Consider the following 144179-nt stretch of genomic DNA (forward strand, 5'->3'; position numbering starts at 1 on the left):
ATTGATATATACAGAGAAAAGAGTCGGTCCGAGAATTGAACCCTGTGGCACCCCCATAGAGACTGAATGATAATTCAGATGTATTTGCTTAGGGGCCAGACATTGTTGCAATATCTTACCAGAATCAAAAGCAATTTCTTTCCTTTTCTCTGTTGTCCTTGACAGGTGGTTGGTTGTTGATTGTAGCTGCCAGGCAAGAAGAATTGAGTCCATAGATGTCTATCTGAGCGACTACCATCTATGGAATTCAGTTCTCATGGCCAAACACTCATTTGCATCCGCAAATCAAGACTAATGCAGCATCAGGTAGGTCTAGTTGGTTTACACAATTACATTAAATTAGTAGACCACAAAGTAGTACACCAGAAGGGCCAGAAATAAATGTTTTCATACTTTATTGATTTATTTGATATACATATTAATATGAAATAGCATAGCACTGTTGACATTTAAAGCGACACATACCTCTACTCTTTGACAGCACATCTATGTGATTATGTCCATTGAGAGTACATTGAAAGTACAATGAATTGACATTGCTAGGGCTGATTCAAAACCCTCCCCACAATCCTAGCTGGAATGACAGTGAAATTTCTTGTCCATTAGCGGGGAAAAAAAGAGTGGCAAAAGCATTACACAATAGATTTGCAGAGAAAACAAACCCCCATGAGAATGAATGAGTCAGGGATATCTCTAGGCCACTGAGTCACAGCATGCAGATGTGTGTGATCAGACATGCTGTGTCACATGAGGCCCAGGGTGGGCATCTGATTCCCTACATGGAATGACATACAGTATGTACAACACATACTGTAGGATATAGCCTGCTGTGTCGTGATATGTATGTTGTGGACCAGTGTAAAAGTGATTGATTGACCTTTGTCTTGTTGTTGAGTCCAATTTATGTCACAACTGTTTAATCTCTCTTTTTCTCTCTCCTGTTCACTCTTTCAAACAATACAAGTATGTGGATAAACTAAAAATGATCAAAACCATCCACTTTACTGAGGTTTTAATTCACAGAATAAAATTGGATAGAGAGCAGTCAAAAGCAACTGTTAGAGGGCGACTAGTAACAATATTGAACAGCATTGGCATAATAATACAAGAGAAAGAATCACTAACTTACCCGTTTCCATTTCTCACTCAAGCTGAAGTTCCACCGGTCCCCAGTCCTTGTTGGAATTGTCACTGTAACCACGTTGTACAACAGATATCTGTTGAAAGAAAAAGACAACTTTGATCCAAAGATAATTATGTGCTGTCTTCTGTTTGACTTTGATTATTGCAAGCCTTTCTGATACGTACCATGTTAGTGTATGACGAGCTCTCTACATACCCTCTGTGCCAAATCTACCTCGGTGTCTGTCTTTCTACAAGTTAAGCCAAGCAGTCACTTCCAAGTAATAGGGGAAGGGATGGGAGGGAGCCTCTGAATCAATACAAATATACAGTACAATGCAGTTCTGAGAATAGAGAAACAGATGACTGGCTGGCCGGCCCTTGGTTCCCATAAAAATACAAAAGGGACTGCTTGGAAAAGGAACTAGGAATTCCCCCAGTTGAGATTGAACTGTAACACAGTGCAGAGAGATGGGAACTAAAGATGGCCTGTGGACTAGAGGAAGATAAACTTGTGATGCATAACAAAAACAAATCATCAAATGTCACCATGTAACCTACACCGTTCTGGCGTTAAAAAGGATTATTGGATAGGATAGAGATCGGGGTAGAGATGAAAGGAAGGAAGGAAGGAAGAGACCCCTGCTTGCAGCTGTACACAGTACATGTGATTCTAGAGGTGGTTCAGACCACTAGACCACCCCAGGGCTCAGGCCATTGTTTAACCTCTTTTTCTTAGAGGTTTATTATTGTAGGTTATAAACTGTGACTGTATGTCTCAGTAGGAGGTGAGTCCCTCAATTGGGAACTATTTGGGGTTTTGTCTCTTCATTTTGGGTCTTGTGTGATATTAGTTATGACTGAAAATCTATTTTAATTGAATAGCCTACTAAAATAAGGAATTGCCTATGTATCAAGCTTCTCAGAGTATGAGTGCTGATTAACGGATCAGTTTAGCCTCTTCGATCAAAATGAAAGCGGTTATTTAACCTTTATTTAAACAGTGAGGTTAGAACATTAAATGCACTATGCATTATGTGGGTTGAATGCTGTAACACAGAATAAAACAATGAATAAAAGTTCCATGATGGTAGTGACTGCCCATTACTGCTGATCACTTATTAACCATCATTTATTCACATTACATTAAAAAAACATTTGTTTTATTTCATTCCAAGTCATCCTCTCATCTCTATATAGAGATGCTGTCTGACAAAATCATAATTTTACTAGTTCTTCAAGGTAAATAAGGCATACTTTTATGACTGCTGAATACCAACTATTAATCACTTAAATCATGTATTTTCAAGCTCCTGAAACAACTGCTTGGAATTGCACGTTCTCTTCCGCTCCGCACAGACCAGATGAGTTTAAATGGGTGCACGTTTTCTGAGCTAAACTTCTGAGCTAAACTACATCGAATATTGGCCTGTTGGAAACTACAACTCCCTACAACATTGCACAGTTCAGGCTTAATCTGATTAACCGTTACAGAAAGGGTTGAGCTCACAGAAAAAAAACGAAGAAATGGAATTCAAATAATTTAACCTAACATAAGTCAAATTAGTTGTTTAAAAAAATGAAAAAATAAAATGGTCACTCAGCACTAACAGATATTTAGGAGATCTCATGAGCTGTCCCAACCAGTTGAGTTACCAGGAGGCGTCTTGATAATAGAAAAATGCAATGAGTATGTGCTTCCAGCAACACATGGAATTGCCTTGCAGTTGTTGATTTTTTTTTTACCTAGCCCTCCACATCGCTAGCTTCCTCTGTACCACTGCGATACCCATGTTCCAGTTCAGCGTCGCTGAGCCGGAGGTCTCAAAATGGACCCCGAGAATCCTCAGGGCCCCCTCACAGAGAGAACCCCCCGGGCACATCTGTCCTACCGCGCCATCTTCCGAAAAACGTAACGGAAGACTTTGCATGGTTCAGAACCGCTCCCGACGCTCGGGCGAAATCCCCAATGATGGCAAGGGACCTTGTCAGGCACGAGTCCTTGCACAGCAGCAAGGAAGTGTCGTCGGCGTACTGCGTCATCTTAATCTTAAGCCCCCAGAGGCTCCATGTACAGAACGAAGAGGAGAGCCGAGTTGGCACCCCTGCCTGACCCCAGACGAGAGGTCAAAAATGTCACCCAAGTGACTATTTACACTAACTCGGCACCCCGCTCCGACATATAATGTACGAATCCATCCTATGAACTTCTCCCCAAATCCTAATCGACCTAACACTCTGAATAAAAAGGATCTATTCACGCGATCAAAGGCTTTCGCCTGATCTAGCGCTGCTACCATTAAAGGCAGACCTCTATCTTCAACCCAAGCGATGGAGTCCCTGATTAACTGTAGGTTCCATCTAAAAGAGCGGCCCTCTACCCCGCACGTCTGATCCTCATGGACGACGTGGGGAAGAGCTGTGCGCAACCGGTCTGCTAAAACCTTTGCAAGTAGCTTGTAATCTACGCACAGCATGGTCAACGGATGCCAGTTGCCAAGGTCTGTTGCTTCCCCCTTCTTATACAGAAGTGACAGCACACCAACAGCCATTAATCCCCCCGGGACCCCCGTCTTAAGGATGGCCTTCAAGACATCGAGGACCACTGGTCCAAGTATACCCCAAAACTTGAGATAAAACTCAGCCGGCAGCCCATCCATCCCAGGCACCTTCCCTTTTCCCATCCTCCTAGGAGCGCTCTCAACCTCTTCTAGTGAGATCTGGGCCTCCATCACTTCTCTAATGTCCTCCGGCAACCGCCTGGAGAAGTGTTCTAAAAACACATTTCCCTGCTCTACATCTATTTCCCTTTCCTTAAATAAACCTCGGAAATTGTCAGTTGTCACCCTGACCATTTCCTCTGGTTTTCTAACTATATTACCATTTTCTTCCCTAATGCCATGCATTACCTTCCTACTCTGTCTGGCCCTAACCGACTTAAAGAACATAGCGGAACAAGTCTCATTGTGTTCTAGAAAGCCACTATGCGAACGCTCCAGGAAAGCTCGAGCCTTCCGCTCCTGCAGCTCCCCGAGCTGCGCCTTTAGGGTTGCGGATCTCTCCCAGTCAAACGACCCGTCGAGGTTGCCTGCCTCGTACTCGATTTCGATTAACCTTTGGATACGATCCACCTCCCTCCTCTCCTCCCTTTTTTCCTCTTGCAATACCCTATTATAAAAGCCCTAATCCTAACCTTAACCAATTCCCACCACTCTAACACCACCTCGCACATGGACCGGAGGCCTTCAAGCCTCCAAAAGAAACAAAAAAAAATGTCAACAAAAGCCTGCTCCTCCAGCACATCCCGATCTAACTTCCAGTACCCCCTACCGAAGAGGTAGACTGGTGACCCCACCTGCAGGAGCACCCCGTCGTGATCTGAAAAGAAAACAGGCAACAGCCGCCCAGACAACTTACCCAAAGATCTGGATACAAAAATATAGTCGAGCCCAGGAACCCAGGATGCAGGAATAGTGTTTGGCACCGGGATGTCCTGCACCCTGGGTCTACCCCCACACTCCTCCCCCTCCCCAGCGCTGTAGCTGGTTTGGAAAAAAATAGGGAAGGCTGAGTCCCCAAACAAAAAACTCCCCACCTCCTCCTCTACCCAGTCCTGGGCCTTGTTAGGTGGGTCCCCACCCAACAGGATTTGAGGACCTGGGGAAACCAGCAGCAACCCAGAGGTTTCTCCCACCCCCATCGCTCTCTTGACCATCCCCTCCCTCTCACTGTCGGCCAATCGCACCCTCCTCTTCACTCTCTTCTCTGGTGATGGCGGCAGTGGAGAGATACCACTCTCACCCCCCCGCCAGCTCCTCCACCATACCCCTCATCTCTTCCACCAGGGCACTTTCCCCCCACTTGCCCTTCCACAGTCTCCTTCTCCACCACCCCTCCCTCGCTTTCTTCTCTCTCATGCTCCTCCACTCGCTTGCCTTCTTCCGCCGCTTTTCCCTCCTCTCTTCCCGGTTCTCCTACTCCCGTGCCTTCAGTTTCCTTCCCTCTTCCATCCGCTGCTTCTTGCTCCTCCTCCTTCCTTGCGGCCTTCCCCTCTGGGCCTGTACTCTGGTCATGAGGCTTCCTTCCTTCCCCTCCTCTTCTTCCCCCATCCCCCGCTCCTACTACCCCCCCCCCAGCCGCAGACGCGCATGACCTCTGACGAGCCGGGCACCCCCCGTCACAGGTGTGCTGACGAGCCACACCTGTGGCACGCCTTAGGCTCGTCACAATCCTTCGCCTCGTGCTCCCCAGATCCACAAAATCTGCACTTTCTTGTGCTGCACGAGGCGAGGATGGCCGTAGGCTATACAGCGCCTGCAAAATGGGGGCTGACGTGCATAAAACAACGTCCCCCTGTCAGCCCCCAGTGAGAAAATAGCAGGATGATGGAGGTAGCCACCATGTCCATTTGGGTCCTCCCTGAGGAGGGCCTGGAAGCCTCTACTCTCATTCTAAAACCCTAGGGAGTCCTTGAGGTGCCTTGCTGAGGAGATGTTATCCATGCATCTCCTCAGAAAGGCCCTCACCTCCTCGTCCTTAACGTATGGTTTGTAAATGTTTACAGTCACCACCCTAAAGTTGTTCCTCGCCAAGCTGGTTACTTCATAGTGACACATCGGCCTCTCATCTCCCACTGTTCTTGCCCTTCTCAGGATCTCATCATGTTTCTCCTCTGTGTGTAGTGCCACGTCGTATGCTCCCTCCAACGAGTTGCCTTGGAGCAAAACACGTCCTTCACCGTCAGCTTTAGGATCCCCATCAAGATGGTCCTTCCAAATGTTTCCCGTCCTAAAGGCTCCATCTCCTTTTCCTTCCATGCAAAACGAATCGTGTTGGCCAGCCCAATCCCAGGGACCGACCGTGTTGAAGTTTGCGCCATCTCCGCAAGGAGAATAGCACACCCGGCTCACGTTCTCTTCCAAAACAAGGAAAAAAGAAAATCCAAAGTGACAGAGAATCTGAAGCTATATATGATAAGTGCAGACACAGGCAACTGACAAGGGCAACGGACACAGGCAACGGACACAGGCTACTGACACAGGCTACTGACACAGGCTACTGACAAAGGCTACTGACACAGGCTACTGACACAGGCAACTGACACAGGCAACTGACACAGGCAACTGACACAGGCAACTGACACAGGAATTACCCAAAGAATATGGCCGCCTAAATATGGTTCCCAATTAGAGATGACGATAAACAGTTGCCTCTGATTGAGAACCAATCTAGGCAACCATAGACATACAAAACACCTAGATAGTTAACAACCCCATAAAACATACAAAACCCCTAGACAGTACAAAAACACATATCACCCTTGTCACACCCTGACCCTAACCAAAATAATAAAGAAAACAAGGCAAACTAAGGTCAGGGCGTGACAGCGATGCCAAGGGCTAAAATAGAAGTCATTCCTATTTCTGACACAGATCTCGCTGTAAGTCCTGCCTCTCCCATCTCCTCCTGTGTCAGTTGGTCCACTCACACTGACAGCGTCGTGAAGAAGGCGCAGCAGCGCCTATTCAACCTCAGGAGGCTGAAGAAATTCGGCTTGTCACCAAAAGCACTCACAAACTTCTACAGATGCACAATCGAGAGCATCCTGGCGGGCTGTATCACCGCCTGGTACGGCAACTGCTCCGCCCTCAACCGTAAGGCTTTCCAGAGGGTAGTGAGGACTGCACAACGCATCACCGGGGGCAAACTACCTGCCCTCCAGGACACCTACACCACCCGTTGTTACAGGAAGGCCATAAAGATCATCAAGGACATCAACCACCCGAACCACTGCCTGTTCACCCCGCTATCATCCAGAAGGCGTGGTCAGTACAGGTGCATCAAAGCTGGGACCGAGAGACTGAAAAACAGCTTCTATCTCAAGGCCATCAGACTGTTAAACAGCCACCACTAACACTGAGTGGCTGCTGCCAACACACTGTCATTGACACTGACCCAACTCCAGCCATTTTAATAATGGGAATTGATGGGAAATGATGTAAATATATCACTAGCCACTTTAAACAATGCTACCTTATATAATGTTACTTACCCTACATTATTAATCTCATATGCATATGTATATACTGTACTCTACATCATCGACTGCATCCTTATGTAACACATGTATCACTAGCCACTTTAACTATGCCACTTTGTTTACTTTGTCTACACACACATCTCATATGTATATAATGTACTCGATACCATCTACTGTATGCTGCTCTGTACCATCACTCATTCATATATCCTTATGTACATGTTCCTTATCCCCTTACACTGTGTATAAGACAGTAGTTTTGGAATTGTTAGTTAGATTACTTGTTGGTTATCACTGCATTGTCGGAACTAGAAGCACAAGCATTTCGCTACACTCGCATTAACATCTGCTAACCATGTGTATGTGACAAATAAAATTTGATTTGATTTGATTTGATTGGTTTATAGAAGCAGGTACCCACGTGCCATCTCCTCATTGATTATACCCACGTGGGTGATTGAAAGATGAACTGTTTTGCCGGTAGTCGTGGGGTAAATTCTAAGATGAAAAAGCCTGGAAGGAGGAGAGAGGACTAGAAACGATTCGGTTGACTGTTATATGTGTGGATTAATCGGAGTAGAGGTCCTTGTGCATTTCAGGTAAAATAACAACTCAATGTTTATATCCCAGGACAAATTAGCTAGCAACAGCAAGCTAGCTAAATAGGACAAATTAACGTTAGCTATCAACAGCAAGCTAACTAGCTAAATTGCCATACATGTTTAATGCTTTTCGACCTGTCCCCAAATTAATGTCATTGGTTCAGTTTGTTTTGATATTTTAACCTGCGTGTTGTGATCGCGTTTGGAGTGGGGGGGGGGATAAATGTATGCACGCCAGCCGGTTTGGGTTCCGTGTAACTGTGCCAAAGCTATTTAGAGTTATCAAACGGGAGTGACGAGTAGCCTGTTGATTTAACAGAATTTTGACAACCATCAGATTTGTTAAAACATTTTTTTTATAATAAAGGTTATGCATGCCAACATATTAGGCAATAATTAAGATTAATCAAAAAATTATATCAAATGTTTTACCATGACAACATTTGATGTACAGTCACGTTCACTGTGGTTGTTTTAAGCGTGCTATAGAGTTCACAGCTGGCGGTGCCTAATTGATTATTGCTTATTGTCCATAATTTGATTGGTTATTTTCCATAATTTGCAACAGTGTCAATGAGCGTCATCTCTATCTTCCCTTTGCGGTACCTCAAACTGTGCGATTACCAGTGAGATAAACTTTTAGGAGTTGATTTTACTCTTTGCTCAGAGTTTGTCTAGGCAGTGTCTTAACTTAGTCTTAAAACCTACTCTGAGCTGGGGTTTTAAAAACAGGGTTCAACATGATTCCTAGGACCTTACAAAACATTTTTTACATTTGGACCCTGATATCACTTCAACTCCCATGGTCCCCCAACTGGTGGTGCTAAGTCGATGTGAGTGCAGGAGTGCATCTTTATTATGATAAAGTACGTTTCCTGTATAACCTGTGTGAAATTAATTTGTTGCCACACACACGCATGCATAAAACATTTATTATATTGATTTGAATATACCATCGTAGGAAGCTATTAGAATTGTATATAGGCTTTCCACATCAGGTGCACATTAAGTCACACCAATTCAAATATCATGTTTTTTTAACTAGGCAAGTCAGTTAAGAACAAAATGATTGGTTACAATGGCGGTCTACCCCTGTCAAACCCTAACCTGGGTGTGCCACCCTATGGGACTCCCAATCACAGCCGGTTGTGATACAGCCTGGAATCAAACCAGGGTCTGTAGTGACGCCTCTAGCACTGAGATGCAGTGTCTTAGATTGCTGCGCCACTCGGAAACCCACATTTCAACCTATGTGTAGGGACACATCTGACCAATGAGTTGCATGTTACCATGTCAGAAGTAGCAAGGATATGAGCATTGAGATAATTGTTTACAATGCAAGAAGGGATTGATTAACATTCTAATTTGAAACCATTTGCGAATGTATTGAGAAAGCGAGAAAGCGTGAGCGCGACACCGGTGTGGGGACTAGAATAGACATATGCATGCGCAATATGCTGGTTTGACAGAGCAGAGGCTGGCATATGCGCGCTGGACTGCGCACCACTCTAACACCACGCGGGGACTCACAAATAATTATTCTATAGAAGAGTATTCTCTAGTTTCGTAGAACATTTGCAAGGTAAGGTTTACAACATTGTAACTACAGTAGACTAACTGTACTGTACTGTAGCCTACTGTACAGTGATCTGTATTCTATTTCGTTCAGTTTACCTATTCAGTCTTGAATGGGGTGTGAGTTATATGACAAATCGCAGGCAGGTGAAGGTGTGTGAGAAAGCGCTTTAAGTATTTTTAAAATGCTGCAGTGTTCGTCAGACACGTAACATTGTGGAAATGTGTATTGCGTCGCGGTGGTGTATTAGGCTAAATAGGATCATTTATTTCAGACAGAGCACATTGCATGGTTATTATCGGTAGGCTACTCTGAAAATGGGTAATAATAACATAAGACAACGCTTGCGCGCGTGGCAGAATGATCCGAAGTTATGTTGAGATGTGTACAATTAGGTGCTGGGATGCAAATGAAGTCCATGACGGTTTTGTCTGATCTCGGTCATAATGTAAAATATTTATCCTACAAACTTGCTATGATATTGAGAGCATAAATAGCACTCGAGGTTACTTATCTACAAGCAACATTTTCCTGGCAATATACAGTGCATTGCTGTTGAAGTTTTCTAATAGGCAAAGCCATATAGGTCAGTTTATGTTCACTAGAACAAGCAATGGTGAGGCAAAATATTTCAACTTGGTTTCAGAGCATGTCCTATTATTCTAGTCTAATCCAAGATACTCCATTTAGTATGATATGCTACATTTCTATGATATCTGACACTTCATATGGTATGTAATAATGCATTTGTGGATCCATGATCTATTTTGTATGATAAGTTACGAATTACAATTTGTATATCTTACAAATTGCAATTCGTACAATATGTTATGAATTGCAATTCGTCCATATGTTCACAAATTTGCTAAACGTACAATATGTTATGAATTTGCAAAATGTAAATGTACTCCCTGTTCATCAACAACAGCGTGGAAAAGCACGACTCCATCACCATCATTAAGTTTGCTGACGACAAAACAGTGGTAGCCCTGATCACTGACAACAATGCGACAGCCTATAGGGAGGAGGTCAGAGACCTGGCAGTGTGGTGCCTGGACAACAACCTCTGCCTCAATGTGAGCAAGACAAAGGAGATGATCATGGACTACAGGAATAGGAGGACTGAACAGGCCCCATTAACATGAAATGGGCTGAAGTGGAGCGGGTCGAGAGTTTCAAGTTCCTTGGTGTCCACATCACCAACGATCTATCATGGTCCAAACACATCAAGAGAGTCGTGAAAATGGCATTACAAAACTTCCCCTCAGGAGACTGAAAAGATTTGGCATGGGTCCCCAGATCCTCAAGAAGTTCTACAGCTGCACCATCGAGAGCATCCTGACCAGTTACATCACCGTCTGGTATGGCAACTGCTCGGCATCCGACCGTAAGGCGCGACAGAGTGTGATGCGTACGGCCCAGTACATCACTGGGACCAAGCTTCCTGCCATCCAGGACCTATATACTTGGCTGTGTCAGAGGAAGGCACGGAAAATTGTCAAAGACTCTAGTCACCCAAGTCATAGACTGTTCTCTCTGCTACCGCACGGCAAGCAGTACCGGAGCACCAAGTCTAGGTCCAAAAGGCTCCTTAACAGCTTCTGACCCCAATCTATAAGACTGATGAACAATTAATCAAATGGCCATCCGACTATTTACATTTACTCGCTGTTTATTATCTATGCATAGTCACTTTACCCCAACCTACATGTACAAACTACCTCGACTAGCCTGTACCCCCGCACATTGTACTGGTACCCCCTGTATATAGCCTCGTTATTTTTATGTAATTTTACTGTGTTACTTTTCATTTTTTACTCTAGTTTATTTAGTAAATATTTTTTTAACTATTTATTGAACTGCATTGTTGGTTAAGGGCCTGTAGGTAAGCGTTGTTTTGTATTTGGCGCATGTGACAAATAAAATTGGGTTTGATGTTACTAATTCCAGTTTGTTGTGACTAACGTTAGCTAGCTCTAGGGGTTAGGGGTAAAGGTTAGGGTTAAGGTTAGAGTTAGGTGAATTATTAGCTAAAATTGTTCAGGTTAGGGGAAGGTTAGCTAACATACTAGGTAATTGCAAAGTAGCTAAAAAGTAGGGAAAAGTATCAAAGTTGCTAATTATCTAAAATGCTAAAGTTGTCCATAAATGAGATTCGAACACACAACCTTTGGTTTGCTAGATGTTCCCATCAACTGCACCCTTGCTGTGTGTTTGTGTGTGTGTTTAGGACTGGTAACAAATTGATTTCACACTGGAAACTGCCTTTGGTGCTCTCTTCAAATATTAGTGGACTGAGCAAGGCCTTTATATTAGATTACTTTATTAGTCATTATTCATGACATGAGCCTTTGGAATACCGGTACATTCCGAAGAGGACAACTCACCAGTCCAGCCAGGGGCGCGACTTTGCTTTTAGAAGTGGAGGGGACATAACCTCGCAGGGGGGCCTGGGGGGTCCTGCCTCAGATTTGTTTTGGGTCATCGAAAGCTAATTTCCTGGTTTCTACACAATCTACAGTACCAGTCAAAAGTTTGAACACACCAACTCATTCAACAGTTTCTTTATTTGTACTATTTTCTACATTGTAGAATAATAGTGAACACATCAAACTATGAAATAACACATATGGAATCATGTAGTAACCAAAAAAGTGTTTGAGATTCTTCAAAGTAGCCACCCTTTGCCTTGATGACAGCTTTGCACACTCTTGGCATTCTCTCATCCAGCTTCATGGGGTAATCACCTGGAATGCATTTCAATTAACAGGTGTGCCTTGTTAAAAGTTAATTTGCGGAATTTCTTTCCTTAATGCGTTTGAGCCAATGGGTTGTGTTGTGACAAAGCAGGGATGGTATACAGAAGATTGGCAAAAGACCAAGTCCATATTATGGCAAGAACTGGTCAAATAAGCAAATAGAAATTACAGTCCATCATTGCTTTAGACATAAAGGTCAGTCAATCCGGAAAATTGTAACAGACACACCTCAACATCAACTGTTCAGAGGAGACTGCGTAAATCAGGCCTTCATGGTTGATTTTCTGCAAATAAACCACTACTAAAGGACAGCCGTAAGAAGAAGAGACTTGCTTGGACCAAGAAACACCAGCAATGGACATTAGAATGGTGTAAATCTGTCCTTTCGTCTGATGAGTCCAAATTTGAGATTTTTGGTACCAACCACCTTGACTTTGTGAGAGTCGGTGAATGGATGATCTCCGCATGTGAGGTTCCCACCGAGAAGCATGAAGGAGGAGGTGTGATGCTGTGGGGGTGCTTTGCTGGTGACACTGTCAGTGATTTATTTAGAATTCAAGGCACACTTAACCAGCATGGTTACCACAGCATTCTGCAGCAATACGCCATCCCATCTGGTTTGTGCTTAGTGGAACTATAATTAGTTTTTCAACAGGAAAATGACCCAACACACCCCCAGGCTGTGTATGGGCTATTTGACCAATAAGGAGATTGATGGAGTGCTGCATCAGATGACCTGGCCTGCACAATCACCCGACCTCAACTGAATTCAAATGGTTTGGGATGAGTTGGACCGCAGAGTGAAGGAAAAGCAGCCAACATGTGCTCAGCATATGTGTGAAATCCTTCAAGACTGTTGGAAAAGCATTCCAGGTGAAGCAGGTTGAGAGAATGCCAAGTGTGCAAAGCTGTCATCAAGGCAAAGGGTGTCTTCTTTGAAGAATCTAAAATATGTTTTGATTTGTTTAACACTATTTTGGTTACGACATGATTTCATGTGTTATTTCATCGTTTTGATGTCTTCACTATTATTCTACAATGTAGAAAACAGTAAAAATAAAGAAAAACCCATGAATGTGTCCAAATGTTTGGCTGGTACTGTAATATTACCCTTTTGGGGTCATTTTGGGTAAAGTTTTATTGTAAAAAGAACATAATGTTTCTAAATACTTCTACATGAATGTGGATGCTACCATGATTATGGGTAATCATCTATGAATCATGAATAATGATGAGTGAGAAAGTTATAGATGCACAAATATCATATCCCCCCAAAATGCTAACCTCCCCTGTTATTGTAGTGGTAAGAAGTTAGTTTTAGGGGTATGAAATTTGTGCATCTAACTTTCTCTCTTATCATTAGTCATGATTCATTCAGGATGATCCGTAATCATGGTATCATCCATATTAATATAGAAAATGTTTAACACTTCTACTCAGATTTCCAATAAAAGTGACTCCAAAATGACATAATCCATTATTTACCATTCATTTCTATTGGGCCCAAAATAATCTGAAACGCGTCCAAAACAAATAGATTCAACCAATTAGTAGTCACAAGCTTGATGTAGTCAATGCCTGCTATGAACGGAGGACTTAATACTTAACTACCTTAATACACATACAAGTTCATTTATCCCAATACTTTTGCTCTCCTAAAATGGGGGGGAATATGTACAAAAAGGGCTATAATTTTTAAACGGTTCCCTCGATATCGATTAAAATACCCTCAAATTAATGCTCAGCACTTTAATTTCACAATCATTGTTTGATTTCAAATCCTCACTTTTGGACTATAGAAAAAAATGCTTAATTGACCCAATAATTACAGAGGGCAATGTAATTCATATCATAGGCCTAATAGTACTGTAGAGCTCTTTTTAATTGCACACAACATTGCTGGATTGCCACTTCCTTCCCCTAGAGATCCACCATCTTGCAGAGCCCCAACCCAACCCATCCCACTCAGCTTTAAGATCTTAGTGTAACATTCATTATTGGTTTCAGGTGTGTTAGGCCAAGGCCAGAGTGATAACCAAGAGTATGGCAGACCCCCAGTGGCAGGATTTAGCAGCCCAGCAGCTAGGGATTGTAAGCTTGCTAGCTAACGTTAGCCAACTTTTGGCTAGCTCTAATGGTTCATCAACTGCCGAAAACTAGCCAAGTTACTTTACTTCTGTTGAAACAGGACAAAACAAAGGCTACAAAACATGTCCATACACACAATAGCTGTTAGATACTGTTACCTTACAGAAAACTAGAGGCTATAGCTAAACTGGCTGTGGTAGCTAATTGCTAGCTAGTTAATTCACTTCAGACAGAACTTCAGTCGAGAGGGGATGAAACATGTGTAACTGACACGTTTCATGTCAGTTATACTACTAACTCAGCACTGGGAATAAATACATTTTTCTGTTAAGTCAAACAGCAGTTACCTTGCCAGCTACGTCAGTCAAATGAAGAGTAGCCAGTTTCTGGTCTGCATGCTTTTACAATGCTGAGAAAAAGCACCACACACACAGACCACAGCTGTCTCTGTTGGCACGCTCTGTGGTGTCCGCGTGGTTTTGAAATCCAGCCTGTTGATTCGCCAAACAGCCAATAGCTCAGAGTCATCCGCATGGTCCTAAAGCACACCGATGCCGCTTTTTGTATCACAGTGCAGTGAAACTGTGGGGGACCAAAATGCATTTTCAGAATGTGGGGGGGATCATGTCCCCCTGTCCCCAGTGAAAGTTGCGGCCGAGTCCAGCAAATATGCATGGTGACAACTTAGAGCTGGGACAAACTGATGCTGCAGTATATGGAAGCTTTCCTTTGTTACAATATAAGGCACATAATCCCCACGCAATTTATAGGTCAAGTTAAAATGTACAGTGAATGTCTTCCCGAAGGTCTTGCTAATTTCTACCTGTCCTGATGGAGTGAAGCAATAAGGCCAGAGGAGGTGTGGTATATGGCCAATATACCACTGCTAAGGGCTGTTCTTATGCACGATGCATTGCGGAGTGCCTGGATACAGCCCTTCGCCGTAATTAATTATATGAAGCACTCCATCAGGACAGGTAGAAATTAGTAAGACCTTCGGGAAGCCATGCACTGTACATTTTAACTTGACCTATATTGGCCATATACAGTGGGGCAAAAAAGTATTTAGTCAGCCACCAATTGTGGAAGTTCTCCCACTTAAAAAGATGAGGCCTGTAATTTTCATCATAGGTACACTTCAACTATGACAGACAAAATGAGGGGAAATAATTCCAGAAAATCACATTGTAGGATTTTTTATGAATTTATTTGCCAATTATGGTGGAAAATAAGTATTTGGTCTATAACAAAAGTTTATCTCAATACTTTGTTATATACCCTTTTTTGGCAATGACAGATGTCAAACGTTTTCTGTAAGTCTTCACAAGGGTTTCACACACTGTTGCTGGTATTTTGGCCCATTCCTCCATGCAGATCTCCTCTAGAGCAGTGATGTTTTGGGGCTGTTGCTGGGCAACACGGACTTTCAACTCCCTCCAAAGATTTTCTATGGGGTTGAGATCTGGAGACTGGCTAGGCCACTCCAGGACCTTGAAATGCTTCTTACGAAGCCACTCCTTCGTTGCCCGGGCGGTGTGTTTGGGATCATTGTCATGCTGAAAGATCCAGCCACGTTTCATCTTCAATGCCCTTGCTGATGGAAGGAGGTTTTCACTCAAAATCTCACGATACATGGCCCCATTCATTCTTTCCTTTACACGGATCAGTCATCCTGGTCCCTTTGCAGAAAAACAGCCCCAAAGCATGATGTTTCCACCCCCATGCTTCACAGTAGGTATGGTGTTCTTTGGATGCAACTCAGCATTCTTTGTCCTCCAAACACGACGAGTTGAGTTTTTACCAAGAAGTTCTATTTTGGTTTCATCTGACCATATGACATTCTCCCAATCTTCTTCTGGATCATCCAAATGCTCTCTAGCAAACTTCAGACGGGCCTGAACATGTACTGGCTTAAGCAGGGGGACACGTCTGGCACTGCAGGATTTGAGTCCCTGGCGGCATAGTGTGTTACTGATGGTAGGATTTGTTACTTTGGTCCCAGATCTCTACAGGTCATTCACTAGGTCCCCTCTCGTGGTTCTGGGATTTTTGCTCACCGTTCTTGTGATCATTTTGACCCCACGGGGTGAGATCTTGCGTGGAGCCCCAGATCGAGGGAGATTATCAGTGGTCTTGTTTGTCTTCCATTTCCTAATAATTGCTCCCACAGTTGATTTCTTCAAACCAAGCTGCGTACCTATTGCAGATTCAGTCTTGCCAGCCTGGTGCAGGTCTACAATTTTGTTTCTGGTGTCCTTTGACAGCTCTTTGGTCTTGGCCATAGTGGAGTTTGGAGTGTGACTGTTTGAGGTTGTGAACAGGTGTCTTTTATACTGATAACAAGTTCAAACAGGTGCCATTAATACAGGTAACGAGTGGAGGACAGAGGAGCCTCTTAAAGAAGAAGTTACAGGTCTGTGAGAGCCAGAAATCTTGCTTGTTTGTAGGTGACCAAATACTTATTTTCCACCATAATTTGAAAGTGAATTCATTTAAAAAATGTGATTTTCTGGATTTTCTTCGCTCATTTTGTCTGTCATAGTTGAAGTGTACCTATGATGAAAATTACAGGCCTCTCATCTTTTTAAGTGGGAGAACTTGCACAATTGGTGGCTGACTAAATAATCCCCCCCCCACTGTATCACAAACCCGTGAGGTTCCTTATTACTATTATAAACTGGTTACCAATGTAATTAGAGCAGTAAAAATAAATGTTTAGTCATACCCATGGTCTACGGTCTGATATACCATGGCTGTCAGCTAATCAGCATTCAGGGCTCAAACCACCCAGTTTATAATAGGTAATATAGTATGGAGCACCAGAAGTTATGATGATAAGCAACCTGAACTCTGTGACCCTGTAACTCATGGACACTGATTCAAGGTGACACCGGAGATTGAGGGTTGTTGTGAGTTAGGGTGGAAATCGCATCAAAATGGGGATCCAGTGTCATCCTCTTCATGTTTGTGGATCACCAATAGTTTATTCAGTTCTGTACCCTCAGGGTTCAAATGACAGAGAGTAGCTGCTTTTCCAACACTGAGAAGGAAATTACCTTGTGTCATGACTATTCATGACTATAGCCTTTTACTGCCCTTATCTGGATTGGCTTTGGTTTTAAAAATAAACCTTTTATTCAGTTGGATATTTTACTGAAAAAATCTGAAACCCCTCTCTGTCAATGTGACATAATTGTTAATGTGCCTCTATTACTGTGTTGTGGTAATGTTGTGACAGTGAGTATGTTTACATGCACAGTAATAATTAGATATTAAACTGATTATGGTAGTAGGCTGATTATGCAATAGTAATGTAAACACCTTACTGCTTATCTTAATCAGTGTAACGTCAAAATCAAAGTAAGCATACGCCGATTAAAACTGAGCAATCTTTCGAATTCTTAGGACATGTAAACACCTTAATCGGCATTTCAGCTGTGTATTTGATCTGCGCATGTGCTAACACCAGCCGAACGAGCCTCCCTCTTTAGCGCAAGTAAGGTAATTTCGGAACAACTGAATGTATGCCTCTTAGAAGTAGTTTTCACATGCAAACTTTGTATGTCCGAACTCAGGATCAAGTACGCTTCCCGAAAATAACATGGTCGCTGTGTTAAAATGTTTATTTTGATTGGTGATTTTCTGCATTTATCAGAGTGCCATCGGGTAGCCTGATTTCAGATGTCTCCATGTAAACAGGATTATTAGGGAAATCATTCTTCTTGCAAAGCATGTAAAGGTTTTAATTATATTCATCAATTATATTAATCAGACAATCCACAATAATTGCGTGCATGTAACCATACTCAATGTTGTTTGTTGTTGGGTGCGATGTGTCAGATAGGGCTATTGGTGAATATGCTAAATGTTCATTGTGTTCAAAGGATATGCTTTACCCCAGGGTTTGTTTCGAACCACTATTTTCTTTGTTTAGTTCCTATGTTCCAACAAGCAAAATAAAGTTCTGAACTGGTTCGAACCCCCAAAAAAGTACCAGTTTATATCGCTCTTTTTGTTGTTGTAATTTGTACACCCTTTTTCTCCCCAATTTCATGATTACGATCTTGTCTCATCTCTGCAATTCACCAACGGGCTCGGGAGAGGCAAAGGTTGAGTCATGCATCCCCCAAACATGACCCGCCAAACCGCGCTTCTTAACACCCGCTCGCTTAACCCGGAAGCCAGCTGCACCAATGTGTCGGAGGAAACAACATTCTGAGTCTTCTTCACCACGCTGTCTGTGTGGGTGGACCATTTCAGTTTGTCAGTGGTGTGTATGCCGAGGAACTTTAAAAAAAAAACTCTCCACCCTCTCCACTACTGTCCCGTCAATGTAGCTAGGAGGCTGCTCCCTCTGCTGTTTCTTGAAGTCCACGATCATCTCCTATGTTTTGTTGACATTGCGTGTGAGGTTATTTTCCTGACACCACACTCCGAGGGCCCTCACCTCCTCCCTGTAGGCCGTCTCGTCGTTGTTGGTAATCAAGCCTACCACTGTAGTGTCGTCTGCAAACTTGATGATTGAGTTGGAGGCGTGTATGGTCACGCAGTCGTGGAGAGGGCTGAGAACTCACCCTTGTGGGGACCCAGTGTTGAGGATCAGCGGGGTGGAGATGTTGTTACCTACCCTCACCACCTGGGGGCGGCCCATCAGGAAGTCCAGGACCCAGTTGCACAGGGCGGGGTCGATTCCCAGGGTGGTATTATGGTGTTAAATGCTGAGCTGTAATCGATGAACAGCATTCTCACATAGTTATTCCTCTTGTCCAGATGGGTTAGGGCAGTGTGCAGTGTTATGGCGATTGCGTCGTCTGTGGACCTATTGGGGCGGTAAGCAAATTGGACTGGGTCTAGGGTGTCAGGTAGGTTGGAGGTGATATGGTCCTTGACTAGTCTCTCAAAGCACTTAATGACGACAGAAGTAGCTCAGTTACCTTAGCTTTCTTGGGAACAGGAACAATGGTGGCCCTCTTGAAGCATGTGGGAACAGCAGACTGGGATAAGGATTAATTGAATATGTCTGTAAACACACCAGCCAGCTGGTCTGCGCATGCTCTGAGGACGCGGCCGGGGATGCCGTCTGGGTCTGCAGCCTTGCGAGGGTTAACACGTTTAAATGTTTTACTCACGTTGGCTACAGTGAAGGAGAGCCCGCAGGTTTTGGTAGCGGGCCATGTCAGTGGCACTGTATTGTCCTCAAAGCGAGCAAAAAAATTGCGAAGGGAAAACCGGCCACCTCTTTCCTCCATTCCATTGGCCAATTGATAATAAGATGGATGACCTCCAATCACAGATTTGTTAACAATGGGACTCTCGTAACTACAATATTGTCAGCTTTTCTGGAGCATGGCTTTCAAGAAGATACCCCCCATGGCTATCCAACTGTATGGATTCTCCATTCACTAAGCGGACAGGACAGTGGAGTCAGGGAAATCGAGAGGGGATTTGCCTCTTCATCAACAACAAATGATGTGCTGTCTCAAGCTCAGTCGAGATCTCGATCCCATTGTTCACATGTGTTGGAATACCTGATCGTCAAATGCCAACCCTTTTACCTCCCGAGGGAGTTTTCAGCTGTTATTGTGACTGGTGTTTACAAGCAGAAGCTCAAACAGGAAGTACCCGTGACTCGCTCCATTGAGAAATGGACATCAGATCCAGAGATTATGCTACAGGACTGCTTTTCTAGCGCTGATCGGAATATTTTCAAAACTCCGAAAATATTGGCGAGTTAACCACCTCCGTTACCGGCTTCATTAGGAAATACATTGGCGACGTTGTCCCCACAGTGAAGGTTCTCTGCTTCTCCTATCAAAAGCTCTGGTTAACACTGAGGTTGGAGGTAAACTAAAGGACAGGGCTACCGCACACAGGGCTATCGTAGACAACTTTGAGGCTATGGCTAAGGACAGGAACAAGTACAAGAATTTCCACTACGACATCTGCAGTCATTAAACAAGCAAAATGATAATATAGGAATAAGGTAGTAGCATATGACACAGGTTCCGAAGCCTGCCGCATGTGGCAGGGTCTACAGTCATTACGGATTACAAAGGAAGACCCAGTCGTGATCTGCCTAACGATGCCTCTCTAACAGATGAACTCAATGCATTTTATGCATGCTTCGACAATAACAAAACCAACACTAATGCTGACCTAGAGGACTGGGTGATCTTGGTCTCCGAGGCAGACATGAGTACGGCCTTTAATCAGGCCAACACTCGTAAGGCCGCGGAGCTGGACGGTATCCCAGGGTGCTTTCTCAGAGCATGTGCAGAGTAGCTGGTAGGCATATTCATGGTCATTTTCAACCTTTCCTTGTCCCAGTCTGTAATCCCCATGTCTTAAGTAGAAGTTCATTATTCCTGTTCCAAAGAACTCTACAGCTTCTTGCCACAATGACTACCGCCCTGTTGCACTCACGTTTCAATTTTTTTTTTCACCTTTATTTAGCAGGTAGGCCAGTTGAGAACAAGTTATCATTTACAACTGCGACCTGGCCAAAATAAAGCAAAGCAGTGCGACACAACACAGATTTACACATGGAATAAACAAATGTACAGTCAATAACACAATAGAACAGTTTATATACAGTGTGTGCAAATGAAGTAAGATTAGAGAGGTAAGGCAATAAATAGGCCAAAGTGGCAAAATAATTTCAATTTATTAATTAAACACTGTTTAATGAATGTGCAGAAGTAATACATGTAATAAATGTGCAGAAGATGAATGTGCAAGTAGAGATACTGGGTTGCAAAGGAGCAAAACAATAAATGACATGGGGATGAGGTAGTTGGGTGTGCTCTTTACAGATGGGCTATGTACAGGTACAATGATCTGTAAGCTTCTCTGACAGCTGATGCTTAAAGTTAGTGAGGGAGATATGAGTCTCCAGCTTCAGTGATTTTTGCAGTTCGTTCCAGTGATTGGCAGCAGAGAACTGGAAGGAAAGGTAGCCAAACGAGGAGTTGGCATTGGGGGTGACCAGTGAAATATACCTGCTGGAGCGCGTGCTGTGGGTGGGTGCTGCTATGGTGACCAGTGAGCTGAGATAAGGTGGGGCTTAACCTAGCAAAGACGTATAGATGACCTGGAGCCAGTGGGTTTGGCAACGAATATGAAGCGAGGGCCAGCCAACGAGAGCATACAGGTTGCAGTGGTGGGTGGTATATGGGGCTTTGGTGACTAAACTTGATGGCACTGTGATAGCAAATTGGATGCAGTCTAAGTAGAGTGTTGGAGGCTATTTTGTAAATGACATTGCCGAAGTCAAGGATCGGAAGGATAGTCAGTTTCACAAGGGTATGTTTGGCAGCATGAGTGAAGGATGCTTTGTTGCGAAATAGGAAGCCGATTCTAGATTTAATTTTGGATTGGAGATGTTTAATGCAAGTCTGGAAGGAGTTGTCCACATATTCTAGGTCAGAACCGTCCAGAGTAGTGATGCTAGACGGGCGGGCGGGTGCGGGCAGCGATCAGTTGAAGAGCATGCATTTAGTTTTACTTGCATTTAAGAGCAGTTGGAGGCCACGGAAGGAGAGTTGTGTGGAATTGAAGCTCGTCTGAAGGTTTCAAAAGTCCAAAGAATGGCCATAAGTATACAGAATGGTGTCGTCTGCGTAGAGGTGGATCAGAGAATCACCAGCACCAAGAGCGACATAATTGATGTATACAGAGAAGAGAGTCGGCCCAAGAATTGAACCCTGAGGCACCCCCATAGAGACTGCCAGAGGTCCGGACAACAGGTCCTCCGATTTGACACACTGAACTCTGTCTGAGAAGTAGTTGGTGAACCAGGCTAGGCAGTCATTTGAGACCAAGGCTGTTGAGACAGCCGATAAGAATGTGGTGATAGACAGAGTCAAAAGCCTTGGCCAGGTCGATGAACATGCCTGCATAGTGTTGTCTTTTATCAATGGCGGTTATGATATCGTTTAGGACCTTGAGCGTGACTGAGGTGCATCCATGACCAGCTCGGAAACCAGATTGCATAGTGGAGAAGGTACAGTGGGATTCGAAATGGCCGGGGATCTGTTTGTTAACTTGGCTTTTGAAGACCTTGGAAAGGCTGGGTGGGATAGATATAAGTCTGTAACAGTTTGGGTCTGGAGTGTGTCCCCCTTTGAAGTGGGGGATAACCGCGACAGCTTTCCAATCTTTGGTTATCTCAGATGATACAAAAGAGGTTGACAGGCTAGTAATTGGGTTTGCAACAATTGATGATTTTAGAAAGAGAGGGTCCAGATTGTCTAGCCCAGCTGATTTGTAGGGGTCCAGATTTTGCAGCTCTTTCAGAACATCAGCTATCTGGATTTGGGTGAAGGAGAAATGGGGGAGGCTTGGGCAAGTTTCTGTGGGGGGTGCAGAGCTGTTGACTGGGGTAGGGGTAGCCAGGTGGAAAGCATGGCCAGCCGTAGAAAAATGCTTATTGAAATTCTCGATTATCGTAGATTTATCAGTGGTGACAGTGTTTCCTAGCTTCCTAGCAGTGGGCAGCTGGGAGGAGGTGCTCTTATTCTCCATTGAACTTACAGTGTCCCAGAACTTTTTGGAGTTTGTGCTACAGGATGCAAATTTCGGTTTGAAAAAGCTAGCCTTTGCTTTCCTAACTGACTGTGTATGTTGGTTTCTAACTTCCCTCAAAAGTTGCATATCGTGGGGTCTATTCAATGCTAATGCAGTACGCCACAGGATGTTTTTGTGCTGGTCAAGGGCAGTCAGGTCTGGAGTGAACCAAGGGCCTATATATTTTCTTACTTCTACATTTTTTGAATGGGGCATGCTTATTTCAGATGGTGAGGAAAGCACTTTTAAAGAATAACCAGGCATCCTCTACTGACAGAATGAGGTCAATATCCTTCCAGGATACCCGGGCCGGGTCGATTGGAAAGGCCTGCTCGCTGAAGTGTGTTAGGGAGCGTTTGACACTGATGAGGGGTGGTTTTTTGTCCGCAGACCCATTACAGATGCAGGCAATGAGGCAGTGATCACTGAGATCCTGGTTGAAGACAGCAGAGGTGTATTTAGAGGGCAGGTTGATCACAATGATATCTATGAGGGTGCCTTTGTTTAGGATTGTACCTGGTAGGTTCCATGATGATTTATGTGAGATTGAGGGCATCTAGTTTAGATTGTAGGACGGCCGGGATGTTAAGCATATCCCAGTTTAGGTCACCTAACAGTACAAATTCTGAAGATAAATAGGGGGGCGATTAATTCACATGTAATGTCCAGGGCAGAGAGGGGTATATAACAAGTGGAAACAGTGACAGACCTATTTCTGAAAAGGTGGATTTTTAAAAGTAGAAGCTCGAACTGCTTGGGCACAGACCTGGATAGCATGACAGAACTCTGCAGGCTTTTTCTGCAGTAGATTGCAACCCAACCCCTTTTGGCAGTTCTATCTTGGTGGAAAATGTTGTAGTTGGCGATGGAAATTTCCAAATTTTTGGTGGCCTTCCTAAGCCAGGATTCAGACACGGCTAGGACATCAGGGTTTTGGCGGAGTGTGCTAAAGCAGTGAAAAAAACAAATGTAGGGAAGAGGCTTCTGATGTTAACATGCATGAAACCAAGGCTTTTACAGTTACAGAAGTCAACAAGCGCTTGGGGAATAGGAGTGGAACTGGGGGCTACAGGGCCTGGGTTAATCTTTACATCACCAGAGGAACAGAGGAATGGTAGGATAAGGGTACGGCTAAAGGCTATAAGAACTGGGCATCTGGTGTGTTGGGGACAAAGAATAAAAGAAGCAGAATTCTGGGCGTGGTGGAATAGATTCAAGGCATAATGTACAGACAAGGGTATGGTAGGATGTGAGTACAGTGGAGGTAAACCTATACATTGGGTGACGATGAGAGATGTTTAGTCTCTGGAGGCATCAGTTAACCTAGGTGAGGTCTCCGCATGTGTGTGGGGTGGGACGAAAGAGCTATTTAAGGGTTGTTTAGCGGGACTGAGGGCTCTACAGTGAAATAAAACAACAAAAACTAGGTAAGACAGCAGTAGACAAGGCATATTGACATTAGAGAGAGGCATAAAGCAATCACCGGTGTTGAACAGGAGAGCTAAGACAACAACGGGTAAATGGCGATGAATGGGCAGAGTGGGTCAGTTAGGAACATACAGGACCTGAGTTCGAGGCTGGGGCCGACAGGTAAACAAAATGAGGTACCGTGTTATCGAAACAGTCCAGGGGGCATCAGCTGTGTAGCCGAGTGATCATAGAGTCAAAAGAGCAGCAAAAGGTGAGTCAGGTTGCTGTTCAGTAGTCACTACTACGCTAGGCGAGCAGGGGACACAGCGTTCAGAAAAGCTAGCTGGCCGGGGCTAGTAGATGGTTCTTCGGCGATATCGTAACAGAATAGCCTGTGATCGGGGGATCACGTCGGCAGTCCAGTCGTGATGGATCGGCTGGGCTCCATGTAGGCAATAAAGGGTCCAGGCCAATTGGCAAAGGAGGTATTGTAGCCCTAGAATTAGCTGGTATGTGGGCCTAGCTTGAGGCTAGCTCAAGGCTAGCTGGTGCTTGCTTCGGGACAGAGGCATTAGCTAACAGTAGCCACTCGGTTACAGCTAGCTAGCTGCGATGATCCAGAGTAATGATCCGGTGTAATGATCCAGAGCGGCAGGAATCTGGTGATATGGTAGAGAGAAGCAGTTCGATATGCTCTGATATCGCGCTATGCAGACTGGACTGTTGTCCGAGCTAAGGCTGGCTGATGCCGGGGGGAAAAAGGCGAGGACCGCTAGCTGTGGCTAACAAAGACTAGTAGCTAGTTAGCTGGCTAGCTTCTGATGGAAGTCCCAGTTATAAGGAATTAAAATAGCAGATCCATACCACATTGGGTGAGGCAGGTTGCAGGAAAGTATATTAAGTTCGTAGATAGAAAGCGAGATTAAGATATATATGAAAAAGACTGGCTATTTACATGGGAAAAGACACGGGATAAGACAAAGACAGATATTACACGTCCTACTGCGCTGACAGCGTGGAACAAGATCTGTAATCATGAAGTGCTTTGCAAGGCTGGTTATGGCTCACATCAACTCCATCATCCCAGATACCCTAGACCCACTCCAATTTGCATACTGCTGCAATGGATCCATAGACGACATAATCTCAATTGCACTTCATAAGGCCCTCACCCATCTAGATTAGAGGAATACCTATCTTAGGACCCAGGGATGGAACACCTCCCTCTGCAACTGGATCCTGGACTTCCTGACAGGCCGATCCCAGGTGGTGAGAGTAGGCAACATCACCTCAGCCACACTGACCCTCAACACTGGGGGCCCCACAGGGATTTGTGCATAATCCCCTTGCTGTACTCCCCGTTTACTCATTTGCTTGGCCACGCCCCACTCCAACGCCATCATCAAGTCTGCTGATGACACAACAGTGGTAGACCTGGTCACCGGCGACAATGAGAAAGCCTACAGGAAGGAGGTCAGTGACCTGGCAGTCTGGTGCCAGGACAATAACTTCTCCCTCAACGTCACCAAGGAGCTGATCGTGGACTACAGGCGAACGCGCTCCTATTCACATCAGCGGGGTTGCAGCGGAGTGGGCTTGAAAGCTTCAAGTTCCTCGGTTACAAATCACTAAGGTCTTAAAATTTAACACACGCGCACAGTTGTCAAAAAGGCGCGACAGCGTCTCTTCCCCCTTGGGGAGTTGAAAAGTTTTGGCATGGGCCCTCAGATCCTCAAAAAGTTCGATAGCTGTCCCATTGAGAGCCTTTTGACTGGCCGTATCACTGCTTGGTATGGCAACAGCACTGCCCCCAATCGCATGGCGCTACAGAGGGTATTGCGGACATCCCAGTGCATCACTGGGGCTGAGCTCCCCACCATCCAAGATCTTCACATCAGGTAGTGTGAAAGGAAGGCCCAGAAAATTGTTAGACTCCAGCCACCCAAGCCATAGACTGTTCTCTCTGATTCCGCATGGCAAACAGTACTGGTGCATCAAGTCTGACACCAACAGGCTCCTGAACAACTTCTATCTCCAAGCCATAAGACTGCTAAATAGCTAACAAAATAACTAGACAGAATATTTGAGTTGACCCTTATAATTATTTGTATTTTTTATCTATGCATACACACAGCTGTTTATTCAAATGACTGGCACACAGCTCAGACACCCATGCATTTCCCCACAAGACATGCAACAAGTCCAGAACAGACTGGAAACCAGACAGTACTACACAGAGCCATGACAACATGGAACTCTATTCCACATCATGTGACTCATGCAAGCAATAAAATCAGATACAACTACACCTTATGGAACAACGTAGACTGTAAAGAGACAAACACTCTCCCCATCTTAGCTACCATTGCATCAATATGTTTTGACCATGACAGTCGCCAATCCAGGGTTATACCAAGCAGCTTAGTCTCCTCAACCTGCTCAATTTCCACATTATTCAGTGAAATATTTAGTTGCAGTTTAGGGTTTAGTGAATGATTTATCCCAAATACAATGCTTTTAGTTTTAAAAATATTTAGTACTATCTTATTTCTAGCCACCAATTCTAAAACGGACTGCAGTTCTTTGTTAACTGTTGCAGTGATTTCACTTGATGTGGTAGCTGATGTGAATAATGTTGAGTCATCGGCATACTGTACATAGATACATAAGCTGTACTCAGTGCCAGTGGCAGGTCATTAGGAAAGATTGAAAAAATTAAGGGGCACAGACAACTGCCCTGACGAATGCCTGACTCTACCTGGATTATGTTGGAGAGGCTAACGTCCCACCAGGCCAACATCCAGTGAAACTAACATTCTAAATACACCATTTGTTATAGTAAACATTCTTGTAAATACATGTATCTTACATCATTTAAAAGATGAACGTCTTATTAATCCAACCGCTGTGTCAGATTTCAAAAAGCCGAAAACATGCTATTTTCTGAGGACGGCGCCACGCACACACAAGTATTACTAGCATTTTCCAACCAAGCATTAGCGTCATGAAAGTCAGAAATAACAATAAAATAAATTGCTTACCATTGAAGATCTTCCTCTGGTGGCAATGCCAAGTGTCCTAACTACACAGTGAATGTTCGTTTTGTTTGATAAAATCCATTTTTATAGCCTAACACGAAACATTTGTAAACTGCTTGCATCATAATTTCCGTGTCATTCAACTTTGGACGAAGCTTCCTGGTAATTACACACACTAAACAAACGTTTATCCAGTCATGGTTGGTTTCATTGCAATCATACTTGATGGTTCTTTTCCCGGGACGTATTGACCGAAACAAACCGATTTGAAGACACCAATCAATGACATCATTGCGCACCAATGGTAGGCCCGGTCTATCATTGATTGACTGTATTCTGGACCAATGACCACTGATCATCTTGAAATCTAGCTTGGAAGATAGCCAATGAGCTGAGGTAAACGGCAATATGTAATGGTTATACGTTTGAAGAACAGCCTTTGTCGTAAACTCTGGCATTGCAAATCCTACTTGACGGAGCCACGGGTGTTGTGCATAGCAGTACATATTCAATAGCATTTTCAACAAGTTTCTATATTTAAAATATGGCGAATAAATCAGGAAAAGCTAAAACAAAGTCTAGGTATACAGATTTAACCCAAATTATAGAGGAAATTGTTATGCAGGTGAATGAGGACCCAAAAGCGACTTGGCGAAAACAGAGTCTTTATTCCAGTAAAGGAAATAGGCAGTACTCCTAGACAAATCAGAGCAGAAAACAAAACATAAAAAACTAATTCCACTCGTAGTGACGAGGACAGACTGGAGACTTGACCATAAGCTGTAGGTTGCCTCGGGAAGGCACCGACCGTAGCAGACTCAGACACCTGCTCACACGCAGCATCTGAGGGAAACAAGACACGACAGGGCGAGACAAAGACACAGCACGGCGAACAATATACAAGGATCCGACAGGACAGAAACGGAAGACAAGGGGAGAAATAGGGACTCTAATCAGAGGGCAAGATACGGAACAGGTGTGAAAAGATTAGATGATTGAGTATGGGAATAGGAACAGCTGGGGGCAGGGACGGAACGATAGAGAGAGGAGAGAGAGGGAGGGAGAGAGAAAAAAGGGAACGAACCTAATAAGACCAGCAGGGGGAAAACGAACAGAAGGGAAAGCAAAATGACAAGACAATATAAGACAAAACATGACAGTACCCCCCCACTCACCGAGCGCCTCCTGGCGCACTCGAGGAGGAATCCTGGCGGCAACGAAGGAAATCATCAATCAGCGAACGGTCCAGCACGTCCCGAGACGGAACCCAACTCCTCTCCTCAGGACCGTAACCCTCCCAATCCACTAAGTATTGGTGACCCCGTCCCCGAGAACGCATGTCCATGATCCTACGTACCTTGTAAATAGGTGCGCTCTCGACAAGGACGGGGGGAGGGAAGACGAACGGGGGTGCGAAGAAAGGGCTTGACACAGGAGACAAGGAAGACAGGATGGACGCGACGAAGATGTCGCGGAAGAAGCAGTCGCACAGCGACAGGATTGACGACCTGGGAGACACGGAACGGACCAATGAACCGCGGAGTCAACTTACGAGAAGCTGTCATAAGGGGAAGGTTACGAGTGGAAAGCCACACTCTCTGGCCGCAACAATACCTAGGACTCTTAATCCTACGTTTATTGGCGGCTCTCACAGTCTGTGCCCTGTAACGGCAAAGTGCAGACCTCACCCTCCTCCAGGTGCGCTCACAACGTTGGACAAACGCTTGAGCGGAGGGAACGCTGGACTCGGCAAGCTGGGATGAGAACAGAGGAGGCTGGTAACCCAGACTACTCTGAAACGGAGATAACCCGGTAGCAGACGAAGGAAGCGAGTTGTGAGCGTATTCTGCCCAGGGGAGCTGTTCTGCCCAAGACGCAGGGTTTCTAAAAGAAAGGCTGCGTAGTATGCGACCAATCGTCTGATTGGCCCTTTCTGCTTGACCGTTAGACTGGGGATGAAACCCGGAAGAGAGACTGACGGACGCACCAATCAAACGACAGAACTCCCTCCAAAACTGTGACGTGAATTGCGGACCTCTGTCTGAAACGGCGTCTAACGGGAGGCCATGAATTCTGAACACATTCTCGATGATGATTTGTGCCGTCTCCTTAGCGGAAGGAAGCTTAGCGAGGGGAATGAAATGTGCCGCCTTAGAGAACCTATCGACAACCGTAAGAATCACAGTCTTCCCCGCAGACAAAGGCAGACCGGTAATGAAGTCTAAGGCGATGTGAGACCATGGTCGAGAAGGAATGGGAAGCGGTCTGAGACGACCGGCAGGAGGAGAGTTACCTGACTTAGTCTGCGCGCAGTCCGAACAAGCAGCCACGAAACGGCGCGTGTCACGCTCCTGAGTAGGCCACCAAAAGCGCTGGCGAATAGAAGCAAGAGTACCTCGAACGCCGGGATGACCAGCTAACTTGGCAGAGTGAGCCCACTGAAGAACAGCCAGACGAGTAGAAACAGGAACGAAAAGAAGGTTACTAGGACAAGCGCGCGGCGACGCAGTGTGCGTGAGTGCTTGCTTAACCTGTCTTTCAATTCCCAGACTGTCAACCCGACAACACGCCCATAAGGAAGAATCCCCTCGGGATCAGTAGAAGCCACAGAAGAACTAAAGAGACGGGATAAGGCATCAGGCTTGGTGTTCTTACTACCCGGACGGTAAGAAATCACAAACTCGAAACGAGCGAAAAACAACGCCCAACGAGCTTGACGTGCATTAAGTCGTTTGGCAGAACGGATGTACTCAAGGTTCTTATGGTCTGTCCAAACGACAAAAGGAACGGTTGCCCCCTCCAACCACTGTCGCCATTCGCCTAGGGCTAAGCGGATGGCAAGCAGTTCGCGGTTACCCACATCATAGTTGCGTTCCGATGGCGACAGGCGATGAGAAAAATAAGCGCAAGGATGAACCTTATCGTCAGACTGGAAGCGCTGTGATAGAATGGCTCCCACGCCTACCTCTGAAGCGTCAACCTCGACAATGAATTGTTTAGTGACGTCAGGAGTAACGAGGATAGGAGCGGACGTAAAACGTTCTTTAAGAAGATCAAAAGCTCCCTGGGCGGAACCGGACCACTTAAAACACGTCTTGACAGAAGTAAGAGCTGTGAGAGGGGCAGCAACTTGACCGAAATTACGAATGAAACGCCGATAGAAATTAGCGAAACCTAGAAAGCGCTGCAACTCGACACGTGACCTTGGAACGGGCCAATCACTGACAGCTTGGACCTTAGCGGGATCCATCTGAATGCCTTCAGCGGAAATAACAGAACCGAGAAAAGTGACGGAGGAGACATGAAAAGAGCACTTCTCAGCCTTCACGTAGAGACAATTCTCTAAAAGGCGCTGGAGTACACGTCGAACGTGCTGAACATGAATCTCGAGTGACGGTGAAAAAATCAGGATATCGTCAAGGTAGACAAAAACAAAGATGTTCAGCATGTCTCTCAGAACATCATTAACTAATGCCTGAAAAACAGCTGGCGCATTGGCGAGACCAAACGGCAGAACCCGGTACTCAAAATGCCCTAACGGAGTGTTAAACGCCGTTTTCCACTCGTCCCCCTCTCTGATGCGCACGAGATGGTAAGCGTTACGAAGGTCCAACTTAGTAAAGAACCTGGCTCCCTGCAGAATCTCGAAGGCTGATGACATAAGGGGAAGCGGATAACGATTCTTAACCGTTATGTCATTCAGCCCTCGATAATCCACGCAGGGGCGCAGAGTACCGTCCTTCTTAACAAAAAAAACCCCTGCCCCGGCAGGGGAGGAAGAAGGCACTACGGTGCCGGCGTCAAGAGACACAGACAAATAATCCTCGAGAGCCTTACGTTCGGGAGCCGACAGAGAGTATAGTCTACCCCGAGGAGGAGTGGTCCCCGGAAGGAGATCAATACTACAATCATACGACCGGTGAGGAGGAAGGGAGTTGGCTCTGGACCGACTGAAGACCGTGCGCAGATCATGATATTCCTCCGGCACTCCTGTCAAATTGCCAGGTTCCTCCTGAGAAGTGGGGACAGAAGAAACGGGAGGGATAGCAGACATTAAACACTTCACATGACAAGAAACGTTCCAGGATAGGATAGAATTACTAGACCAATTAATAGAAGGATTATGACATACTAGCCAGGGATGACCCAAAACAACAGGTGTAAAAGGTGAACGAAAAATCAAAAAGGAAATAGTCTCACTGTGGTTACCAGATACTGTGAGGGTTAAAGGTAGTGTCTCATATCTGATACTGGGGAGATGACTACCATCTAAGGCGAACATGGGCGTAGGCTTCCCTAACTGTCTGAAAGGAATGTCATGTTTCCGAGCCCATGCTTCTTCAATAAAACAACCCTCAGCCCCAGAGTCTATCAAGGCACTTCATGTAGCACCCGAACCGGTCCAGCGTAGATGGACCGACATAGTAGTACAGGATCTTGATGGAGAGACCTGAGTAGTAGCGCTCACCAGTAGCCCTCCGCTTACTGATGAGCTCTGGCTTTTACTGGACATGAATTGACAAAATGTCCAGCAAGTCCGCAATAGAGGCACAGGCGGTTGGTGATCCTCCGTTCCCTCTCCTTAGTCGAGATGCGAATACCTCCCAGCTGCATGGGCTCAGTCTCTGAGCCAGAGGAGGGAGATGGTTGCGATGCGGAGAGGGGAAACACCGTTAACGCGAGCTCTCTTCCACGAGCTTGGTGACGAAGATCTACCCGTCGTTCTATGCGGATGGCGAGTGCAATCAAAGAGTCCACACTGGAAGGAACCTCCCGGGAGAGAATCTCATCATTAACCTCTGCGTGGAGTCCCTCCAGAAAACGAGCGAGCAGCGCCGGCTCGTTCCATTCACTAGAGGCAGCAAGAGTGCGAAACTCTATAGAGTAATCCGTTATGGATCGATCACCTTGACATAGGGAAGCCAGGGCCCTAGAAGCCTCCCTACCAAAAACTGAACGATCAAAAACCCGAATCATCTCCTCTTTAAAGTTCAGGTAATTGTTAGAACAATCAGCCCTTGCCTCCCAGATAGCTGTGCCCCACTCTCGAGCCCGGCCAGTAAGGAGTGATATGACGTAAGCAACCCGAGCTCTCTCTCTAGAGTATGTGTTGGGTTGGAGAGAGAACACAATATCACACTGGGTGAGAAAGGAGCGGCACTCCGTGGGCTGCCCGGAGTAACAAGGTGGGTTATTAACCCTAGGTTCCGGAGGCTCGGCAGACCAGGAAGTAGCAGGTGGCACGAGACGAAGACTCTGGAACTGTCCAGAGAGGTCGGAAACCTGGGCGGCCAGGTTCTCCACGGCATGACGAGCAGCAGACAATTCCTGCTCGTGTCTGCCGAGCATGGCTCCTTGGATCTCGACGGCAGTGTTACGAGAATCTGTAGTCGCTGGGTCCATTCTTGGTCGGATCCTTCTGTTATGCAGGTGAATGAGGACCCAAAAGCGACTTGGCGAAAACAGAGTCTTTATTCCAGTAAAGGAAATAGGCAGTACTCCTAGACAAATCAGAGCAGAAAACAAAACATAAAAAACTAATTCCACTCGTAGTGACGAGGACAGACTGGAGACTTGACCATAAGCTGTAGGTTGCCTCGGGAAGGCACCGACCGTAGCAGACTCAGACACCTGCTCACACGCAGCATCTGAGGGAAACAAGACACGACAGGGCGAGACAAAGACACAGCACGGCGAACAATATACAAGGATCCGACAGGACAGAAACGGAAGACAAGGGGAGAAATAGGGACTCTAATCAGAGGGCAAGATACGGAACAGGTGTGAAAAGATTAGATGATTGAGTAGGGGAATAGGAACAGCTGGGGGCAGGGACGGAACGATAGAGAGAGGAGAGAGAGGGAGGGAGAGAGAAAAAAGGGAACGAACCTAATAAGACCAGCAGGGGGAAAACGAACAGAAGGGAAAGCAAAATGACAAGACAATATAAGACAAAACATGACAGAAATAGATAGATATGTCATCAGGCGTGTGAAGGACGGTGCCGGGTCATGGACCACAAAAAATGTCCCCATTCCAGCTGCTCTGAAGGACTACAACAAGAGCATGGGAGGTGTGGGCCTGTCATATGCGCTGATAGGATACTACAATGTTCTCCACAAGACCATGAAATGGTACAAGACATTTTTTAATAATTTCATTGACATTCCTGTGGTGAATGCCTTCATCCTCCAGAAGGAAATGGCTGAGAGCTGTGGACAGCCCCCCATCTCACAGCTAGCCTTCAGGGAGCTACTCATCCAGGAGCTTGCTAGCTACAGCAAGACCACTATAGAACCTTCTGCCCCCTCTACCTCTGTCCCTTCTGCTCCAACTAGTGGTGTTCACCTGCCCAGATTCATCTCTGCAGGCATGAATGTGCCTCAGGGCAAAAATGGCACAGTAGGGAGACGTCGTTGTGCCCTTTGTCACAGGAAATGCCCCATCACCAGCACCACCTGTTCAGTAAGCCTTTGCTTTACAGCAGAAAGAGACTGCTATGGGCATCAGCAGCACAATATTGTGTACTGAGGGTCTTCACAATATTGCAATATTGTAAATAGAAAATATGTAAATAGTTACCCTTGTTAATTGTTTGTATTATTATTTTATATATATATATATACTGTATTAGAATAACATTTATGTATTTTGTATATAGATCTTTCCTTCAAAATGTATCACTGTCCCAATTCGGCCACTTGGGTACATTTGGTTACATTTGTATGGGACAGCTGGGTGAGTTCATGCTCAATGTCACTTAGCTCGCTCATTTTTTAAGTTATCTGTCCAGAACTTTGCTCAGCGATTGTAGCCATCTTATGGTCTTCATTCAAATCAACCCCAGCATCCTATCTGTATGTTTGGCTGTTCGCGGTCATTTGAAAGATGATGCAGCAAAAATAAAAAATGAAATGTATGTTTATTTTCTTGTATTTTCTTCTACCAGATCTATTGTGTTATAGTCTCCTACATTCAATTCACATTTCCACAATATTCAGGGTTTTCCCTTTCAAATGATACCAAGATTATGCATATCCTCGCCTCTGGGCCTAAGCTACAGGCAGTTAGATTAGGGTATGTCTTTAGGCGGAAATTGAGAAGAAGGGGGGGGGTACCCCAAAGAAGTTAAGAACACCTGTGTTCTGTTAGACAGGTAACTCTCAATCCACAATATAGCAGGGAATGTAAACCTCACGTAGCAAATTATCGGTTACATTTTTTGTTGACCAAATCCGACACTCTCGTTGACCATACAAACCATTTCCTCACTTTGTGGAATTCTTTTCGTGGACAGATTCGGGGCAGTCGCAAAAACCATCAAGCGCTATGATGAAACTGCCGTTCATGAGGACCGCCACAGGAAAGGATGACCCAGAGTTATCTCTGCTGCAGAGGATAAGTTCATTATAGTTACCAGCCTCAGAAATTGCAGCCCAAATAAATGCTTCACAGAGTTCAAGTAACAGACACATTTCAGCATCAACTGTTCAGAGGAGACTGCATGAATCAGGCCTTAATGGTCGAATTGCTGCAATGAAACCACTACTAAGGACACCAATAAGACGAAGAGACTTGCTTGGGCCAAGAAACATTAGCAATGGACATTAGAACGGTGGAAATCTGTCCTTTGATCGGAGTCCAAATGTGAGATTTTTGGTTCCAACCGTCTTGTCTTTGTGAGACACAGAGTAGGCGAACGGATGATCTCTGCATGTGTGGTTCCCACCGTGAAGCATGGAGGAGGAGGTGTGATGCTGTGGGGGTGACACTGTCAGTGATTTATTTAGAATTCAAGGCACACTTAACCAGCATGGCTACGACAACATTCTGCAGCAATACGCCATCCCATCTGGTTTGCACTTAGTGGGACTATCATCTGTTTTTCTACAGAACAATGACCCAACACACTTCCAGGCTGTGTCAGGGCTATTTTACCAAGACGGAGAGTGATGGAATGCTGCATCAGATGACCTGGCCTCGACAATCACCTGACCTCAATCGAATTGAGATGGTTTGGGATGAGTTGGACAGCAGAGTCATGGAAAAGCAGCCAACAAGTGCTCAGCATATGTGGGAACTCCTTCAAGACAGTTGGAAAAGCATTCCAGGTGAAGCTGATTGAAAGAATGCCAAGAGTGTGTAAAGCTGTCATCACGGCAAAGGGTGGCTAGTTTGAAGAATCTCAAATCTAAAATATATTTTGATTTGTTTAACACTTTTTTTTGTAAAAATAAAGAAAAACGCTTCTGATGCTGCAAACAGAAGTTGGCACATCGACAGTACCGATTTCACCATAGTCCTTTGGAGCTTGTGGGGGTCGTAGAGCAAAACACTGATCACCATTGTGTTCGTGGGAGTCTCATCGTTTCATAGAGTGGGCAAACCGTTTGGATGCTTCAGACGTTTTGGTGAGAATACCTATTTGTTTCGTGATGTCTCATGGTCTGATAAATGTGGTGGTTTGAGATGCAGCCCATGCAAATTAATTGACAGATTTTGCTGGAGATTTTTTTGTTATGTTACTTAGCATCAGTACACTCTAGGGGGTTAATATTTAATTTTGAAGAAACTCTATAAACTCTACCAAATTAGGGGTATAGTAGAGAAAATGCTTATTTGCTGGGGTTTTTAAGCTTTTAGTATTAGGTGATATTATCTTTTCATAGCTACAGTAAAGCAAGGATTATATGAGACACTTGGGTAATATGAGCGTATTCCTTGGCCATCTGTAGAAATGTCAGGCTGGATAATATCTTTCATATCATTATGTCTTGCCTGACAGATGGCCATATCCAGAGAGACTATAACTCCATTTTATATCTTTTCACATTCTGTAGGCCATCAATCAATATAACTGGGCTTTCTGAACAGGGAGGCAACTGAGGTAAATTTGTGGGAAACTAGTCAGAGAATGTCATGGGAAGTAGCCTACAACAGTAGTGCTAAAAAAGTAACATGCAACCGAGCTTCTACAGATAAAACCCTTCAAAATATTTTCAGTCCATGTCAACAGTTAATACATTTAAAATGTTTGAGCAAAAAATACATGTCAAAAGATGTTTTGGTCAGATTTGAGCAATTTTACCAAGCGTTTCAGAGGACATCCTTCTCGTGCTTTGTGTTCTACCCTTTCTAATTGTTCATGCGTGTTTTTATCCAGGCGTGACATGGCTCAGGCAGATGTGTTTATCTTTCCATGTGCAGTTTCCATGTTGTCGTCACGGTGATGACAGATAGGCGGTCATCGCGCGGGCCACATTCCACACGCAACACCAGCTACCCAATATAGTGTCAGATGGGTGAGACGCTGGTGTGTTTACACTGTAGGTTGGGGAGGAGAACATGATTCATGTTAGAGGCCTTTGATCAGTGACAGAGCACAAGAGTGCGGCCAACCAGGCAGAGACTGATCTGATGGCATCGGGCCTAATCACTAGATTAGCCATCAGATAGCCTACCCTGCCAAGCCTAGCCCCCCAACACACACTGCTGATTAGGAAGTGGAGAAGTGGAACCATGTTCCAGAACATTAGAGAAAACAACAATTCTTCTTCATCATCATGAACTTTTGTAATTGGTGTTTTATGTAATGCATCTTGACTCATGGGGTGACCTATGGTGGAAACGGTGTGATTATGCAAAAATTCAAACAGGCTCAGGAAATGTGTACCTACACACGCGTGTACACACACACACTCATCTACAACGACGAGACAGCCTACAGGGAGGAGGTGAGGGCCCTCGGAGTGTGGTGTCAGGAAAATCCTGTCGGGCTGTATCACCGCCTGCTCCGCCCACAACCGTAAGGCTCTCCAGAGGGTAGTGAGGTCTGCACAACACATCACCGGGTGCAAACTACCTGCCCTCCAGGACACCTACACCACCCGATGTCACAGGAAGGCCATGAAGATCATCAAGGACAACAACCACCCGAGCAACTGCCTGTTCACCCCGCTATCATGCAGAAGGCGAGGTCAGTACAGGTCCATCAAAGCTGGGACCGAGAGACTGAAAAACAGCTTCTATCTCAAGGCCATCAGACTGTTAAACAGCCATCACTAACATTGAGTGGCTGCTACAAACATACTGACTCAACTCCAGCCACTTTAATAATGGAAAAATTGATGTAAAAATGTATCACTTGCCACTTGAAACAATGCCACTTAATATAATGTTTACATACCCTACATTACCCATCTCATATGTATATATGTAACGGTTTTCTTGACTCGAAGGAGAGGCGGACCAAAGCGCAGCGTGGTGGTTGTTCATGTTTAATTTATAAAGACACTATACATGAATAAACTAACAAAAACAAGAACCGTGAAAACCCAAAACAGTCCTATCTGGTGCAAACACAGAGACAGGAACAATCACCCACAAAACCCAACACCAAATAGGCTACCTAAATATGGTTCCCAATCAGAGACAATGACTAACACCTGCCTCTGATTGAGAACCATATCAGGCCAAACATAGAACTAGACAAACTAGACATGTAACATAGAATGCCCACTCAGATCACACCCTGACCAACCAAAACATAGAAACATACAAAGCAAACTAAGGTCAGGGTGTGACAATATACTGTACTATATACCATCTACTGTATCTTGCCATCTTTATGTAATACATGTATCACTAGCTACTTTAAACAATGCCACTTTTATATAATGCCACTTTTATATGTTTACATACCCTACATTACCCATCTCATTACTCATACCCTACATTACTCATAAATCCGGACCCCTACAAATCAGCCGGGCTAGACGATCTGGACCCTTTCTTTCTAAAATGATCTGCCGAAATTGTTGCCACCCCTATTACTAGCCTGTTCAACCTCTCTTTCGTGTCGTCTGAGATTCCCAAAGATTGGAAAGCAGCTGCGGTCATCCCCCTCTTCAAAGGGGGGGACACTCTTGACCCAAACTGCTACAGACCTATATCTATCCTACCCTACCTTTCTAAGGTCTTCGAAAGCCAAGTCAACAAACAGATTACTGACCATTCTGAATCTCACCATACATTCTCTGCTATGCAATCTGGTTTCATAGGTGCATCTCAACCACGCTCAAGGTCCTAAGCGATATCTTAACCGCCATCGATAAGAAACATTACTGTGCAGCCGTATTCATTGATCTGGCCAGGGCTTTCGACTCTGTCAATCACCACATCCTCATCGGCAGACTCGACAGCCTTGGTTTCTCAGATGCTTGCCTTGCCTGGTTCACCAACTACTTCTCTGATAGAGTTCAGTGTGTCAAATCGGAGGGTCTGCTGTCCGGACCTCTGGCAGTCTCTATGGGGGTGCCACAGGGTTCAATTCTTGGACCGACTCTCTTCTCTGTATACATCAATGATGTTGCTCTTGCTGCTGGTGAGTCTCTGATCCAACTTTATGCAGACAACACTATTCTGTATACTTCTGGCCCTTCTTTGGACACTGTGTTAACAACCCTCCAGGCAAGCTTCAATGCCATACAACTCTCCTTCCATGGCCTCCAATTGCTCTTAAATACAAGTAAAACTAAATGCATGCTCTTCAACCGATCGCTGCCTGCACCTGCCCGCCTGTCCAACATCACTACTCTGGACGGCTCTGACTTAGAATACGTGGACAACTACAAATACCTAGGTGTCTGGTTAGACTGTAAACTCTCCTTCCAGACCCACATCAAACATCTCCAATCCAAAGTTAAATCTAGAATTGGCTTCCTATTTTGCACCAAACATCCTTCGCTCATGCTGCCAAACATACCCTTGTAAAGCTGATCATCCTACCAATCCTCGACTTCGGCGATGTCATTTACAAAGTGGCCTCCAATACCCTACTCAGCAAATATACTACCCACCATTGCGACCTGTACGCTCTCGTTGGCTGGCCCTCGCTTCATACTCGTCGCCAAACCCACTGGCTCCATGTCATCTACAAGACCCTGCTAGGTAAAGTCCCCCCTTATCTCAGCTCTCTGGTCACCATAGCATCACCCACCTGTAGCAGGTATATCTCTCTGGTCACCCCCAAAACAAATTATTTCTTTGGCCGCCTCTCCGTCCAGTTCTTTGCTGCCAATGACTGGAACGAACAACAAAAATCTCTGAAACTGGAAACACTTATCTCCCTCACTAGCATTAAGCACCAACTGTCAGAGCAGCTCACAGATTACTGCACCTATACATAGCCCACCTATAATTTAGCCCAAACAACTACCTCTTTCCCTACTGTATTTATTTATTTTATTTATTTATTTTGCTCCTTTGCACCCCATTATTTGTATTTCTACTTTGCACATTCTTCCACTGCAAATCTACCATTCCAGTGTTTTATTTTATATTGTATTTACTTTGCCACCATGGCCTTTTTTTTGCCTTTACCTCCCTTATCTCACCTCATTTGCTCACATCGTATATAGACTTGTGTATACTGTATTATTGACTGTATGTTTGTTTTATTCCATGTGTAACTCTGTGTTGTTGTATGTGTCGAACTTCTTTGCTTTATCTTGGCCAGGTCGCAATTGTAAATGAGAACTTGTTCTCAACTTGCCTACCTGGTTAAATAAAGGTGAAATAAAAAATAAATAAATAAATCTCATATGTATATACTGTACTCTATACCATCTACTGCATCTTGCCTATGCCGTTCGGCCATCACTCATTCATATATTTTTATGTACATATTCTTCATCCCTTTACACTTGTGTGTATAAGGTAGTTGTTGTGAAATTGTTAGGTCGTTACTCGTTGGTTATTACTGCATTGTCGGAACTAGAAGCACATGCATTTCGCTACACTCGCATTAACATCTGCTAACCATGTGTATGTGACAAATAACATTTGATTTGATCTAAACAATGGCATCTACAGTGTGGGATACTATCTGTTTTTCTTCTTTGTCTTCTGTGCAGAGTGAGCCTTCCAACAGACAGAGGATGACCTAGAAGCCACCACTGCTGAGCCCAACAGAGGATAATATCACTTGTGTGTGTAAGCAACAAAGGTGTGTGACAGCGCACAGGGCTCCACCTGCACCCAGGTCAGCCTGGCAAACATGGGGGACCACGTCACACTTCTGCCCCCCTTCCTACAGCTGCTCCTCTGTAGCCTGTCAGGGGTATGGGGGTTCCCCTTCGGCCCTGTCCTTGACGTCACCCCCAGGACCACGGTGCTCTACCAAGGTAAGACCAGACCAAGGCTACAGGTTGCGGTACACTAGACCAGGAGGTTGTCCTGGAAAAGTGACTACACCTGACCTAAAGAAAACTCTGGGACCGAGTTATAGGCTGTGGCATAGGAGTTTTTTCTGGTCAGGCCATATGGCCTGAAAAAAATCCTGGCTGTACTTATAGAATGTCTATGATATACTAGTATCCCACTCACTGTGCTGATTCAATACAAAGGCTGCTCCAACTCCCTCCTGTTCACTTTAAACAAGTGGCACAGTTTTGGAAGTTGGCCCCGAAGACAGCCACCCCCCTACTTCCAGGGAGTTGTTAATCCTCTCTCTCAAGTCCTGTCCTAGTTCACTTAGTTCACCATGCAGCTCTAATGAAACAATAGAGAATAGACAGAAGCTCTCATCGCCCATAAAAGAGGAACCCTCTACGGTGGAGCCCTGTCCAGTGGCTGTGTTGAAAATGAAGTAGTGCTGAATAGATGATTGTACGAAGAAGGGTTAGGGTACGTCATTTATACACATCAGCCCCCCCCCCCCACACACACACACACACTCCCCCATAGCAGCTCAGCCTCTCTTTCTCTATCCACTGCAGCAGAAGCTACTGCAGAGGGATCAGCCATCCCTGGCAGGCTCTTCAGACAACTATACTGTACCTGGCTGCTGTCAGCTCTCCAATCCTCTCCACTCCTGTCTTGAGAGGAGAAATATTATTAACAGACGAGGGGAGTGACGAGAGCCGGGTGCTTCGCCTGCCTGCACTGTGGTGCAGTCACAAAACCAGACTATTGCAGTGGAAAGAGATGGTTAGAGATAAGAGATAGACAGGGTGTTTAAATGGGCATTTTACTTAAAAGTCTTTGCTAGCTATGTTGCTCCTCACCGGAGGTAGTATTAAAATCATGTATGATGTGTAATTCACATGCAATGCTTGAGCACAACAGAAAAATGACATGAAACCACTGAAATGTAGGATGTCACTGGGTTCCCCATTCAGGGAAATGGATTCCAGATAGTGTGATGCAGAAGTATCAGTGAGTTCCTATGGGAACCATGTTAATGTCATGTTCATTTTTGTTCAGAAAGCCTCTACTGCTAATTTGGAACACTCTTTTATTATAGAAGTGTGTGGCACAGAGTCGGTCTATCTTACTTTTCTTCGTATCCTTGTAAAATGAAGCCATTGACCTACATTCGGACTCCCATGGGTTGTGTGTGTGTGTGCGTTTGGGCGTGTGCATGCATGTATGATCTCTATTCACATTGAGAATCTGCACGGGCATGCACCCCCTGTCATTTTCCCTTAGGAGAAACATGCCCAAGTGCAGAACTGGAGAGTGCAGAGTAGCATGTCCTAGAGGAAAATGGCCACCGGGCACTTGACTGCACTGTGTATGGAAATAAGGGCTATGTGGGTGGTGCTGGTGGTGGCACTGTGTTTGGTAGAGTCGGAGCATAAATGTATGTGCCGCTCTGGGTGGATTTATAATGCTTCACAGTTTGAGAGGGCGATCATTCATTTGCACATGTTTTACAGTTGGTCTGTAGGAATGGGTGTACATTAACTCACAATAAAACAGAGAAATCATTTAGAACCATGATAGGAAAAGGGCATATTTGACATACTGTAATTGGAGAAAAAAAGTCTGTGTTTGTGTTCTTGTGTGTGTGCATTTGTTTGTGTGTGTGTCCCTCTCTGTGGATAGATGAATGCCTGACTCTGGTCTGAACTAGGGCTGTGGTGGTCATGACATTTTGTCAGCAGTTTATTGTCATGCAAAAGATTGATCTGTCTATGCCCTACGTCATTGTGAGGACAGACGCTGCGAGACGAGAAGCAAGTACAGGGAGTGAATATTTAATAACAGACACGAAACAAAACATGGACTGAGTCTGGACAAGGGAAACAGACATTAATGCTGACACGGGGATGAAACTGAGGAATAGACAGATATAGAGGAGGCAATCAATAAAGTCATGGAGTCCAGGTGAGTCCAATGAAGCGCCAATGCATGTAATGATGGTGACAGGTGTGCGTAATGATGGGCAGCTTGGCGCCCTCGAGCGCCAGAGAGGGGGAGTGGGAGCAGGCGTGACTAAACTGTTGACAGCCCCCCTGCCTGCTCTAGGAAGGAATAAAGGAGAGAAAGGAGGAGATGGAAGAACATTGTTGGGGAGATATGCTGTATAGCTAAAGGTAATGTGTCACCCAATTAATTATGAAAATGCCCTATTAATAGGCTATTCAAAATCAAATCCAAATTCACTATAATTGTAGGCTACCTCTGTAAGCCGCCATGCACAATCAATGAACCAACAGCATCGCCATGGCCTATATGTTCTCTCCCTGACTCGTGGATAGACATTTTGGACCATAGCATAAAGGAACCAGTCCACCCAGCATGAATAATAATACAGTCCACATTCAAAGGCGATTACTTCGATTTGTTTCATTTTTGAGTATTTGGGAGAACCAATTATTTACCAAAGACATCTTAAATCAGTTTAGATGTGTGTTGTTCTGCCATGCTTACTATGCAGTAGGCTATGTATTTTATAACGGCACAATGCTAAATATAGGATAAAGAAAATAAAAATGAACAATCGTCATTTTAATTCTGTTTTTTTGGGGCTCATAACCCTATGCGTATGGATGTTTTGAATTAATCATCACCTTAGAAAGTACTATCCATTTTGTTTTGTTAGGCTTTGAAACAACATCCACAACGAACACGTTTTACACTCAGTTTCAACCTGTTGTTGAACGTCTTTCTTCAAACTGATCATCACAGTGAGGTGAGTTTTAAAAGCAAGATACTGTTTTGATGATGTGTTTGATGTGATTTTTGACTGGATTTGCATTGATGTCAGAGTGGTTAGAGGGACACTAGAGCCCTGAGTAGGACCCGATGGTTGTTAGCAAGTTGGGTACTTCCAAAGCATATCCAGAGTGCATAAGAGGAGATTACCGTGACTCAACGGTCACATGGGATTTGACTGTGCTCATGACTCATTACTGCCGGTATGGCGGTAATACAGTCACTGCAACAGCCCTAGTCTGAACTCAAGGGTGTACCGAGGGGGTTGTCTCCCATGTCCTGCCCTCTTTGCTGGTGCCAACCAGACTTGAAGTAATGGAACCATGCAATATTGATGCATGTGTAAGATCTGTCTACTGTTGCTACGAGGAGAGGGCAGCGGAGGGCTTGATAGTAGTGGATTTCTGTGTATTATTTAGACATGGTTTAGAATAGTTTTTTCTCCTCTCGAGTGGCGCAGCGGTCTAAGGCAGTTTCATTGGGAAGCTTCGGCAGAGCAGAAGAAGCAGTGTCTCAACAAAGGAAAAGACAATCAGGTATAACCAATGGCGTGTAGCACCCGCTGCTCAACACACAAACGATCTCTCTCTGCTTCTGACTATTTCCCTCTTTATTCGATGGCCCTATCTCGTATAGCAATTATGTGGTGTTGTTATTATAATGTAACAATGTATTTCTGATCAAGAAGGAGTCAAGTGAATGTGTTAGCCTTCAAGATTAGGTGGATGTTATATAGATGTATAACCACACTGTTGTGTCTCTCCTACAGACAGATTGTTACAATCACATCCGCTTCCTGCAGAGGTACAATGAGACTCACCTGTACGTCTGTGGCACGCACGCCTTCAGGCCCCTCTGTGCTTACATAGTAAGAGCTGTCCTTCCTTTTGCTCGGGATTCCCTGGTTTACATTCAGGCTCCCAACAAACTGCCCATAGAGCTCCACTGTGGACACGTCATAAAACCCATAGAAACTAGTGGTCAAACACAGAAATGGTTCCAAATCTTTTTTCACCATCCATTTTTCCCTACGGGGACCACTTCAAACAAGGTCTGTGTTTCATGTAGGCTTTCCCTGGTGTGATGTTTTGATAACAGCGTAAATCTCTCTCGGACAAATGCTAATTAGCATCAAATGAGACATCCTGGAACACTACAAATCCCTGCAAGCTCCGGCACGTCATCTGTAGTTGACACCTTTGCTGTCAGCTAGCTGGATACTAGCTTCCTTGATCCAAAATGAAAGATATGTTGAACATTTTCATTTACTGTTCCATATTTTGTTTAACTAATATTTGTGGTCTTATTTATGCATTTGGTCTTGTGTCTTGAACATAATACTAACCTAGTAGCAGTCAGATATTTACAATGTGCAACAGCCCTAGTCTGAACTCAAGGGTGTACCGAGGGGGTTGTCTCCCATGTCCTGCCCTCTTTGCTGGTGCCAACCAGACTTGAAGTAATGGAACCATGCAATATTGATGCATGTGTAAGATCTGTCTACTGTTGCTACGAGGAGAGGGCGGCGGAGGGCTTGATAGTAGTGGATTTCTGTGTATTATTTAGACATGGTTTAGAATAGTTTTTTCTCCTCTCGAGTGGCGCAGCGGTCTAAGGCACAGCATCGCAGTGTTAGAGGCGTCACTACAGATTCTGGTTCTCGACATAGCTCCCGCAGCCCGGGATATATATATGCCGATCAACGTACAGACCGTACAGGAGTTGCAGCGATGGGACAAGACTGTAACTACCATTTGTGGAGGAAATACTGGTTAAAATAAAATAATCTCCTTGAAATTGCAGTTTCATCAGTTGGGAGATTTTATGTAGACTAGCATACCAATCCTGAGGCATGAATCTATGAGATTGTAAGGTAAATAAATAATAAATGGCAATGTTGACCTGTAAATCACAGGTATTTATTCAAGTCAGTTGTTGTGACGAGATGAACAGACAAAACATTTAAAACATTTGTACAGAATAAAGGATAAATTACTCACAAAAATTCGAATGAGTTAACATAAACTCAATCTGGAAGCAAATGTTTTGTCTCTCTCAGCCTCTAGAGTAACTCTCTGCCTTTCATTCTTGTTGTTGTATACAGCATTTTTACCATTTCTTCTCACCAGTCAGTGTTTGCAGAAAATGGCTTCTTCTAATGTGAAATTCCTGCTGGTGACAATAGAGAGGAGTTGGAGTTATGCTCAGATGCTTTGGTCTATCTCTTTCTCTGATGTTCCCTGGGCTTGGTTTTGACAGGATCTGAGCAGCGACAGACTTTGCGTAGATACAGTACCTGAAATAGCACCAGGATAGGAGTAGTGTACTGTATGCATTCACTGGGAGATTTTGCTTGATTTGCCACCATGAGATAAAGATCTCTGCTTTCTGTTAATGCTGTGCGTGCACTGCTTTCATTGTTATATCATCATTTGAAACAGTCACGGCAAAAGTTTATATTCGAAATACACAGTCACGCTGATACAGGCAACCACGAGCACTGAGGTGAAAACCACAGTACTGCCAAAGATCCCAAGCGTGATGGTAAATATGACAGAATTTCACTAGTGATCGAGGGAACAGTCTTGTTTATGCTGACTGTGTGTGAACTGTTCCCGATGGGATGATTCACTTAAGGAAATTAAGCCACCGAGGCTGAGGCAGCTATGCCGATTCTTTGGTCCAAATAAACTATTTAGAGATACTTTCAGACATTTTGGAGGTTTTTGAAAATAGGAAACAGGAAATGTTGGTCCTCTGTAGCTCGGTTGGTAGAGCATGGTGCTTGCTACACCAGGATAGCGGCTTACATATCATTGATCAATTTAGCAACAGCTGACAGTATTCACCAGTGTCTACAGTGGTTAAGTCATGTGACAACAAAACTTGAAAATGATTGAAACTGTTGTCCCCCCAGCACATGTAAGGGAGTTGTGGCATTTTTTACATTCAGCATCACTCCGTCAAGGGAAATATAGTATTCTTTCCAACAAAGATGTCTACATATGGGGGTTACAAGCATCCCAGCTCTGCAGATTTTGCTGCAAAGAGACAGAATCATTCGATAATTTGTTTTGGTACCGCCCATATGTAGCTTGTTTTTCGTCGCAGGGTCAGGAATGGCTTAATTAAGAATTGCAGCATTTACCTGGAGCTAACTCTGCAAATAGCGCTGCTGGGTGATTTCAAAAGTCACAGTCAATCGATCAATCATATAATAATACTCATAGCAAAATGTATTTTTATGTACGATATGTAGAATCTATGAGAATAGAAAGGTTCAGAACTTTTGTGAAACATCACAGCACAGATAAAAAAATATATGGCAATTAGAAATGAAGACTGGATGGTGTTCAGAGATAGATGGGAGGTGTTGAGTGGAGCTGAACGCTGGGACTAACAACAAACAAAAGATAACTATTAAAGCAATTAGTCACGAGGGGGTGTGGCATATGATGCAACGTGGAGTGCCTGGATATAGCTCTTTCTCATGGTATATTGGCCATATACCACCAACCCCAGAGGTGCCTTATTGCTATTATCAACTGGTTACTAACATAATTAGAACAGTAAAAATAAATGTTTTCAGCCAATCAGCATTCAGGGCTCGAACCACCCAGTTTATAATGTAAAATATTCTGTGTCTGTAAAATGTATATAGTATGTACAGTTGAAGTCAGAAGTTTACATACACTTAGGTTGGAGTCATTAAAACTAATTTCTCAATCACTCCACAAATGTCTTGTTAACAAACTGTAGTTTTGGCATGTCGGTTAGGACATCTACCTTGTGCATGACACAAGTAATTTTTCCAACAATTGTTTACAGACAGATTATTTCACTTATAATTCACTGTATCACAATTCCAGTGGGTCAGAAGTTTACATACACTAAGTTGACTGTGCCAGATAGTAAACAGCTTGTACAATTCCAGAAAAGTGTGTCATAGCTTTAGAAGCTTCTGATAGGCTAATTGACATAATTTGTCAATTGGACGTGTACCTGTGGATGTATTTCAAGGCCTACCTTCAAACTCAGTGCCTCTTTGCTTGACATCATGGGAAAATCAAAATAAATCATCCAATACCTCAGAATAAAATTGTAGACCTCCACAAGTCTGGTTCATCCTTGGGAGCAATTTCCAAACACCTGAGGTACCACTTTCATCTGTACAAACAATAGTACGCAAGTATAAACACCATGGGACCACGCAGCCGTCATACCGCTCAGGAAGGAGACGCATTCTGTCTCCTAGAGATGAACATACTTTTGTACGAAAAGTGCAAATCAATCCCAGAGCAACAGCAAAGGACCTTGTGAAGATGCTGGAGGAAACAGGTACAAAAGTATCTATATCCACAGTAAAACAAGTCCTATATCAACATAACCTGAGAGGTCGCTCAGCAAGGAAGAAGCCACTGCTCCAAAACCTCCATAAAAAAGCCAGACTATGGTTTGCAACTGCACATGGGGACAAAGACCGTACTTTTAGGAGAAATGTCCTCTGGTCTGATGAAACAAAAATAGAACTGTTTGGCCATAATGACCATCGTTATGTTTAGAGAAAAAGGGGGGCGCTAGCAAGCCGAAGAGACCATCCCAACTGTGAAGCACGAGGGTGACAGCATCATGTTGTGGGGGTGCTTTGCTGCAGGAGGGACTGGTGCACTTCACAAAATAAATGGCTTCATGAGGGAAGAAAATTAGGTGGATATATTGATGCAACATCTCAAGACATCAGTCAGCAAGTTAAAGCTTGGTCGCAAATGGGTCTTCCAAATGGACAATGACCCCAAGCATACTTCCAAAGTTGTGGCAAAATGGCTTAAGGACAACAAAGTCAAGGTATTGGAGTGGCCATCACAAAGCTCTGACCTCCATCCTATAGAAAATTTGTAGGCAGAACTGAGAAAGCGTGTGCGAGCAAGGAGGCCTACAAACCTGACTCAGTTACACCAGCTCTGTCAGGAGGAAGGGGCCAAAATTCAACTTATTGTGGGAAGCTTGTTGAAGGCGTTTGACCCAAGTTAAACTATTTAAAGGCAATGCTACCAAATACTAATTGAGTGTATGTAAACTTCTGACCTACTGGGAATGTGATGAAAGAAATAAAAGCTTAAATAAATCATTCTCTCTACTATTATTCTGACATTTCACATTCTTAGACAGCGAAGTTGTACTTGGATTAAATGTCAGGAATTGTGAAAAACTGAGTTTAAATGTACTTGGCTAAGGTGTATGTAAACGTCCTACTTCATCTGTATACTCTGGAAGTTGAAGCCTAAGTGTTGTTGTCTGTTAGTTTACTCTAATTAGGGGAGGGATGGTACATTTACATTTACATTTAAGTCATTTAGCAGACGCTCTTATCCAGAGCGACTTACAAATTGGTGCATTCACCTTATGACATCCAGTGGGACAGTCACTTAACAATAGTGCATCTAAAACTTAGGGGGGGTGGGGTGAGAGGGATTACTTAACCTATCCTAGGTATTCCTTAAAGAGGTGGGGTTTCAGGTGTCTCCGGAAGGTGGTGATTGACTCCGCTGTCCTGGCGTCGTGAGGGAGTTTGTTCCACCATTGGGGGGCCAGGGCAGCGAACAGTTTTGACTGGGCTGAGCGGGAGCTGTACTTCCTCAGTGGTAGGGAGGCGAGCAGGCCAGAGGTGGATGAACGCAGTGCCCTTGTTTGGGTGTAGGGCCTGATCAGAGCCTGGAGGTACTGAGGTGCCGTTCCCCTCACAGCTCCGTAGGCAAGCACCATGGTCTTGTAGCGGATGCGAGCTTCAACTGGAAGCCAGTGGAGAGAACGGAGGAGCGGGGTGACGTGAGAGAACTTGGGAAGGTTGAACACCAGACGGGCTGCGGCGTTCTGGATGAGTTGAAGGGGTTTAATGGCACAGGCAGGGAGCCCAGCCAACAGCGAGTTGCAGTAATCCAGACGGGAGATGACAAGTGCCTGGATTAGGACCTGCGCCGCTTCCTGTGTGAGGCAGGGTCGTACTCTGCGGATGTTGTAGAGCATGAACCTACAGGAACGGGCCACCGCCTTGATGTTAGTTGAGAACGACAGGGTGTTGTCCAGGATCACGCCAAGGTTCTTGGCGCTCTGGGAGGAGGACACAATGGAGTTGTCAACCGTGATGGCGAGATCATGGAACGGGCAGTCCTTCCCCGGGAGGAAGAGCAGCTCCGTCTTGCCGAGGTTCAGCTTGAGGTGGTGATCCGTAATCCACACTGATATGTCTGCCAGACATGCAGAGATGCGATTCGCCACCTGGTCATCAGAAGGGGGAAAGGAGAAGATTAATTGTGTGTCGTCTGCATAGCAATGATAAGAGAGACCATGTGAGGTAATGACAGAGCCAAGTGACTTGGTGTATAGTGAGAATAGGAGAGGGCCAAGAACAGAGCCCTGGGGGACACCAGTGGTGAGAGCGCGTGGTGAGGAGACAGATTCTCGCCACGCCACCTGGTAGGAGCGACCTGTCAGGTAGGACGCAATCCAAGCGTGGGCCGCGCCGGAGATGCCCAACTCGGAGAGGGTGGAGAGGAGGATCTGATGGTTCACAGTATCGAAGGCAGCCGATAGATCTAGAAGGATGAGAGCAGAGGAGAGAGAGTTAGCTTTAGCAGTGCGGAGCGCCTCCGTGATACAGAGGAGAGCAGTCTCAGTTGAATGACTAGTCTTGAAACCTGACTGATTTGGATCAAGAAGGTCATTCAGAGAGAGATAGCGGGAGAGCTGGCCAAGGACGGCACGTTCAAGAGTTTTGGAGAGAAAAGAAAGAAGGGATACTGGTCTGTAATTGTTGACATCGGAGGGATCGAGTGTAGGTTTTTTCAGAAGGGGTGCAACTCTCGCTCTCTTGAAGACGGAAGGGACGTAGCCAGCGGTCAGGGATGAGTTGATGAGCGAGGTGAGGTAAGGGAGAAGGTCTCCGGAAATGGTCTGGAGAAGAGAGGAGGGGATAGGGTCAAGCGGGCAGGTTGTTGGGCGGCCGGCCGTCACAAGACGCGAGATTTCATCTGGAGAGAGAGGGGAGAAAGAGGTCAGAGCACAGGGTAGGGCAGTGTGAGCAGAACCAGCGGTGTCGTTTGACTTAGCAAACGAGGATCGGATGTCGTCGACCTTCTTTTCAAAATGGTTGACGAAGTCATCTGCAGAGAGGGAGGAGGGGGGAGGGGGAGGAGGATTCAGGAGGGAGGAGAAGGTGGCAAAGAGCTTCCTAGGGTTAGAGGCAGATGCTTGGAATTTAGCGTGGTAGAAAGTGGCTTTAGCAGCAGAGACAGAGGAGGAAAATGTAGAGAGGAGGGAGTGAAAGGATGCCAGGTCCGCAGGGAGGCGAGTTTTCCTCCATTTCCGCTCGGCTGCCCGGAGCACTGTTCTGTGAGCTCGCAATGAGTCATCGAGCCACGGAGCGGGAGGGGAGGACCGAGCCGGCCTGGAGGATAGGGGACATAGAGAGTCAAGGGATGCAGAGAGGGAGGAGAGGAGGGTTGAGGAGGCAGAATCAGGAGATAGGTGGGAGAAGGTTTGAGCGGAGGGAAGAGATGATAGGATGGAAGAGGAGAGAGTAGCGGGGGAGAGAGAGCGAAGGTTGGGACAGCGCGATACCATCCGAGTAGGGGCAGTGTGGGAGGTGTTGGATGAGAGCGAGAGGGAAAAGGATACAAGGCAGTGGTCGGAGACTTGGAGGGGAGTTGCAATGAGGTTAGTGGAAGAACAGCATCTAGTAAAGATGAGGTCGAGCGTATTGCCTGCCTTGTGAGTAGGGGGGGAGGTGAGAGGGTGAGGTCAAAAGAGGAGAGGAGTGGAAAGAAGGAGGCAGAGAGGAAAGAGTCAAAGGTAGACGTGGGGTGTCATGTTTTGTCATTTATTATCTTGTCTTGTCCCTGTGCTTCCCATTCTATTCGTTTCCCTCTGCTGGTCTTATTAGGTTCTTTCCCTCTTTCTATCCCTCTCTCTCCCCCTCCCTCTCTCACTCTCTCGCTCTCTCTTCTCTCTATCGTTCCGTTCCTGCTCCCAGCTGTTCCTATTCCCCTAATCAATCATTTAGTCTTCCCACACCTGTTCCCGATCCTTTCCCCTGATTAGAGTCCCTATTTCTTCCTTTGTGTTCCGTTCCTGTCCTGTCGGTTCCTTGTCTAGAATTCACCGTGCTGTGTTTGTGTATCGCCCTGTCGTGTCGTGTTTTCCTCAGATGCTGCGTGGTGAGCAGGTGTCTGAGTCTGTCTGGTTCAAGTGCCTTCCCGAGGCAACCTGCTGTTCACCTGCTGTTCAAGATCGAGTCTCCAGTTGTCCTCGTCATTTCGAGTGAAAGTTGTGTTTTTTGTTTGTATTTACTTTACTGGATTAAAGACTCTGTTTTCGCCAAGTCGCTTTTGGGTCCTCTTTCACCTGCATGACAGAAGGAACCGACCAAGGAATGGACCCAGCGACTTCAGACGCTCGTTACACTGCCGTCGAGATCCAAGGAGCCATGCTCGGCAGACACAAGCAGGAATTGTCTGCTGCTCGCCATGCCGTGGAGAACCTGGCCGCTCAGGTTTCCGACCTCTCTGGACAGTTCCAGAGTCTACGTCTCGTGCCACCTGTTACTTCCTGGCCTGCCGAGCCTCCAGAACCTAGGGTTAATAACCCACCTTGCTACTCCGGGCAGCCCACTGAGTGCCGCTCCTTTCTCACGCAGTGTGAGATTGTGTTCTCTCTCCAACCCAACACATACTTGCTTACGTCATTTCACTCCTTACTGGCCGGGCTCGAGAATGGGGCACAGCTATCTGGGAGGCAAGGGCTGATTGCTCTAACAAGTTCCAGAACTTTAAAGAGGAGATGATTCGGGTTTTTGACCGTTCAGTTTTTGGTAGGGAGGCTTCTAGGGCCCTGGCTTCCTTATGCCAAGGTGAACGGTCCATAACGGATTATTCTATTGAGTTTCGCACTCTTGCTGCCTCTAGTGAGTGGAACGAGCCGGCGCTGCTCGCTCGTTTTCTGGAGGGACTCCACGCAGTGGTTAAGGATGAGATTCTCTCCCGGGAGGTTCCTTCAGATGTGGACTCTTTGATTGCTCTCGCCATCCGCATAGAACGACGGGTAGATCTTCGTCACCGGGCTCGTGGAAGAGAGCTCGCATCAACGGTGTTTCCCTGCTCCGCATCGCAACCATCTCCCTCCTCTGGCTCAGAGTCTGAGCCCATGCAGCTGGGAGGGATTCGCATCTCGACTAAGGAGAGGGAACGGAGGATCACCAACCGCCTGTGCCTCTATTGCGGAGTTGCTGGACATTTTGTTAATTCATGTCCAGTAAAAGCCAGAGCTCATCTGTAAGCGGAGGGCTACAGGTGAGCGCAACTACTCAAGTCTCTCCATCAAAATCCTGTACTACTTTGTCGGTCCATCTACGCTGGACCGGTTCGGTGCTACATGTAGTGCCTTGATAGACTCTGGGGCTGAGGGTTGTTTCATGGACGAAGCATGGGTTCGGAAACATGACATTCCTTTCAGAGAGTTAGAGAAGCCTACGCCCATGTTCGCCTTAGATGGTAGTCATCTTCCCAGTATCAGATTTGAGACACTACCTTTAACCCTCACAGTATCTGGTAACCACAGTGAGACTATTTCTTTTTTGATTTTTCGTTCACCGTTTACACCTGTTGTTTTGGGTCATCCCTGGCTAGTATGTCATAATCCTTCTATTAATTGGTCTAGTAATTCTATCCTATCCTGGAACGTTTCTTGTCATGTGAAGTGTTTAATGTCTGCCATCCCTCCCGTTTCTTCTGTCCCTACTTCTCAGGAGGAACCTGGCGATTTGACAGGAGTGCCGGAGGAATATCATGATCTGCGCACGGTCTTCAGTCGGTCCCGAGCCAACTCCCTTCCTCCTCACCGGTCGTATGATTGTAGTATTGATCTCCTTCCGGGGACCACTCCTCCTCGGGGTAGACTATACTCTCTGTCGGCTCCCGAACGTAAGGCTCTCGAGGATTATCTGTCTGTGTCTCTTGACGCCGGTACCATAGTGCCTTCTTCCTCTCCGGCCGGGCGGGGTTCTTTTTGTTAAGAAGAAGGACGGTACTCTGCGCCCCTGCGTGGATTATCGAGGGCTGAATGACATAACGGTTAAGAATCGTTATCCGCTTCCCCTTATGTCATCAGCCTTCGAGATTCTGCAGGGAGCCAGGTGCTTTACTAAGTTGGACCTTCGTAACGCTTACCATCTCGTGCGCATCAGAGAGGGGGACGAGTGGAAAACGGCGTTTAACACTCCGTTAGGGCATTTTGAGTACCGGGTTCTGCCGTTTGGTCTCGCCAATGCGCCAGCTGTTTTTCAGGCATTAGTTAATGATGTTCTGAGAGACATGCTGAACATCTTTGTTTTTGTCTATCTTGACGATATCCTGATTTTTTCTCCGTCACTCGAGATTCATGTTCAGCACGTTCGACGTGTTCTACAGCGCCTTTTAGAGAATTGTCTCTACGTAAAGTCTGAGAAGTGCTCTTTTCATGTCTCCTCCGTTACTTTTCTCGGTTCCGTTATTTCCGCTGAAGGCATTCAGATGGATTCCGCTAAGGTCCAAGCTGTCAGTGATTGGCCCGTTCCAAGGTCACGTGTCGAGTTGCAGCGCTTTTTAGGTTTCGCTAATTTCTATCGGCGTTTCATTCGTAATTTCGGTCAAGTTGCTGCCCCTCTCACAGCTCTTACTTCTGTCAAGACGTGTTTTAAGTGGTCCGGTTCCGCCCAGGGAGCTTTTGATCTTCTAAAAGAACGTTTTACGTCCGCTCCTATCCTCGTTACTCCTGACGTCACTAGACAATTCATTGTCGAGGTTGACGCTTCAGAGGTAGGCGTGGGAGCCATTCTATCCCAGCGCTTCCAGTCTGACGATAAGGTTCATCCTTGCGCTTATTTTTCTCATCGCCTGTCGCCATCTGAGCGCAACTATGATGTGGGTAACCGTGAACTGCTCGCCATCCGCTTAGCCCTAGGCGAATGGCGACAGTGGTTGGAGGGGGCGACCGTTCCTTTTGTCGTTTGGACAGACCATAAGAACCTTGAGTACATCCGTTCTGCCAAACGACTTAATGCCCGTCAAGCTCGTTGGGCGTTGTTTTTCGCTCGTTTCGAGTTTGTGATTTCTTACCGTCCGGGTAGCAAGAACACCAAGCCTGATGCCTTATCCCGTCTGTTTAGTTCTTCTGTGGCTTCTACTGATCCCGAGGGATTCTTCCTTATGGGCGTGTTGTCGGGTTAACAGTCTGGGGAATTGAAAGACAGGTTAAGCAAGCACTCACGCACACTGCGTCGCCGCGCGCTTGTCCTAGTAACCTCCTTTTCATTCCTGTTTCCACTCGTCTGGCTGTTCTTCAGTGGGCTCACTCTGCCAAGTTAGCTGGTCATCCCGGTGTTCGAGGCACTCTTGCGTCTATTCGCCAGCGCTTTTGGTGGCCGACTCAGGAGCGTGACACGCGCCGTTTCGTGGCTGCTTGTTCGGACTGCGCGCAGACTAAGTCGGGTAACTCTCCTCCTGCCGGTCGTCTCAGACCGCTCCCCATTCCTTCTCGACCATGGTCTCACATCGCCCTAGACTTCATTACCGGTCTGCCTTTGTCTGCGGGGAAGACTGTGATTCTTACGGTTGTCGATAGGTTCTCTAAGGCGGCACATTTCATTCCCTCGCTAAACTTCCTTCCGCTAAGGAGACGGCACAAATCATTATCGAGAATGTATTCAGAATTCATGGCCTCCCGTTAGACGCCGTTTCAGACAGAGGCCCGCAATTCACGTCACAGTTTTGGAGGGAGTTCTGTCGTTTGATTGGTGCGTCCGTCAGTCTCTCTTCCGGGTTTCATCCCCAGTCTAACGGTCAAGCAGAGAGGGCCAATCAGACGATTGGTCGCATACTACGCAGCCTTTCTTTCAGAAACCCTGCGTCTTGGGCAGAACAGCTCCCCTGGGCAGAATACGCTCACAATTCGCTTCCTTCGTCTGCTACCGGGTTATCTCCGTTTCAGAGTAGTCTGGGTTACCAGCCTCCTCTGTTCTCATCCCAGCTTGCCGAGTCCAGCGTTCCCTCCGCTCAAGCGTTTGTCCAACGTTGTGAGCGCACCTGGAGGAGGGTGAGGTCTGCACTTTGCCGTTACAGGGCACAGACTGTGAGAGCCGCCAATAAACGCAGGATTAAGAGTCCAAGGTATTGTTGCGGCCAGAGAGTGTGGCTTTCCACTCGCAACCTTCCTCTTACGACAGCTTCTCGTAAGTTGACTCCGCGGTTCATTGGTCCGTTCCGTGTCTCCCAGGTCGTCAATCCTGTCGCTGTGCGACTGCTTCTTCCGCGACATCTTCGTCGCGTCCATCCTGTCTTCCATGTCTCCTGTGTCAAGCCCTTTCTTCGCACCCCCGTTCGTCTTCCCTCCCCCCCTCCCGTCCTTGTCGAGAGCGCACCTATTTACAAGGTACATAAGATCATGGACATGCGTTCTCGGGGACGGGGTCACCAATACTTAGTGGATTGGGAGGGTTACGGTCCTGAGGAGAGGAGTTGGGTTCCGTCTCGGGACGTGCTGGACCGTTCACTCATTGATGATTTCCTCCGTTGCCGCCAGGATTCCTCCTCGAGTGCGCCAGGAGGCGCTCGGTGAGTGGGGGGGTACTGTCATGTTTTGTCATTTATTATCTTGTCTTGTCTGTTTTCGCCAAGTCGCTTTTGGGTCCTCTTTCACCTGCATGACATGGGGAGGTTAAAGTGGGTAACCGTGAACTGCTCGCCAGAGGTTAAAGTCGCCCAGAACTGTGAGAGGTGAGCCGTCCTCAGGAAAGGAGCTTATCAAGGCATCAAGCTCATTGATGAACTCTCCGAGGGAACCTGGAGGGCGATAAATGATAAGGATGTTAAGCTTGAAAGGGCTAGTAACTGTGACAGCATGGAATTCAAAGGAGGCGATAGACAGATGGGTAAGGGGAGAAAGAGAGAATGACCACTTGGGAGAGATGAGGATCCCGGTGCCACCACCCCGCTGACCAGACGCTCTCGGGGTGTGCGAGAACACGTGGGCGGACGAAGAGAGAGCAGTAGGAGTAGCAGTGTTGTCTGTGGTGATCCATGTTTCCGTCAGTGCCAAGAAGTCGAGGGACTGGAGGGAGGCATAGGCTGAGATGAACTCTGCCTTGTTGACCGCAGATTGGCAGTTCCAGAGGCTACCGGTAGGGTTAGGGGAAAATAATATAGGAACATATTGGAAGTGATGATTGGAAGTGATGCAGACAATTACATTGATGGTAGCTACAATGTATCTGCAATATTAAAGCTGGTCTACCCCTAACTTAATACAAATTATAACAAATAATACTTTTTATGCTTAGAAATAATCAGAATTCATGTAAACATTCCATTTTATAAGCCATAGGTTGTCTTAAAAGGTGTTCTCTTGGCACAGCGTGGGGTAAACTGAGCCAAGGACAGGGCAAGTTAAGCCGCCTACACATTTCTGTACTGAATTAAGTATTAACACTACTTTTTATATCATGTCTATCTTTATTTCCTAAACACTCTTCAACACAATCACAATCTCTTTTTGTCTTTTAATAATTTTAAGCAGTTTATAACACAGTCTTAGCACCTAATAAAACGTTGTACTTTTTTTGAAACACTTTTAGCATGGGCCAGACCCTGTTGTTACCTCATATCCCAGTAATAATGCCTTGCGTTACGCCTGGGAAGAAAACACTTCAATTTGATACATTTGCCATTGGCTCAATTTACCCCAAGGTTCTCACTCTCTCTCTCTCTCTCTCTCTCTCTCTCTCTCTCTCTCTCTCTCTCTCTCTCTCTCTCTCTCTCTCTCACACACACACAGATACTGAACGAGTTTTGAGTCAGGTGAACTGTCATAGCTGCAAAGTGTGTGTGTTCAGTGTACACACAGGGTGCATTCGACAATGTTAAATAGAAACCGCCCTTTCAGCTCAGATTCAACTGGCATGCATTCAACTGGCATTCAACTTTATTTTCAAGTAGATTTACCCAATAAACTTTGAACATTTTTTTACGTGCAGAAAGGCAGAGGAGGAGCATCAATTCCAAAAGTTCCACGCTGTCAAAACCATTTGTTTTTGAGACAAGGTGTCACCAAAGCTGTGCTGTATTGATTAGGTATGTCATAGGTCATTTTCAAAGATGCATTATGATACATTACAAGCTTAAAAAATGAATAAAGTACAAATAAATATGACATATACCTTGGTCATTAGCATGACAATTAATTGTTACCCAAAATTCCACAATTGTCATAGCTGTACATATATGCTTGTTTGGCCTCAGAACATTGCCTTTGGAGCAGCTCATTGGTCAGGCTTCAAACAGACATCAAGGAATCTTCGCCCCCAACTGCCTTGGGTGGCGGCCATTTTGCGTCATCCTCATCATTGTCATCCTGCGTGGCATGTTACGTCATATGGTCTGCCACTATTTATTTTATGTAGAATCCAAGCCACTTCTCGTGCACACTCTTGGATGACTCATAGAATAAGTGAAAAATGAAATGTGTTTTACATTGCCATGGGCTATCATTGTGATAGCCATGGGCTATCATTGTAATCTTAGACTAAACATACCGTTCCTGTGGGGTTCAAGTTGGGTTGTTTAGAAAGGGACAGTTATGGTGTGAGTGTGTGTCTGTATGTGTGTGTGTCTGTCTGTCTTCCTGCGCCTGTGTGTATTTGTGTCTGTGTGCACGCACATCTGTCAATGTGTTTGTGTGTCCTGCTGTGTCGTGAATGCACCTACCTCTCCTCATAATCCCCCCAGTGTGTCCTGACCTTTGAGTTCGTGAGTGGAGAAGAGATCATATCATGGCTCACTCATGGCTCTGCCTGTCTCTCTGCCTGCTTGTCTGCCTAGCTCTCTGCCTGCCTGGCTGACTGTCTCTCTGCCTGCCTGGCTGCCTAGCTCTCTGCCTGCCTGGCTGACTGTCTCTCTGCCTGCCTGGCTGCCTAGCTCTCTGCCTGCTTGTCTGCCTAGCTCTCTGCCTGCCTAGCTGCCTGTCTCTCTGCCTGCTTGTCTGACTAGCTCTCTGCCTGGCTGCCTGTCTCTCTGCCTGCCTGTCTGCCTGTCTCTCTGCCTGCCTGGCTGCCTGTCTCTCTGCCTGCCTGGCTGCCTAGCTCTCTGCCTGCTTGTCTGCCTAGCTCTCTGCCTCCCTGGCTGCCTGTCTCTCTGCCTGCCTGGCTGCCTGTCTCTCTGCCTGCCTGTCTGCCTAGCTCTCTGCCTGCTTGTCTGCCTAGCTCTCTGCCTGCCTGGCTGCCTGTCTCTCTGCCTGCCTGGCTGCCTAGCTCTCTGCCTGCCTGGCTGCCTGTCTCTCTGCCTGCCTGTCTGCCTGTCTCTCTGCCTGCCTGTCTGCCTGTCTCTCTGCCTGCTTGTCTGACTAGCTCTCTGCCTGCCTGGCTGCCTGGTGCCCTCAAGACATAGGGGGTGGGCAGTGGGTTGACACCGACTCAGTCTGGTTATAGTCATGGGTGCTACTCATAGTATCACCATTGTATCCCTGAGAGACTATGTAGTACAGCAACATGTAGTATTTGTTGTAGTAACTGGCAGTCCCAAATTCATTTTAGCCATTGTAGTCTGCGAGGGTGGTTGAGGTATTTGTAATTGTGCACCTGTCCACAGAGATGTATTGACTTTTTTGTCCAAAACTTCAGTAATGCATTTAATTACATTATTAAAGCGATTCTCCGATTTGTTTGTGTACTTTTCAGCCAGTAGTTCTGAAAGTAGAGCTCATGAGCCAAAAGTGCTTCCCGAAAGTGACGTACTCTGTCATATATGTGCAGATATGTGGACCTTGTCATTGCTCTCTCTCCAGCTCTGCTGTGGGTGCATCATGTGCATCTTGCTAGCTGTCACTCATATGGCGAGGGGCTGAAGCTCATTGGTTGAACTGGAATTGCTAAGGGGCTGGCCCACATGGGGGAAAATGTAGGAAAAATAGTGCAGCACAGCTCCCAGAAAAACAATTGCTTTCAAACTAGGGATTTTGTGACAAATTAAGGCAAGACAATAATTCTGCATAAAGATTCTGCATGTATGAACTACAGATTGATACATCCAGCCCAAAGTGGGAGATTTAAAAAATACTTTATAGCCACCAAAGTACCGGAGCATGTCTTTAACCCTATTAGAATAACCTAATCAATCTGACTGGCATTACTGTGTGTATAGTGTGCCTTGGCACCTTGCAAATCTATATTTCCAAATGTATGTGTTGTTTGACCGTTAGAAGACCAAAGCCTCAAAACATTGTTTCAATATACCTCACGGGAGCATCAAATCGATGAGTCTTTTCATATTTGCTGAATATGCACAGCACCCGCTCAAAACATTTACATTTAAGTCATTTAGCAGACGCTCTTATCCAGAGCGACTTACAAATTGGTGCATTCACCTTATGACATCCAGTGGAACAACCACTTTACAATAGTGCATCTAAATCTTTTAAGGGGGGGTGAGAAGGATTACTTTATCCTATCCTAGGTATTCCTTAAAGACCATTGCATGTTTCTATGGGTTGTACATATTGTACAGCGTCTGCGCTTCATATCCCTTGAAACTAATACTGCGCACAAACAACACAGGCTTACACATTCATTCCTTTGTGTTTTTCCCTTCATTCATGGTAACTCATCCAACTAAATATTTGATCAGCAGTCTAGAACGTCTGAAATGGGGGGCAAACTGCCCTACCTATGAGATGTGAAGAGAGGTCATTGTTTTCATTGAGGTTGCTGCAATAATAAGATGTGGTCTTATTTAGTGACAAGACAGCAGATATTCATTTGATATAGGAGCGCTGAAAGTTAATTGATGGAGTTTGAAGATCAAGATTCAAAAGTGAGGATACGGGATAGAAAGAGAAAGAGTGATTAAGACGGAGATGGAAGCTGACAGAGATAGTGTGAATAAGTGAGAGATGAAGAGGGAGGGATGGACAGAAGGAGAGAGGAACAATGGAAAATACACTGAGTAATATGAGTGTCATGCAGGTGAAAGAGGACCCAAAAGCGACTTAACAGAAACAGAGTTTATTCAAGTCCAAACAGAAAACGACAAATCCTGAATCCTTAACAGGAAATGTCCAAACAGGGAATAACAGAAATCCTCTAGTCTGTAGAGGGGAATAACAGGAGAAGCGGCCACAGACTGCAGGTCGCTTCGGGTAGGCGCAGGCCGTAGCTGACAGAGACACCTGCTCACACGCAGCATCTGAAGAAGGCAAAAACACGACAGGACAGGGCGATACACAATCACAGCACGGTGAATTCTAAACAAGGAACCGACAGGACAGGAACGGAACACAAAGGAAGAAATAGGGACTCTAATCAGGGGAAAGGATCGGGAACAGGTGTGGGAAGACTAAATGATGATTAGGGGAATAGGAACAGCTGGGAGCAGGAACGGAACGATAGAGAGAAGAGAGAGCGAGAGAGTGAGAGAGGGAGGGGGAGAGAGAGGGATAGAAAGAGGGAAAGAACCTAATAAGACCAGCAGAGGGAAACGAATAGAATGGGGAGCACAGGGACAAGACATGATAATAAATGACAAACATGACAATGAGTCAGCGTGGTGCAGATGGGTATAATAATATAGCACACATCCTACCCTCCTCTCTTTTATCCTCTCCTCCCTGTGTGCTTCTCTTTTTCCTTCCTCTATCCTCCTCCACCCTCCTTTCTCTGGTGAATTGATGGGAGTGTGTCCCAGGCTGCTCGCAGTAATAAGGGAATTTATGTTAATTTCGTCCCGCCCATTGATTTACTGGGGACAGATGAACGTTTGTTTCAGTCAATTTGTTACACTCCTTTACTTCTGATAGAGAGTCTATACTGCAGCTGTGTATGGAGCATAGGGGCAGAGTTAAGATACTGGAAAAGATAAAGAATTGGTAGAAAACACAGCCTGCTAAAGTGTCACAGAAACCATTGTAAAGAGAAAGTATGTGCATAATTTTCCAACTATATTTACATTTACATTTACATTTAAGTCATTTAGCAGACGCTCTTATCCAGAGCGACTTACAAATTGGTGCAATCACCTTATGACATCCAGTGGGACAGTCACTTAACAATAGTGCATCTAAAACTTAGGGGGGGGGGTGGGGTGAGAGGGATTACTTAACCTATCCTAGGTATTCCTTAAAGAGGTGGGGTTTCAGGTGTCTCCGGAAGGTGGTGATTGACTCCGCTGTCCTGGCGTCGTGAGGGAGTTTGTTCCACCATTGGGGGGGCCAGGGCAGCGAACAGTTTTGACTGGGCTGAGCGGGAGCTGTACTTCCTCAGTGGTAGGGAGGCGAGCAGGCCAGAGGTGGATGAACGCAGTGCCCTTGTTTGGGTGTAGGGCCTGATCAGAGCCTGGAGGTACTGAGGTGCCGTTCCCCTCACAGCTCCGTAGGCAAGCACCATGGTCTTGTAGCGGATGCGAGCTTCAACTGGAAGCCAGTGGAGAGAACGGAGGAGCGGGGTGACGTGAGAGAACTTGGGAAGGTTGAACACCAGACGGGCTGCGGCGTTCTGGATGAGTTGAAGGGGTTTAATGGCACAGGCAGGGAGCCCAGCCAACAGCGAGTTGCAGTAATCCAGACGGGAGATGACAAGTGCCTGGATTAGGACCTGCGCCGCTTCCTGTGTGAGGCAGGGTCGTACTCTGCGGATGTTGTAGAGCATGAACCTACAGGAACGGGCCACCGCCTTGATGTTAGTTGAGAACGACAGGGTGTTGTCCAGGATCACGCCAAGGTTCTTGGCGCTCTGGGAGGAGGACACAATGGAGTTGTCAACCGTGATGGCGAGATCATGGAACGGGCAGTCCTTCCCCGGGAGGAAGAGCAGCTCCGTCTTGCCGAGGTTCAGCTTGAGGTGGTGATCCGTCATCCACACTGATATGTCTGCCAGACATGCAGAGATGCGATTCGCCACCTGGTCATCAGAAGGAGGAAAGGAGAAGATTAATTGTGTGTCGTCTGCATAGCAATGATAAGAGAGACCATGTGAGGTTATGACAGAGCCAAGTGACTTGGTGTATAGCGAGAATAGGAGAGGGCCAAGAACAGAGCCCTGGGGGACACCAGTGGTGAGAGCGCGTGGTGAGGAGACAGATTCTCGCCACGCCACCTGGTAGGAGCGACCTGTCAGGTAGGACGCAATCCAAGCGTGGGCCGCGCCGGGAGATGCCCAACTCGGAGAGGGTGGAGAGGAGGATCTGATGGTTCACAGTATCGAAGGCAGCCGATAGATCTAGAAGGATGAGAGCAGAGGAGAGAGAGTTAGCTTTAGCAGTGCGGAGCGCCTCCGTGATACAGAGGAGAGCAGTCTCAGTTGAGTGACTAGTCTTGAAACCTGACTGATTTGGATCAAGAAGGTCATTCAGAGAGAGATAGCGGGAGAGCTGGCCAAGGACGGCACGTTCAAGAGTTTTGGAGAGAAAAGAAAGAAGGGATACTGGTCTGTAATTGTTGACATCGGAGGGATCGAGTGTAGGTTTTTTCAGAAGGGGTGCAACTCTCGCTCTCTTGAAGACGGAAGGGACGTAGCCAACGGTCAGGGATGAGTTGATGAGCGAGGTGAGGTAAGGGAGAAGGTCTCCGGAAATGGTCTGGAGAAGAGAGGAGGGGATAGGGTCGAGCGGGCAGGTTGTTGGGCGGCCGGCCGTCACAAGACGCGAGATTTCATCTGGAGAGAGAGGGGAGAAAGAGGTCAGAGCACAGGGTAGGGCAGTGTGAGCAGAACCAGCGGTGTCGTTTGACTTAGCAAACGAGGATCGGATGTCGTCGACCTTCTTTTCAAAATGGTTGACGAAGTCATCTGCAGAGAGGGAGGAGGGGGGAGGGGGCGGAGGATTCAGGAGGGAGGAGAAGGTGGCAAAGAGCTTCCTAGGGTTGGAGGCAGAAGCTTGGAATTTAGCGTGGTAGAAAGTGGCTTTAGCAGCAGAGACAGAGGAGGAAAATGTAGAGAGGAGGGAGTGAAAGGATGCCAGGTCCGCAGGGAGGCGAGTTTTCCTCCATTTCCGCTCGGCTGCCCGGAGCCCTGTTCTGTGAGCTCGCAATGAGTCATCGAGCCACGGAGCGGGAGGGGAGGACCGAGCCGGCCTGGAGGATAGGGGACATAGAGAGTCAAGGGATGCAGAGAGGGAGGAGAGGAGGGTTGAGGAGGCAGAATCAGGAGATAGGTGGGAGAAGGTTTGAGCGGAGGGAAGAGATGATAGGATGGAAGAGGAGAGAGTAGCGGGGGAGAGAGAGCGAAGGTTGGGACGGCGCGATACCATCCGAGTAGGGGCAGTGTGGGAGGTGTTGGATGAGAGCGAGAGGGAAAAGGATACAAGGCAGTGGTCGGAGACTTGGAGGGGAGTTGCAATGAGGTTAGTGGAAGAACAGCATCTAGTAAAGATGAGGTCGAGCGTATTGCCTGCCTTGTGAGTAGGGGGGGAAGGTGAGAGGGTGAGGTCAAAAGAGGAGAGGAGTGGAAATATATTACTTTAAGTACAACTTTAAGTACAGACATTTTCATTCTATGAGGCAAGACATATATACCCGAATACAAGAATAATACCAGACCCAACATAATGTTTTCTTATTCTGAAAAGTGGAAGCATGTACAGTTGAAGTCGGAAGTTTACATACACCTTAGCCAAAGACATTTAAAGTATTTTTTTCACAATCCCTGACATTTAATCCTAGTACAAATTCCCTGTTTAGGTCAATTTGGATCACCACTTTATTTTAAGAATGAGAAATGTCAGAATAATTGTAGAGAGAATGATTTATTTCAGCTTTTATTTCTTTCATCACATTCCCAGTGGTTCAAAAGTTTACATACACTCAGTTAGTATTTGGTAGCATTGCCTTTCATTTTTTTTACTTGGGTCTGTCAAGACTTCTTCCGAAGTCGATTCCTCTCCTTGTTTGGACAGTGTTCGGCGGTTGACGCCACCGGCCTTCTAGCCATCGCTAATCCATTTTTAATTTTCCATTTGTTTTGTCTCGTTTTCCCACATGCCTGGTTCTCATTGTCCCTCATTATGTGTTGTGTATTTAACCCTCTGTTTCCCCCATGTCTTTGTGTGGTATTGTTTATCTGTTTTGATGTATGCACACGTTAGTCTGGTTGCGCTGGGTTATGTATACCCATTTTGTATTTCGTGTTCATTGTGCCGTGTGCTTTTGGTTCGCTTTTGGTGCTTTTTCAGTTCTGTCCACAAATTTTCTATAAAATTGAGGTCAAGGCTTTGTGATGGCCAGTCCAATACCTTAACTTTGCTGTCCTTCAGCCATTTTGCCACAACTTTGGAAGTTGAAGCGACCAAGCTTTTAACTTCCTGACTGATGTCTTGAGATGTTGCTTCAATATATCCACATAATTTTCTTTCCTCATGATGCCAGCTATTTTGTGAAGTGCACCAGTCCCTCCTGCAACAAATCACCCCCAAAACATAATGATGCCACCCCCGTTCTTCATGGTTGGAATGGTGTTCTATGGCTTGCAAACCTCCCCCTTGGTCCTCCAAACATAACGATGGTCATTGCGGCCAAACAGTTTTTGTTTCATCAGACCAGAGGACATTTCTCCAAAAAGTACGATCTTTGTCCCCATGTGCAATTGCAAACTGTAGTTTGACATCAACAAAGTACGCTCATCTCTAGGACAGAATGCGTCTGTAATGCAGGTGAATGAGGACCCAAAAGCGACTTGGCGAAAACAGAGTCTTTAATCCAGTAAAGGCAATATGCAATACTCCTAGACAAATCGGAGCGGTAAATAAAGCATAAAAAACAATTCCACTCGTAATGACGAGAACAGACTGGAGACTCGATCATAAACTGTAGGTTGCCTCGGGAAGGCACTTGACCGTAGCAGACTCAGACACCTGCTCACCACGCAGCATCTGAGGGAAACACGACACGACAGGGCGATACAAAGACACAGCACGGTGAACAATATACAAGGATCCGACAGGACAGAAACGGAAAACAAGGGGAGAAATAGGGACTCTAATCAGGAGAAAAGATAGGGAACAGGTGTGGAAGACTAAATGATTGATTAGGGGAATAGGAACAGCTGGGAGCAGGAACGGAACGATAGAGAGAAGAGAGAGAGGGAGGGAGAGAGAAAAAAGGGAACGAACCTAAAAAGACCAGCAGGGGGAAAACGAACAGAAGGAAAAGCAAAATGACAAGACAATATAAGACAAAACATGACAGTACCCCCCCACTCACCGAGCGCCTCCTGGCGCACTCGAGGAGGAATCCTGGCGGCAACGGAGGAAATCATCAATCAGCGAACGGTCCAGCACGTCCCGAGACGGGACCCAACTCCTCTCCTCAGGACCGTAACCCTCCCAATCCACTAAGTATTGGTGACCCCGTCCCCGAGAACGCATGTCCATGATCCTACGTACCTTGTAAATAGGTGCGCCCTCGACAAGGACGGGGGGGGGGGGAAGACAAACAGGGGCGCGAAGAAAGGGCTTGACGCAGGAGACATGGAAGACAGGATGGATGCGACGAAGATGTCGCGGAAGAAGCAGTCGCACAGCGACAGGATTGACGACCTGGGAGACACGGAACGGACCAATGAACCGCGGAGTCAACTTACGAGAAGCTGTCGTAAGAGGAAGGTTGCGAGTGGAAAGCCACACTCTCTGGCCGCAACAATACCTTGGACTCTTAATCCTACGTTTATTGGCGGCTCTCACAGTCTGTGCCCTGTAACGGCAAAGTGCAGACCTCACCCTCCTCCAGGTGCGCGCACAACGTTGGACAAACGCTTGAGCGGAGGGAACGCTGGACTCGGCAAGCTGGGATGAGAACAGAGGAGGCTGGTAACCCAGACTACTCTGAAACGGAGATAACCCGGTAGCAGACGAAGGAAGCGAGTTGTGAGCGTATTCTGCCCAGGGGAGCTGTTCTGCCCAAGACGCAGGGTTTCTGAAAGAAAGGCTGCGTAGTATGCGACCAATCGTCTGATTGGCCCTCTCTGCTTGACCGTTAGACTGGGGATGAAACCCGGAAGAGAGACTGACGGACGCACCAATCAAACGACAGAACTCCCTCCAAAACTGTGACGTGAATTGCGGACCTCTGTCTGAAACGGCGTCTAACGGGAGGCCATGAATTCTGAACACATTCTCGATGATGATTTGTGCCGTCTCCTTAGCGGAAGGAAGTTTAGCGAGGGGAATGAAATGTGCCGCCTTAGAGAACCTATCGACAACCGTAAGAATCACAGTCTTCCCCGCAGACAAAGGCAGACCGGTAATGAAGTCTAGGGCGATGTGAGACCATGGTCGAGAAGGAATGGGAAGCGGTCTGAGACGACCGGCAGGAGGAGAGTTACCTGACTTAGTCTGCGCGCAGTCCGAACAAGCAGCCACGAAACGGCGCGTGTCACGCTCCTGAGTCGGCCACCAAAAGCGCTGGCGAATAGAAGCAAGAGTGCCTCGAACGCCGGGATGACCAGCTAACTTGGCAGAGTGAGCCCACTGAAGAACAGCCAGACGAGTAGAAACAGGAACGAAAAGAAGGTTACTAGGACAAGCGCGCGGCGACGCAGTGTGCGTGAGTGCTTGCTTAACCTGTCTTTCAATTCCCCAGACTGTCAACCCGACAACACGCCCATAAGGAAGAATCCCCTCGGGATCAGTAGAAGCCACAGAAGAACTAAAAAGACGGGATAAGGCATCAGGCTTGAAACGAGCGAAAAACAACGCCCAATGAGCTTGACGAGCATTAAGTCGTTTGGCAGAACAGATGTACTCAAGGTTCTTATGGTCTGTCCAAACGACAAAAGGAACGGTCGCCCCCTCCAACCACTGTCGCCATTCGCCTAGGGCTAAGCGGATGGCGAGCAGTTCGCGGTTACCCACATCATAGTTGCGTTCAGATGGCGACAGGCGATGAGAAAAATAAGCGCAAGGATGAACCTTATCGTCAGACTGGAAGCGCTGGGATAGAATGGCTCCCACGCCTACCTCTGAATTGTCTAGTGACGTCAGGAGTAACGAGGATAGGAGCGGACGTAAAACGTTCTTTTAGAAGATCAAAAGCTCCCTGGGCGGAACCGGACCACTTAAAACACGTCTTGACAGAAGTAAGAGCTGTGAGAGGGGCAGCAACTTGACCGAAATTACGAATGAAACGCCGATAGAAATTAGCGAAACCTAGAAAGCGCTGCAACTCGACACGTGACCTTGGAACGGGCCACTCACTGACAGCTTGGACCTTAGCGGAATCCATCTGAATGCCTTCAGCGGAAATAACGGAACCGAGAAAAGTAACGGAGGAGACATGAAAAGAGCACTTCTCAGCCTTCACGTAGAGACAATTCTCTAACAGGCGCTGGAGAACACGTCGAACGTGCTGAACATGAATCTCGAGTGACGGTGAAAAAATCAGGATATCGTCAAGGTAGACAAAAACAAAGATGTTCAGCATGTCTCTCAGAACATCATTAACTAATGCCTGAAAAACAGCTGGCGCATTGGCGAGACCAAACGGCAGAACCCGGTACTCAAAATGCCCTAACGGAGTGTTAAACGCCGTTTTCCACTCGTCCCCTCTCTGATGCGCACGAGATGGTAAGCGTTACGAAGGTCCAACTTAGTAAAGCACCTGGCTCCCTGCAGAATCTCGAAGGCTGATGACATAAGGGGAAGCGGATAACGATTCTTAACTGTTATGTCATTCAGCCCTCGATAATCCACGCAGGGGCGCAGAGTACCGTCCTTTTTCTTAACAAAAAAAAACCCCGCCCGGCCGGAGAGGAAGAAGGCACTATGGTACCGGCGTCAAGAGACACAGACAAATAATCCTCGAGAGCCTTACGTTCGGGAGCCGACAGAGAGTATAGTCTACCCCGAGGAGGAGTGGTCCCCGGAAGGAGATCAATACTACAATCATACGACCGGTGAGGAGGAAGGGAGTTGGCTCGGGACCGACTGAAGACCGTGCGCAGATCATGATATTCCTCCGGCACTCCTGTCAAATCGCCAGGTTCCTCCTGAGAAGTGGGGACAGAAGAAACGGGAGGGATGGCAGACATTAAACACTTCACATGACAAGAAACGTTCCAGGATAGGATAGAATTACTAGACCAATTAATAGAAGGATTATGACATACTAGCCAGGGATGACCCAAAACAACAGGTGTAAAAGGTGAACGAAAAATCAAAAAAGAAATAGTCTCACTGTGGTTACCAGATACTGTGAGGGTTAAAGGTAGTGTCTCAAATCTGATACTGGGAAGATGACTACCATCTAAGGCGAACATGGGCGTAGGCTTGTCTAACTGTCTGAAAGGAATGTCATGTTTCCGAGCCCATGCTTCGTCCATGAAACAACCCTCATCCCCAGAGTCTATCAAGGCACTGCATGTAGCACCCGAACCGGTCCAGCGTAGATGGACCGACATAGTAGTACAGGATCTAGATGGAGAGACCTGAGTAGTAGCGCTCACCAGTAGCCCTCCGCTTACTGATGAGCTCTGGCTTTTACTGGACATGAATTGACAAAATGTCCAGCAAGTCCGCAATAGAGGCACAGGCGGTTGGTGATCCTCCGTTCCCTCTCCTTAGTCGAGATGCGAATACCTCCCAGCTGCATGGGCTCAGTCTCTGAGCCAGAGGAGGGAGATGGTTGCGATGCGGAGCAGGGAAACACCGTTGACGCGAGCTCTCTTCCACGAGCTTGGTGACGAAGATCTACCCGTCGTTCAATGCGGATGGCGAGAGCAATCAAAGAGTCCACACTGGACGGAACCTCCCGGGAGAGAATTTCATCTTTATCCACTGCGTGGAGTCCCTCCAGAAAACGAGCGAGCAGCGCCGGCTCGTTCCAGTCACTAGAGGCAGCAAGAGTGCGAAACTCTATAGAGTAATCCGTTATGGATCGATCACCTTGGCATAGGGAAGCCAGGGCCCTAGAAGCCTCCCTACCAAAAACTGAACGGTCAAAAACCCGAATCATCTCCTCTTTAAAGTTCTGGTAATTGTTAGAACAATCAGCCCTTGCCTCCCAAATAGCTGTGCCCCACTCTCGAGCCCGGCCAGTAAGGAGTGATATGACGTAAGCAACCCGAGCTCTCTCTCTAGAGTATGTGTTGGGTTGGAGAGAGAACACAATATCACACTGGGTGAGAAAGGAGCGGCACTCCGTGGGCTGCCCGGAGTAACAAGGTGGGTTATTAACCCTAGGTTCCGGAGGCTCGGCAGACCAGGAAGTAACAGGTGGCACGAGACGAAGACTCTGGAACTGTCCAGAGAGGTCGGAAACCTGAGCGGCCAGGTTCTCCACGGCATGACGAGCAGCAGACAATTCCTGCTCGTGTCTGCCGAGCATGGCTCCTTGGATCTCGACGGCAGTGTTACGAGCGTCTGTAGTCGCTGGGTCCATTCTTTGGTCGGATCCTTCTGTTATGCAGGTGAATGAGGACCCAAAAGCGACTTGGCGAAAACAGAGTCTTTAATCCAGTAAAGGCAATATGCAATACTCCTAGACAAATCGGAGCGGTAAATAAAGCATAAAAAACAATTCCACTCGTAATGACGAGAACAGACTGGAGACTCGATCATAAACTGTAGGTTGCCTCGGGAAGGCACTTGACCGTAGCAGACTCAGACACCTGCTCACCACGCAGCATCTGAGGGAAACACGACACGACAGGGCGATACAAAGACACAGCACGGTGAACAATATACAAGGATCCGACAGGACAGAAACGGAAAACAAGGGGAGAAATAGGGACTCTAATCAGGGGAAAAGATAGGGAACAGGTGTGGAAGACTAAATGATTTATTAGGGGAATAGGAACAGCTGGGAGCAGGAACGGAACGATAGAGAGAAGAGAGAGAGGGAGGGAGAGAGAAAAAAGGGAACGAACCTAAAAAGACCAGCAGGGGGAAAACGAACAGAAGGAAAAGCAAAATGACAAGACAATATAAGACAAAACATGACAGCGTCTCCTTCCTGAGCGGTATGACGGCTGCGTGGTCCCATGGTGTTTATACTTGCGTACTATTGATGGTACAGATGAACGTAGTACCTTCAGGCGTTTGGAATTTGCTCCCAAGGATGAACCAGACTTGTGGAGGTCTACAATTTATTTTCTGAGGTTTTGGCTGATTTCTTTTGTTTTCCCGATGATGTCAAGCAAAGAAGCACTGAGTTTGAAGGTAGGCCTTGAAATACATCCACAGGTACACCTCCAATTGACTCAAATGATGTCAATTAGCCTATCAGAAGCTTCTAAAGCCAGGACATAATTTTCTGGAATTGTCCAAGCTGTTTAAAGGTACAGTCAACTTAGTGTATATAAACTTTTGACCTACTGGAATTGTGAATTATAAGTGAAATAATATGTCTGTAAACAATTGTTGGAAGAATTCCTTGTGTCGTGCACAAAGTAGATGTCTTAACCGACTTGCCAAAACTATCGTTTGTTAACAAGAAATGTGTGGAGTGGTTGAAAAACGAGTTTTAATGACTCCAACCTAAGTGTATGTAAACTTCCAACTTCAAATGTACCTGTGCTTGGCAGTAGTAATAGTAATTGTAGGTTTTTCCAGTACCAAAACCATTCTGTGACTTTATTTGGCCATTGGAAAACTGTGCAAATACCACATTGCAGGCTCAAGTTAAATTGCCCCAAAGTCTCAGTAAGTTTGTGTGTCTGTTTTCAGGCCTGCTGGGTTGCCAGCGGTTCAGCAGCCCATCTCAGAACTACAGCACACTGCTACTGGAGGAGGACAATGGGGTGCTGTATGTAGGGGCCAGAGGGGCTCTCTACGCCCTGGACACCACCAACATCTCTACACCTGGCAATCTCACGGTGAGCACCAGCCTGGACGCTAACTTGCCGTTTCGATGGGCAACAAAGTTGTATTGTTTTATAACTGCTAAACTGGTTAGCTGTGACAGCACAACATATCATATAACCAATATGTTGCAATGGCAAAACTAATCCTATTTCACAAATCTTTTTCTCCTTCACAAATATTTTTCTCTTTCACAACTTTTAAACAGGACTGGCTAATAATAGCCTTAAGGAGATTCAGTAAATCCTATAATAGGTACATGTTTTGCAGTGTGACTATTGGATTAAATGTAGGTGGCAAGTTTACTCACGGGCCAATAGAATAGATTAAAACACAATGATGTCGTTGATGGGAGTAACTGGAGTATTAAAATGGAGTATTCACTGGAGTATTCAAGTATTGCCATGGTACACTGCCCCATGCTCCCACTGGGTGGTCATTATTGTCTCCCGATATTTGCAGATTGATTGGGAAGCTTCGGCAGAGCAGAAGAAGCAGTGTCTCAACAAAGGAAAAGACAATCAGGTATAACCAATGGCGTGTAGCACCCGCTGCTCAACACACAAACGATCTCTCTCTGCTTCTGACTCTTTCCCTCTTTATTCGATGGCCCTATCTCGTATAGCAATTATGTGGTGTTGTTATTATAATGTAACAATGTATTTCTGATCAAGAAGGAGTCAAGTGAATGTGTTAGCCTTCAAGATTAGGTGGATGTTATATAGATGTATAACCACACTGTTGTGTCTCTCCTACAGACAGATTGTTACAATCACATCCGCTTCCTGCAGAGGTACAATGAGACTCACCTGTACGTCTGTGGCACGCACGCCTTCAGGCCCCTCTGTGCTTACATAGTAAGAGCTGTCCTTCCTTTTGCTCGGGATTCCCTGGTTTACATTCAGGCTCCCAACAAACTGCCCATAGAGCTCCACTGTGGACACGTCATAAAACCCATAGAAACTAGTGGTCAAACACAGAAATGGTTCCAAATCTTTTTTCACCATCCATTTTTCCATACGGGGACCACTTCAAACAAGGTCTGTGTTTCATGTAGGCTTTCCCTGGTGTGATGTTTTGATAACAACGTAAATCTCTCTCGGACAAATGCTAATTAGCATCAAATGAGACGTCCTGCAACACTGCAAATCCCTGCAAGCTCCTGCACGTCATCTGTAGTTGACACCTTTGCTGTCAGCTAGCTGGCTCCTAGCTTCCTTGATCCAAGATGAAAGATATGTTGAACATTTTCATTTACTGTTCCATATTTTGTTTAACTAATATTTGTTGTCTTATTTATGCATTTGGTCTTGTGTCTTGAACATAATACTAACCTAGTAGCAGTCAGATATTTACAATGTGCTACGAATTCTAGGCCACTTGAACAATTACATCAATTAAATAAATCAAAATAGTAAACAATGCATACATATGCCTTTCATACATAACATATAAACATCTGACTTTGAAGTAAAAATTACATTATTTATTCATCAATGCTAGGAACCTGGGACATCGAAGAGCACAGTATTAATTATTATTACTAACATATCCGAGAGAGCCCAGATTCTCCTGCTTTTCCATTTGAGGAATTAGACCAGCACGAATAACAAAATGTAAAACGGCATGTTGTGATTTTTGGTGGGTGAGATACAAATGGAGAAACAACTGGGTGTGTAAGGTATGTTTAATCTAAAGTACTAGCTCAACACCAGCAGAATGAGAAACCGACTCAAAACAAGGAAGCCATGCCTACACGTAGCTGTGTCAACACCCATCTTGTCAATTTAACGGGTCAGTGTTGCTGCTGTCAATTGTGACCAGCATGAGAACTGCATTACACAGGCAAAAAAAGGTAGCAAAAACAGATGTAATCAAATCAAAAGTAGTGAAGGAAGCAGCATAGGGAAATTGGGAAGGTAGGGTGGGTTTAGAGATAAGAGTTCGAAAGTGTGCGAAGTTCGAGGGACCGTCGGGTATAAATGGCATAGTCTGGAATAAGGGGTCGCTAGAGGGATGGTTGGTCATGGAATGAACATAAAATGGGGTGTGTGTTTCTCCACCCCTTTTTAAGTCATTGTCACAAAAATCCGGCCAATGTCCAGTCACAATCGGGGTCTCAGCGTAGTCATTCTGTCAGTTGCAGCATTCATATCATGGTCATTGTGTGTATGTGAATCACAACATGAAAGGCGATGAGTGATCACAGCATTTCAACATATTGAGCCATACACAATATCACTTTTTTACAGTTATTTTTATTTACCAGGTAGGCTAGTTGAGAACAAGTTCTCATTTGCAACTGCTACCTGACCAAGATCCTTCTGTAGCTCAGTTGGTAGAGCATGGCGCTTGTAACGCCAGGGTAGTGGGTTCGATCCCCGGGACCACCCATACGTAGAATGTATGCACACATGACTGTAAGTCGCTTTGGATAAAAGCGTCTGTGAAATGGCATATATTATTATTATTATTATATATTATAAGATAAAGCATAGCAAGTCGACACATACAACAACACAGAGTTACACATGGAATAAACAAAACATAGTCAATAATACTGTAGAAAAAGTATATATACAGTACAGTGTGTGCAAATGAGGTAAGATAAGGGATTTAATGCAATAAATTGGCCATGGTGGCAAAGTAATTACAATATAGCAATTAAACACTGGAGTGATTGTTGTGCAGAAGATGTGCAAGTAGAGATACTGGGGTACAAAGGAGCAAGATAAATAAATCAATAGAGTATGGGGATGATGTTATGCAGGTGAATGAGGACCCAAAAGCGACTTGGCGAAAACAGAGTCTTTATTCCAGTAAAGGAAATAGGCAATACTCCTAGACAAATCAGAGCAGAAAACAAAACATAAAAAACTAATTCCACTCGTAGTGACGAGGACAGACTGGAGACTCGACCATAAACTGTAGGTTGCCTCGGGAAGGCACCGACCGTAGCAGACTCAGACACCTGCTCACACGCAGCATCTGAGGGAAACAAGACACGACAGGGCGAGAAAAAGACACAGCACGGCGAACAATATACAAGGATCCGACAGGACAGAAACGGAAGACAAGGGGAGAAATAGGGACTCTAATCAGAGGGCAAGATACGGAACAGGTGTGAAAAGATTAGATGATTGAGTAGGGGAATAGGAACAGCTGGGAGCAGGGACGGAACGATAGAGAGAAGAGAGAGAGGGAGGGAGAGAGAAAAAAGGGAACGAACCTAATAAGACCAGCAGGGGGAAAACGAACAGAAGGGAAAGCAAAATGACAAGACAATATAAGACAAAACATGACAGATGAGGTAGGTAGATAGATGGGCTGTTTACAGATGGGCAGGTGGGCTGATCTGTGAATTTAAGGCCAGTCACCACAGAATGAAATTACATTCTTGCATCTACCTTTCAATTTTGAGATTTGTTGGTATTTTGGTCCATTAATATTAGTATTTTCAAGTAATCATAAAAATGACAAAAACTTGATGAAAATTTATATTTTCTTAGTTTATCATACTACCTTCAACATTTTAATGAATTTTAAACCTAAAAAAAATGGATACAATGATTTGAAGTCTCACTACATTAAATGACACAATTTAAATGCCCATTTCATAGAGATTGTTACAAACTGGACTATATTAGTAACTTACTTTGAACAGATGGTTATTGGGTCACTGAAGGGTTGGGTTAAATGTGGAAGACACATTTCAGTTGAATACATTGAGTTGAGAACTGACTAGGCAACTAGGTTGCCCTTTCCCCTTTCTGAATAGACGTTTGGTAGTCTAAATTCAGTGTACTTGTCTTTAACTGCAATTTCCCGAAGGGCAGACTCTTCCCACACACCAACTCATTTTTCTCAGCTTCAGAAGCATCTGAATAGATATATTCTCCAGACCTATCCAGAGGGAATTGTTGATATGATTTTTAAATTTTTTATTATAGATGATTTGCTTTGGAAAAATATGCCAAAATGCATTTTACAGACATGTCTTTTGTATTTTACAGATAGAAAGATTAAAAATTTATTTATCCACAATCTGCTCTGGACAAGTCCCATCATGAAATGTCTTAAAATGAAATCAAAATATTTAGTCTGACTTCATCCAGTGTCCTGAAAAATGTATTTGCGCGATATGGAAATATTTGCATATTTTAATAACATATTTCAGAAAAGTTTCATATAAAATATTCATAAATTTGTGTCTACATTTAACTGGTAAAAGTTGATTGTGATATGATTAAGGGGGGGAAAGTACCCTATGAGGGTGTGGTGCCTGGCCTTAAGCATTGAAGACAGCATTTTGTTGACACTATGTCAATCAATCAAATGTATTTATAATGCCCTTCTGACATCAGCTGATGTCACAAAGTGCTGTACAGAAACCCAGCCTAAAACCCCAAACAGCAAGCAATGCAGGTGTAGAAGCACAGTGGCTAGGAAAAACTCCCTAGAAAGGCCAGAACCTAGGAAGAAACCTAGAGAGGAACCAGGCTATGTGGGGTGGCCAGTCCTCTTCTGGCTGTGCCGGGTGGAGATTATAACAGAACGTGGCCAAGATGTTCAGATGTTCATAAATGACCAGCGGGGTCAAATAATAACATTCACAGTGGTTGTTGAGGGTGCACCAGGTCACCACCTCAGGAGTAAATGTCATTCGGCTTTTCATAGCCGATCATTCAGAGTATATCTATTGCTCCTGCTGTCTCTAGAGAGTTGAAAACAGCAGGTCTAGGACAGGTAGCACGTCCGGGGAACAGGTCAAGGTTCCATAGCCGCAGGCAGCACAGTTGAAACTGGAGCAGCAGCACGGCCAGGTGGACTGGGGACAGCAAGGAGTCATCAGGCCAGGTAGTCCTGCGGCATGGTCCTAAGGCTCAGGTCCTCCGAGAGAGAGAAAGAGAGCATTAGAGAGAGCATACTTAAATTCACACAGGACACTGGATAAAACAGGAGAAATACTCCAGATATAACAGACTGACCCTAGCCCCCCGACACAAACTACTGCAGGCTGAGACGGGAGGGGTCGGGAGACACTGTGGCCCCATCCTACGATACCCCCGGACAGGGCCAAACAGGCAGGATATAACCCCACCCACTTTGCCAAAGCACAGCCCCCACACCACTAGAGGGATATCTTCAACCACCAACTTACCATCCTGAGACAAGGCCGAGTATAGCCCGGGGGCGCCAACCCGGACAGGAAGATCACGTCAGTGACTCAACCCACTCAAGTGATGCACCCCTCCTAGGGACGGCATGGTAAGCCAGTGACTCAGAGGCTGAGAAGAGGCAGAGAATCCCAGTGGAGAGAGGGGAACCGGCCAGGTTGAGACAGAGTCTGCGTCTCTCACATGGGTAGGCAGACCATTCCATAAAAATGGAGCTCTTATAGGAGAAAGCCCTGCCTCCAGCTGTTGCTTAGAAATTCTAGGGACAGTAAGGAGGCCTGCATCTTGTGACTGTAGCGTAAGTGTAGGTATGTACTGCAGGACCAAATTGGAAAGATAGGTAGGAGCAAGCCCATGTAATGCTTTGTAGGTTAGCAGTAAAACCTTGGAAATCAGCCCTTGCCTTAACAGGAAGCCAGTGTAGAGAGGCTAGCACTGGAGTAAGAGGATCACATTTTTTGGTTCTAGTCAAGATTCTAGCAGCCGTGTTTAGCACTAACTGAAGTTTATTTAGTGCTTTATCCAGGTAACCGGAAAGTAGAGCATTGCAGTAGTCTAACCTATAAGTGACAAAAGCATGGACTATGTTTACTGTGTGTGAATGATGAAAGAATCTTACCCTAGCTGGAGTTCCATTTGTGTGGTCACTTAGGCCTGCACATCAACCAGTACTGGGACCATTGAAGACTTACAGATACATGCTCTCAAAGTGCTGCTTGAATGTCTATAAAAGGTCAAGTACAAAATGAAGTAAGTTAACAATCTGTGGCTAAGATTGAATTCAAAGTTGACACAAATGATAAACTAAGCAATACGATGCAACAAATTACAACACATGAAAGACTGCACCACAGAGGCCAGTACATGAACTTACAAATAGATAGGACAGGGCAGGTGTGGACCAGTGATGCCTTGGCTGCAGTCTTCTGGTCTGCAGCTGCTCCCTTCGTCGCAACCACCGCCTTGGCATCAGTCAACAAGTTCAACTTGAGAGTGGAGCATGCGTTATATATAACATCTACAGTATATGAATCCATCCCTGATTACAAAGCATACCTGACTAGAAATCATAGCCTATCGCTGTGATTTGTTATGTTGATTATCAGGTGTTAGAGTTGGGCTGGGACAAAACCCTTCACACTCCTGCTCTTCTGGACTTCATGCAATGACTGAAATATTACAGGAAGTTGAAACAGCTTTCCTAGTGGAGGTGATAAGAGTTGATAAGACTCAGGCTCACCCATTGGTTCTGGAATAATGTTGGCAATTTGGCATCAATATCATGACAGTATTTCTACCTCAAAAACAAATGTGTGAATAACAATTCATTTAAAAACCACCAATGCAAATATGACTAAATAAGGTTACATTACCTTTCCTTGTAGCTATACTGACGACCCTCCCACTCTGTCTGCTGTATTCTCTCTTTGTTCTTGTTTCCTTATTAGGATGCCGGTGGGCAGAGTTGGGAGGGTCGTCAGCTACATTTACTTTTGATACATCAGTATATTTAAAACCAAATACTTTTGACTTTTACTCAAGTATAATTTTACTGTGTGACTTTCACTTTTACTAAGTCATTTTCTATTAAGGCATCTACCGTAATTGTTGGACTATTAAGCGCACCTGAATATAAACCGCACCCACTGAATTATTTAAAAAATACATATTTTGTGCATAAATAAGCCGCACATGTCTATAATAAATTAATTTTACACAGCCTTTAAACGAAACAGAGTTGTAACAAAAATTAAAACAGTAGCCTACCAAGAAAGTCATTGGTCACTATCTTCCTCCTCCTGTGCACTGAAACCACTGAAGTCATCTCCTTCGGTGTCGGAGTTGAAAAGCCTCAGAATTGCTTCATCCGATGTTGGATCGTTTTCATTGTCGCTCTCGTCACTTTCATCCGGAGGCAAATACCCCGCTGAGCTCATGCTGCCCCTTCAACACGCAGCAGTCCAGCCTTTCGAAACCCGTTGATGATAGTGGATTTTTTGACAATGCTCCACACTGTCAGGACCCACTGGCAGACTTGACCATAAGTGTCAGGACCCGGTTACGAACCCGGGTCTCCAGAGTGAGAAACAGTCACTTAACCAACTGAGCCACGAATAGTCGGCAGAACCCAGAAGATGAGGCAGACACAGCAGTACTTGAGACGGTGTATTTAATGAAGTAAAAGTGAAGTTCTTCAGGAAAACATGTAACTCCACAACCTCAAAAGGAATCCCACAAGAACAAAGGCAATCCTCCAAGACCAAAAAGGCAAATCCACAAGGTGGAAGGCAAAGCACAAAAAGCCTCAAAAGACACTCAAAAAACAAACAAACAAGAACAAAAAACAGAATTCCACAAGAGCGTCCACCGGGATCAAGAAGAGTTCTCAGAGTACTAGGGCTGGGTGCTAACATACAAACACAGAGCAAATAACTGAGGAAAACTAAGGGTTTAAATACAATCAGGGGAAACGAGGCACAGGTGCAAATAATAATGGGGATCAAGGGAAAACAAAAGGTCAAAAAGCACAATGGGGGCATCTAGTGACCAAAAACCGGAACAACCCTGGCCAAATCCTGACAATAAGATGCTCTTCGCCTGCGGCCCGTTTTAGTGAAGGATTTCTCCCCACTTGTCATCCAAGCCTCCCACTGAACAAGGAGCGCCACCTTAAATGCACGATTTACACTGATGTCGAGTGGCTGCAAATACTTTGGGCCATCTTCTTTTCTTCCCTCTGAAAGCTTTTGTTTTCTTTTTGCACTGAGTCAGTTCCTCACACTGCTGTTTCCAACGTCTTATAATCGACTCATTAAGGCCAAGCTCCCGTGCAGCAGCTCTATTTCCTTTTCCAACAGCCAGATCGATCGCCTTCAACTTGAAAGCTGCATCATATGCATTCCTCCGTGTCTTTGCCACGATGAGGGTGACAAAATTACTACCGTAATCAGAATGATGGGAAGTTTGAGCGCGCTCGATTTACGTCACATTATGTGACGGTGCTCAGTATTTTGGCGGCATTAGTCTTGTGAAAGCGGGAAAAATCCATAAATTAGCCGCGTCATTGTATAAACCGCGAGGTTCAAAGTGTGGGAATAAAGTAGCGGCTTATAGTCCGGAAATTACGGTACTCAAGTATGACATTGGGTACTTTTTCGACCACTGAAGCCAGGGTAAGCTTACACGAAAGGGGCGGCAGGGTAGCCTAGTGGTTAGAGCGTTGGACTTGTAACTGAAAGGATGCAAGATCGAATCTCTGAGCTGACAAGGAAAAAATATGTTGTTCTGACTCTGAACATGACAGTTAACCCACTGTTCCTAGGCCGTCATTGAAAATAAGAGTTTGTTCCTAACTGCCTAGTTAAATAAATACATAAAACACAGCCCTTATTTTGTAAGTAAGCATTTCACTGTGTTTGACTGTATTTGGCGCATGTGACAAATGCACTTTGATTTGATTCTTTTAAGTGTTTCCCTTATGGGAAAATTAAGGATGTAAAATCGATTGGAACCATTTCCGTATTTGACCGCTAGGTTTTATGGGTATTATGATTCATTTCATACTGAAGTGCTCTATTAGAATGCTGGGTTACCTGCTTTGGTGATGGTTTGATTTATGGTTTGATTTATATTCCTCTACAGTAGTTATTGATCCTCTCTCTTCTCTTTTCTATCAGGACGTGGAACGCTTCAGTTTCTCCTCTGGCTTCGAAGAGGGCAGGGACAGGTGTCCCTACGACCCAGCCAAGGGCTACACCGGCCTCCTTGTGGGTAAGAACCCTAATCTACCCCCTGGGCTGCACTATTTTGCCCTAACCCACCACTCAGAATGAACTGAGAGGCACTCATCTATCCCCTGTTCTGTGTTCTCTCTCTTTGATCCCTCCATCTCTCTGGTCCTGATTGCAGACGGTGAGATGTTCTCAGCCTCCCAGTATGAGTTCCGCAGTTCTCCGGATGTCCGTCGGAACTTCCCCTTCCCCACTCTGAGGACAGAGGAGGCCCCCACCAGATGGCTGCTGGGTAAAGAGAGGCTGACCCATCCGTTATCTTATAGACATTGGTTTCATTTTGTGGTTTGTTCCCATATACATTAAAACCAGTAGATAGTGACAGTGCTGACGTCATCCGCGTATTTCTCCTGATCGGCAGAAGTATTTGAATTTGAAACGTGCCGTATTGCTGAATGGGGCTGAATGGCACCAAAAACTATGTAAGGATCATGATGAAAGTGGCCACCCAGACCCACCCATGCATACGTCCCTGAACCAGACACTGTGGTCCTGTTTGATCCGTACCTCTATGCAATTTTGGAATACCAATGTGATCTGTAATTCTGATTCATTATACTACAACTATATGGTACTAAGCAGACCTAGGTTCAAATACATGCATATTTACATATTTGTATTTGAAATACTTATTTTCTGTGTATTTGAGTATTTTCAAATTTGTCAAATCAACTATTTCTATTTTTCGGGGTCCCCTTGGGCTGACCTAAACATGCAAGTCAAACTGAGTGGGGTCTTCAATGGGTAAAGTATTAGTATTTGAAAATACATTACTTCAAATACCGGTAGTTAGTTGTAAATACATGACAATACATTCCAATTTCCAAATACATTCCAGAAATATTGAACTACTTGTTATGCAGGTGAATGAGGACCCAAAAGCGACTTGGCGAAAACAGAGTCTTTAATCCAGTAAAGTAAATATACAATCATAAAGCACAATTCCACTCGTAAGGACGAGAACAGACTGGAGACTCGATCATGAACTGCAGGTTGCCTCGGGAAGGCACTTGACCGTAGCAGACTCAGACACCTGCTCACCACGCAGCATCTGAGGGAAACACGACACGACAGGGCGATACACAGACACAGCACGGTGAACAATAGACAAGGATCCGACAGGGCAGAAACGGAAAACAAGGGGAGAAATAGGGACTCTAATCAGGGAAAAAGATAGGGAACAGGTGTGGGAAGACTAAATGATTGATTAGGGGAATAGGAACAGCTGGGAGCAGGAACGGAACGATAGAGAGAAGAGAGAGAGGAAGGGAGAGAGAAAAAGGGGAACGAACCTAAAAAGACCAGCAGGGGGAAAACGAACAGAGGGAAAAGCAAAATGACAAGACAATATAAGACAAAACATGACACTACTTGTATTTTCAAATTAACGTTGTCCAAGTAATTGTTTTGAAATGTATATGGAAGTCATTAAAATGCAGTAAATATTATCAAATCTAATTATTTGATCCCAAGTGTGGTACTAAGTACTGGCTGAAAACATAGGGCATTTAATAGTCATTCCTTCATAATACAAGCTCTGCCTTCACCTTAGCATACTCTAATTCATATAATGTGGTTATCCTTGCTTTCCACCTACATTATCTCTGTATCAGTAGGTGGCATGGTATGATGATGACAATAACATGAATCTCTCCATAGTATGTGCTTTGCCAGGAGTTGGACAGAATGTACACAGTGTGATGATCTGTTTTTGTCATTGCGTGAGCAGAGGCGGACTTTGTGGGCTCGGTGCTGATGAAGGAGAGTGTCAACAGCTCAGTGGGCGACGACGACAAGATCTACTTCTTCTTCACAGAGAGGAGCCAGGAGCAGATGGCCTACCCCAGCCAGACCAGGGTGGCACGGGTGGCCCGCATCTGCAAGGTAGGCCTGAAGGGGGACATGTGTTATGGCATTAGGGGTTGCCCAACTCAATGGAGGGGGAAAGTGGAGAAATGGCTCAATGGCTGCAATGGAATGAATGTAACGGTATCAAACACAAGGAACCTCAAGATTACTTGCGTAACCCAGGTTCTCTGATATTATGAGTGAGATCTCACATGTGGGATTCACCTCAATCTCAGAAGCTTGAAGAACCAATTACACACGTACTGCCAAACCAAACCCTAAGGTCTGAAGAACTGCTGCTTGGTGAAGCATATCCAGCTAGCCAGATTTCCTTGACAGTTTGAACACAGCCTGCGATGCGGATAGCTCTTGTGGCTGGGACCGCGGATATTCACGTGGCTTGTGGCTGTTTAAATCCCAGCTGTTTGTTGCTGTTTCCAACGGCTCTGCAAGCTGTGCTGTCTGGAACTGCGTGGAGTACCAGCGTTAGCCTACATCGCAACCATGACAAAGACCAAAGCCATTGGGAATACCATTGAGGACAGTGGTGTCTCTCTATCACAGGTGAAGGATCTTTTAAATTAACAAAAATAGTTCTACAAGCTGTTGTCACAACAACAAGAAAATAGCTTCAGGTGTGTCCAAATACTGAGTCAACTAATAAAAGAATGGACGATCTGACCAGAGAGTTCTAGGACCTGAAGAATAGTGTTCAGTTCTCCCAGGGTCAGCTCGATGGGACTGTAGACCCCACCTGTAGACCCCACCTCTGGCCAAGGTGACAGGCACAGGCCGATAGTGTTCAAGTTCCTAAGGTTCAAGGACAAAGTAGCTGTTCTGTAAAGAGCCAAGAACTTGAGAGGAACGTACATCTTCCTCAATGAGGACTATCCTGAAACTGTGCGCCAGAAGAGGAAAGAACTTATCCCATCCATTAAAACTGCCAGAATGCGTGGGGACATTGCTTACATTCGCCATGACAGGCTCATTGTACACCCTCCCTCCCAAAAGCCTGGAAGTCATCAGAGAGCCACGCCTGTGGGTTCGTAGCGTCAACTCCTCAGCACACACACAGACTTATACACAACAACTGGTTAATGGACTGCTGAATTATGTTTTTCCTCTTGCTTGAAAATTGGTCGTTCTGTGCCTGAACAAGGCCGTTAACCTGAACAAGGCAGTTCCCCGGTAGGCTATCATTGTAAATAACCATTTGCTCTTTAAAACTGACTTGCCTATTTAAATAAATGTTAAATAAAAAAATATATATAAATAAAGTGACTATACATAGACAATAAACAGAGAGTAGCAGCAGTGTGAAAAGAGGGTTGGGGAGGACAATATATGACCAATACAAGTGGATGTCACAGACCCAACACTATTGGTATGCACTCTGTTTAGTTGAGTGATAACTGGGGTCCTATTCAGGGCTGGACAAATGCAGAGGCTTGCCGGGGCCCAAGAGGAAGCAAAGAAGAAAATAGTAATAAAAATAAAGGAACATATTATTTGTGTAATAAACAGTAGATATATTTTTGAACTGCAACCGCCAACCAGATTCAGAAGCCCGCCCTTTTATTGTTTAACCTTTATTTAACTAAGCAAGTCAGTTAAGAACAAACTCTTATTTACAATGACGGCCTACCTCGGCCAAACCCTAAACCAGGCGACGCTGGGCCAATGTGATTCCAAATCATAGCCAGTTGTGATACAGCCTGGAATCAAACCAGGGTTCGTAGTGACGCCTCTAGTATTGAGATGCAGTGTCTTAGACCACTGCGCCACTCGGGAGCCCCAAAACTCTACCTACACTACAGTTCTAAAGTTTGGGGTCACTTAGAAATGTCCTTGTTTGTGAAAGAAAAGCAAATGTTTTGTCCATTAAAATAACATCAAATTGATCAGAAATACAGTTTAGACCAAGAGGTTAATGTTGTAAAAGACTATTGTAGCTGGAAACTGATTTTTAATTGAATATCTACATAGGTGTACAGATGCCCATCATCAGCCACCATCACTCCTGTGTTTCAAAGGCACGTTGTGTTAGCTAATCCAAGTTTATCATTTTAAACCGTTAATTGATCACTAGAAATGTCATGTTTGTCATTTATTATCATGTCTTGTCCCTGTGCTCCCCATGCTATTCGTTTCCCTCTGCTGGTCTTATTTGGTTCTTTCCCTCCTTCTATCCCTCTCTCTCCCCCTCCCTCTCTCACTCTCTCGCTCTCTCTTCTCTCTATCGTTCCGTTCCTGCTCCCAGCTGTTCCTATTCCCCTAATCATCATTTAGTCTTCCCACACCTGTTCCCGATCCTTTCCCCTGATTAGAGTCCCTATTTATTCCTTTGTGATCCGTTCCTGTGCCGTCGGTTCCTTGTTTTGTATTCACCATGCTGTGATTGTGTTTCGCCCTGTCCTGTCGTGTTTTTTTGCCTTCATCAGATGCTGCGTGTGAGCAGGTGGCTCTATCAACTACGGCCTGCGCCTACCCGAAGCGACCTGCAGTCTGTGGCCGCTTCTCTAGTTATTCCCCTCTACAGACTAGAGGATTTTTGTTATTCCCTGTTTGGATTTAAATAAACTCTGTTTCTGTTAAGTCGCTTTTGGGTCCTCTTTCACCTGCATGACAAGAAAACCATTTTGCAATTATGTTAGCATGGCTGAAAAGTGTTGTTTTGATTAAAAAGCAATACAACTGGCATTCTTTAGACTAGTTGAATATCTGGAGCATCAGCATTTGTGGGTTTGATTACAGGCTCAAAATGGCCAGAAACAAAGCACTTCTTCTGAAACTCGTCAGTCTATTCTTGTTCTGAGAAATAGAACAGTTCAAACTGGCTCTAACCAGAATAGAAATAGGAGTGGGAGGCCCCGGAGCACAACTGAACAAGAAGACAAGTACATAAGAGTGTCTAGTTTGAGAAATATACACCTCAAAAGTCCTCAACTGGCAGCTTCATAAAATAGTACCCACAAAACACCCGTCTCAAAGTCAACAGTGAAGACGCGACTCTGGAATGCTGGACTTCTAGGGATCCAAACAAACCAATAAACCCAGAGACAGAGTTAGTGTATTCGTCTATATTATTCCCAGAGATGGACCGGAACATATCCCAGTCCGCGTGATCAAAACCATCCTGTTGCATGGATTCTGGTTGGTCAGACCAGCATTGAACTGTAACGGCTGTTGGTGGAAGAAGGTGAGGACCAAGGTGCAGCGTGGTACGTGTTCATCCTTTTATTAATGGAACTGAACACTGATTAACAAAACAACAATGAGAACAACCAAAACAGTTCTGTCTGGTGCAGACACAAAAACAGAAAGCAACTACCCACAAACACAGGTGGGAACCGGCTACCTAAGTATGGTTCTCAATCAGAGACAACGATAGACAGCTGCCTCTGACTGGGAACCATACCAGGCCAAACACATAGAAGTACAAAACACAGAAAAAAAACATAGAATGCCCACCCCAACTCACGCTCTGACCAAATCAAAATAGAGACATAAAAAGGAACTAAGGTCAGGACGTGACATGAACAGACATTACCACGGGTGCTTCCTGATTTAACTTATGCCTATAGGTGGGGAGGAGCAGAATGGAGCCATGGTCTGATTTCCAGAAGGAGGGCTTTGTATCCATCTTGGAGTAGAGAATAACAATGCCAGGGCTACATGGCATGATGACTCCTTGCTCTCCCCAGTCCACCTGGCCGTGCTGCTGCTCCAGTTTCAACTGTTCTGCATGCGGCTATGGAATTCTGACCTGTTCACCGGACATGCTACCTGTCCCAGACTTATTATTTGACCATGCTGGTCATTTATGAACATTTGAACATCTTGGCCATGTTCTGTTACAATCTCCACCCGGCACAGCCAGAAGAGGACTGGCCACCCCTCATAGCCTGGTTCGTCTCTAGGTTTCTTCCTATGTTTTGGCCTTTCTAGGGAGTTTTTCCAAGCCAACGTGCTTCAACACCTGCATTGCTTGCTGTTTGGGGTTTTAGGCTGGGTTTCTGTACAGCACTTTGAGATATCAGCTGATGTACGAAGGCCTATATAAATACATTTGATTTGATTTGGTCTAATGTATTTTTCCCGCGAATGGGGCAAAAAATGTGTTGGTGGAATTTCAAGGGAATTTTCCTTACAAGTCCCCGGCTACAACAGATGTGGCTTTGGGATATGCTGTTTCCAATTTGTTCAAAGTCCTGTGTAATTCCTTGAGTGCCAGCGTGGTGTAGGCTTGGGGGGGTGTACACAGCTGTGATACAAACAGCTGTGAATTTTCTCAGAGATAAATGGATTGTCATTTGATTGTGAGGTATTCCAAGTCAGGGGAACAGAAACTCTCAAGGGTTTGTACAGTCCTACAATTCTACAATCCAACCATGAGTTGTTGATCATGAATCATACTCCTCCGCCTTTGGTTTATTCCCACAAAGTTATTTTTCCATATCTGCATGATGTATGGAAACCCCAATGTTGCCAGGCTGTATAGCCTGATCAAGCACCTCCTCCATCAGCCAAGTCTCTGTAAATCAGATTGTTACAGTCGCTCATATCTCTCTTGTAGGACATCTGCGCTCTGATCTCACAAAGGTTATTGTCCAGAGACGGTACATTAGCATGTAAAATAGTAGGGAGCGGAGGGTGGTTTGACCTTTTCCTTAATCGGACTAGAACCCCAGCTCTCCTTCCTCTTCTCCAGCAATGTCTTTTTAAAAAAAAGGGCTCCTGTGATGAAGGGATCCAGCTCCGCTAAGTAGATTTTGTGGTGAGTAATCTCAGTAACACAACCCAGCTAAGCCGCATTTCTTATTGACACCACGCCTGCTTAACCCGGAAGCCAGACGCACCTTACACCTGGCGACCCTGTCAGCGTGCATTGCTCCCGGCCCACCACAGAAGTCGCTAGTGCGCGATGGGACAGGAACATCTCTGCCGGCCAAACCCTCCCATTTACATTACATTTACATTTACATTTAAGTCATTTAGCAGACGCTCTTATCCAGAGCGACTTACAAATTGGTGCATTCACCTTATGACATCCAGTGGAACAGTCACTTTACAATAGTGCATCTAAATCTTAAAGGGGGGGGGAAATACTTATCCTATCCTAGGTATTCCTTAAAGAGGTGGGGTTTCAGGTGTCTCCGGAAGGTGGTGATTGACTCCGCTGTCCTGGCGTCGTGAGGGAGTTTGTTCCACCATTGGGGGGCCAGAGCAGCGAACAGTTTTGACTGGGCTGAGCGGGAGCTGTACTTCCTCAGTGGTAGGGAGGCGAGCAGGCCAGAGGTGGATGAACGCAGTGCCCTTGTTTGGGTGTAGGGCCTGATCAGAGCCTGGAGGTACTGAGGTGCCGTTCCCCTCACAGCTCCGTAGGCAAGCACCATGGTCTTGTAGCGGATGCGAGCTTCAACTGGAAGCCAGTGGAGAGAACGGAGGAGCGGGGTGACGTGAGAGAACTTGGGAAGGTTGAACACCAGACGGGCTGCGGCGTTCTGGATGAGTTGAAGGGGTTTAATGGCACAGGCAGGGAGCCCAGCCAACAGAGAGTTGCAGTAATCCAGACGGGAGATGACAAGTGCCTGGATTAGGACCTGCGCCCGCTTCCTGTGTGAGGCAGGGTCGTACTCTGCGGATGTTGTAGAGCATGAACCTACAGGAACGGGCCACCGCCTTGATGTTGGTTGAGAACGACAGGGTGTTGTCCAGGATCACACCAAGGTTCTTAGCGCTCTGGGAGGAGGACACAATGGAGTTGTCAACCGTGATGGCGAGATCATGGAACGGGCAGTCCTTCCCCGGGAGGAAGAGCAGCTCCGTCTTGCCGAGGTTCAGCTTGAGGTGGTGATCCGTCATCCACACTGATATGTCTGCCAGACATGCAGAGATGCGATTCGCCACCTGGTCATCAGAAGGGGGAAAGGAGAAGATTAGTTGTGTGTCGTCTGCATAGCAATGATAGGAGAGACCATGTGAGGTTATGACAGAGCCAAGTGACTTGGTGTATAGCGAGAATAGGAGAGGGCCTAGAACAGAGCCCTGGGGGACACCAGTGGTGAGAGCGCGTGGTGAGGAGACAGATTCTCGCCACGCCACCTGGTAGGAGCGACCTGTCAGGTAGGACGCAATCTAAGCGTGGGCCGCGCCGGAGATGCCCAACTCGGAGAGGGTGGAGAGGAGGATCTGATGGTTCACAGTATCGAAGGCAGCCGATAGATCTAGAAGGATGAGAGCAGAGGAGAGAGAGTTAGCTTTAGCAGTGCGGAGCGCCTCCGTGATACAGAGGAGAGCAGTCTCAGTTGAATGACTAGTCTTGAAACCTGACTGATTTGGATCAAGAAGGTCATTCAGAGAGAGATAGCGGGAGAGCTGGCCAAGGACGGCACGTTCAAGAGTTTTGGAGAGAAAAGAAAGAAAGGATACTGGTCTGTAATTGTTGACATCGGAGGGATCGAGTGTAGGTTTTTTCAGAAGGGGTGCAACTCTCGCTCTCTTGAAGACGGAAGGGACGTAGCCAGCGGTCAGTGATGAGTTGATGAGCGAGGTGAGGTAAGGGAGAAGGTCTCCGGAAATGGTCTGGAGAAAAGGGGAGGGGATAGGGTCAAGCGGGCAGGTTGTTGGGCGGCCGGCCGTCACAAGACGCGAGATTTCATCTGGAGAGAGAGGGGAGAAAGAGGTCAGAGCACAGGGTAGGGCAGTGTGAGCAGAACCAGCGGTGTCATTTGACTTAGCAAACGAGGATCGGATGTCGTCGATCTTCTTTTCAAAATGGTTGACGAAGTCGTCTGCAGAGAGGGAGGAGGGGGGGGGAGGAGGATTCAGGAGGGAGGAGAAGGTGGCAAAGAGCTTCCTAGGGTTAGAGGCAGATGCTTGGAATTTAGCGTGGTAGAAAGTGGCTTTAGCAGCAGAGACAGAGGAGGAAAATGTAGAGAGGAGGGAGTGAAAGGATGCCAGGTCCGCAGGGAGGCGAGTTTTCCTCCATTTCCGCTCGGCTGCCCGGAGCCCTGTTCTGTGAGCTCGCAATGAGTCATCGAGCCACGGAGCGGGAGGGGAGGACCGAGCCGGCCTGGAGGATAGGGGACATAGAGAGTCAAAGGATGCAGAGAGGGAGGAGAGGAGGGTTGAGGAGGCAGAATCAGGAGATAGGTTGGAGAAGGTTTGAGCGGAGGGAAGAGATGATAGGATGGAAGAGGAGAGAGTAGCGGGGGAGAGAGAGCGATGGTTGGGACGGCGCGATACCATCCGAGTAGGGGCAGTGTGGGAGGTGTTGGATGAGAGCGAGAGGGAAAAGGATACAAGGTAGTGGTCGGAGACTTGGAGGGGAGTTGCAATGAGGTTAGTGGAAGAACAGCATCTAGTAAAGATGAGGTCGAGCGTATTGCCTGCCTTGTGAGTAGGGGGGGAAGGTGAGAGGGTGAGGTCAAAAGAGGAGAGGAGTGGAAAGAAGGAGGCAGAGAGGAATGAGTCAAAGGTAGACGTGGGGAGGTTAAAGTCGCCCAGAACTGTGAGAGGTGAGCCGTCCTCAGGAAAGGAGCTTATCAAGGCATCAAGCTCATTGATGAACTCTCCGAGGGAACCTGGAGGGCGATAAATGATAAGGATGTTAAGCTTGAAAGGGCTGGTAACTGTGACAGCATGGAATTCAAAGGAGGCGATAGACAGATGGGTAAGGGGAGAAAGAGAGAATGACCACTTGGGAGAGATGAGGATCCCGGTCCCACCACCCCGCTGACCAGACGCTCTCGGGGTGTGCGAGAACACGTGGGCGGACGAAGAGAGAGCAGTAGGAGTAGCAGTGTTGTCTGTGGTGATCCATGTTTCCGTCAGTGCCAAGAAGTCGAGGGACTGGAGGGAGGCATAGGCTGAGATGAACTCTGCCTTGTTGACCGCAGATCGGCAATTCCAGAGGCTACCGGAGACCTGGAACTCCACGTGGGTCGTGCGCGCTGGGACCACCAGATTAGGGTGGCCGCGGCCACGCGGTGTGGAGCGTTTGTATGGTCTGTGCAGAGAGGAGAGAACAGGGATAAACAGACACATAGTTAACAGGCTACAGAAGAGGCTACGCTAATGCAAAGGAGATTGGAATGACAAGTGGACTACACGTCTCGAATGTTCAGAAAGTTAAGCTACGTAGCAAGAATCTTATTGACTAAAATGATTAAAATGATACAGTACTGTTGAAGTAGGCTAGCTGGCAGTGGGTGCGTTGTTGACACTACACTAATCAAGTCGTTCCGTTGAGTGTAATAGTTTCTACAGTGCTGCTATTCGGGGGCTAGCTGGCTAGCTAGTAGTGTTGTTTACGTTACGTTGCGTTAAAAGAACGACAATAGCTGGCTAGCTAACCTAGAAAATCGCTCTAGACTACACAATTAGCTTTGATACAAAGACGGCTATGTAGCTAGCTATGTAGCTAGCTACGATCAAACAAATCAAACCGTTGTACTGTAATGAAATGAAATGAAAATGTGATACTACCTGTGAATGCGACCGGGTTGTTGAGTTCTATTCAGAAGACGTTGGCTAGCTGTTGGCTAGCTAGCAGAGTCTCCTACGTTAAGGACGACAAATAGCTGGCTAGCTAACCTCGGTAAATTAAGATAATCACTCTAAGACTACACACTCTAAACCTAAACAACACAATTATCTTGGAACGAAGATACGAAGACAGCAAAGACAGCTATGTAGCTAGCTAACACTACACTGATCAAGTCGTTCAGTTGAGTGTAATAGTTTTTCCAGTGCAGCTAATCGGTGGACGTTAGCTAGCTGGCTAGTGAAGACTACGTTAGGACGGCGAAATACGATAATTACGCAATTATCTTTGATACAAAGACGGCTATGTAGCTAGCTGAGAAGAAATTGCTAAGATTAGACAAATCAAACCGTTGTGCTATAATGAAATATAATGAAATGTAAAAAGTTATACTACCTGCGGGAGCGAAGCGCCGATGCGACCACTCGCATCCCCTAACCCGGATGATGCTCGGCCAATTGTGAGCCACCCCATGGGTCTCCCGGTCATTGCCGGCTGCGCCAGAGCCTGGACTCGAACCAGGTTCTCTAGTGGCACAGCTAGCACTGTGATGCAGTGCCTCAGGCCAGCCATCTCGGCTGCTTTCTGAGGGGTTCCTTGGTGTGCCACTGTTGCCAGGCAGAGTAGAAGCCCACCCAAGCCCGCTCCATTGGCAGTCTTTCTTTCTCTCCCCCTTTCTCTCTCTCTCTCTCTCTCTCTCTCTGTCATTTTCTCTCCTCTCCCCCTCTCTTCCTCCCACTCCCTCTCTCACCACCTCATTTCATTGGAGATCAGCATGCCCAGAAACCACTCCTGGAGATACAGAAGGCTGTTTTTTTCACTCCTCCTCCTCTCTCTTTGGCTGTGCCTGGTGTAATTGTAATCTCCATTGTTTCATGCTTGCAGTACCCCTATATACAAAAATTCAGCTTTCTGGAAATGGGGACATGTCTGCTCTGTGGTAGTGGCGATGGTGGGGGGTAGAATGTGATGGATCCAGCCCTAACTGGGCCACAGCAGCCCATGCAGATTTAAATCTGGGGGTGGGCTCGATTCACCCCAATGGCACAGTGGCAGTCACCCATGATGATGACAGTTGTGGCGGCGACAGATCCGCAGACACAGAGTTCACATTAGTCGCTAGCCAGACCACAACTGGAGGCGTGCCACAGGTCTGTCTGCTTCTCAGCAAATCCCCAACCTCCTTTCCATCGGCAACCAGCATCTACGGTGTACGGTCTACCGCACAGCCATCCAGTTGCCAGATGTGGCGTCCATGCTTGAGGCAGGCCTATTTGGCTAGCAGCCCAAAAAGCTATCGGCCCTAGCTGAAAGAATTTCCACAAATGAACTTTAAACAAGGCACACCTGTTAATTGAAATTAATTGGTTGAGAGAGTGCTAAGAGTGTGCAAAGCTGTCATCAAGGCAAAGGGTGGCTACTTTGAAGGATCTCAAAACTGAAATATATTTTGATTTGTTGAACACTTTTTTTGGTTACTACAGTACATGATTCCATATGTGTTATTTCATAGTTTTGATGTCTTCGCTATTATTCTACAACGTAGAAAATAGTAAAAAATAAAGAAAAGGTCTTGAATGAGTAGGTGTTCTAGAACTTTGGACTGGTACTGTATGAGTAACGTGTGCTGTTTTGTGTTTGTTTAATTTGCTTTGTTTACTGTGACTACTGTATTTTCTGAAGGATAAAGTACTGAGGCTGGGTAGAAATATGTTTTTATGTAAAACAGAAGTGAAGAGCAACCCACTGGGCACATTTCATTGAAATGAAGTAGAAACAACATTGAATCACACAATGTGTGCCCAGTGGTGATCTATTAAAACCCCAACAAACAAAGAGACGAGAAGTCTCTGCTCTAAATGAGGGGCACAATCTGTCTATTCAGGCTTTTTCTCAATGCCATCGCCTCCGAGCGCCTCCTATGCTGTTGTTGCTGCTGCCCGAAATGCAATTAGAGTAAATATGCTCAAGTAGGCACACTTTGAGCCAGAACCAAACACTCTCATTCAGTGGTACTTGGTAATGCTTCTATTGTGTAGTGGGGTTGTGTTAGTGTGTGTGTGTGCACCTGTCTCTGTGTGTATAACGTATGAGTGCGTGGTATAGGTATGTATGAACATGAGAAAACCTGTGTTGATGTGTGTTTGTGTGACTCTGATGACCTGTTTATCTCTAACCTCACTCTCTTCCTTCCAGGGTGACTGGGGGGGCCAGAGGACCTTGCAGAGGAAGTGGACGTCCTTCCTGAAGGCCAGGCTGGTGTGCTCTGTTCCTGACTACGAGCTACACCTCAATGTGCTGCGTAGTGTCTTCGTACTGGAGGGCCGAGACATACACAGCACCGTCTTCTACGGGATCTTTGGCCTGGAATGGTAAGAGGATGGACTGTTGTTTACCATACTGCCACTGGCTTGATACTGTTGTATGGTCATACACTCACAACTTAGTATGCAGAGATTTGTTGTCTGTTGACTAGTGTAAGTAGATAGTCGTTTTTGAGAGGCTGCAGTCGGGACGTATGAATGGGAAGGACAAGCGAAGGTATAGAGTAGCTGGCAGCAGTGGTGTTTGTGTTTTGTGCTGATATCAAATGTATTTATATAGCCCTTCTTACATCAGCTGATATCTCAAAGTGCTGTATAGAAACCCAGCCTAAAACCCCAAACAAGCAATGCAGGTGTAAAAGCACGGTGGCTAGGAAAAACTCCCTAGAGAGGCCAAAACCTAGGAAGAAACCTAGAGAGGAACCAGGCTATGAGGGGTGACCAGTCCTCTTCTGGCTGTGCCGGGTGGAGATTATAACAGAACATGGTCAAGATGTTCAAATGTTCATAAATTACCAGCATGGTCAAATAATAATAATCACAGTGGTTGTCGAGGGTGCAACAGGTCAGCATCTCTACTGCTCCTGCTGTCTCTAGAGAGTTGAAAACAGCAGGTCTGGGACAGGTAGCACATCCGGTGAACAGGTCAGGGTTCCATAGCCGCAGGCAGAACAGTTGAAACTGAAGCAGCAGCACGGCCAGGTGGATTGGTGACAGCAAGGATTCATCATGCCAGGTAGTCCTGAGGCATGGTCCTAGGGCTCAGGTCCTCCGAAAGAGAGAATTAGAGAGAGCATACTTAAATTCACACAGGACACCGGATAGGACAGGAGAAATACTCCAGATATAACAGACTGACACTAGCCCCCTGACACATAAATTACTACATAAGGATCTACTGGAGAGATGAGTCTTCAAAAAAAGACTTAAAGGTTGAGACCGAGTTTCCGTCTCTCACATAGGTTGGCAGACCATTCCATAAAAATGGAGCTCTATAGGAGAAAGCCCTGCCTCCAGCTGTTGGCTTAGAAATTTTAGGGACAATTAGGAGGCCTGCGTCTTGTGACCGTAGCGTATGTGTAGGTATGTACGGCAGAACCAAATTGGAAAGATAGGTAGGAGCAAGCCCATGTATTGCTTTAGGTTAGCAGTAAAACCTTTAACTCTGCCTTGCCTTAACAGGAAGCCAGCATAGGGAGGCTAGCACTGGAGTAATATGATCAAATTGTTTGGTTCTAGTCAGGATTCTAGCAGCCGTTTTTGGCACTAACTGAAGTTAGTGCTTTTTCCGGGTAGCCGGATAGTAGAGCATTGCAGTAGTCTAACCTAGAAGTAACAAAAGCATGGATTCATTTTTCTGCATAATTTTTGGACAGAACATTTCTGATTATTGCAATGTTACGTAGATGGAAAAAAGCTGTCCTTGAAACAGTCTTGATATGTTCATCAAAACAGACATCAGTGTCCAGAGTAACGCCGAGGTCCTTCAGAGTTTTTATTTGAGACGACTGTACAACCATCAAGATTATTTGTCAGATTCAACAGAAGATCTATTTGTTTCTTGGGACCTAGAACAAGCATCTCTGTTTTGTCCGAGTTTAAAAGTAGAAGGTTTGCAGCCATCCGCTTCCTTATGTCTGAAACACAGGCTTCCATCGATTGCAATTTTGGGGCTTCACCATGTTTCATTGAAATGCACAGCTGTGTGTCATCCGCATAGCAGTGAAAGTTAACATTATGCTTTCGAATGACATCCCCAAGAGGTAAAATATATAGTGAAATTAATAGTTGTCCCAAAACGGAGCCTTGAGGAACACTGAAATGTACAGTTGATTTGTCAGAGGACAAACCATCCACAGAGAAACTGATATCTTTCCGACAGATAAGATCTAAACCAGGCCAGAACTTGTCCGTGTAGACCAATTTGGGTTTCCAATCTCTCCAAAAGAATGTGGTGATCGATGGTATCAAAAGCAGCACTAAGGTCTAGGAGCACGAGGACAGATGCAGAGCCTTGGTCTAACGCCATTAAAAGGTAATTTACCACCTTCACAAGTGCAGTCTCAGTGCTATGATGGGGTCTAAAACCAGACTGAAGCATTTCGTATACATTGTTTGTCTTCAGGAAGGCAGTGAGTTATTGCGCAACAGTTTTAAAAAAATGAGAGCAATGGGAGATTCGATATAGGCCGATAGTTTTTCATATTTTCTGGGTCAAGGTTTGGCTTTTTCAAGAGATGCTTTATTACTGCCACTTTTAGTGAGTTTGGTACACATCCGGTGGATAGAGAGCCGTTTATTATGTTCAACATAGGGAGGGCCAAGCACAGGAAGCAGCTCTTTCAGTAGTTTAGCTGGAATAGGGTCCAGTATGCAGCTTGAAGGTTTAGAGGTCATGATTATTTTCATCATTGTGTCAAGAGATATAGTACTAAAACACTTGAGTGTCTCCCTTGATCCTAGGTCCTGGCAGAGTTGTGCAGACTCAGGACAACTGAGCTTTGGAGGAATACGCAGATTTAAAGAGGAGTCCGTAATTTGCTTTCTAATGATCATGATCTTTTCCTCAAAGAAGTTCATGAATGTATTACTGCTGAAGTGAAAGCCATCCTCTCTTGAGGAATGTTGCTTTTTAGTTAGCTTTGCGACAGTATCAAAAATACATGTTGGATTGTTCTTATTTTCCTCAATGAAGTTGGAGAAATAGGATGATCGAGCAGCAGTGAGGGCTCTTCGAAATTGCACGGTACTGTCTTTCCAAGCTCGTTGGAAGACTTCTAGTTTGGTGTGGCGCCATTTCCATTCCAATTTTCTGGAAGGTTGCTTCAGAGCTCGGGTATTTTCTGTATACCAGGGACCTAGTTTCTTATGACAATTTTTTGTTTTGTTTTTAGGGGTGCGACTGCATCTAGGGTTTTGCGCAAGGTTAAATTGAGTTCCTCAGTTAGGTGGTTAACTGATTTTTGTCCTCTGACATCCTTGGGTAGACAGAGGGAGTCTGGAAGGGCATCAAGGAATCTTTGTGTTGGCTGACACTTTATAGCACTACTTTTGATGAATCTTGGTTGGGGTCTGAACAGATTATTTGTTGCGATTAAAAACGTAAAAAATGGTGGTCCGATAGTTCAGGTTTTTGAGGAAAAACATTAAGATCCACAACATTCATTCCGTGGGACAAAACTAGGTCCAGAGTATGACTGTGGCAGTGAGTAGGTCCGGAGACATGTTGGACAAAACCCACTGAGTCGATGACGGCTCCGAAAGCCTTTTTTGAGTGGGTTTGTGGACTTTTCCATGTGAATATTAAAGTCTCACAAAGGTGATGTGATATGCAGAGTCATGCTGCATCCAACTGTCCGAACGGGACTAAGAATCAGATGGAGGGTAAAAACAGCAAAAATTAGCATTCTCACACTCACTGGCTCTCTTCTCCTTTGTATTGGGACTCTCTCTCCCTCTCTCTCCCTCACTGGCTCTTATACTGTCTTGCCCCCCCCCCCCCCCGATTTGTGACATACGAAAGTGCACCTTTGTGAGTTAAACCTGTCACCATGTGTGTGACTTGAGTGAGTAAGCCAGACTCTATATTTCAGGAGAGAGGAAGAGTCGAAGAGAGAGGGCTCACTCTCGCCAAAATCTGTCCAGAATAAGCCCAATGCGTTTCTATGGGCATAATATGTAGACCTAAACCTTCCCGCGACTCCCATTGTTAAGGCGGAGGACATGAGGATCTCGTCATTATGTACAGATATTTGTTTTTAGCCTCTTGCAAATTTGAAAGAAAAGTTGGCGGGTGCACTGTTAGGATGCTGGTTTCCCCTAAACTAAATTGATGTTTTGCCAAAATTATATAATTACTCCTGTCTAAATAAAAACATTTGAAAGAGAGCGTGACTTAGCCACACAATTTATGTAGTCCCCCCCCCCCTCGCGATTTGGGCAGCGCACGCGGCAATATGTCTAGCTGATTGAGTTGCGTCTGTCAGTGAAAAGTATCTCAAATATGTGTGAAGACGATGTGTCTTGAGTATAATTTAAAATATTGCAACAAGAAGAAGAGGGATGTGTGTTAACTGACTTGCCTAGTTAAATAAACCAATAAAAAGATCCATGCACTCAACTCTCCAGAATGGGCTCAGCATTCTCCCGCTAATGTATTTATTGTTTCATTGTGTGTAACGATGTACGCTGAGAGTCGGGAAGCAAGTACGTACAGGGAGTGAACACATTTAATGAATAAATGAACAAACCAAGAAACACGAAAACGTACATTTCAGTTAATGCATGTATTAATTAGGCTACAGTCATTTATCATTCTCATTTCTCGGAGTGGAAAGGATGTTTGCGGAGTTCACAACCGGCTATACTTGTGAGAAACAAGTTTTGGTTTATTTCATAACCATTACGAGTTTTGTAAATCTTTTAATTGTCTTTTGTTTGGAGTGCTCCGAAAGCACTGAGGATGTGTCTGGTTTCTCTGTCGTAATTTTGAGCGCGCCCGCCTGAGCACGGATAGAGGAATGCCTACCTGGCCTGCTGCATGCGAATGTAGGAAAAGTGCCCATTTGGCAATGTCTGATTTCTGATTGTCTTAACTAACCACGTACACCACGAATAAGCTGAGCTTCTCAGTCTTTTTCTCTTCACCTCACACATTGTTACATCCATTGCGAATGATAGTTCCTCAGTATTTGAAATGTCTTTCCAACACTCCTGGCCTCGATAATCACCAAGCCTCGTTGTAGATAGAAACAAAGTAGAAAGTGGAATGTGATTGAAAGAACCAACATTTTCATTAGGATATTTTCTACTGTTTTATTTTGTCGGTTTTAGGCCTATATATTTTTTACTTAGATGACAATGGAAGTTATAGACCTACTCCTGCATTGGCCTATAGGCTACCTCTGAATTATATGCACTCATTTCTATGGTCGCCAATGTACCACCGTGTATCAAGTATGGTGCTCTCGCCATCGTTGAACTTTAACTTTTAGATTTGTATCACGTGATTAACCACGTGACAATGATTTTGCGAAACAAAAACGTTATTATTCAAAAGAATCTGTTCCATACAAATGTGCATAATAAAACAATAATTTATTTCACTCGGACCAGTAGAAATGGTAGGACAAGTTGTAAGCTTCCCCAAACTTGAAACTCACGAGCTGCCAATGGCCTTTACTATAACATGCAAGCCCGTGCACACAGGAAGTCCTGTGAAAAAACTTGCCTGGCTATGGATATCAGAGGGCCATCCAACTGATTCGTTCTGGCGCCGACCCTGAGCACATGACTAAAGTGTACATTGAATGCAAATAAAGCATAAGCTTACTACTGAGATAAGACGACCTTACCCCTGTCAGTGACATACTCCCAAATCCCCATATCCCTGTTGTAGACAAGACAGAAACAAGAAAATATGACTGTTGCCCAAAACCAAACTTTCACTCCCTTCCCCACCCACCACAGCTTTCAGCTTTCAGTGAATGATCTACTACAAACTAACTAAAGTCTATTCAAATGTTCCCTCTTGGTGAGTGCTCGTGGATTTAGAAATTCGATCTGGGTGGCAGGTGGTATTTACTTTCCAAGAGAACAAACGCTTCAATGTTGATGTAACGTTGAATTATTCATCTCTGACTTTGTGCATTTTTTTCTCTCTCAGGAAAAATATCAAGGCATCTGCGGTGTGCCAGTACTCCTTCACAGATATTCAGAGGGCCTTCGAGGGGCCTTACATGGAGGTGCAGGATTCCAAATGGAGGGAATATACAGGGAAGGTTCCAGTACCAAGGCCTGGCTCGGTAAGTCTCTAGTAATACCCCTCTATTTCCCTGCTACAGAAAACCTTATGCCTCCCTCTCTCCCCTTGCCCTCATTACATACTATCTTTTGGATCAATCTCAATACTCTCTACACAGTGTCCTCCTTTCCTCATCTTCTTTCCTGCATCTAGAAAGACTGAATTTGTGAAAGCACGATTTAGACACGGTTTTCACTAATTCAGTCTTTCGATAGTTATTTTATATGCTAATGTGTGAAAGGAGAGGAGAAGAGGCCATCAATGCTATTGAGGTGCACCCTTGTCTCTATTTCTGTCTCACTCACTCTTTCCTGATCTGCATTGACTGCTCTCTCACTCTCTTTCCTTCTCCGACCTCTGTCGTTCTCTCACTGCCCAGTGTATGACAGACGTGCACAGGTCCCAGGGCATCAACTCGTCCCGTGACCTCCCAGACGACGTGTTAGCCTTTGCGAGGCAGCACCCCCTGATGTCCACCCAGGTCCACCCCATAGGAGAGCACCCCCTACTGTTCAAGAGAAGTGTCAATTACGTAAAGATGGTCGTGCACAGGGTGGCAGCCCTGGACCGACACGTCTACACAGTGCTCTTGTTGGGAACTGGTAAGTCTGGCTAGGTTTATAATGCATAAACACAGTACAGAAGGAATAGTTGAACACTTATTTAACTTCCGTTTTTTATTGTATTAATGTTATATAAATGTTTTTATGAGAGTTATCAATGTTATATGAAGGTTATGATGGTTATATGAATGTTATATGAACATTATATGTCTGTTTTTCCCTGCAGATGAGGGTTGGCTGCACAGGGCTGTGGAGATAGGAGGTCAAACGCACATCATAGAGGAGCTGCAGCTGTTTGTGGACCCTCAGCCCATAGACAACATGGTCATCTCCCAGGCACAGGTGTTACACATGGCACATACATGCTTATAAAGCATGATACCTTTGGCTTTGAGTACAGTGTTATCAAAATCGTATTGAACACCATTTATCCATCAACAGGAAAGTGTCTATGTTGGCTCCAACTCTGCAGTGCTCCAGGTCCCCTTGTCATCCTGCCAGCGCTACACGTCCTGTTTCGACTGTGTGTTTGCCCGGGACCCCTTCTGTGGCTGGGACGGGGCGCTGTGTGTGAAAATTTCCTCACGCACAAACAGGTGAGGGCAGGCACACACACACACACATTTTATTAGAAGAAGCTATCAATCTTTTCTATCAATGATCTCACTATAATATTTTTTGTGTTGACTTTTGAATAGTTGTTCTATTTTCTGTGTTATTCCATATACTGTACAGTACATTTATAATTACCAATCAACTTACTCCTGTGTTTCTGTATGCCTGCAAATAATAAATGAGAACTGACATTCTTCTGGCTCCTATTCAGGTCCAATCTAACCCAGGATATACAGGGGGGGAAAAGAGGCTGTGACAACAGCACAGGAGTTGGTATGAACTGAACACACACACCACTGGCGCAAGCCCCGCAGTGCGAGGGGACCCACAAGTGTAGCATATGAACACGTCACATGCTTGGATTTTTTGGGGGGGCCGGAATTACAGGAAATGAGCTTTAAAACGGCTGAATTTTCTCTCAGCCTCATGGAAAAGGTGTAAAATAACATGAGATTAACTATAAAACTACCAAAGAAATGGGTTGGGGGTCTTGATTGGACTTTGTTCTCTCTCTCTCTCTCTCTCTCTCTCTCTCTCTCTGTCTCTCTGTCTCTCTGTCTCTCTGTCTCTCTGTCTCTCTGTCTCTCTGTCTCTGTCTCTGTCTCTCTCTGTCTCTCTCTGTCTCTCTCTCTCTCTGTCTCTCTGTCTCTCTCTCTCTCTCTCTCTCTCTCTCTCTCTCTCTCTCTCTCTCTCTCTCTCTCTCTCTCTCTCTCTCTCTCTCTGTCTCTCTGTCTCTCTCGCTGTGTGTCTCTCTCTCTGTGTCTCTCTTCTCTCTCTGTGTCTCTCTCTCTCCCCCTCTGTCTCTCTGTGTCTCTCTCTCTCTCTCTCTCTCCCTTTGTCTCTCTCTCTCTCTCGCTCACTCTCTGTCTCTCTCTCTCTCACGCTGTCTCTCTCTCTGTGTCTCTCTCTCTGTGTCTCTCTGTCTCGTTCTCTGTGTGTGTCTGTAGTCCACCGCAGGCGTACAGTGATGTCTGGGGACGATGTCCTCCTCCATTGCGATCTGCGTTCCAACCTGGCCACTCCACGCTGGACCCTGGATGGCCACCAGCTCCAGGGCTACGGCCTCGACTCTGGCCATCGTGTGGGCACTGACGGCCTGCTCCTCATCTGCGCCCGGCCCGACCAGAGCGGAGACTATCGCTGCTACGCCGTGGAGAACGACGTGTGGGTACCAGTGAGGATGTACACCGTGACGGTGCAACCTGACCTGCCTTTCCCTGTGGGGCCAACAGTCGTGACGGACACTTTATCAACCACCACCACTACCGCCCCACCAAGCCCTTCCCTTCCCCCCAGCAGCCCCACCGAGCAGCCCCTGCCCTCCCTGCTGGCTCCCCTCCCCCCTGGACCCAAGTTCCAGACCTACAGGCACATGGAGGCCGTGTATATTTCCCTGGTGGCTGTGCTGGGCGGGCTGTGCCTGGTGCTGACCGTAGTGCTGCTCTACGTCAGCTTCTGCAGCCGGGGGCCATACCAGGGCCGCAAGTACTCCCAGCAGGGGCTGCCCGAGTCGGGGGCCGCAGCCGAGAGGAAGAGGAGCTCCCACCTGGAGCTCAAGACCATCTCCAGCCACTGCAACGGCAGGCAGGAAAGCGAGCACGGACGCCGCTCCCTGTCAGTATCCAACATGGACGACATGGGCGATGGCTTCCTCCAGATCTTGCCCGCAGAAGGACCTCCCGGGAAATCGCCGCCCCCTCCCGCTCCGCCGCTCCCAATGCCTCCACCCCTGCCCTCCTCGAAGTACGTGTCGTCAGAGTATACCAACGGGATGTCTGCGACATTACCCAGCGTCCTACGCAAGATGAACGGCAACAGCTACGTGCTGCTGAGGCAGACGACGGACCCAGAGGGGAGCACGTCTCCCCTCTACCACTCGTTCACCGAAGAGCTCAACCGCATCCTGGAGAAGAGGAAGCACACGCAACCGGACCTCCAGGAGACAGACGACGATAGCTCCGTCTAGCCCCACCTTGAGCTCTTTCCCGTTGATCTGTTTATTGGTTTAACCCAACTACAAAATAGTGCCCCCAAGAGGCAGGGAGGTCTAACTTGTATTATACAGCTTTAGTTTACCCAGTGCCAAAGCGACCTGTGGGAGTATTCATACCTAAAAACCCAATGTGCAACTTCCCGTGACTCGAGACGAGTGGCCCACCCACATAATTTCACTATTGAACATTGGAGTAAAGAGGACTTTTTGACCTTTCCCTAACTGGAGCAGTCATGGATATCGTCATGGTATCCATTTTGGTCACACACTGTACTAGTGCATGGACCCTTTGATGAACTTCCAAGCAAATACATGATACATACACAAGTTAGTTACAATCCTACCTCAGACCCTAACCCTATTGTGGACAGCTGGACAGCTGACATACTGACAGAGATTTGTTGTGATGCATCGTGGGACAAGGGACACAGACATGAGAGTCCAGGTCATATGACCAATGACCATGAAGTAAGATGGTAATGAGTTCGACTGAGGAACTATTCAAGCCTGTATGAACATTATAGACCATCTTCGGAACATGTTGCGTTTAGACAACGATGGCTACTGTAGTTCAGTGCCACACAGTGTACTTATATGATGGCTCTTAAAGACCCAGGCCTACTGAACAAATAATACATTTCAGTCATAACTCAATAACACACACTTATCTTTGTTTTCTTTTGTTCTCATGTAAATAGCCAATTATATTTCTGTGGCAACCATCAGTAGCAACTTTGGAAATAATGGCAATTGAAATGGTTGTAGCGAAACCAAATTGAAATGATTTTTTTGCATCTTTGTGTTGTTAGCATCTGACTGTGTCAGAGAGGTAAAACAGTAGTATTATAGATAGACAGCAGGCTTCATCTAAGCTTGGCCGGATTGACACTATCATTGAAGGATGAAGTCTATCATGAAGGACTGATCTCTTCGCCAGATTGATCAGAGAAGCTGAGTGATGATGATGGTGATGATGACGAAGACGGTGGGACCTGATGTGCCAGAAATGTGTGAGCCCAACAGGAGACAAGAAAGCAAAGGTAAGACTGAGAGAAAGCTGTGCCCTGCACGTCTTGTTGAAATACTTCACAATTACTATGAACATGTACAGTAACACTATGTCATCTAAACATTTTTTCTAATTCAGTCCACCACCACCACCAAACAGAATCTGTCAATATCAGCTTTCATTTTCCTCTCCATAAAAGATGAAGGGCAGAGCGGCAGACATATTCATTCCAGCCCAGGTTGATTTGTGTCCTTTGTTGTCCCAAGCTGGTGGCCACAAGCCAGATGAGCTGTAGGGCCATCACACTGAAAAAGACCTGTGTCACTGTTACCTAACCCGCAACACTCTCTCAATGTCTACGTGACATCAGTGTCAACTCAATAACAACATACGCTAGCAACAACCAGGGATATACTCCATTGCCTTGAGAGAGAGTCCACTCTGACCAAAACAAATATTGGCAGAGACTGAAATGGCATCCTTCTCTATAGGGACTATTTAGGGCTCTGGACAAAAGTAGTGCACTATATAGGTAATACATTGATATTTCAGGCGCATCCAGCTTAGTAACAAGTTGACTGAAACATATCTCCCAGCAGCCAGTCAGCCAGTCAGTCGATGCTTTATGAACATATCAAGGCTGGCCGTGTTAAATAGAGGTGTCTCCTCACCACAGTAAAGTGTTGAATCAGCTCTTGCCCTGTGGCTTCCCTTGTGGCTCGCAGCACAGCACGCCGGTTTGTGTATCTGTCACTACGTCGCTGACAGTAACTGCAGCGCTCATCACTCCTGGGCTGGACTCCATAGAGACACCAAGTTAAGGCTTGTTGTCCTTTTTGCGCAGACTTTATCGTATGCGGCCAAGCGGCACAGGAAACATTTGACCTGTGTGTCCTGGTCAGTGATGCAGTGAGCTGATAGAGTAGGAGAGGGAGGGAGTGTGTGTTTGTGTGCGTGTGGAGGGGGACAGGAGATGCTTTGCACCATCAGCAGGTTTCCTCCTCCTCCCCCTCTTTTTATTCCCACCCACTCTATCCGTATATGCTCCCTTTTCTATTCCCTGTCCCCTCCACACCTTCACCTCCACGCTAGAGGATCATCATTCCATCCATTACCCTTCCTCTCCCTCCCTCTTCCTCTCTTATTCCCCCTCTCCCCTAGAGGAGCCTGCTGAGTTCACAAACCACCACGATAGCCCTCCAATCAATTAAGCCTGGTCTTCAAACAGAGCCTGTGACCTTGTCTTTGCAAAGGGGCTACTGCAGTGTTTCTCCATCCTGTTCCCTGGGCCTGGAGGTCCGACAGGGTGTGCACGTTTTTGTTCTCGCCCAGCACTGTATTCAACCAATCGAGGGCTTGGTGATGAGTTATGTGGAATCAGATGTTTCAGTGCTTGGTCAAAGACCTTGGTCATTATAATAGCCGAGCAGACTCTTCTTATTGGTTGATTAGAATATTGATGCACTATAACAGGTGTTGCATTGGACATGGTTTCCTCAAGGTGTCTCATGGAAGGGTAAAATAAACTGTCACGGGACCATTATATTAATGTTGTATAAAAGCTTGTCTACAGTGGGGGTCAAGCGAGCCTGATGAATGTGTTTTCCTTATCTTATTGTCTCTTCGTGTAAAATAAATAACGCTGTATCGATAAGTGCAATCACAATGAGGGTAGTTGAGGATGAATATTCAAAGTTGAAAGAACAAACTGAACATTTAAACTGTCGTGTGTGTCATTTCTCATTACAGGTGTTATGTTTAAAGTCTCTCTGTTTTTGATATTTTTTCTGTCTTTAGATACACAAGGAGATGGAGAAGCTGGTGAATGGAAGATGAAGTGTGTGACAAACCCTGATGATCTGTCTGCTCAAAACACACCAAAGGACAATCAGTGTGTCCAATCTCCACTGGCAGTGAACTTGGATGCGGTTATGGATATTGTACTGTACTTGCTACTTATGGTCAAATGGCAAACATGCTGGCTGCTACACTCAAAACACACCTTCAGTATACTGTATACCTCCAGTACACACCTTCAGTATACTGTGTGTCCCCATAAACAGTGTGGAACACTAATTTCAACAAACATAGGCACTGACACCATACAGACATGACAACGTTCAAGTCAAGGTCTAGACATGAACTCTACGTCACCTACAGAATACATTTGAGTGAACAATGACTAAAAGACGCATTTGCACTATACCTCTTCTGAGGACTTATTTGCTCTGTACATAAGAACATTCAGTATACCCTTGTAAAGTGTTACATCCATGTGCTACATCCATGTTATGTGTTTTGTTGTTTTCTGGCGCGATGTAGAAATTACTAATACTTTACAATCTACACTGAACAGAAATAAGCGCAACATGTAAAGTGTTGGTCCCATGTTTCATGAGCTGAAATAAAAAAATCCCAGAAATGTTCCATACGCACAAAAAGCTCATTTCTCTCAAATGTTTTGCATTAATTTGTTTACATCCCTGTTAGTGAGCATTTCCCCTTTGCCAAGAATCCATCCACCTGACAGGTGCGGCATATCAAGAAGCCGATTAAACAGTATTACCATAACACAGGTGCAGCTTGTGCTGGGGACAATAAAAGGCCACTAAAATGTGCAGTTTTGTCACACAACACACTGCCACAGATACCTCAAGATATGAGGTAATGTGCAATTGGCATGCAAACTGCAGGAATGTCCACCAGAGCTGTTGCCAGATAATTGAATGTTAATTTCTCTACCATAAACTGCCTCCAATGTCGATTTAGAGAATTTGGCAGTATGTCCAACAGGCCTCACAACCGCAGATGATGTATAACCATCAGTAGCGATTTTAGCATGTAAATCTTGGTGGGGCACACTCAAAATGTTCTAGCAAAGCCACAACACTAAACAATACATGAATTGCATCACAACAGTGACAAACGGTGCCCACAAACTGAGAAGGCATACTTTACTTACTTGTCACAACAGCAGAGCTTTCTTTTCAGCACCATAGAGTGAATCTTTACCACTGCTACAACAGGCTATCAGCGGATCCTTGTCTGGCGTAGTGCCCCCATGAGTGACAGAACACTGAGCCAATTACAGCGCAACTAGAGAAGATTACCAACCCCTACGCTCTGTATTTTCTGCTGGCTGCCCACCACCACAGAAAGCACTGAGCTTGAATGAAACACCTGCATTTTGGAGCTGTCTTACTCAAGAAAGCAAAAAAGAGATCATATTTGTATGCTGCTTTGTTAACTCAATAATTTAATTACATTGTTTGCAAACTGATACATTGAATAAAAAACGTTGTATGTAGAGGTGCTGACTAACAGCAAATAAACAATAAGCTATAAAAATATATTTTTTTAAATCAAAAGTTTCACTTAGAAATGTACTTATTTTTTAAAGAAAACCACTGGTGTTTTCTGCTTTAATTTTTGCTTGTAAGCAGGAATCAGGAGGATAGAGTTGTGGTCGGATTTACCAAATGGAGGGCGAGGGAGAGCTCTGTATGCATCTCTGTGTGTGGAGTACAGGTGATCTATAATTTCTTCCGTCTGGTTGCACATTTAACATGTTGATAGAGATTTTGTAGAACTGATTTAAGTTTCCCTGCATTAAAGTTTCCTGCCACTAGGAGCGCCGCCTCTGAGTAAGTGGTTTCCTGTTTGCTTATTTCCTTATACAGCTGAATAGCACAATTGGTTAGGATACCGTAAAACGGCGGCCATCTCCTCCGGCACCAAAGGTAACCAGAATAGAAAGTGGAGTGGGAGGCCCCGGTGCACAACTGAGCAAGAGGACAAGTACATTAGAGTGTCTAGTTTGAGAAATATATGCCTCACAAGTCCTCAACTGGCAGCTTCATTAAATAATACCTGCAATACACCAGTCTCAATGCCAACAGTGAAAAGGCGACTCCCGGATGCTGGCCTTCAAGGCTAAGTTGCAAATAAAAGCCATATCTCAGACTGGCCAATAAAAATAAAAGATTAAGATTGTCAAAAGAACACTGTCATGTTTTGTCTTATATTGTCTTGTCATTTTGCTTTTCCTTCTGTTCGTTTTCCCCCTGCTGGTCTTTTTAGGTTCGTTCCCCTTTTAATGTCTGCCATCCCTCCCATTTCTTCTGTCCCCACTTCTCAGGAGGAACCTGGCGATTTGACAGGAGTGCCGGAGGAATATCATGATCTGCGCACGGTCTTCAGTCGGTCCCGAGCCAACTCCCTTCCTCCTCACCGGTCGTATGATTGTAGTATTGATCTCCTTCCGGGGACCACTCCTCCTCGGGGTAGACTATACTCTCTGTCGGCTCCCGAACGTAAGGCTCTCGAGGATTATTTGTCTGTGTCTCTTGATGCCGGTACCATAGTGCCTTCTTCCTCTCCGGCCGGGGCGGGGTTCTTTTTTGTTAAGAAAAAGGACGGTACTCTGCGCCCCTGCGTGGATTATCGAGGGCTGAATGACATAACGGTTAAGAATCGTTATCCGCTTCCCCTTATGTCATCAGCCTTCGAGATTCTGCAGGGAGCCAGGTGCTTTACTAAGTTGGACCTTCGTAACGCTTACCATCTCGTGCGCATCAGAGAGGGGGACGAGTGGAAAACGGCGTTTAACACTCCGTTAGGGCATTTTGAGTACCGGGTTCTGCCGTTTGGTCTCGCCAATGCGCCAGCTGTTTTTCAGGCATTAGTTAATGATGTTCTGAGAGACATGCTGAACATCTTTGTTTTTGTCTACCTTGACGATATCCTGATTTTTTCAACGTCACTCGAGATTCATGTTCAGCACGTTCGACGTGTTCTCCAGCGCCTTTTAGAGAATTGTCTCTACGTGAAGGCTGAGAAGTGCTCTTTTCATGTCTCCTCCGTTACTTTTCTCGGTTCCGTTATTTCCGCTGAAGGCATTCAGATGGATTCCGCTAAGGTCCAAGCTGTCAGTGAGTGGCCCGTTCCAAGGTCACGTGTCGAGTTGCAGCGCTTTCTAGGTTTCGCTAATTTCTATCGGCGTTTCATTCGTAATTTCGGTCAAGTTGCTGCCCCTCTCACAGCTCTTACTTCTGTCAAGACGTGTTTTAAGTGGTCCGGTTCCGCCCAGGGAGCTTTTGATCTTCTAAAAGAACGTTTTACGTCCGCTCCTATCCTTGTTACTCCTGACGTCACTAGACAATTCATTGTCGAGGTTGGCGCTTCAGAGGGTGCGTGGGAGCCATTCTATCCCAGCGCTTCCAGTCTGACGATAAGGTTCATCCTTGCGCTTATTTTTCTCATCGCCTGTCGCCATCTGAACGCAACTATGATGTGGGTAACCGCGAACTGCTCGCCATCCGCTTAGCCCTAGGCGAATGGCGACAGTGGTTGGAGGGGCGACCGTTCCTTTTGTCGTTTGGACAGACCATAAGAACCTTGAGTACATCCGTTCTGCCAAATGACTTAATGCTCGTCAAGCTCGTTGGGCGTTATTTTTCGCTCGTTTCGAGTTTGTGATTTCTTACCGTCCGGGTAGCAAGAACACCAAGCCTGATGCCTTATCCCGTCTTTTTAGTTCTTCTGTGGCTTCTACTGATCCCGAGGGGATTCTTCCTTATGGGCGTGTTGTCGGGTTGACAGTCTGGGGAATTGAAAGACAGGTTAAGCAAGCACTCACGCACACTGCGTCGCCGCGCGCTTGTCCTAGTAACCTTCTTTTCGTTCCTGTTTCCACTCGTCTGGCTGTTCTTCAGTGGGCTCACTCTGCCAAGTTAGCTGGTCATCCCGGTGTTCGAGGCACTCTTGCTTCTATTCGCCAGCGCTTTTGGTGGCCGACTCAGGAGCGTGACACGCGCCGTTTCGTGGCTGCTTGTTCGGACTGTGCGGTAACCCAGTAGTCTGGGTTACCAGCCTCCTCTGTTCTCATCCCAGCTTGCCGAGTCCAGCGTTCCCTCCGCTCAAGCGTTTGTCCAACGTTGTGAGCGCACCTGGAGGAGGGTGAGGTCTGCACTTTGCCGTTACAGGGCACAGACTGTGAGAGCCGCCAATAAACGTAGGATTAAGAGTCCAAGGTATTGTTGCGGCCAGAGAGTGTGGCTTTCCACTCGCAACCTTCCTCTTACGACAGCTTCTCGTAAGTTGACTCCACGGTTCATTGGTCCGTTCCGTGTCTCCCAGGTCGTCAATCCTGTCGCTGTGCGACTGCTTCTTCCGCGACATCTTCGTCGCGTCCATCCTGTCTTCCATGTCTCCTGTGTCAAGCCCTTTCTTCGCACCCCCGTTCGTCTTCCCTCCCCCTCTCCCGTCCTTGTCGAGAGCGCACCTATTTACAAGGTACGTAGGATCATGGACATGCGTTCTCGGGGACGGGGTCACCAATACTTAGTGGATTGGGAGGGTTACGGTCCTGAGGAGAGGAGTTGGGTTCCGTCTCGGGACGTGCTGGACCGTTCACTTATTGATGATTTCCTCCGTTGCCGCCAGGATTCCTCCTCGAGTGCGCCAGGAGGCGCTCGGTGAGTGGGGGGGTACTGTCATGTTTTTTCTTATATTGTCTTGTCATTTTGCTTTTCCTTCTGTTCGTTTTCCCCCTGCTGGTCTTTTTAGGTTCGTTCCCCTTTTTCTCTCTCCCTCCCTCTCTCTCTTCTCTCTGTCGTTCCGTTCCTGCTCCCAGCTGTTCCTATTCCCCTAATCAATCATTTAGTCTTCCCACACCTGTTCCCTATCTTTTCCCCTGATTAGAGTCCCTATTTCTCCCCTTGTTTTCCGTTTCTGCCCTGTCGGATCCTTGTATATTGTTCACCGTGCTGTGTCTTTGTATCGCCCTGTCGTGTCGTGTTTCCCTCAGATGCTGCGTGGTGAGCAGGTGTCTGAGTCTGCTACGGTCAAGTGCCTTCCCGAGGCAACCTGCAGTTTATTATCGAGTCTCCAGTCAGTTCTCGTGATTACGAGTGATATTGTTTTTATGCTTTATTTACCGCTCCGATTTGTCTAGGAGTATTGCTATTTCCTTAAACTGGATTAAAGACTCTGTTTTCGCCAAGTCGCTTTTGGGTCCTCATTCACCTGCATAACAAACACAGACACTGGACAGAGAAACTCTGCCTTAGAAGGCCAACATCTTCACTGTTGACGTTGAGACTTTATTTTTGTGGCCATTTTGAGCCTGTAATCGAACCCACAAATGCTGATGCTCCAGATACTCAACTAAGTCTAAAGAAGGACAGTTTTATTGCTTCTTTAATCAGAACAACAGTTTTCAGCTGTGCATAATTGCAAAAGGGTTTTCTAATGATCAATTAACCTTTTAACTTGTATTAGTTAACACAACGTGCCATTGGAACACAGGAGTGATGGTTGCTGATAATGGGCCTCTGTACGCCTATGTAGATATTCCATATCAAATCAGTCGTTTCCAGCCACAATAGTAATTTACAACATTAACAAGGTCTAAACGTATTTCTGATCAATTTCTTGTTATTTATATGGACAAAAGAATTGCTTTTTTTCAAAAACAAGGACATTTCTAAGTGACCCCAAAAATCGGAATGGTACTGTATATACGGTCGGAAGATGACATTCACCTTACCAAATACATTTAAACTCAGTTTCACAATTCCTGACATTTAATCATAGTACAAATTCCCTGTCCTAGGTCAGTTAGGATCACCACTTTATTTTAAGAATGTGAAATGTCAGGATAATAGTAGAGAGAATGATTTATATCAGCTTTTATTTCTTTCATCACATTCCCAGTGGGTCAGAAGTTTACATACACTCAATTAGCATTTGGTAGCATTGCCTTTAAAATGTTTAACTTAGGTCAAACATTTTAGGCAGCCTTCGACGAGCTTTCCACAATAAGTTGGGTAAATTTTGGCCCATTCCTCCTGACAGAGCTGGTGTAACTGAATCAGGTTTGTAGGCCTCCTTGCTCGCACACGCTTTTTCAGTTCTGCCCAAACATTTTCTATAGGATTGAGGTCAGGGCTTTGTGATGGCCACTCCAATACATTGACTTTGTTGTCCTTAAGCAATTTTGCCACAACTTTAGAAGTATGCTTGGGGTCATTGTCCATTTGGAAGACCCATTTACGACCAAGCTTTCACTTCTTGAGGTGTTGCTTCAATATATCCACATCATTTTCCTGCATCATGATGCCATCTATTTTGTGAAGTGCACCAGTCTTTCCTGCAGCAAAGCACCCCAACAACATGATGCTGCCACCCCCGTGCTTCACAGTTGGGATGGTGTTCTTCGGCTTGCAAGCCTTCCCCTTTTTCCTCAAACATAACGATGGTCATTATGGCCAAACAGTTCTATTTTTGTTCCATCAGACCAGAGGACATTTCTCCAAAAAGTACGATCCTTGTCCCCATGTGCAGTTGCAAACCTTCGTCTGGCTTTTTTATGGCGGTTTTGGAGCAGTGGCTTCTTCCTTGATGAGCGGACTTTCAGGTTATGTCGATATAGGACTCGTTTTACTGTGGAAATAAATACTTTTGTACCTATTTCCTCCAGCATCTTCACAGGGTCCTTTTCTGTTGCTCTGGGATTGATTTGCACTTTTCGCACCAAAGTACGTTCACCTCCAGGAGACAGAATGCGTCTCCTTCCTGAGCTGTATGACGGCTGTGTGGTCCCATGGTGTGTAAAGTTGCGTTCTACTGTTTTTACAGATGAACGTGGTACCTTCAGGCATTTGGAAATTGCTCCCAAGGAGGTCTTGGCTGATTTCTTTTGATTTTCCCATGATGTCAAGCAAAGAGGCACTGAGTTTGAAGGTAGGCCTTAAAATACATCCACAAGTACACCTCCAATTACCTCCAATTATGTCAATTAGCCTATCAGAAGCTTCTACAGCCATGATGTAATTTTCTGAACTTTTCCAAGCTGTTTAAAGGCACAGTCAACTTAGTCCTTCTGTAGCTCAGTTGGTAGAGCATGGCGCTTGTAACGCCAGGGTAGTGGGTTCGATCCCCGGGACCACCCATACGTAGAATGTATGCACACATGACTGTAAGTCGCTTTGGATAAAAGCGTCTGCTAAATGGCATATATTATTATTATTATAAACGTCTGACCCATTGGAATTATGATACAGTGAATTATAAGTTAAATAATCTGTCTGTAAACAATTGTTGGAAAAATAACTTTTGTCATCCACAAAGTAGATGTCCTAACCGACTTGCCAAAACTATAGATTGTTAACAAGAAACTCGTTGAAAAACGAGTGTTAATGACTCCAACCTAACCTACCTTCCGACTTCAACTGTATAGAGAGCATATACAGTGCATTTGGAAAGTTGTCAGACCCCTTGACTTTTTCCACATTGTGTGACGTTCCAGCCTTATTCCATAATGGATACTTTTTTTTGCAAATGTGTAAATAAATAAAAAGCAGATAATACATTTCCATAAGTATTCAGACCCTTTACTCAGTACTTTGTTGAAGAACCTTTGACAGCGATTACAGCCTCGAGTCTTCTTGGGTATGACGCTACAAGCTTGGCACACCCGTGTGTGGCGTTTCCCCTATTCTTCTCTGCAGATCCTCTCAAGCTCTGTCAGGTTGGTTGGGGAGCATTGCTGCACAGCTATTTGCAGGTCTCTCCAGAGATTTTTGACCGGGTTCAAGTCCTGGCTCTGGCTGGGCCATTCAAGTACATTTAGAGACTGGCCCCGAAGCCACTCCTGCATTGTCTTGGCTGTGTGCTTTAGGTCATTGTCCTATTGGAAGGTGAACATTCGCCCCAGTCTGAGGTCCTGAGCGCTCTGGAGCAGGTTTTCATAAAGGATCTCTCTGTACTTCACTCCGTTGATCATTCCCTCGATCCTGACTAGTCTCCCAGTCTCTGCCGCTGAAAAACATCCCCACAGCATGATGCTGCCACCACCATGCTTCACCGTACGGATGGTGTCAGGTTTCCTCCAGTTGTTACGCTTGGCATTCAGGATAAAGAGTCCAATCTTGGTTTCATCAGACCAGAGAATCTTGTTTTTCATGGTCTGAGAGTCTTTAGGTGCCTCTTGGCAAATTCAAAGTGGGCTGTCATGTGCCTTTTACTGAGGAGTGGCGTCCCTCTGGCCACTTTACCATAAAGGCCTGATTGGTGGAGTTCTGCAGAGATGGTTGTCCTTCTGGAAGTGTCTCCTATCTACACAGAGGACCTCTGGAGCTCTGTCAGAGTGACCATCGGGTTCCTGGTCACCTCCCTGACCAAGGCCCTTCTCCTCCGATTGCTCAGTTTGGCTGGGCGGCCATCTCTAGGAAGAGTCTTGGTGGATCCAAGCTTCTTTCATTTCAGATTGATGGAGGCCACTTTGTTCTTGGGGTCTGTCAATGCTGCAGACATTTTTGGTAACCTTTCCCAGAATTGTGCCTCGACACAATCCTGTCTCGGAGCTCTACGGACAATTCCTTCGACCTCATAGTTTGGTTTTTGCTCTGACATGCACTGTCAACTGTGGGACCTTATATAGACAGTCGTGTGCCTTTCCAAATCATGTCCAATCAATTGAATTTACCACAGGTGGACTCCAATCAAGTTGTAGAACAGTGGTGATTTTAGCTTGTAAATCTTTGTGGGGCAAACTACATGTTTTTGTTTTTTTTTGGGGGGTGCATGCCAGCAAAGCCACTACACTACACAACAAAACACAACACTAAACAATACATGAATTGCATTATAATGGTGACAAATGGTGCCCACAAACTGTTAGGGCCTACATAAAGCTGTCCCTTTATTAACTCAATTATTTATTTTATTTTTTAACTTGTTTGCAAACTGATGTGTGGCACGTATTAACGTCAAAATAACATGCATAACATGCAACCCCTCCACTTAAAAAATAATAATAATATAAAAAATGTTAAGCTAAAATTGTGGTGCTCAAAAAAGGTGAATGACGGGTCGCAACTGTTGTAGAAACATCTCAAGGATGATCAATGGAAACAGGACGCACCTGAGCTCAATTTCGAGTCTCACAGCAAAGGGTCTAAATACTTGCGTAAATGTGATATTTCAGTTTTTTTTTTTTTTTTGGGGGGGGGGGGTATAAATTTGCTAAAAATTCTAAAACCTTGTTTTTGCTTTGTCAATTAAGAGGTAATGTGTGTAGATTGATGAGGGGGGGGGGGAAACTAATTAAGCTATATTAACTCAAGGCTGTAACAGAACGTGTTATAGAAATGTGGAAAAAGTGAAGTGGTCTGAATACTTTCTGAATGCACTTTAAATGCTTTTATTTGGGTTTCTATGCAAAGTATATGAGTTGATGTTTCTTAAAGCCTGCAGCTAGTTACTTGAAATGAAACACATAATCATACCAAAACATGATAAAACATGTGAACTTACTGACAGAGGCAGCTAATAAACACAAATTGGATATTTACAGTAGCTGGCTAGGCTAAACAAACTGCAACACTGGATAGCTTCCCCGGAGGGTTGCCTCCTGCCCTACCTGGATCAGTTCAAGCGGGTCACCCTGTGGCTGGGAGGGGACATGCGCTCCTGGGAGGCCTCCAAGATCTACTCCAGGAAGCTGGGCCTGAAGCGCCGCTCACTGGTGCACCCGGGAGGCCCTGGGCGAGGGCAGGAATCTGACCTGCATCGTCAAAGCCTTCCCAAAAGTCCATTGTGTCGTTCAGGCAGCTCAGGGAGGATGTCTTTGGGGAGCTGGCCAACACAGAGCAGGTGGGTGGGCAACAGGTAGCCTAGTGGTTAGAGCATTGGGTCAGTAACTGAAAGGCTGCTGGATCAAATCCCTGAGCTGACAAGGTAAAAACCTGTCATTCTGCCCCTGAACAAGGCAGTTAACCCACTGTTCCCTGGTAGGCTGTCATTGTAAATTAGAATTTGTTCTTAACTTAGAGTGAGCTCAACAGGATAATGAAGGCCCTTCAAAAGGGGGAGCTGACTGTCTTCACAGGTATCATGCACATTGACATTTGGTCATGATGCTTTACACTGAAGTATATAGTTAGCTATGGAAGAATATTCTTCAAATGGGGGATTGATTTTTAACCTGAGACTAGACTGAGTGAGAATATTGCTTCGCTGTGTAAGTCAAAACAAAAGTAAAACTAAGCAATTGATCCGTCTGTTGATTGTGCCTCGAACTCACTGTACCATACCTCTCATATTTTCTTGACCTCCAGGAACCACGGGCAGCGTCAAGACCACCTTCATCAGTGAGTTTGCCCTGGACCTGTGCATGCAGGGTGTCAACCCGCTGTGGGGCACCTTTGAGATCAACAATGTGCGCCTGGCCTAGATCATGCTGACCCAGTTCGTCATGCATAGGCTGGAGGGGAACCTGGACCAGTATGACACGTGGACTGACAGGGTTGAGGACCTACCCCTCTGCTTTATGACCTTCCATGGGCAGCAGAACATCAAGTGAGTCCTCTGAAAGTGTTGAGTGATATGTCAATCAATAGTTGTACTGTACTGCTTGAGTTGTAAACAACTCCCTCCTCTCTCTCCCTCTGCAGGTCTGTGCTGGACACCATGCAACACGCTGTCTACTGCTATGTCATCAGTCACGTGATCATTGACAACCTCATATGATGGGCCTTCCGGGAAGACATTATCGGAGCTTTCAGGAAGTTTGCCACCAGCAGCAGCTGTAACGTCACTCTGATCCTCCAACCTAGGAAGGAGTAGGACAACAGAGAACTAGACTGAATCCATCTTTGGAACAGCCAAAGTGAGTGGAGGGTTACATCTAATTCTGAATTATATAAATATAGACATCAATATAACGCTCTTTCCTTGTATGCCTCTCTAAAGCATGCAGTGTTTTTATTAAACCTGTCAGTGTTGGGTGCCTCTCCTTGTTTGATCAATAGGGGGTGTGTGTGACAACGTTATCAACAACAGTTGCATGTATATATCTTCGTTTCAAAGACCCAAATAATTTTTCAATCAAAGAGATTCACTGTAACACACACACTGTCACCAATGTATGTTTAATCAATGTGTGTTGGTACAAGCTGAGAAAGGGCAAAGGTGACAAGGGGGAGGGGTCAGAGAAGGAGGAGACTTTAGGATAGACTCTAAAGAAGGAGGAGACAACGGTAAAGAAGGAGACAACGGTTAAAAATGAGAAACTAGTGTATTTGGAGAGGCCACCCAAAGATACCAAAACGCTAAGAGCTGTTAAGACTCCTGCAACAGGGAAGGGCACGACAGACGGAGAGGGGAAGAGCCATGGAGGACAGACAACACTCATTGATCTAAGCAAAGTACAGGGTCTCGGTGTATGGCATTATATAATGTATTATGTTATGATTTGATATGATATGACAGAAAAATATATTTGGGTTTCCGTTTATGGTACAGTTAGTATGATATAATATCCAGAAAAAAAATATTGCTTAATATTGATGATTTGTCACCTGATTGGAGAATGTGCTTGCTTTTGTGACTGAAAGGTGGGGGGAAAGCTGTTATCTAAAGGTGAAAATGGTTATGTAAAATAAGGTTAGTATGATATGGATGTTGTCAATGAATGACCGTTGAAAAGTAATAATTGAAAGATAGCTGACCCACCACATTGCTGCTTGCTTGCCTCATTTAAACGTGAAGCGCTATTGTCAAACATATGATCAGAATTGGAGATGCAGACAAGGGTGTTTGTAATTAGAGGTTGACAGATTAATCGGAATGGCCGATTAATTCGGGCCGATTTCAAGTTTTATTTTTATACCTTTATTTAACTAGGCAAGTCAGTTAAGAACACATTCTTACTTTCAATGACGGCCTAGGAACGGTGGGTTAACTGCCTCGTTCAGGGGCAGAATGACAGATTTTCACCTTGTCAGTGTAACGGATGTGAAACGGCTAGCTTAGTTAGCGGTGCGCGCTAAATAGCGTTTCAATCGGTTACGTCACTTGCTCTGAGACCTTGAAGTAGTGTTTCCCCTTGCTCTGCAAGGGCCGTGGCTTTTGTGGAGCGATGGGTAACGATGCTTCGTGGGCGACTGTTGTTGATGTGTGCAGAAGGTCCCTGGTTCGAGCCCGGGTATGGGCGAGGGGACGGTTTAAAAGTATACTGTTACATTGATGCTGTTGACCCGGATTACTGGTTGCTGCGGGGGAAAAAAGGAGGAAGGTCAAAAGGGGGGTGAGTGTAACGGATGTGAAACGGCTAGCTTAGTTAGCGGTGCGCGCTAAATAGCATTTCAATTGGTTACGTCACTTGCTCTGAGACCTTGAAGTAGTGTTTCCCCTTGCTCTGCAAGGGCCGCGGCTTTTGTGGAGCAATGGGTAACGACGCTTCGTGGGTGACTGTTGTTGATGTGTGCAGAAGGTCCCTGGTTCGCGCAAGGTAGTCCTCTGGAAGGGGAGGGAGAGAGAGAGAATTAGAGGGAGCATACTTAAATTCACACAGGACACCGGATAAGACAGGAGAAATCCTCCAGATATCACAGACTGACACTAGCCCCCCGACACAAACTATTGCAGCATACATACTGGAGGCTGAGACAGGAGAGGCCGGGAGACACTGTGGACCCGTCTGACTCTACCTCCGGACAGGGCCAAACAGGCAGGATCGAACCCCACCAACTTTGCCAAAGCACAGCCCCTACACCTCTAGAGGGATATCTTCAACCACCAACTTACTACCCTGAGACAAGACAAAGTATAGCCCACGAAGAGCTCCCCCACTGCACGATCCCAAAGTGGGGTGCCAAACCCCCTGGGGGGTGCCAACTACTGTATGCATCACATAACAAGCCTTGTGCCACCACATTAGCTCCACTGGAGAATTAGGTAAAACCATTGTCGGCTCCAAGTGTCAGGATGAAAATCTGCAGGTGTGTTCTCCCACTGAAACATTGTTTGACACCTCTGATAAACTGTTTCAATGTAATACCGTCATGAAATGTTCAACAGACCGCTACACAGACCATATGATTCTACGTTAGTTACTAACTCAAGAACACTACATTTTTTTATTTTAACGTGCATACCATGTCAGGGATTCTCGTGATATTCAGATTGATGTTCAGTACAGGGATATCGGGTTCGTCTCTGTGTTTCATATTGTTCTAACCGCCTCTTTCCTCAGGACTGAATAGATAAGACTGTGGAGTCTGTCAGATCCACTATAGTTTTTCCCTACATAGACCAGTCCTGGGAAACTCCTGGCAAGACACTAGCCTGGTAGTCCTGGCATGTAGCCTAGTGGTTAGAGCGTTGAATACCTAGGATAGGATAAAGTAATCCTTCTCACCCCCCCCCCCCCTTAAAAGATTTAGTTGCACTATTGTAAAGTGGCTGTTCCACTGGATGTCATAAGGTGAATGCACCAATTTGTAAGTCGCTCTGGATAAGAGCGTCTGCTAAATGACTTAAATGTAAATGTAAATGTAACCAAAATGTTGCAAGATCAAATCCCCGAGCTGACAAGGTAAAAATCTCTCGTTCTGCCCCTGAACAAGGCAGTTAACCCACTGTTCCTAGGCTATCATTGAAAATAAGAATGTGTTCTTAACTGACTTGCCTAGTAAAATAAAATGTAGCTTGCTGGAACTAAAATGTTGTTCTAAGCACAGCCAACCATCCTCCTAAAATGTTATTGTAATTCTTGTATTCTAGCCAAGGACTTGTATGCGGTCATTGACTTAAGAAGGAGGGGAGACCAACATGATATTATCCACTCAATGCAAACAAAAGGCATTGAGATGGGAAACACAGCTTTGCTGAGACCGCAGGGGAGACTGTTTCTGAACAGATGCGGTGCTAGGTTTTTTGTTCGATAATTTCCCCCCTCAGTTTTGAGGTTAGTCATGTGAATGCTTAACTGCTGTGGAAGTAGGCTACAGTAACAGAACATCCCATAATGATTCTAGGCTGTGTGGTTCTGGTTCCGTAGGTCTGGGCATCATCCCCCTCGGGAGACTGAAAAGATTTGGCATGGGTCCTCAGATCCTCAAAAGGTTCTAGAGCTGCACCATCAAGAGCATCCTGATTGGTTGGATCACTGCCTGGTATGGCAACTGCTCAGCCAGGAGGTGTCAGAGGAAGGCCCTAAAAATGGTCAAAGACTCCAGCCACCCTAGTCATAGACTGTTCTCTCTGCTACCACACGACAAGCGGTACCGGAGCGCCAAGTCTAGGTCCAAAAGGCTTCTTAACACCTTCTACCTCTAGCTTCTAGTCATAAGACTCCTGAACAGCTAAATAAAGGGCTACCCAGACCCCTCTTTTACACTGCTGCTACTCTCTGTTTATATTCTATGCATAGTCACTTTAACTCTACCTACATGTACATATTACCTCAGTTACCTCGACAAACTGGTGTCTCCGCACATTGACTCTGTACCAGTACCCCCTGTATACAGCCTCACTTGTTGTTTTACTGCTGCTGTTTAATTATTTGTTACTTTATTTACTTTTTTTCTTAAAACTTCTTAAAGCATTGTTGGTTAAGGGCTTTTAAGTCAGCATTTCACTGTAAGGTGTTGTATTCGGCCCAGGTGACAAATCATTTGATTTGATTCCTGACCGTGTGGGTGTGGGACATTGGCATTATAAGCGTTGGTTGAAAGAGGCTCTTTGTGCCCCATTCAGGCAGTGGATAAGAGGACCGTCTTGTAAGAGGCAGTATGATCAAATATTGACATCCTGAAGCTTATCATGTTGTTTTATGGTTTTTTACCTCTGATCTGAGTTCTGTGCTCATTCAAATGGCTGACATCTGGAGGAGGAGAAGATGGAACAACTTCATACTAGGGCTGGGAGGTTTACCGTATTTTATGATATACCGGTATTGTTGCAGGGACCGGTTTGGATTGTTACTTTACCTTCTATAACGGTATTTGAATGTTTGGTTTGTTAAATGTGATACACCATGTGTAATGTCAATTTTTGTAGTTTACTTCGAAACTTTGAGTCTCTCTGCTCTTTCTCTCTGTGCCACTTTCCACACAGACCTAACCACACCCCCTGTCACTCGAGGAGCGCATTTGATGTTCCTCAACCGCGAAACACTTGCATTCAGTCTGCATGGTCAATGCAGCACATGCAATAACGTTGATGACCACAATGCCGTTTTCTCTTAGCTTCTTAACTAGGCTAGGCCACTTTTTTCTCAATTTCCACCTGAATGACGTGCCCGAAGTAAACTGCCTGTTGCTCAGGCCCTGAAGCCAGGACATGCATATAATTGGTACCATTGGAAAGAAAACACTTAGAAGTTTGTGGAAATGTAATAATTATGTAGGAGAATATAACACAATAGATGTGGTAGGAGAAAATCCAAAGAAAACCAACCTGAATTTATTTTTTGAAAGAGACCATCCTCTTAGAATGGCACAAAATTAAGTCACAAGTCATTCGGGGTTGTAACTTCAAAAACTAATAAGAAATATCAGTTTTACTACAAGGACACAGGTTTGGAAATTAGTGTTTGCGTGTGCCATGAAGATAGAACGCACCTGCTAAAATCGGTTAACTATTGAACATACACATTTCCGTAAGAAATATTATAGTTTGACTACATTTTAGGGTATCTGAGGAGTTAATATAAATGTATTTTCACTTGTTGAAACAAAGTTTAGGGGTAGATTTCCAGAATCCTTTCTCTGCATGTTGAACGAGAGCATTACTCAAATCGATGGCTCCAATCGATGGCACTAATCAGACTTCTTGGGGTTTAAAGAAGGATTGCATCTAACAAAACGACACTACATGTTATAGCTGGGACCCTTTGGATGACAAATAGAAGAAAGATTTTCAAAAAGTCAACTTAATGTGTGTAAACTTCTGACCCACTGCAATTGTGATACAGTGAATTATAAGTGAAATAATCTGTCTGTAAACAATTGTAGAAAACATTACTTGTGTCATGCACAAAGTAGTAATCCTAACCAACTTGCCAAAACTATAGTTTGTTAACAAGAAATTTGTGGAATGTTTGAAAAACAAGTTTTAATGACTCCAACCTAAGTATATGTAAACTTCCGACTTCAACTGTAACTAAATGTTTAATATCCATAATTTTTAGGATTTATTTGAATTGCGCGCCCTCCAGCAGGACGCCTAGCGCTAAATAGTTATGTATATTTAAAACAAAATACTTTTAGACTTTTACTCAAGTAGTATTTTGCTGTGTGACTCACTTTTACTTCAGTAAAAGTAAAGATATGTTCATAGAAAATTACTCAAGTATGACAATTGGGTACTTTTTTCACTACTGCAATTGAGTGCAGGAAATGCAGGCATGATAAAAGTGCTGACATTTGTTTTGGTTGAAGTTGAATTGAACAGTATAAAATAATCAGAATGGAGAAAGACTCAATGAAATCATGTAGAATATATGCTGCCACTCTAGGATCACTCACTACTCAAAGTAATTTTTTATTTATTTTATTTTATTTCACCTTTATTTAACCAGGTAGGCTAGTTGAGAACAGGTTCTCATTTGCAACTGCGACCTGGCCAAGATAAAGCATAGTAGTGTGAACAGACAACACAGAGTTACACATGGAGTAAACAATTAACAAGTCAATAACACAGAGAAAAAAAGGGGAGTCTATATACAATGTGTGCAAAAGGCATGAGGAGGTAGGCGAATAATTACAATATTGCAGATTAACACTGGAGTGATAAATGATCATGTACAGGTAGAGATATTGGTGTGCAAAAGAGCATAAAAGTAAATAAATAAAAACTGTGGGGATGAGGTAGATGAAAATGGGTGTGCTATTTACCAATAGATTATGTACAGCTGCAGCGATCGATCGGTTAGCTGCTCAGCTAGCTGATGTAATGTAGAACTGGACCTATTTAAAAACTCAACATACCGTCAAATACCGTCATACTGTCATGTTTGTCATTTATTATCATGTCTTGTCTCTGTGCTCCCCATGCTATTCGTTTCCCTCTGCTGGTCTTATTTGGTTCTTTCCCTCCTTCTATCCCTCTCTCTCCCCCTCCCTCTCTCACTCTCTCGCTCTCTCTTCTCTCTATCGTTCCGTTCCTGCTCCCAGCTGTTCCTATTCCCCTAATCATCATTTAGTCTTCCCACACCTGTTCCCGATCCTTTCCCCTGATTAGAGTCCCTATTTATTCCTTTGTGATCCGTTCCTGTCCCGTCGGTTCCTTGTATTGTATTCACCATGCTGTGATTGCGTTTCGCCCTGTCCTGTCGTGTTTTTGCTGTGATTGTGTATCGCCCTGTCCTGTCGTGTTTTTTTGCCTTCATCAGATGCTGCGTGTGAGCAGGTGTCTCTGTCGACTACGGCCTGCGCCTACCCGAAGCGACCTGCAGTCTGTGGCCGCTTCTCCAGTTATTTCCCCTCTACAAGTCTAGAGGATTTCTGTTATTCCCTGTTTGGACTTAAATAAACTCTGTTTCTGTTAAGTCGCTTTTGGGTCCTCTTTCACCTGCATGACAGAAGGAACCGACCAAGGAATGGACCCAGCGACTTCAGACGCTCGTTACACTGCCGTCAAGATCCAAGGAGCCATGCTCGGCAGACACGAGCAGGAATTGTCTGCTGCTCGCCATGCCGTGGAGAACCTGGCCGCTCAGGTTTCCGACCTCTCTGGACAGTTCCAGAGTCTACGTCTCGTGCCACCTGTTACTTCCTGGCCTGCCGAGCCTCCAGAACCTAGGGTTAATAACCCACCTTGCTACTCCGGGCAGCCCACTGAGTGCCGCTCCTTTCTCACGCAGTGTGAGATTGTGTTCTCTCTCCAACCCAACACATACTCTAGAGAGAGCTCGGGTTGCTTACGTCATTTCACTCCTTACTGGCCGGGCTCGAGAATGGGGCACAGCTATCTGGGAGGCAAGGGCTGATTGCTCTAACAAGTTCCAGAACTTTAAAGAGGAGATGATTCGGGTTTTTGACCGTTCAGTTTTTGGTAGGGAGGCTTCTAGGGCCCTGGCTTCCTTATGCCAAGGTGAACGGTCCATAACGGATTATTCTATTGAGTTTCGCACTCTTGCTGCCTCTAGTGAGTGGAACGAGCCGGCGCTGCTCGCTCGTTTTCTGGAGGGACTCCACGCAGTGGTTAAGGATGAGATTCTCTCCCGGGAGGTTCCATCAGATGTGGACTCTTTGATTGCTCTCGCCATCCGCATAGAACGACGGGTAGATCTTCGTCACCGGGCTCGTGGAAGAGAGCTCGCATCAACGGTGTTTCCCTGCTCCGCATCGCAACCATCTCCCTCCTCTGGCTTTGAGACTGAGCCCATGCAGCTGGGAGGGATTCGCATCTCGACTAAGGAGAGGGAACGGAGGATCACCAACCGCCTGTGCCTCTATTGCGGAGTTGCTGGACATTTTGTTAATTCATGTCCAGTAAGAGGCCAGAGCCCATCAGTAAGCGGAGGGCTACTGGTGAGCGCTACTACTCAGGTCCCTTCATCTAGATCTTGTACTACTATGTCGGTCCATCTACGCTGGACCGGTTCGGTGCTACATGCAGTGCCTTGATTGACTCTGGGGCTGAGGGTTGTTTCATGGACGAAGCATGGGTTCGGAAACATAACATTCCTTTCAGACCGTTAGACAGGCCTACGCCCATGTTTGCCTTAGATGGTAGTCATCTTCCCAGTATCAAATTTGAGACACTACCTTTAACTCTCACAGTATCTGGTAACCACAGTGAGACTATTTCTTTTTGATTTTCCGTTCACCGTTTACACCTGTTGTTTTGGGTCATCCCTGGCTAGTATGTCATAATCCTTCTATTAATTGGTCTAGTAATTCTATCCTATCCTGGAACGTTTCTTGTCATGTGAAGTGTTTAATGTCTGCCATCCCTCCCGTTTCTTCTGTCCCTACTTCTCAGGAGGAACCTGGCGATTTGACAGGAGTGCCGGAGGAATATCATGATCTGCGCACGGTCTTCAGTCGGTCCCGAGCCAACTCCCTTCCTCCTCACCGGTCGTATGATTGTAGTATTGATCTCCTTCCGGGGACCACTCCTCCTCGAGGTAGACTATACTCTCTGTCGGCTCCCGAACGTAAGGCTCTCGAGGATTATTTGTCTGTGTCTCTTGACGCCGGTACCATAGTGCCTTCTTCTTCTCCGGCCGGGGCGGGGTTCTTTTTGTTAAGAAGAAGGACGGTACTCTGCGCCCCTGCGTGGATTATCGAGGGCTGAATGACATAACGGTTAAGAATCGTTATCCGCTTCCCCTTATGTCATCAGCCTTCGAGATTCTGCAGGGAGCCAGGTGCTTTACTAAGTTGGACCTTCGTAACGCTTACCATCTCGTGCGCATCAGAGAGGGGGACGAGTGGAAAACGGCGTTTAACACTCCGTTAGGGCATTTTGAGTACCGGGTTCTGCCGTTCGGTCTCGCCAATGCGCCAGCTGTTTTTCAGGCATTAGTTAATGATGTTCTGAGAGACATGCTGAACATTTTTGTTTTTGTCTATCTTGACGATATCCTGATTTTTTCTCCGTCACTCGAGATTCATGTTCAGCACGTTCGACGTGTTCTACAGCGCCTTTTAGAGAATTGTCTCTACGTAAAGGCTGAGAAGTGCTCTTTTCATGTCTCCTCCGTTACTTTTCTCGGTTCCGTTATTTCCGCTGAAGGCATTCAGATGGATTCCGCTAAGGTCCAAGCTGTCAGTGATTGGCCCGTTCCAAGGTCACGTGTCGAGTTGCAGCGCTTTTTAGGTTTCGCTAATTTCTATCGGCGTTTCATTCGTAATTTCGGTCAAGTTGCTGCCCCTCTCACAGCTCTTACTTCTGTCAAGACGTGTTTTAAGTGGTCCGGTTCCGCCCAGGGAGCTTTTGATCTTCTAAAGGAACGTTTTACGTCCGCTCCTATCCTCGTTACTCCTGACGTCACTAGACAATTCATTGTCGAGGTTGACGCTTCAGAGGTAGGCGTGGGAGCCATTCTATCCCAGCGCTTCCAGTCTGACGATAAGGTTCATCCTTGCGCTTATTTTTCTCATCGCCTGTCGCCATCTGAGCGCAACTATGATGTGGGTAACCGTGAACTGCTCGCCATCCGCTTAGCCCTAGGCGAATGGCGACAGTGGTTGGAGGGGGCGACCGTCCCTTTTGTCGTTTGGACAGACCATAAGAACCTTGAGTACATCCGTTCTGCCAAACGACTTAATGCCCGTCAAGCTCGTTGGGCGTTGTTTTTCGCTCGTTTCGAGTTTGTGATTTCTTACCGTCCGGGTAGCAAGAACACCAAGCCTGATGCCTTATCCCGTCTGTTTAGTTCTTCTGTGGCTTCTACTGATCCCGAGGGATTCTTCCTTATGGGCGTGTTGTCGGGTTAACAGTCTGGGGAATTGAAGGACAGGTTAAGCAAGCACTCACGCACACTGCGTCGCCGCGCGCTTGTCCTAGTAACCTCCTTTTCGTTCCTGTTTCCACTCGTCTGGCTGTTCTTCAGTGGGCTCACTCTGCCAAGTTAGCTGGTCATCCCGGTGTTCGAGGCACTCTGGCGTCTATTCGCCAGCGCTTTTGGTGGCCGACTCAGGAGCGTGACACGCGCCGTTTCGTGGCTGCTTGTTCGGACTGCGCGCAGACTAAGTCGGGTAACTCTCCTCCTGCCGGTCGTCTCAGACCGCTCCCCATTCCTTCTCGACCATGGTCTCACATCGCCTTAGACTTCATTACCGGTCTGCCTTTGTCTGCGGGGAGGACTGTGAGAGCCGCCAATAAACACAGGATTAAGAGTCCAAGGTATTGTTGCGGCCAGAGAGTGTGGCTTTCCACTCGCAACCTTCCTCTTACGACAGCTTCTCGTAAGTTGACTCCGCGGTTCATTGGTCCGTTCCGTGTCTCCCAGGTCGTCAGTCCTGTCGCTGTGCGACTGCTTCTTCCGCGACATCTTCGTCGCGTCCATCCTGTCTTCCATGTCTCCTGTGTTAAGCCCTTTCTTCGCACCCCCGTTCGTCTTCCCTCCCCCCCCCTCCCGTCCTTGTCGAGAGCGCACCTATTTACAAGGTACATAAGATCATGGACATGCGTTCTCGGGGACGGGGTCACCAATACCTTGTGGATTGGGAGGGTTACGGTCCTGAGGAGAGGAGTTGGGTTCCGTCTCGGGACGTGCTGGACCGTTCACTCATCGATGATTTCCTCCGTTGCCGCCAGGATTCCTCCTCGAGTGCGCCAGGAGGCGCTCGGTGAGTGGGGGGGTACTGTCATGTTTGTCATTTATTATCATGTCTTGTCTCTGTGCTCCCCATGCTATTCGTTTCCCTCTGCTGGTCTTATTTGGTTCTTTCCCTCCTTCTATCCCTCTCTCTCCCCCTCCCTCTCTCACTCTCTCGCTCTCTCTTCTCTCTATCGTTCCGTTCCTGCTCCCAGCTGTTCCTATTCCCCTAATCATCATTTAGTCTTCCCACACCTGTTCCCGATCCTTTCCCCTGATTAGAGTCCCTATTTATTCCTTTGTGATCCGTTCCTGTCCCGTCGGTTCCTTGTATTGTATTCACCATGCTGTGATTGCGTTTCGCCCTGTCCTGTCGTGTTTTTGCTGTGATTGTGTATCGCCCTGTCCTGTCGTGTTTTTTTGCCTTCATCAGATGCTGCGTGTGAGCAGGTGTCTCTGTCGACTACGGCCTGCGCCTACCCGAAGCGACCTGCAGTCTGTGGCCGCTTCTCCAGTTATTTCCCCTCTACAAGTCTAGAGGATTTCTGTTATTCCCTGTTTGGACTTAAATAAACTCTGTTTCTGTTAAGTCGCTTTTGGGTCCTCTTTCACCTGCATGACACATACCGTCCACTTTAAAAAAAAATAAACCGTGATATAATATTTTGGCCATATCGCCCAGCCCTACTTCATACCAACAACTTAATTATGGAGAAGGCAAAACATGAGATCTGGGAAACCAAAGGAATTTCCCCTAATCAAACTCAAGTGTCTGACGGGTTCAGAAAATAAGGGGAAATTGGCCATAGCTAATAATCGAATCACTTAGATTTAGAGGGTTGTCTTCAGAGAGCTTATATTCAATAGTTATGTAAATGTACTATACACGTTGTCTTACACAAGCATGCAGCCATACAGATATGGCAGGAATCTCAACAATTTCGTTCCCCCTATGGAAGCCTCTGCTGCTCTTTTGTAATACTAAGGTTGGTGGGGATGGATATGCACAGTTCTTAACACAGCTCCTTAACTTCCCTTCATTTGACATCAAGGCAACTATGTCGACAAAGCTGGAGGTAATTTCAGGAGCCTAAATCACAGTCAATCATCAACGAGGCTTTGGCATCAGATTGCTTTTGTACTTTGTGAGGCTAACTGTGGGACAACCACAGACCTTTTCTTCCTTATACAAGGACGTAGCGAGAAGACTACTGCAAAATACGTGCTTCCTGTTCAGCATTGATCCTGAAATAATCCCCTGGAATACGTTATTGGAGGAAAACTCCAGAAACAAACAAGGATTTCTTGAAGCAGACACTGTATCTGTTCTTTCTCTTTATAGTTTTTTTTTGTGGAGGAGCCTTTTGAAAGTTGTCCTTTGGGGTAATGAAGTGTTTTCTGTCATAGTCTTTGATGCCTTTCTTCGAGTTCCTTCCTTCATTACATCTGGAGCTTCTCTCTCTCGTGCTTCTTTCATCTTCATTATGACAAATATTTCAATTACATGACCTGGTTTCTGCTTAACACTTCGGTGAACTCAAATTGCCTTGTTGTTTGTATTGTGCTTCCTTCTTCAGAATCAAATTTTTGTTTTGTATAATTGCAATGGTTATTTCTCTGTGGACTTCATGCTTAGTGTAGCATGCAAAGACACATCTATGACTAAACTCCCTCATAGCCACACTACAGGCCAGTACTGGCTCAGATTAAAATATGATGAAGAAGCTCTCTGCCCTCCGCTCTGGTTGCAAAGATATTAGGGGGATATTTCTCCGCCTGACTAACACAAGTGCGCTCGGCACCTTTGACCCAAAATATCCTCCATCCTACCCCCCAAAAGTGCAGACTGTATCCAGAGGAGGATATACTGTGGGAAGAACAAGTATTTGATAACCTGCAAAATCGGCAGTGTTTCCTACTTACAAAGCATGTAGGAGGTCTGTAATTATTATCATAGGTACACTTCAACTGTGAGAGACGGAATCAAAATCGCATTGTATGATTTTTAAGTAATTAATTAGCATTTTATTGCATGACATAAGTATTTGATCACCTACCAACCAGTAAGAATTCCGTCTAGATTCCGTTCAAGTCTAGAGACTGGCTAGGCCAATCCAGGACCTTGAGATGCTTGCCCTGGCTGTTTGTTTTGGATCGATGTCATGCTGGAAGACCCAGGCACAACCCATCTTCAATGCTCTTACTGAGGGAAGGAGGTTGTTGGCCAAGATCTCGCAATACATGGCCCCATCCATCCTCCCCTCAATACGGTGCAGTTGTCCTGTCCCCTTTGTAGAAAAGCATCCCCAAAGAATGATGTTTCCACCTCCATGCTTCACGGTTGAGATGGTGTTCTTGGGGTTGTACTCATCCTTCTTCCTCCAAACACGGCGAGTGGAGTTTAGACCAAAAAGCTCTATTTGTGTCTCATCAGACCACATGACTTTCTCCCATTCCTCCTCTGAATCATCCAGATGGTCATTGGCAAACTTCAGACGGGCCTGGACATGCGCTGGCCTGCAGGATTTTAATCCATGACAGCGTAGTGTGTTACTAATGGTTTTCTTTGAGACTGTGGTCCCAGCTCTCTTCAGGTCATTGACCAGGTCCTACTGTGTAGTTCTGGGCTGATCCCTCACCTTTCTCATGATCATTGATGCCCCACGAGGTGAGATCTTGCATGAGCCCCAGACCGAGGGTGATTGACCGTCATCTTGAACTTCTTCCATTTTCTAATAATTGAGCCAACAGTTATTGCCTTCTCACCAAGCTGCTTGCCTATTGTCCTGTAGCCCATCCCAGCCCTGTGCAGGTCTACAATTTTATCCCTGATGACCTTACACAGTTCTCTGGTCTTGGCCATTGTGGAGAGGTTGGAGTCTGTTTGATTGAGTGTGTGGACAGGTGTCTTTTATACAGGTAACGAGTTCAAACAGGTGCAGTTAATACAGGTAATGAGTAGAGAACAGGAGGGCTTCTTAAAGAAAAACTAACAGGTCTGTGAGAGCCGGAATTCTTACTGATTGGTAGGTGATCAAATACTTATGTCATGCAATAAAATGCAAATTAATTACTTTAAAAAATCATACAATACGATTTTGATTCCGTCTCTCACAGTTTAAGTGTACCTATGATAAAAATGACAGACCTCTACATGCTTAGGACACAGCTACTCATTCAAGGGTTTTACTTTATTCTTTGCTATTTTCTACATTGTGGAATAATAGTGAAGACACCGAAAATATGAAATAACACATGGAATCATGTAGTAACCAAAAAAGTGTTGAACATATACAAATATATTTTAGATTATTCAAGGTAGCCACCCTTTGTTTTGACAGCTTTGCACACTCTTGGTATTCTCTCAACAAGCTTCACCTGGAACGATTTTCCAATTGTCTTGAAGGAGTTCCCACATATGCATAGCACTTGTTGGCTGCTTTTCCTTCACTCTGCGGTCCATCTAAAATAGGGTTGAGGTCGGGTGATTGTGGAGGCCAGGTCATCTGATGCATTGCTCTCCATTGCTCTCTTCTCCAGCCTGGAGGTGTATTGAAGATGTTGTCTCACTAAGCGCAAACCAGACGGGATGGTGTATCGCTGCAGAATGCTGTGGTAGCCATGCCGGTTAAGTGTGCCTTGAATTCTAAATAAATCACTGACCGTGATGAAATTGCACATTGCTGCATTTGCAGAATAATTATACTGATTCATGTGTATTCCACACAGATCTTACAGGGTCACAATATAGGTTGATCCAACATCAACAGCCAACAGTGTAATGACTTTTAAAGCTTGATTTCCAAATTCCTGTGTTTGTTTGACAAGATTCAAACACAGTAAACTTGCAGGTCTAAGCTGTAAGGACCTTGATGTGTTACACAGGACTGGACCTGAGTGAAATCTGTGTGACATGAACCGGATCCCTCTGAGGATGCCTGTCCTGGTGTGTTCTCTGTCTCTAGCTGTTGCTGGAGACAGAAAGGTATTCTGACGCGTGATGCTTAAGTCTGCCTGCACCAACCTTTCCTTCGGTCACCTTCAATTGCACTTAAACTTCACATCATGGTATAGACAGCCTTCCTTCCGAAAGCTAATTGCCCATGTAGATCAGAGACCGTGACCTACAGTTACTTCAACTCGGTGAAGTGTGCACACAGTTTGCCGAGGCCTCACATGCTTTGCTACCACATGTTATCAGGGCTGGAACTTCACTCTGACACACTCCTGCTGTCTCACTCTTACACACTGTGCTCAACCGCCTGCATTTCGCCTTTGAATGCAACCGGAGGCATTTCTGGAGAGCACAAGCCAAGTGAGCCCGGTCTTACATCATGTGCTTTGAGACCCAGAGAGACCTGACAGCTTAATTTGTGCACCATCAGGGTGGAGGTGGATGCAATATAATCCAGAGCCCTGTGGGAGAGTGAGAGGAAAGGGGGGATTTCATGGTAAAGGTGCTGGCGGTGGGCTGATAATAGATGTATAATTAAATGCAGCGGTCAGACCATTAGAGGCTTAGGTGTTAGGAGGTGGAAAGATGGAGGGTAAAATAATCAGAGAGGGGGGATAGTGAGTCTGAAAGCTGTGGAGTGGGGCTTTTAGGAGCCATTGAACTCCTTGTGGAGGACACATAAAAAACCTCTGCTGGAGTGAGGGCCTCGTACTACTAATGAGGGGGCTTTCAAAATTAGCATCCCACTACATGCTGAATGAGTTGCCAGGCCTCTGACACCTCACACAAGACGGCTTCACAGACTGAGGAGAGAAAGAGAGATAACAGAGCCACATAGAGGTCATGAGCAGTTGAGCTCCCAAAAATTTCAGTATGTTTAAAAAAAAAGAGATTTAGAGTTAGACTTTTTTGGCAGGAACATATACAGGATGCTACCTTCCACAACAACCTTCACTCCAAACCTACAAACTGATTTTGGATGGATATTATCTGCAAGGCTAATTCCCAAACAAGCAGCAAATGCACTGGCAAACCAACAGAAACCTGAAAACACCATCCAACCTGGAACTGAGTCATGTTTAATCTGAAGCTAAATTTTATTTTCAAAAGCCAAGAAGAAAAATATATTACAATGATATATTTTACATTATAAGGACTGAATGCTAAATAAAGGCTACCAAGCTTGCTAGGACAAAGAGATACAACTTTAATTATCACTGACGTGTGAAGTGAAAGGTTTCAAAGCCCTTGAGCCCAACAGAGGTCATTCAAATATAGTCCCCTATGAATGTAAAACAATTACAAGGCAAGAAAGGAGTACAAAATGAAGCTCCTTATGGAAAATCAATCTACACGTTTTGCTAACGGTTACAAAGATGGGAACATAAGCAACTTAATCTTCCACGCAGACCATTCCCTGGCATGGCACAGTGCTATATTAACACACTACCCCTCTGTTAAGAGGGGGGATGTTACCGATAGGTGGAAACTCAGGATATTAGACAATGAGTAGTCAGCAAATGTGAACGTGTACAAATTTGGAACAGTAATTGTCACAGTCGTTGTACAGAGGAGACCAAGGCTCAGCGTAAGATGAATACATACTTTTGATGAAGACGAAGAACACTTAACAAACTATACAAAACAACAACCCACCCATGACGCTATACTAGTAGTAGTAGTAGTAGTAGTAGTAGTAGTAGTAGTAGTAGTAGTAGTAGTAGTAGTAGTAGTAGTAGTAGTAGTAGTAGTAGTAGTAGTAGTAGTAGTAGTAGTAGTAGTAGTAGTAGTAGTAGTAGTAGTAGTAGTAGTAGTAGTAGTAGTACAGGCATCTAGACATAAACAATAATCCACAAAATACCCAAAGAAGATGGCTGCCTAAATATGGTTCCCAATTAGAGACAACGATAAACAGCTGCCTCTAATTGAGAACCAATCTAGGCAACCATAGACATATATAAACACCTAGATAGTAAACGACCCCATAAACCTACAAAACCCATAGACAGTACAAAAACACATACATCACCCATGATACATCCTGACCTAACCAAAACAATAAAGAAAACAAAGAATACTAAGGTCAGGGCGTGACAGTAATGGTACAGGGAAACCCCAACCATTTCAGCTGGATCTTCACATTATCAAAAGAGAGAACTGTGATCGGGAGTCCAATATGGCATCGCACAAATGGCCCAGCGTCGTCCAGGTTTGGCCAGTGTAGGCCGTCATTGTAAATAAGAATTTGTTCTTAACTGACTTGCCAAGTTAAATGAAGGTTAAAAAATGTAATAAAATAAAATATAAAATCCCAGCACAGAGTGCTACTTCCTCATTTAAATGAAGGATAGATTCACCCAGCTGGAGGTAAGGCAGGTGGAGCTGGAACAGCAGATGAACTCACTCCAGTCAGCACAAAAAAATAATCCAACTCAACAACACCCCCTCAACCAAACACAGAGAGCTGGAGGTGGAGAGAGACACATCTGCACTCTGGACTGTGGTGAGACAACATCAACAGGAGAAAGAGCAGGAGAAGAATAGAACACTAGAGGAGAGGATCAGAGTGCTGGAGGAGAGGGTGAGGGGGAAGGCGTGTGACAGAGAACAACTATTAAAGAGGTGGCCACCCCCGCCGAGAAGCCAGCAGAACAGCCCACCTCAGCTCCCGACATAAGTCTTGACACCACAGCAGAACAGTCCACCCCAGACCCTGACCATAAGTCAACATCACAGCCGAACAGACGAATGAAGAGCCCCAAGCCTAGGGGATCCCACCCCCTCTGAGTATGCTCCCTGTCAGCCACCCTTATAGCCCCAAACACACACTGAGGACACACACGAGACACATATTGTACTCCTTATGGATTCAAACAGGAAATATATACACTCAAAAGGAACATCAAGCTCGACATACCAATTAGGATCTGGCTAAAAATACTTGAATCAGTTATAGAACCCATTGCTCTTTATGGTCGGGGGTCGCTCAACAACCAAGAATTCACAAAATGGGACAAACACCAAATTGAGACTGTGCATGCAGAATTATGCAAAAATATCCTGCGTGTACAAAGTAAAACACAGAATAATGCATGCAGAACAGAATTAGGCCTATACCTGCTACTTATCAAATCCAGAAAATAGCAGTTAAATTATACAACCACCTATAAGGAAGCTATTCCCAAACCTTCCATAACAAAGCCATCACCTACAGAGAGATGAACCTGGAGAAGAGTCCCCTAAGCAAGCTGGTCCTGGGGCTCTGTTCACAAACACACCCCACAGAGCCCCAGGACAGCAGCACAATTAGACCCAACCAAATTATGAGAAAACAAAAAGATAATTACTTGACACATGGGAAAGAATTAACATAAAAACAGAGTAAACTAGAATGCTATTTATCCCAAAACAGAGAGTACACAGTGGCAGAATACCTAACCACTGTGACTGACCCAAATTTAAGGAAAGCTTTGACTATGTACAATCTCAGTGAGCATAGCTATTGAGAAAGGCCGCCATAGGCAGACCTGGCTCTCAAGAGAAGACAGGCTATGTGCACACTGCCCACAAAATGAGGTGGAAACTGAGATGCACTTCCTAACCTCCTGCCAAATATATGACAATATTAGAGACACATATTTCCCTCAGATTACACAGATCCACAAATAATTCAAAAACAAATCCCATTTTGATAAACTCCCATATCTACTAGGTGAAAGACCAGTGTGCCATCACAGTAGCAAGATTTCTGACCTGTTGCCACAAGGAAAGGGCAACCAGTGAAGAACAAACACCATTGTAAATACATCCCATATTTATGTTTATTTATTTTCCCTTTTGTACTTTCACTATTTGCACATCATTACAACACTGTATATATACGTAATATGACATTTGAAATGTCTTTATTCTTTTGGAACTTCTGTGAGTGTAATGTTCAATGTACATTTTTAGTGTTTATTTCACTTTTGTTTATTATCTACTTCACTTGCTTTGGCAATGTTAAAATATGTTTCCCATGCCAATAAAGCCCTTGAATTGAATTGAATTGAATTGAGAGAGTGGGAGAGAGCTGTGCTCAGCCAAGCAGGAGTAGCTAATACTCCAGAGCCTCCAACCGAGAGAAAAAAGCCAATTGAACTCTCTCTCAAATTAGGCATCTGTACAGGCACCTTCAAAGTGGGCCCTAGTCAGCCTAATCCACTATTACCAAACGCATCCAATGTCTGTCTACACCACCATGAAAGTCTGTGTGCAGCATACTGTACCAGAGCCAATGATCTCTCGGCACAGCCATTCATTGCAGCGTTATAGGCATAAGCCATGTCCCATAAAGCCGATTAACTAACTGCGCAGTGTCCCACCCAACGGTCTTCATAAATATACCCTCGAAATATGCCAACCCGTCTATTATGTATGAGCGAGGGTCATTTTTTAATTCATGTTTTTAGTCCTTATGCATACTAACGTGATGACTTTGTAGAATGACTTGGTAAGGTAGAGCGATGTAGATAGTGGTAGGCATGGCATTTTACCTTTATCAAAGGTGGTATTTCAAGTATTGTGTCATTCTGTATTGGATATCATCAGGTCATTTTATCTGAAATAAAGTACCAGACTGAAACATTACATTAGAAAAACACATATGATATTGTACTTCAGTTACCAAAAGAGTATTATAAACTGGGTGGTTTGAGCCCTGAATGCTGATTGGCTGACAGCCATGGTATACCATGGGTATGAATGTATTTTTACCGCTCCAGTTACGTTGGTAACCAGAGGGTGTGTGGTATATGGCCACTTCGCGTTGCGTCGTGCCTAAGAACAGCCCTTAGCCGTGGTATATTGGCCATATACCACACCATTCACTAGATAATAAAGCAATTCCTCTGGCTCCAGGCAGCTCCAGGCAGTAATCACCAGACTGATGCCTGTAGAATTACAACAGATAAAAACCAGGGAGACTGAATCGAACCAGAAAGAAAATGTATGCTCATATTGAATGGCACATGCGGACCGCACAATGACTGAAAATAACACTTGCTATCCCCATTTCCCAGTCGTTGTCCCAATTGTTCATTTACAAGCACATTAGAAAATACCAAACAAAACATTCAAGTTCTTTGAACCTTTATTGATAAAAACACAGGATTATGGGTAATGACATAACTGATATCTTGTTTTTACTCCATGGAAAGCAGTTGGAAATGTAATGTACAGTGGTAAGAAAAAGTATATGAACCTTTTGGAATTACCTGGACTTCTGTATAAATTGGTCATAACATTTGATCTGATCTTCATCTAAGTCATAACAATAGACAAACACAGTTTGCATAAACTAATAAAACACAAACAATTATACATTTTCATATCTTTATTGAACACACTGTGTAAACCAAACGTTTTCTGTAGTTGCGATCAGACCTGCACAACAGTCAGGAGGAATTTTGTCTGGTGTGAACCTCTCTCTTGAGGTCATGCCCTAGCATCTCAATCGGGTTAGAGGTCAGGACTGTGACTGGGCCACTCCAGAAGGCGTATTTTCTTCTGTTGAAGCCATTCTGTTGTTGATTTACTTCTGTGTTTCGTGTCGTTGTCCTGTTGTATCACCTAAGTTCTGTTGAGCTTCAATTGGCAGACAGATAGCCTTACATTCTCCTGCAAAATGTCTTGATAAACCTGGGAATTTATTTTTCCATTGATGATGGCAATCTGTCCAGGCCCTGAGGCAGCAAAGCAGCCCCAAACCACGATGCTCCCTCTACCATACTTTACAGTTGGGGTGAGGTTTTGATGTTGGTGTGCTGTGCATTTTTTTCTTCACACATAGTGTTGTGTGTTCCTTCCAAACAACTCAACTTTAGTTTCATCTGTCCACAGAATATTTTGCCAGTAGCGCTGTGGAACATCCAGGTGCACTTCTTTTTTTTGGACAGCAGTGGCTTCTTCCGTGGTGTCCTCCCATGAACACCATTCTTGTTTAGTGTTTTACGTATCGTAGACTCGTCAACAGAGATGTTAGCATGTTCCAGAGATTTCTTTAATCTACAGGGTCGGTGGGTCCCCCGCAGGACGGTTGAGCTAACGTAGGCTAATGTGATTAGCATGAGGTTGTAAGTGTGCTAGCACAGACTGGAATATGTTCCAGGATTCATAAAATGGCATTGAGGAGAATACCACCTCAGTCACCGGCTTCATCATTAAGTGCATCAACGACGTCGTCCCCACAGTGACCATATGTACATATCCCAAACAAAAGCCATGGATTGTAGGCAACATCCTCACCGAGCTAGAGTCTAGAGCTGCCACTTTCATTGAGTGGGACACTAATCCGGACGCTTATAAGACATTTCGCTATACTGCCCTTAGACGAACCATCACAGGCAAAGCGTCAATACATTCACAAGGCGGATTACCAGGACTTGTACTCAGAACATGCGCGGAACAACTGGCAAGTGTTTTCACTGACATTTTCAACCCTTCCCTGACAGAGTCTGTAATACCTATATGTTCCAAGCTGATCACCAGAGTCCCTGTGCCCAAGAAACCGAAGGTAACCTGCCTAAATGACTACCACCCACAGCACTCACGTCGGTAGCCATAAAGTGCTCACATCAACACCATCATCCCGGAAACACTAAACCCACTCCAATTTGCATACTGCCCCAACAGATCCACAGATGCAATCTCAATCGCACTCCACACTTCCCTTTCCCACCTGGACAAAAGGAACACCTATGTGAGAATGCTGTTCATTGACTACAGCTCAGCATTCAACACCATTGTGCCCACAAAGCTCATCACTAAGCTAAGGACCCGGGGACTAAACACCTCCCTCTGCAACTGGATCCAGGTGGTAAGGGTAGGCAACAACACATCTGCCCTACTGTTCCTCAACACGGGGGCCCCTCAGGGGTGCGTACTTAGTCCCCTCCTGTACTCCTTGTTCACCCACAACTGTGTGGCCAAGCACGACTCCAACACCATCATTACGTTTGCTGATGACAACAGTGGTAGGGCTGATCACCGACACGGATGAGACAGCCTATAGGGAGGAGGTCAGAGACCTGGCAGTGTGGTGCCAGGACAGCAACCTATCCCTCAATGTGAGCAAGACAAAGGAGCTGTCATGCCCTGACCTTAGTTATCTTTGTTTTCTTTATTATTTTGGTTAGGTCAGGGTGTGACGAGGGTGGTTTGTTTAGTTTTTGTATTGTCTAGGGGTTTTTGTAAGTCTAGGTGTTTATATGTCTATGGTTGCCTAGATTGGTTATCAATCAGAGGCAGCTGTTTATCGTTGTCTCTGATTGGGGACCATATTTAGGTAGCCATATTCCTTTGGTAGATTGTTGGTTCTTATTTCCAATTTGTAAGTCGCTCTGGATAAGAGCGTCTGCTAAATGACTTAAATGTAAATGTAAATGTTATTCTATGTTTAGTTGCCTGTCTGCACTAGCCATATTTGTTTCACGGTTCGTTTTGTTAGTTTTGTTCAGTGTTCTTTCTTTAATAAAGAAGTATGTAAGCTTACCACGTGGCGCCTTGGTCTCACCCATATGACGACCATGACAGGAGCTGATCGTGGACTACAGGAAAGGAGGGCCGAACATGCCCCCATTCACATCGACGGGGCTGTAGTGGAGCGGGTCGAGAGTTTCAAGTTCCTTGGTGTCCACATAACCACAATCATGGTCCAAACACACCAAGACAGTCATGAGGGCATGAAAACACCCTTTTCCTCTCAGGAGACTGTAAAGATTTGGCATAGGTCCTCAGATCCTCAAAGTTATACAGCTGCACCATCAAGAGCATCCTGACCAGTTGCATCACCGCCTGGTATGCAACTGCTAGGCATTTGACTCTAAGGCGCTACAGAGTGTAGTGCATACGACCCAGTACATCACTGGGGCCAAGCTTCCTGCCATGAAGGACCTACAGTATATACTAGGCGGTGGCAGAGGAAGGCCCACAAAATTGTCAGAAATTGTCATAGACTGTTCTCTCTGCTACCGCACAGCAAGCGGTACCGGAGCACCAAGTCTAGGTCCAGCAGGTTCCTTAACAGCTTCTACCGCCAAGGCATAAGACTGCTGAACAATTAATCAAATGGCTACCTGGACTATTTACATTGACCCCCCCTTGTTTTTATACACTACAGCTAATACTTGCTGTTTATTATCTATGCATAGTCACTTTACCTCTACCTACATGTAAAAATTACCTCGACTAACCTGTATCCCTGCATATTGACTCTGTACCAGTACCCTCTGTATATAGTCTTGTTATTGTTATTTTATTGTGTTACTTTTTATTTTAAAAATTCCTTTAGTTTATTTAGTAAATATTTTCTTAACTCTTTCTTGAACTGCATTGTTGGTTAAGGGCTTGTAAAGTAAGCATTTCATGTTAAGGTCTATATGTGTTGTATTCGGCACATGTGACAAATAAAATTAGATTTGATGTTACTTGGACCATTTTATCTGTCCTGCTAAGCATTCAAAATGTAATGAGTACTTTGGAGTCCGGGGGAAAATGTATGGAGCAAAAAAGTATGTTATTTCTTTAGGAATGTAGTGAAGTAAATGTAAAAAAAAATATCTATAGTAAAGTAAAGTAGACACACCTACAAAGTTAAGTGTGTATTTTAAAGTATTTTTACACCACTGAATGGATCCCCAACCAACTACGGCATCGAAACCACATAAGCGTTACACACGAGGATGCATCACTAGGGCTGTGATCTGCAGGGCCAGAAAAAATAAGGTGTTAAGCTGATAAGAGAGTAGATCACATGATAGGTGATTTTGTGCTGTCCTGATTTCCTGCATTGTGTCAGAGTGGCTGAGCAAGTTAGAAAGGGAAGGTAGGCATTGGGCTCAGGTGTCAGGGGGTCAGCAGAGAAACGGTTGAATGCATTGAGGGGAAAGGAAAGCTCACTGATGTAACCTGGTCCCAGATCTGTTTGTACTGTATATCCAACTCCTACGGTCGTTGTCATGGCATGGTAGGTATTATAAATGATGTCACAAAAGTCTTGCTACCAACAGAACGGGGCATACAGCCATCTCATATATGGAAATCATAAGAGGGTGGTTTACGGAGATAGGTGGGATGGGCTGCGAGCAGCTGAGGGGTGGTTTGCGGAAATAGGTGGGATGGGCTGCGAGCAGCTGAGGGATGGTTTACGGAGATAGGTGGGATGGGCTGCGAGCAGCTGAGGGGTGGTTTACGGAGATAGGTGGGATGGGCTGCGAGCACCTGAGGGGTGGTTTTAAAAGCTCATGATCTATAATAGTTATGACTGAACATACTATTTATAATATATACTGGATGTTTTTAAGTGCTATCTATCCAGATGTAATGTATATCAAATAACTACACTGAACAAAAATATAAAACGCAACATGTAAAGTGTTGGTCCCATGTTTTATGAGCTGAAATAAATGATCCAATAAATGTTCCATACAGACAAAAAGCTTATTTCTCTCATATGTTGTCTACAAATGTGTTTACTTCCCTGTTAGTGAGCATTTCTCCTGCCAAGATAAACCTGACCGTTGTGGCATGTCAAGAAGCTGATTAAACAGCATGATCATTACAAATCAAATCAAAATCAAATCAAATCAAATTTTATTTGTCACATACACATGGTTAGCAGATGTTAATGCGAGTGTAGCGAAATGCTTGTGCTTCTAGTTCCGACAATGCAGTGATAACCGACAAGTAATCTAACTAACAATTCCAAAACTACTGTCTTATACACAGTGTAAGGGGATAAGGAACATGTACATAAGGATATATGAATGAGTGATGGTACAGAGCAGCATACAGTAGATGGTATCGAGTACAGTATATACATATGAGATGAGTGTGTAGACAAAGTAAACAAAGTGGCATAGTTAAAGTGGCTAGTGATACATGTGTTACATAAGGATGCAGTCGATGATGTAGAGTACAGTATATACATATGCATATGAGATGAATAATGTAGGGTAAGTAACATTATATAAGGTAGCATTGTTTAAAGTGGCTAGTGATATATTTATATCATTTCCCATTATTAAAATGGCTGGAGTTGGGTCAGTGTCAATGACAGTGTGTTGGCAGCAGCCACTCAGTGTTAGTGGTGGCTGTTTAACAGTCTGATGGCCTTGAGATAGAAGCTGTTTTTCAGTCTCTCGGTCCCAGCTTTGATGCACCTGTACTGACCTCGCCTTCTGGATGATAGCGGGGTGAACAGGCAGTGGTTCGGGTGGTTGATGTCCTTGATGATCTTTATGGCCTTCCTGTAACAACGGGTGGTGTAGGTGTCCTGGAGGGCAGGTAGTTTGCCCCCGGTGATGCGTTGTGCAGTCCTCACTACCCTCTGGAGAGCCTTACGGTTGAGGGCGGAGCAGTTGCCGTACCAGGCGGTGATACAGCCCGCCAGGATGCTCTCGATTGTGCATCTGTAGAAGTTTGTGAGTGCTTTTGGTGACAAGCCGAATTTCTTCAGCCTCCTGAGGTTGAATAGGCGCTGCTGCGCCTTCTTCACGACGCTGTCAGTGTGAGTGGACCAATTCAGTTTGTCTGTGATGTGTATGCCGAGGAACTTAAAACTAGCTACCCTCTCCACTACTGTTCCATCGATGTGGATAGGGGGGTGTTCCCTCTGCTGTTTCCTGAAGTCCACAATCATCTCCTTAGTTTTGTTGACGTTGAGTGTGAGGTTATTTTCCTGACACCACACTCCGAGGGCCCTCACCTCCTCCCTGTAGGCCGTCTCGTCATTGTTGGTAATCAAGCCTACCACTGTTGTGTCGTCCGCAGACTTGATGATTGAGTTGGAGGCGTGCGTGGCCACGCAGTCGTGGGTGAACAGGGAGTACAGGAGAGGGCTCAGAACGCACCCTTGTGGGGCCCCCGTGTTGAGGATCAGCGGGGAGGAGATGTTGTTGCCTACCCTCACCACCTGGGGGCGGCCCGTCAGGAAGTCCAGTACCCAGTTGCACAGGGCGGGGTCGAGACCCAGGGTCTAAAGCTTGATGACGAGCTTGGAGGGTACTATGGTGTTAAATGCCGAGCTGTAGTCGATGAACAGCATTCTCACATAGGTATTCCTCTTGTCCAGGTGGGTTAGGGCAGTGTGCAGTGTGGTTGAGATTGCATCGTCTGTGGACCTATTTGGGCGGTAAGCAAATTGGAGTGGGTCTAGGGTGTCAGGTAGGGTGGAGGTGATATGGTCCTTGACTAGTCTCTCAAAGCACTTCATGATGACGGAAGTGAGTGCTACGGGGCGGTAGTCGTTTAGCTCAGTTACCTTAGCTTTCTTGGGAACAGGAACAATGGTGGCCCTCTTGAAGCATGTGGGAACAGCAGACTGGTATAGGGATTGATTGAATATGTCCGTAAACACACCGGCCAGCTGGTCTGCGCATGCTCTGAGGGCGCGGCTGGGGATGCCGTCTGGGCCTGCAGCCTTGCGAGGGTTAACACGTTTAAATGTCTTACTCACCTCGGCTGCAGTGAAGGAGAGACCGCATGTTTCCGTTGCAGGCCGTGTCAGTGGCACTGTATTGTCCTCAAAGCGGGCAAAAAAGTTATTTAGTCTGCCTGGGAGCAAGACATCCTGGTCCGTGACTGGGCTGGATTTCATCTTGTAGTCCGTGATTGACTGTAGACCCTGCCACATGCCTCTTGTGTCTGAGCCATTGAATTGAGATTCCACTTTGTCTCTGTACTGACGCTTAGCTTGTTTGATAGCCTTACGGAGGGAATAGCTGCACTGTTTGTATTCAGTCATGTTGCCAGACACCTTGCCCTGATTAAAAGCAGTGGTTCGCGCTTTCAGTTCCACGCGAATGCTGCCATCAATCCACGGTTTCTGGTTAGGGAATGTTTTTATCGTTGCTATGGGAACGACATCTTCGACGCACGTTCTAATGAACTCGCACACCGAATCAGCGTATTCGTCAATATTCCCATCTGACGCAATACGAAACATGTCCCAGTCCACGTGATGGAAGCAGTCTTGGAGTGTAGAGTCAGCTTGGTCTGACCAGCGTTGGACAGACCTCAGCGTGGGAGCCTCTTGTTTTAATTTCTGCCTGTAGGCAGGGATCAGCAAAATGGAGTCGTGGTCAGCTTTTCCGAAAGGGGGGCGGGGCAGGGCCTTATATGCGTCGCGGAAGTTAGAGTAACAATGATCCAAGGTTTTACCACCCCTAGTTGCGCAATCGATATGCTGATAAAATTTAGGGAGTCTTGTTTTCAGATTGGCTTTGTTAAAATCCCCAGCTACAATGAATGCAGCCTCCGGATAAATGTTTTCCAGTTTGCAAAGAGTTAAATAAAGTTCGTTCAGAGCCATCGATGTGTCTGCTTGGGGGGGATATATACGGCTGTGATTATAATCGAAGAGAATTCTCTTGGAAGATAATGCGGTCTACATTTGATTGTGAGGAATTCTAAATCAGGTGAACAGAAGGATTTGAGTTCCTGTATGTTTCCTTCATCACACCATGTCCCGTTAGTCATGAGGCATACGCCCCGCCACTCTTCTTACCAGAGAGATGTTTGTTTCTGTCGGCGCGATGCGTGGAGAAACCCGTTGGCTGCACCGCCCTGGATAGCGTTTTCCCAGTAAGCCATGTCTCCGTAAAGCAAAGAACGTTGCAGTCTCTGATGTCCCTCTGGAATGCCACCCTTGCTCGGATTTCATCAACCTTGTTGTCGAGAGACTGGACATTGGCAAGAAGAATACTGGGAAGTGGTGCGCGATGTGCCCTTTTTCGGAGTCTGACCAGAACACCGCCGCGTTTCCCTCTTTTTCGGAGTCGTTTCCTTGGGTCGCTGCATGCGATCCATTCCGTTGACCTGTTTGTAAGGCAGAACACAGGATCCGCGTCGCGGAAAACATATTCTTGGTCGTACTGATGTTGAGTTGACGCTGATCTTATATTCAGTAGTTCTTCTCGACTGTATGTAATGAAACCTAAGATGACCTGGGGTACTAATGTAAGAAATAACACGTAAAAAAACAAAAAACTGCATAGTTTCCTAGGAACGCGAAGCGAGGCGGCCATCTCAGTCGGCGCCGGAAGTAACAGGTGCACCTTGTGCACCTTGTGCTGGTGTTAATAAAATACCACTCTAAAAAATGCAGTTTTGTGTCACAATACTATGCCACAGATGTCTCAAGTTTTGAGGGAGAGTGCAATTGGCATGCTGACTGCAAAAATGTCCACTAAAGCTGTTGCCAGATAATTGAATGTTAATTTCTCTACTATAAGTTGCCTCCAACGTCGTTTTTAGAATTTGTCAGTACTTTCAACCCACCTCACAACCGCATACCACGTGTATGGCATCGTGTGGATGAGCAGTTTGCTGATATCAACGTTGTGAACAGGGTGCTCCGTGGTGGCGGTGGGGTTATGGTATGGGCAGGCATAAATTACAGACAACGAACACAACTGCATTTTATCAATGGCAATTTGAATGCACAGAGGTACCCTGATGAGATCCTGAGGCCCATTGTCATGCCATTTATCCACTGCAATCACCTCATGTTTCAGCATGAGCAATGAGCAGCCCCATGTCGCAAGGATCTCTACACAATTCCTGGAACCTGAAAATGTCCCAGTTCTTCCATGACCTGCATACTCACCAGACATTGAGCATGTTTCGGATGCTCTACATCGACGTGTCTGACAGCGTTATGCAGTTCTCTCCAATATCCATTGAAGAGGAGTGGGACAACATTCCACAGGCCACAATCAACTCTAAGCAAAGGAAACGTGTCGAGTTGCATGAGGCAAATGGTGGTCACACCAGATACTGACTGGTTTTCTGATCCACGGCCCTAACTTTTTTTTTAAGGTGTCTGTGACCAACAGATGCATATCTGTATTCCCAGTCATGTGAAATCCATAGATTAGGACGTAATTAATTGATTTAAATTGGCTAATTTTCTTATATGAACTGTAACTCAGTAAAATCTTTTGAATTGTTGCATGTTGCGTTTATATTTTAGTTCAGTATGTATTTAGCTATATAACTAGTGTTTAAAAAAAAGTGTGATGTATGTGAAATGTGTGTAGAATGCACAAAAATAATACAAATGTAAATAAAGATCTGGTTGGGTGAAGTGGCCTCCTAAGTGTTCTACACATGTCGTGTCAAGTGAAACAAGAGCAGGAGGAGAAGGCAGAACATCATTACAGAACATCTCCGGTGTGGTGTGTTTACCCTATACAACCCTGATCATATCCATGTGTAAAAATGGGCAATCTGTGCAAGTTATTATTGCAAAAGCTTCAGTTTACAATAGGCAAATTATAACTTGTGAATGTCTCTTTGTTTAAGTTCCTTGGCATACGTTGCCATTGTGATTTATTGTCATTGCATGCACTGTGCTATGTGCTCATAATGGAAACTTGGACAGGTTTCAAATG

The 144179-nt window shown here is 45.5% G+C and overlaps 1 protein-coding gene and 1 long non-coding RNA gene across 2 annotated transcripts; one reads left to right on the plus strand and one right to left on the minus strand.

The window, feature by feature from the left end:
* The first annotated feature begins 9155 nt into the window (after positions 1–9155).
* LOC124039914 (semaphorin-4G-like) lies at positions 9156–105157 on the plus strand. Its single transcript, XM_046356469.1, has 16 exons — positions 9156–9346; positions 40115–40384; positions 70925–71073; positions 71522–71584; positions 71818–71916; positions 79914–80007; positions 80146–80259; positions 81757–81911; positions 92620–92795; positions 98413–98551; positions 98930–99152; positions 99340–99455; positions 99555–99709; positions 99940–100001; positions 100676–102761; positions 104528–105157. Exons 2-15 carry the CDS (start codon positions 40258–40260, stop codon positions 101692–101694), a joined length of 2691 nt encoding a protein of 896 aa, XP_046212425.1. The 5' UTR covers positions 9156–9346; positions 40115–40257; the 3' UTR covers positions 101695–102761; positions 104528–105157.
* LOC124039916 lies at positions 76707–78057 on the minus strand. The gene is made up of 3 exons (XR_006839643.1): positions 78004–78057; positions 77111–77222; positions 76707–76960 (listed from the first exon to the last, which is right to left on the minus strand). It is a non-coding gene; the product is annotated as an uncharacterized LOC124039916 (long non-coding RNA).
* Positions 105158–144179: the final 39022 nt, after the last annotated feature.

The sequence above is a fragment of the Oncorhynchus gorbuscha genome, linkage group LG07, assembly GCF_021184085.1.
Source record: "Oncorhynchus gorbuscha isolate QuinsamMale2020 ecotype Even-year linkage group LG07, OgorEven_v1.0, whole genome shotgun sequence".
In the NCBI taxonomy this organism is placed as follows: domain Eukaryota; kingdom Metazoa; phylum Chordata; class Actinopteri; order Salmoniformes; family Salmonidae; genus Oncorhynchus; species Oncorhynchus gorbuscha.

What these genes read in the sequence shown, in the direction of transcription:
- LOC124039914 (XM_046356469.1), top strand. Translation starts at nt 40,258, where the DNA reads ATGGGGGACCACGTCACACTTCTGCCCCCCTTCCTACAGCTGCTCCTC. An exon ending in CTACACCGGCCTCCTTGTGG is followed by an intron (nt 80,008 to 80,145) that starts GTAAGAACCCTA and finishes TCCTGATTGCAG; the next exon opens with ACGGTGAGATGTTCTCAGCC. An exon ending in GGGTGGCCCGCATCTGCAAG is followed by an intron (nt 81,912 to 92,619) that starts GTAGGCCTGAAG and finishes TCTTCCTTCCAG; the next exon opens with GGTGACTGGGGGGGCCAGAG.